Source organism: Trachinotus anak, unplaced genomic scaffold, assembly GCF_046630095.1.
Source record: "Trachinotus anak isolate AG129_WGS33_773 ecotype Australia unplaced genomic scaffold, CSIRO_AGI_Tana_v1 ptg000032l, whole genome shotgun sequence".
Classification (NCBI taxonomy): Eukaryota; Metazoa; Chordata; class Actinopteri; order Carangiformes; family Carangidae; genus Trachinotus; species Trachinotus anak.
Genome location: NW_027273883.1, coordinates 7,345,950 through 7,488,834, shown reverse-complemented (window position 1 = coordinate 7,488,834; position 142,885 = coordinate 7,345,950). Strand labels below are relative to the sequence as shown.

Below are 142,885 nucleotides of genomic sequence, written 5' to 3'. Positions count from 1 at the left end.
ACAGAACAAAGAAAACTCAGGACACCTGTGTGAGCTGCCCAGTCAGCACACCTGTCCTGCTCAGGCCAGCAGTCATGTGACCCCACATCCCACAGTACACACCATTTAATGAAAAAGAAAATGCAGCAATCCAATTAGCATTTTCATTTTCACACACTCATGTGGGCGTCCTATGACCATATAAAATGAAAATTGAAAAGTGGCAATATTCAAATACAAACTTTACATTTACAAGTCACTACACTCTGTAGGGGTCAAAATGAAAATTCAGTCTGTCAGTCACCTCATCAGTGAGGACGTCACTTCCTCGTCTCTCGTCACTTTGTCTGGGGCAGTGGCAGCACCTTGTTTTACCCGTCTGTGTCTTATATCAATACAACTCAATGGAAATTACCAGACATATGATTTAAAGAATTTAAATGTATCACAATAAGTGATCAGAAGCTGAGAGACAGGAGTCTGGTCGTTATTCTGATCCCAGGTCACAGCAGAGATTCAACCAGCTGTGGGCATGAGTCTGCTCCCTCTGCAGCTCCACCTTGATCCCTCACCTAAATGCACTCTTCTTCTCAGTCAGCAAGAGCTTGAGATTCATTTCAGATATAAAGCCTGTACAATGATATGAGGTTGATGAGTGTTTGATCACTTCCAGTGGTGATTGCACACACAGTAAACTCAGAATAACAAACCTAAATAAATGAAGGTGAAAGACCTTGTAAACATGTTTGTTGTCTCCATTGTGCAGCACTGAGAGTCACTCAGCAACAGTTTCTGACTGATAAATCAAAGTTTAGGAGGATGTGCATACAATGAACGCACTCGTGAACGCGCAGCGCCAGATCGAGAACGTTTTTTGCTCGTTCTCATTGCCCAAAGGCATGATGGGAGTGACACTACTGCGCAGTCTCTATGGGCTGCTGTGAGCTGCTGTGACATCACCACAAGCACCGTCAGACACCTGAGAGGTGATCACATGACACAGTATCACCTCAGAGTTTCTGACCCTGACCTCTGGGCTGTGTTTGTGGTGTTTGGGAGGTTTTTTTTTAATGGAAATATAAAACATTTAATATGACTTGTGGTTAATTGACTAACAGAATGTGCTCTTTTAGGTGTTGGACATTCTGGTGTTATTTTATTCATATATTAGCTCTAACTACCACATATCAATGACTGCGCTCACCATATATGGTTTGTTACTTAACTAGCAAATTAGCCTGAAAAATGAATTAGCCTTGGGTTAGCCTTTAAGCAAGATGCCCAGACACTCAGCTGTGCTAACGATGCTAACAGGAGAGCATGTTTACCAGTTATTAAGCGTTTTCAAGGAAGCCTGATTCAGATGCTGAAGTGTCAATTAACATGCATACACATAAGTGTCTTGGTCTGTGGGACATCTTCTTTTGACAATTTGAAAGTGCTAAATGGTGAACTGGATGTATTTTTCTTTATTATTAAAAAATAAAGAGTTGTCTGATGTCTTATTTGAAATGGTTATAGCCTACTTATTGTTTCCCTCCTCTGAACATATTCAGCTTTTGTCCCGGTATCATATGGATATCGGCGATACCAGCCTCGGTATCACTTGGTATTGGGTCGGAAAGGAAATCAGTGGTATCGCACATCACTAGTTGGCACCAAAGGATGCTGATGAAGTGCCAGTGTTGAAGTCACCTTGTTTGTTACACTGAAACAAAACGAAATAAAATAAACTAAACTTGCTGCTCGTTAGAGACGACATGTACAGCAACTAAAACACACTTTTACCCCTAAAAATAATAGTATTTTGGCGGAGCTCTGTACAAACAACCTACCACAAGGTCCGGTAACTGAATCCACATATTTACTTGCAGTTATTTGTTTAAAACAGGCCAAATAACCTGTTAATTACATATCAGTATGTTTGGTCACATTCACAAATTAGATTGTTAGATATCATATTAGAATGTTTCTTCAGTGAAAACAAAGAATTACAGACTAAAAACAAAGTTGGCATGTTTCTAAATGTATGATTATTTATTTATACATTTATGATTTATGATTTAGTATTGCTGTTTGGATCTTAATTGCATTAGATTAAGTGTTTGTGTCAATCTGCCCAGGAATTGATATGATAAACTATGCTAGACTAATAATTGCAATCCATTAATATAATATAAGCTTTATCCTTCATGTCATTCTGCACATGAACTATTTTTACTTTTGTACTGTTGACTAAACTTTTAAGTGCAATACTTTTAGCAGAGTATTTCTACACTATAGTATTACAACTTTTACTTAAAGATCTGAGTATTTCTTCCGCCACAGCTGGTACGCCTCTATATATAGTATTGATCATTTTAATCAGAAACTTAAATGTCTGAAGAATACAGTTTCGCTGTGTGGCTAATGTGGGTTTTACTTTTCATATTTTCAATGCCCCAGAAAGACTGATGCTTATCAAAGGGATCCCTCTGGTGCCTGGTCAGGAAGTATATTTTTAAGTCTTAAAGACAATCTGTTAAAATCTGTGTCAGAGTCAGAGTCTGCTGGGATTTCTTACCGGGTTGCAGCTGTCGGGGTGGTGGAAACCTGAAGCAGGCCAGTGTGGTTAGGACTGACAGGGCATAAATGACACAAAGACCCTCTGAGATATGCAGTTTTTAGGGTTATTGGAAACTCTGTGATCTCCCAGTATTCTGAGTTTAAACAATGTATGATTGCACAACAGGGATTTCTAAGAAAAAAAGTGAAATAATATATACATATGACAACATTTTAGTGTATGTAACCATGGGAAAACAAAAAATGTCTTGTGTTTAGGTCCTTCCTGATGATTCATTGGGACAGGGAAATGAGAAAAGTTGAGAAATTTTGATCAGAAAATGAACAATGTTTACAACACTTGAAACTACTGTATGATTTATGATACATTGATAAATCAAATCTGCATGTTAAGAGTTGCTTTTTAAAACAATCAGGCCCCATTAGGAAGGTACTGAACCTGCCAGAATTCTGTGCAGAGCAAATGCAGATGAGGATCAGCAGGTCTACATTAGAGCTCTTCTCTGTGTTTCCCTCACAGAGAACTATCACTGGACTCAGCTTCTATCAGGACATCTTACAGTGATGAATCATGAAGAATCAAGGGGAGATTTCCTGTATTTGTTAGTTGTGTTTGTTATGTTATGTTTTGTATATGTTTTGCAACCTCTCTTGTGCATTAATGCACAAGAGAGGTTGCCCATCATGGTGTTTTGTATCAGACTTAGGCACAACAACCAGCTTTGTGTGTTGGAAGGCTGCAGACTTCTTCAAGGTTGAAAGAGATCAAGGAAAGGAAAAGGGAGGAAGTCACCAGTGAAATCTAGATGGTTGGCCTCCCCAGGCCTGAATGTTTTACTACTTCACTGTCATTATATAGAAAGAGAAACACACTTACACTTCCTCAGACCAGATGTCATTGACTGTGCTCCACCATGGTCCATCCTGGTTCAAAACAAAGTAAGATCAGCACTCAACAACTTTAATATCCTGGTTGATCAAGAAAATCCCCAAATATCATTGTGAACAGTTTCAATCTGAACCTTTACCTTAAAATTAGCCCCTATGAAAACCTTTAAAGACCCCTCCAATGAAAATCTGGTTTTGACCTTGTTGATATGTCCATATGGTGTTTTTATATGATACAGGACATATCAGTCAACACCTTGGCAGAGTATTTCAGCCTTGGAACTGTAGCGTACCAGTGACAGTCTAATAAAAATACATACCTAAGGGACCAATCCCAACAACTTGCCGGGTGGGTTTTCCGTAGTGTTTTGCCACAGCAAACCTCTGATATCCCTCTTTTACTGTAGCATTAAGTGGGGTATCAGAAGAGAAGCCAGGTGGAGATAATTATCTGTATTTTCAAGCTAAGTTAGCTAAGGTAGCAAAGTCAGAGCTGGCGAATGGGATCAAGGTTTACTTAACATTAGCAACAAGTTATTAGCTGTTTGATAACATAGTCAAATCGAAGGCTCGTGTTACTCTTATGCTGCTGACATCATAGAAAGCCATACGTAAAATATATTAACATTCTGATATATCAACTTATACGTGATCCTCTTCAATTTAATTTGATTCCCCTGAATTTAACACACTAAACATGTGTGTCCATACCTGAGTGTCTCTAATCTCCAGTTTGGATCCTTCAGTCCAGCTGAGAGAAGATTCACTCCTGAGTCCCCCGGACGATTGTAGCTCAAGTCCAGTTCTCTGAGATGGGAGGGGTTTGATCTCAGAGCTGAGGCCAGGGAAGCACAGCCTTTCTTTGTGATGAGACAACCTGACAGTCTACACACACACACACAGACACACACACACACACTTATACTTTAGTTATTTTGACAAGGATGTATTACTTGTTTCAATGTCATGAAGTTCCTAAGAACCAGTAGAACAACTTATTGTCCTTAAACATAACATTTTCCAACCTATGTTCACTGTGAGTACTATGCTCAATACTTCTGTTGTTTGAGTGCAGCTGTTTACCAACACAGCTGATAGACAAAAGTTAATGTACAAGTGGGCATTTTATCTATTACATTTTCCCACACTGATCCTCTCTGAGGCATGGATTTAAATGCTCATCTATTGACTGATCAGTTGATTGATGACCATTTAAATGATGATGAAACTGATGATCCTGACCCGAGAGTTTCCAGTGTACAGTGTGGGCTCTGCAGTCCTTCACAGAGCAGCTTCACTCCTGAATCCTGCAGGTCGTTGTTACTCAGGTCCAGATCTCTCAGACTGGAGGACTGGGAGCTCAGAACCAAGGCCAGAGCTTCACAGCTTTTTTCTGAGAGGTTACAACAACTCAGCCTGAAGAAGCAAAAAAGAAAATGTCTGATTTTGTTGTTATTTTTAAGACAGTTAATTTATGTAGTTATTTTTAACCTACTGAGCTTTGGTGGAGGCTTCGATCACTGGCAGCAGCCTCAGAAGAGCCTCGTCTGTAGCTGAATATTTCTTCAGGTCAAACACGTCCAAATCTTTCTCTGATGACAGTAAGATGAAGACCAGAGCTGACCACTGAGCAGGAGACAGTTCATCTGTGGAGAGACGTCCTGATCTCAGGTTCTGTTGGATCTCCTCCACTAGAGATGAGTCCCTGAGTTCATTCAGACAGTGGAACAGGTTGATGCTTCTCTCCACAGACAGATTCTCACTAGATTCTCACTTTTGATGTACTGGATTGTTTCCTCAATCATCTTCCTGGCCTCTGGACTCCAGTGTGGATCTGTCTCAGCTCCTCCATCATACTTGACCTTCTTCAGTTTGGACTGAACCACCAGGAAGTGGATGTACATCTCAGTCAGGGTCTTGGGCAGCTGTCCTCCCTCCAGCAGAAGACTGGGATGTGGCACATGATGTGGAGGCTTGGTGATGTCTTGATGTGGGAGACGATTGTGCTGGCCTGCTCCTCATCTCTGACCCTCTTCCTGAAGTACTCCTCCTTCTGTTGGTCAGTGAATCCTCTGACCTCTGTCACCATGTCGACACACTCAGGAGGGATCTGATTGGCTGCTGCAGATCGTGTGGTTATCCAGAGGTGAGCAGAGGGAAGCAGGTTCCCCCTGATGAGGTTTGTCAGCAGCACGTGCACTGAGGTGGACTCTGTGACATCAGTCAGGATCTCAGTGTTGTGGAAGTCCAGAGGAGGTCGATACTCATCCAGACCGTCCAAGATGAACACAACCTGGAAGTGTTCAAACCTGCAGATTCCTGCTTCTTTGGTTTCAGTGAAGAAGTGATGAACAAGTTCCACCAAGCTAAACTTTTTCTCTTTCAGCACATTCAGCTTTCTGAAAGAAAATGGAAACATGAACTGAATGTCCTGGTTGGCTTTGTCTTCAGCCCAGTCCAGAATGACCTTCTGCGTTAAGATTGTTTTTCCAATGCCAGCCACTCCCTTTGTCATCACTGTTCTGATTGGTTCATCTCTTCCAGGTGGGGCTTTAAAGATGTCTTTACATCTGATTGTTGGTTCTGGTCTGTCTGGTTTTCTTGACGCTCTTTCCATCTGTCTGACCTCATGTTCTTCATTGACCTCTCCAGCCCCTCCCTGTGTGATGTTGAGGTCTGTGTAGATCTGATTCAGGAGGGTTGGGTTTCCTGCTTTAGCGATTCCTTCAAACACACACTGAAACTTCTCCTTCAGATTAGATTTGAGTTTACGTTGACAGACTGCACCTCGTGTTCCTATATGAAAAAATGAAAAACAGTGTATGAGATTACATGTATAGGTGTACCTAAATGTCTTTACACTAAAGCTACAATAATCAATTTTGACCAATTGGGGACAGAAAAAAGGGTAACCTAGTTGTTCCAAATTTGATTGGATAAGTTTAACTGTACGCTTAAGAATTCAAGATGAATCATCAAAAACAAAGAAAGATTTAAGGCAAGATAAAACTTCTAACAATGACTAAATTGGGTGATTTATGCCCATTAAAGTGTTTCTTACCCAAGTGAGCTTCCAATGTAACCCCACCTGCATCTCCATTCTATTTATTAGTTGGACAAGCAGCTTTGGACAGTGCATGCAGCCAAAAATAGTTCATAGATCTAATGCAGGTGTTGCAAAGCATATATACACACCAGACTTCTCAGTGTAAATCTACCATTCTAAAAATTTTTGCTGGACTGCAAAAGCAGGTTGGAGTTTTCTGATGCAAACAGGTTCTCTTACGGAGGCGTTTACAGCTGCAGCGTTGCCAACTTAACACCTCTTGTTTCAGGCTGTCTACTGAGCTGCGCTGGTCTCTCAGCTACTTGGGAACCGCAGGGAAGTGAAGGAGCGCTTCCGATACACTGAGCCTCGTCTCCATCACGGCAGATAAACTACATTCATGTAGGACATTCCTTTTTCAGAAAGGAGGCAGAGGAATAACTAAACACACAAAACACAAAAACACAAAACACTGAGCAAGAGAGAGCAGGAGAGCGGGAGGGAGAGAGAGGCGCCATCGGTAACTGCTGAAGAAACTAGCAGATCTGAATAACATGCAAACAACAGAAACACCAGCAACTGAAAATGAGACAGTGCATTTACTGCAGCACAGAAATAAAAGTCCTGTTAAGAAATAAAGGGTTTCTGCCCACTGAAATGCTAAAGGGCTTTTAATATTATACATATCAAACAGAGGGAGTCAGACGTTACGACCTGCCTCTAATAAAAGTGTCTTACATTCCGGAGTTGGAAGTAAATAAAGACTAAACTAAACTTGCTTTGTATTATTTGAAGGTGTACTTGTACAGTTACACACCAGAAATTTGGAGTCCAGGTGTGTTTGAAAACCAGTGGAAACCTCTGACGTCTTCTGGTGAACTCTGTGGAGAAAACATGATCCATTAGTGATGATGACTGGACTGATTCTATGTGTAACTGACTTACCTATGATAGCAGAGAAGAGAGTGAGATGCAAATATTGATATCAATCTCATATCATAACAGAATGAGGGACTTATAAAAGGTCAACAGTATACAGAGCTGTGGATGTTCTGGTCAGCCCAGCCTGTGTGGAGCTCAATGACTCTGACCGGAATCAGCTGCAATATAAATTTAAGATTCATAAAAAGTTTTTATTTTGGCTTTGTACTCCAGCACAGAGACAGTGACCTGAGTGTTAATGGTGTCTGACCACACTGTACTTTGTGATGATGTTTTAAGACACTCATGGTTAAGACTGGCAGGGAAGGAAGAGGATACAGTAAGAACCAGGCCTTAAAGTGCCTGTGATCTATGAGGTACTTCTGTGAAGGAACATGAATAAAAAGAAACTTTAACTAGAAATAAAGTTACCAGGTGCATAATATTTAAGACAGATTGTGATAAATCAGAACAACGATGAAATGGAAAATGAGTCTGTGATGACAAACTACAGCCAGACAGATTTATATAAACACTTCAGTAATGTTAGAGTATAATATAATATACTTTCCCTTTCCCAAGTTCTGTTGACTTACTTTGAAGATGAATCCCGCTCTCTGGAAACAACAGGCGCATCTATAGACGTGCTACTGGCTATGGACTCACAGCCTGGTGAAGGAGAATTTGCTCCTTCCTGCTCCGGCCTGAAAGACATGGAGATTTGCCAAAAGACATCCAGTCATTCCTGGTCTGTGGACTTGAGGCTCTGCTCATCAATATCAAAGCACAAAGGGACCTTTCATTGTAATTCCTTCTCAGTCAAGTAATCCTGTGAAAACTATCCTGAAAGTGAAAGGAAGCAATGAAGAGAGGCAATCTCTCTTTGTTTGAAAGTGATGCTGCAGAAATATGGACGTGCTGGAGTCCAGCTGGTGTTGGGCTGCATGTCCATTTAGTCACCGATCCATTTTTGGCAGGAGACCTTGGCCTGATAAGGTGTGTTTCCACCCAGCTGTTTTAATACACATGGTTTTGCTTTGTTTGAGATTTGACTGGTCGTCTTTTAACGACAAATGCAAACAAATTTGCATTTTCTCCACACTGATTTTCTTTTGATTCAAATTTGCAATATATTTGAATGGAAACCAGACTACAGTGTCTGAAATCTATGAAATACTGTTGAAGAGGAAGATGAATAAAAAGAAACAAAGAAACTTTAAAATATAAAATAAACAAATCAGAATAACAGATGGAAAAGAATTATAAGCTATGGCCAGACAGCTTTAAAGACACAGTTCACTGTATTATATAAACTGTATTTATTCCTTTCCCAGAAAATTTGTGCTGAAAAAAGTTCTGTTGACTTACTGTGAAATTAAACTTTGCTGTCTGAAGGCCTGAAAGAAATGGAGAATTGACAAAAGAAAATGAAGTGCAAGCAAATGTTTAAGATGCTTTTAAAAAATGTCCACTGATTCCATCTCTCTGGGGCTTGAAGGGGACGCGTTGTCAACTCATGGAGCAATGACGACACATACCTCATATTACAATAATGTTGGCTCTCAGTCCACACTAGTTCTTGTTTAGTACATCCAGTACTGGGTCTTTCATGTGGCTAACCCTCCTTCTAACCTGGAACCCTTTAGCCTACATGAATTAGCCTCAAGCAAAGAAACACACTCTCCCTCTACCCCACACGGCATGTGGCCCCAGCAGCCATCTTTGAGTCTGTGATTCGGTGTAGCTGCCTTTGTTTAGGCCATGTGGTAATAAAACTAATATCAAATATAGTGGTACATAGTTATAATATTACATAACGCCTTGTCTTTTAGCTGCCCTGAGATGGAATTTGTCTTTGTCTTAAACAAAATGCTTTGATTTGATCCGGCTGCTCCTCATGGACTCAGGAGAACTGAGGGTGGAGTCTGATCTCTGCTGCTGGATCCTGATGGAAACAAAAAGAGTAAATTAAAATAGCAAGATTTTGGATTCAGCTAAACGCTGAATCCAAAAACAAAACAGAAATATCTGTAAAAGTCCCTTCAGGGCTTCGATACAGACATTTCTGAATCATGACCGTTCTCATCTTACCTCTGAGGTTCGGTCTGGCTGTAATGTTCCTCAGGCGGAGTGGTGTCTCCCTCCCCTCCTCCACCTTTATCCTCAGACTGACTCATGGTAGAATTTTAAACCTTCACACAAACAAACCAAATATGCTGTGATAATTGTCATCAATCCCATCAATAAAATTCCCTTGAGAAAAATAACAAACGTCTCTGAAAATAACAGCGTGAATTCCATCCGTACACCGATGGCAGTGAGCTACCATGCAAGATAACTGGACTTACTCAAGGATGCTCCCTCATCCACTGTCCAGTGTCCAATGAATTCAACTTGACACAAGTGGAATAAAGCTCTTTATACACTTGATGGATAATTAAAACAAAGAGGGTGCACCTGACCACAGTAGGGAGGCAAACAGTCTGACTTCTTCTGTAGAGTGATTTCAATTTTTGATTTCTAATAAACATTTATAAAAAACATGTTTTCAAATCTACAACACTACAAAACCAGTAATTAGAAACTACACCTTAAAACATGTAGTGGAGTCAAACATATAATATTTCCCCTTGAAATGTGGTCAAGGGGGGGAGGAGTACTGGAAAATTGTAAAAATAAACTCTACTCAAGTGCAGGTAAAATTACTTGTGTAGTACTCATATACAAGCACAGAGTATATCAGTTAAAAAGGTACAATGTAAATGTTACTGCATAACATTTTAAAAGGAGGAAGAGCAGGTGTAAAACGTATGACGATAACAACAACACATGATAAAACTATTCAAGAACATCTTTAGGCTGCAGATGTAGCTATAAACATTAATATTTCATTACACCCTTGCCAGGTGAGGAAACGGAAAGCAACCAATGAATAACACAAACGGAGTCGGTGAAAGAGAGGCCTGTAAAACTGTTAACAGGACACCTCCAGCTGTGCACACAGCCCAATATCAATCTTTCTATTCTACATTTTTAAGCCATGGGGTTTTAATCTGTGTAAAAGTTTTTCAAAGCTCAGAAAAGTCTTTTTTCTCTGAGTGACGTCACCACTGTGTACGCGCACTCGTGCTGTGTCTCGGGAACGAGCGTGGTTGCTAGGTTACTGCTAGCGCCGTCAGGACGAGAACAAGTTAGTGTGAAAAGTGAATAAACAAACAAAGGTGAGTTTTCTTCTACACAAACCAAGTTCATTCATTTTGTGATTTTTTTTGTCGCATTTATTCGTCACTTCTTACACTTTTTTCAGGAATGTAATTGTTTTTAATCGATATATTCGCCGCATAACTGGATTCACGAAGACGCCGCCATGATTTTTCATCACTTCCTCCGTCACAGTTTCTTCAGGTATTTTAATTTAAGTCATTGAGCTTCTGTGTGATAGTTTCTGTGATGTGTGAGCAGCAGTGTCTCATCCTGACTGCAGGTCACCACCTGTCATCAGTCACAACCACCGCCTCATTATTTATAGATGAATGACCCTCACTGTGTCAGCGGGTTAAACTATAACTGAGTCCGGCCTGGACGCAGCGGCCTCCGGGTCAGCAGCGGGGGCCTGAGCCGCTGCAGCCCGCTGCCCCTCTCTGTCCCTGAGGGGAAGAACCGTCCTGGACGTCCTCATCACCGTCTCTCTACCTCCCCACGTCCTTATAACACATCCATGGTGGACAGTCTTCATCACTCCGGTCTCCAAGATTGAACTTATCCTGTTAGCACAAAGACAACAACCTGGTACTGAAGGTGAGTCCGACGGAGTTGTGGAAAGTTGTATTGACACTGAATAAAGATCCACTGAAAAATAAACGGGCATTTTTTTCACTGTGTTGTTGATGTGTTGGAGCCTTCGTTATCTGTTACTTAAAGTTATATTCAAACCCCATTTTTGATCATATTTATGGCCCACGCTTTTCTGCAATAGCTATTCATTGTATTTACATTCTGTAATAACCTTTATATATAGTAGTTTTCATCATTAGCAGTAGAGTCAGACATTCCCACCAATCAGGGCTAAAAGTTTAAGGATACAACTAAAAATACAGAAGCAACATTTTTCACTGCAACGCACAGTGTGCTCAATATCTTACCTGTTTGTTTTTTTTTTTGTTTGTTTTTTCAAAGATGGGATGTAGATGTTTTTAAAGATGTTGCAGATTCTGCAAACCTCAGATCTTCATGCAGAGATTTTTAAAGTTGATTCGCCAAAGCTCATCACTTTTAGTCATGAGAGGAGCAACCAGTGAAGCATTTAAAACGTTAACATTCACAGTTAAAATATTCTAGACATGATTAGAAACCACTGTGACAGCTCACCAGTCACTGCCGCACTGATATTTAAATGTATTTCTTCTTATTTCTGTCTGTAGGAACCTGACAGCGGCGGAGACAGCGGGTACCCCAGCGAGAGGAGTGAAGGTGATCCAAATGATCACGTAGACGGGGTAAAGATTTCACCTTCCTGTGATCCGGTTTGGACAGTCAAGATGTTTTCTAGCAGTCAGTCAGAAATGGACAGAAAAAGGCCTTAATCATTGACATTATGGGCTCATACCCCCCTCCCTCACTTGACCTTTACAGAGATGAAATGTCTCACAGTTAACAAGTATTCATATTAAGTCCCAAAATATACTTTAGATATATTAAAGCTCATTTAGATGTGTCTAAATTACATAGAAGTAGAAATATTTCTATTTTTTATACTTTTAGACACATTTCTACACATATTCTGACATTTTATTATCTTAAACAAATTAATTTTAAACACGAACTTAACTGACACGTTGGACTTTTCTTGTTCCTGTATGTACTTCACTCTTCTTTGTCGTCTGAGTAGCTGTTAGTGTCTGAACATTTCTTCTTCTTCTCATTGAGTGTAGACGTTTAGACTGACAGTCGGTTCTATGATGCATGTTGTATCGTCACACAGGCCCATCATCCATACCAAAGACATTGTTCCGAGTCGGATGAGGACAGCGTCAGACGGGTAAACAAACATAGAGGCATCAGTGTGCAAACGTCATCCTCACCTCAATCATAATCAAATAACTCATCCTCATCCTTTCCTCACTTTGTCTTCTCCCCTCTCGACCCTCATCACTTCTCTGAGAATCAAATAACTTCCTCACCTTTCTTCTAATCCAGCTCATCCTGCTCTTTGTCTTCCCTCACTAGAGGAAGATGGCAGCTCCTCCAAGAGTCTCTGCAGACCTAAATTCAGCCACTCCTGACAACGAATGGGTGATTACTTGCATGGGGGCTCGTCAGCCAGCGCTGTGCAGTTTTGTTGCTACAAAGCTTTATCTTTGCCCAAAAAAATGCATCAAGCTTGAATCTTAAATTTAAGATCTGGGCCACTGAATTCACGAGCTGCAGCTGTTTCTGCGTCCGCTCCGCTATCTGTTCAGTTCAGTGAACAAAAACAACCCGAAAAAGCAAAAGTGCAGAGAAATTAAAAGTGACGTTTGGAAACCGAAACACCATCTACCTCCGTTTCATCAGCTCTGCCATCTTGCTCATGATTCCCGCCATAATAATTGTGTGTGTGTGTGTGTGTGTGTGCGTGCTCCTGCTCTAATGCTTTACATGATTTTGAATTCACTGAGTGTCGAACCAACAGGGGTGTACTCCTCCAGCTCTGAGTGCAGGATGGGTACACCCCTGAGAGTGAAGTGTGATTTTATTTTTTATTTTTTTCATCACGATTTGTTTTCTGATTACTGGGGTGAAGAAGGGATGGTCACTTTCTCCTCCTCGTGTCTGTGTTCTGCTCTGTTTCTACCCAGCTGACAGAGGAGAAGTGGAGCATCTCAACACTCTGATGCAGAAGAAGATTGGCCAATCGATCCTCAGAAAAGTAAGAAAACAGAAAATGTTTTACTTTTTTTTTTTTTTTGCACAACAATCATTTTAACTGAGTCTTAACTTGTCTTGTGAGAATCTGAATCCACCTGTTGCTGGTTTTTAAGACGAGGGATCTCGTTCCAGGTCCAACTGGCGATGGTGCAGTACCACGAAGCGGGTGGTTTCTGTGAGAAGGATGAGCAGTGGGATCAGGACTCGGCCATGTTCCACCTGGAGAGGGGAGCTGGAGGCTATTGTTGCCTTGGGACAGTGCTGTCTGCAGCTGCCTCATCACATACTGCCAGACGTGGAGCTGGAGGTAACATGCATTGTATATTTTGCATTTTATTCCTCAGCTGCAGCTTTACTTCGTGCATTCTGACATTTTTGTGTTGCCGGCAGGATAATGCAGGAAACAGGATGAAAGGCTTCAAGTATCTTCTGCTGGCTGCTGAAGCTGGTGACAGATCTTCTATGATTATAGTGGCCAGAGCCTTTGATACAGGAGTCAATCTGTCAGCTGAGAGGTCAGTGAAGTCATGATAATCCTGCCCCCTGGTGGGGTTTTTAGAACAGGGTGAATTTGAAGCTGAAGCATTTTTACTGTTTCTGTTTATATTTAATGTATATTTGTGAAATCTTGCTTTTTTTTAATCTTTAATTAATCAGAAAGCAGGATTGGTACGACATGACGGACTATGACGAGGGGGGAGAGTTCGACGGGACGCAGGATGAGCCCCGATACCTGCTGCTGGCCAGAGAGGCAGAGATGGACCAAGTGGGAGGCTACAACCTCGCCGCAGACCCACAGAGAGCGGGTTCGACTCCACGCTGCCTCAACAGACCTCACTGTGCTGAACATACGACCATACAGAATACACTGCACTGACATCAGCCTGTGTCCTCACCTCTCATATCCTCCCTCCCTCCCCCCCTCCCCGCAGGTGATCTGTTTACAGAGGCAGCAGAAGCCGCCATGGCGGCCATGAAAGGCAGGTTGGCTAACCAGTACTACATGAAAGCTGAAGAGGCCTGGGCGCTGCTGGAGGAGTGATTCTGGACACAAGCTTGCATGTGAAAAAATGCTACAGGAGCTCATGTGTCTGACTGAGAGCCAGGCTCATTTTCACACATTCAGGATACAACCTGGATGGTTACAGTTTACATATTTTTTTTAATTTGGCGTGCGTGTGCGTCCGTCCTTACAGCTCCAGGTTTCTGTTCTCCCTTCTCTGTCTTTGTGAAGATGGTCCTTCTGACTCCCCTTTTCTTTTATTACCTTCAGGCTCATGACTGTTGTTGCATGATAGAGAACGTCTGAAATCAAAGCAAAGAAAATAGTTTACTTAATTTGCCCCAAATGTTAACACACTTATGTTGGAATGTATGTACAAATGCTTGGAGTATAAAACTGTAAGATAAAGATTTAAAGATTTGCTTTTATGGGTCAACGTTGTCATTATTGCTTCCTGTTGAGCTTGGTGGTATTAAAGTTCTGCAACAGTATATTACAGAAATGCTCCAAATCTACTTCAGTCTGCTTATTAGGTTGCTGCTAAAGCAAAGCCACTGTCTGTTCTTCTCAGGTTCAGAAATTCTTTATTATTCCACCATTTCTTGATTCGTATCTCCTACAGACATAGAAACTCCATTCAAACTTTAAAATGTTCAGCTGAAGTAGGACATTATTGGATGTTTTCAGTTTTTTGATGTATTTTCATACTTTTTTTTTTACCATTAAGATGAATGCAATGTTCAAAATCTCCACTTTTCCACAACTTTTCATGCATTTTCAATCCAGTCTGCTCATTCATACTTTCAGGTAGCAACTCCATTCAAAAGTCAAAATGTTCAAAAACGTTCCTTCGTTGTTTGTTGTATTTAACCTGTGAATCTCAGTCATAGTTTTTACAAAGTGACAGTTCAAGTTTCATGAACATTCTTGGACCTTTCCAGATTTTTCCATTAGTGTGTATGTTGAAGAAGTGTTGGACTCAAGTGCTCTGTTGTTCCTATGTTTTGGAACGTTAAAAAAATGGTAAAAAAGGAAATATAATAAACACAACCACAACCTCAAAAAAGACAAAAAATAGATAAGTAAATAAACTTTGAAAACCCCTGATTTAGAAAATTCACCCAGATCTTATCATGAATACTTACTTAGATACTTCTGGGTCATTTAACTCAGTTACTAGTCTTCCTAAACAAAAAAGACTAAGGTGTGAGTGAAAATCTGAGTGTTCTGAACATAATATTCCTACAGATGGACAGAGGTCAGTGGTTGGCTCCTGTGCAGAAGAGAGGAGAGAGGTTTAGATTAACTTGACTGGACCATTCAAACCAACAGGAAACGGACATCTTTGATTTCAAATGATAAAAAGAAGCGGGAAGATTAGTGGATGGAGAGAAAAAGAGGTGTAGTTTAATTTGAATTTAAAGGAAATACTAACAGTGAATCATTTGTTTCTGAATCACTAAACTTTTACTGTGATAAGTTCAACAAGCTTTTGGTTGAAGTTGTCTGATTTTCAGGCAGACAGGAGTTTGTCCACTTCATCGACCACATCTGTCCAGGTTTTTACAGTATTTTACAATCACAGGGTCAAAACCTCATTCAACATGGACACTTCACTGTGTGTTGATGACTTAAAAGTTGCAGAAAGTGTTTTTTTCACAAGGCAAAAATAAAATATCAGTTTCAATTTGCAAAGCACAAACTGCTGCACTCTGAACTGAAACTAAAAACAAAGGATCTTTAAGGATCTTAATTTGACCTGCTGAGGATAACGCCATCAGCTGCACTTTTATAAAATAAATGATGCTAAACATTGAAACATGTAAGAAAACCCAGGGAAATAAATCTTAAACATAGAAGATATGTTGAAAAACACAGTGGCTGATGCTGAGTGGTCAGTTAGAGAGACAGTGGGCAAATTTAGGTCCCACAAAATAAAAATAATTAATGCTTAAGTCCTTTGTTAATGTTTTATCAATCAAATAATAGTTTATGCAGTTCATGAAGATTATAATTATAACTAGAGCTGTAAATGTGAAGTGTTGATGCTAAGAGTTGTTTACTACTTTATTTTTAAGTTCCCATTCTGTTGTTTGCATGAAGACTCTCTTTGATCAGTGTACTGTGTTTAAATAAGATGTTTTGGCAATGACATGGCTGTGTTTCTATTCAGTGATAATGCACTGAATGTTTGTAAACCATTCATCATCAGATTAACAATTATAAATGTCAATTTCAAGTTAAAACACAACATTGTGTGCAATACACTACATGCTGATGTGGTGGCAAATTATATTACCTTGCTCAATAATAAGAAGATCTTCACGCGTCAACTGTCTTTCTTGAGTTTAATAAACATTCATGAATGGAGTCACACAAACACTACCGAACAGCGGTACAGTCAGTGAGTGAGTGGCCTGAAGATGTTTTCCAGGGCCACAGTCTTATAGTCCCAAAACACATTCCACAAAGATGAGAAATGATCCTCTCTTCCACCTGCTTGCCTCTCCCCAACACAATGTCACTGTAACCCACAGCTCTGTCTCCGCTGAGGTCGAACGAGACACCCTTATCATAAACAGAAAGGCAGAAGGACCCCCAGGCGGCCCTGCGCCCAGCCATCGGGCTCGTTCAGCCTCGCGCGAGGCTGGACAGCCCGACCCCCAGGCGGCCCTGCGCCCAGCCATCGGGCTCGTTCAGCCTCGCGCGAGGCTGGACAGCCCGACCCCCAGGCGGCCCTGCGCCCAGCCATCGGGCTCGTTCAGCCTCGCGCGAGGCTGGACAGCCCGACCCCCAGGCGGCCCTGCGCCCAGCCATCGGGCTCGTTCAGCCTCGCGCGAGGCTGGACAGCCCGACCCCCAGGCGGCCCTGCGCCCAGCCATCGGGCTCGTTCAGCCTCGCGCGAGGCTGGACAGCCCGACCCCCAGGCGGCCCTGCGCCCAGCCATCGGGCTCGTTCAGCCTCGCGCGAGGTTACTCCCCCCGACTTACTCCCCCCGACTTACTCCCCCCGACTTACTCCCCCCGACTTACTCCCCCCGACTTACTCCCCCCGACTTACTCCCCCGACACCTATATAGGCTCAAATTAGGGTCCAAATGATTTCGAATTTGGGAAGTAATGTTTACAGATTCATTTCACAGGTTTACAAAGGTTGATTTACAACTACAAACGTTGGAATTATTTGTGAACATCACTTCACAAGTTCAAAATCATTTGGACCCTAATTTGAGCCTATATCGGTATGGGGTGGAGTCATGAATATGACTTACCATTTTTGCTGGTTGTGGAGGACGACAAGGTGTGGTATTGGCCCGAGTTGGATTCCGGCATCCCTATGAAAACATACAATGGTACTGTATTAAATAAAATGACTTTCCATTGCAGGGCAAAGTTGTAGATAAAGTGGTATTTTACACCTTGTAGAGTCTTGGTCAGTAAAGTGATAAATCAAACAGAGTTGTTACTGAGTAGTTCCTCATTAATTCATCATTATATCATCCAATAAGTTCCTTAACAACCAATCAGAGACAAACAAGTATATTAATTGTCATCACTAATTTATCAAAAAACCAACATGGATGTGATTACACAAAATGAATACTTGTGTTGAAACTTGCCATCTCTATTCGTTGTCAAGTAATTCATTGTGATATAATGACAAAGTAATGAGGAGCTACTCTGTAACATCTCTGTTTGATGCATCACTTTGCTCACCAAAGCTATGCAAGCTGTAAAAAAAAAAAAAAAAAAAAAAGAAAAAGTTCCCTTTAGTTTACAACATAGTTCTGTTCTAATGTGTTGTAAATTACCCTCTAAGAACATAATTCTAGTTTTGTCTAATTTGATACCAAGTACAGCTTGTTGTGTCATATTAGTGTACAGTGAAAAGTGCAAATAAGATTTGCATTTGTAAAAAGAAAAACTGAACTGAAAAATAAAAACTGAGCAGCTGTTATCAGTGGTGAGGTAACGCAAAGACACTGTGGAAGACGGTGCTTTTGCCAAATCTGTGAACAGATAGAGAGCAGCAAACTGGAGAACTTGATGCTCAAAATTCCTACACAGTGTACGACCCTGAGGTTACAAGTACAATTTTGACTCCATCCTTCCACTTTAAAAACGATTGGACAAAGACGGTCCAATCACAAAGCAGATTCCACTCAGAGGGCAGGTGGTTCTGTTGCCTTCATCTGCCGCAGATCCTGAACGGTGTAGTAGATTTTAAAGCCAGCGCTGTCGTCCATCTTGAAAATCTACCACATCTTTCAGGATGTGCGATAGAGATGAAGATACCAGAACCACCTGCCCTCTATTTGGACTCTGCTTTGTGATTGGACCGTCTTTGTCCAATCATTTTAAGGTGTAAGGATGCCGTCAAAATTGTGCTTGTAAATTCAGTGTCACATACTGTGTAGGAGCTTTGAACACCAAGTTTTACACAGTTGTCTGCTTTGTATCTATACACAGACATTGACAAAAGCAGTTCTTCCACGGTGTCTTTGTGTTACCTCACCACTAAGTTCATTTGGTCAGATTTTGAAATCACACAGTCTTTTTACAAATACAAATCTCCTCTACACGAGCACAATGTCTTCACATGTATATACTTGAGTTTCTCATACAGATTTTGCAGGTTTACGAAGATTGATTTCAAACTACATTTGGAATTATTAATGAACATCACTTTAGTTTAGGTATAGGTATGTGATGGAGTCATGCCCATGACTTACCATTTTTTGCTGGTTGTGGGGCACCATACGGGATGTGGTCCTGGCCTGAGGTGGGTTCTGGCATCTCTGAAAATAAATTTCCATTGCAGGGCAAATCAAGACATTTTAGGCAGCTTTTCACAAAACAATATTGAGAAACATTTGTACTTTAAATAATTCATTTCACTTACCATTATAAACTCAGTCAAGTGCAAGTTATGAAGTTAGCTCCCATCAGTCTCAAAGGAGGTTACCGCACACAGCTCCAACTGCAGATACTGTTAACAGGAATCCTGGAAAGATTTTTAAAACCTTACATTACTTGGTTGTGGTTTAAGTGGCATTTACTGGTGCCAAAAAAAAGAGAAGTTGTTTTTTTGTGTTTGTTGTTTTTTTAAACCTTACTGATTGGACAACGACAATCCAATCACAAAGTCCAGTCAGAGGGCAGGTCATTCAGTTGCCTTCAGCTCCATGGCAGATCCTGAAAGGTGCAGTAGGTTTTCAAGCCCATGCTGTCCTCCATCTTGAAAATCTACTACACCTTTTAGGTTATAGGCAGAGATGAAGGTAAAGGAACCACCTGCTCTCTGATTGGACTCTGCTTTGTGGGATTGTCGCTGTCCAATCAGATTAAGTTTAAAAAAAAAGTCAGAATGTGTACTTGTAATTTTTGAGCATAGGGGTGGGCGATCTGGCCAAAGGTCATATGTCAATCGTTCGAGCTTTATAACGATCTACATTGTTTCCACTGATTTTATTGTGAAAGTCCTAACCGGAAGTAACGACGTCTTTTTCCGCCACTTCGACACCAGCTCCAGATGTTAGCTAGCTAGCAGCTCTTCCCCCAACAATGTTGTCTTACATGTACAAACTGTGCCACAACCAATCACATTTCCCGCTGAGCTCATATGGAGTATTCTTTTGGACAGCACAGTTATTTATGAGGTGTTTATTTATATATATATATGCGCTTTGATTTGAAAGTGAAGTCGCTGCTAACCAGCTGCTAACTAGCTGCTAACCAGCTGCCCCGCCTCCTGTGTGCCGCCTTTACCGCAGGTGTCTCATTGGCTGGTGACATTAGCTCTTGTTCTGCTCAGATGAAGAATATAATAATATATATAATATAATATAATATAATATATGTCTGTGAGCCAAATGCACCAGGCTGCAGAACAAGGGCCGCTGTCGCCAGCTGTTGTTAGCAGGCTAGCTGCGGTTAGCAGGCTAGCTGCGGTTAGCAGGCTAGCTGTTGTTAGCAGGCTAGCTGCGGTTAGCAGGCTAGCTGCTTAACAGGTGGCAGTGGGCAGGTTAGCAGCATTAACCCTGGACATTAACCAGGGCTATCTAAATATAGCAGCTTTAATGAAGGCATCTGTACATTCATATTAAAAGTTGATCATATGCCAAAGTCAGATCACCCAGCCCTAGTTTCACAGTTTTCTGCACAAAGAGTTTAACAAAAGCACAACTTCTGTCACATCGTCTCTGCATCAGCTCACCACTGGTGTCTCCAACAATAACATCACTTCAGAGATTCAGCGGCTACAACAACTCTGTTCAGTATATCCAGCGTCTCATTTGTGCCGAGTTTCCCTCTTTGCAAACAAAAACAACAAGCATCAATATTTCAGTTCATTTCTCTCATGATGCAAAGGCCTCGTCCTCCAACCAAACAGGCTCTGATGAATAAAGTGAACTCTCTTACCTTCGGTGCTGCAGAGGAGCAGATCCGCTGGAGGCTGTTGACAGAGCAAAGCCTCAGTTTCTGCCTCATGTTTGTTTGTTGTTGCTTTTTAAAGAAGAAAACGCGCGTTTTCTGCCCAATCAGGCAGGAGGGCAGCGGATAAACAGCGGCTCTCTGCGGCTCTGCGGCTTCCTCTTCCTGCTCCACCTCTGTCACAAGGATCAGCTGTTTCTGCGTGTTTGTTCCCGGTTTATATTTCTGACTTTACTCACATCATTCTGGCAAAGACTCGACCGAGTCTAACGAGTTTGTTTCCGGTTTGTCTCATGGACACACGGGAAATATTAAAGCAGAAACATGAAGGCCAGAAACAACAGGGAGTGCCAGGAAATGTTTAAAGTTGATAAACTGCAGCGGTGAGTGAAGGTAGAAGCCCAACAACAGCTGTGCACAAAGTTTTACAAACTAGTAAATAATAATCACAACATTCAGAAACATACAGTTCATTTTGAATAAATAAAAGGCAGAAATGTCTCCAGTGATTCCTGGGCCCCAGGAACAGTGAAGTCTGTGTTTGAAAACACGTCACTGTCCTGAAGCTGGAAACCAGAGAATCCTCCAGAGACAACACAACAACACTGACTGTGAAATGTTCGCAGCTGTGTCTTCCATCAAAACACTGATTAAAATCTGTCAGTGATCAATGAAAATGTTTAATGCAGGAAATGCATCAGTCTTTAATTGAACCACTCACATTGAGGGCAAATGAACAAAAACAGCAGAAAAACAGACTCTGGAACGATCGACTGAAAAAGTCAAAGGTTTGTTCTCATCATCTACAGCTGAGGTTAATTTGAGCCACTGGGGGGAAGTGAGTTACCGTGCTAACCCTATAATCTACAGGAGCTGTGCTGTGTTCCTCCTAACACGTCTCATTTGGCTTTAAATTGGGCACAAAATTTGAAATTTGAATCTCATTTCGGGCCGAGAAATGATATAAACATTTTATGGCCTCACAGCATCAGAGCCCTGTTCACTTTTAAAGAGCAAACCGGGTCGACATCGAACATTAATGTTCTCTCTTTGGTTTCTAACTTCAGTGAAGAGCTGCATGTTCACAAATATTGACCAAACTGTTCTGAGGCACAGGAATAAGAAAAGTGAGTTCTGTCAGAGGGTTGGGTTCTCCTTTAAATGCACAATCCTGATTATGATTGTAGAGTCCAATCCATGATTATAGTGGTCTGTCCTCAAAGCATCTGGTGCAGGAAAATAACAGACTCAATTATAAACATTAAGGTCATTACAAAAGCCTATAGAAGACTTCAATAGAATTATCATATAAACTTGAAACTGAAAAAAAAAATCCATGATAGAATTGAGATTTCTGACACATGTATGTGTTCTAGGATAAAACACTGGACTGAATGAATGTGAGCAAAGCAGGACAAGCAGGTTCCATTTGAAGGTGTTTAATCTTTTGCTTGCAGTCAGTCAGGTGTGAGTGGTTACATGTCTACAAATGAAAGAAAGCGAACATACAGGTCAAATTCTATCACTTTATCTTGAATAAATCAACAAACAATTCTAAATCAAAATCAGTATATACATTATCGCTTTAAATATATAATGGTGGGAGAACAAACCAAGGAGATTAAATGTACCACTTAACAACAAAATACACGACTTGAGGAAATATAATGAAATAAACGACTCACTCGACACACTCAGGAACAAAGGTGAGAGCAGCTCAGCTGAAGGACAAACGGTGAATGAGCTCAGGACACAGAACAAAGAAAACTCAAGACACCTGTGTGAGCTGCCCAGCTCTCCACCTGTGCTGCTCAGCTCAGCAGTCATGTGACCACACTTCCCACAAGACGCTTTATTTAAGTATCATTTAAAAAGAAAATGCAGTACTCCATTTTGCATTTTCATTTTCACATACTCATGTGTGTACTCATCTACGAACATATTAAAATGATGATGTTCAAAGACTGAAGCTGCTCTGCAGTGACAGTATTTAAACATAATGAACAAACAGCCCTCAGGCCACTGCATTTACATTTACATGTCACTGTGCTCTTTAGGGTCAAAATGAAAATGCACTCAGTCCTCTCATTGAGGCAGGTCGTCAGTGAGGACGTCACTTCCTTGTCAATTGTAATGTTTCTGTCACTGGGGCAGTGGTTGTAACTTGTTCCCTGTAAGGAAATGACCAGAGATGAGATTTAAAGCTTTTTAAATGTATTACAATAAGTGATAAGATGCTGAGAGACAGTCTCATCTCATCAGTGAGGACGTCACTTCCTCGTCTCTCGTCACTTTGTCTGGGGCAGTGGCAGCAGCTTGTTTTACCCGTCTGTGTCTTATATCAATACAACTCAATGGAAATTACCAGACATATGATTTAAAGAATTTATCTGTGGGCGTGAATCTCCATCAGCTGAGTCTGCTCCCTCTGCAGCTCCACCTTGATCCCTCACCTAAATGCACTCTTCTTCTCAGTCAGCAAGAGCTTGAATTCATTTAAGATATAAAGCCTGTAAAATGATATGAGGTTGATGAGTGTTTGATCACTTCCAGTGGTGATGGCACACACAGTAAACTCAGAATAACAAACCTAAATAAATGCAGGTGAAAGACCTTGTAAACATGTTCTTTGTCTCCATTTTGCAGCACTGAGAGTCACTCAGCAACAGTTTTTTGACTGATAAATCAAAGTTTAGGAGGATGTGCACACAATGAGCCCACAGGAGGAAGCTCCTCTCTGAGCTGCAGGTCTGTGGTGACCTCTAGTGACAGGACTGAAGTATTGCTCTGTGTCTGAACTACAGTCATGGAAAAAAATATTAGACCACCCTTGTTTTCTTTAATTTCTTGTTCATTTTAATTCCTGGTACAACTAAAGGTACATTTGCTTGGACAAATATCATGATAACAACAAAAATAGCTCATAAGAGTTTAATTTAAGAGCTGATATCTAGCCATTTCCCATGTTTTCTTGATAATAACCAAAATCACTTAAGTTCTAGCATCAATAGCTATGGCACTGTACTGCCAAAAACAGAGCTTTTAAGCATTCTATGTTTTCTTTTCTGCCTCTTTTAGTCACATGATACACACAGGAGTTAGTACTTGATTGCATAACCATTGTTTTTGATGACTGCAGCCATGCGTCTTGGCATGCTCTCCACCAGCTTCTGACATTGTTCTGCTGTCACAGCAGCCCATTCCTGTTGCACAAATTCAAACAAATTTGCTTTGTTTTTGGGCTTGTGGTTCTCCATTTTGAGTTTGATGACCTGGTTCATTCGCCCTTCACACAATTGCATTTGCCCTGTGCCACCCATACTGAAACAACCCCAGATCATCACTGATCCACCCCCATGTTTTACTGTAGGGGCAAGACAGTCTGGTTTGTAGGCTTCTCCAGGCTTCCTCCTAACCAGTAAGTTGGCTGGAGTGGGCATCAATTCAAAATTGGATTCATCACTGAAGAGAACCTTAGCCCAGTCATCAACGGTCCAATCCTTGTGATCCCTAGCAAAGAGTAACCGGGCCTTCCGCTGCCTTTTGTTGATGTAGGGCTTCTTCTGTGCCCTGTGTGAAAGATAATCATCACTTCTTATGGCAAAAATAAAACCCTTATCAAACTCAGTTTTCACCATTTCACTGGCCAATCTGAAGTCGAGTCTGCACACAGATCTGGGATTAATGAAGAACCACAAAAAAAAAACACAGGTTTTATGAAATATCTATTTACAGTAAAACAAATACAAATACAGTGAATCTGAACATTTAAAGACCCTTACAGATCAACATTTATTTAAAAAAAAAAATCTTATACAACCAATTAAAATGTATTAATATATTTACATTAATTTCATTTTAAAAACATAATAAAATTGTGCAATATAAAGCTTTTCAGTCTGATCTCTTCTTTGGTAAGAGATTTTCTTGTCGCTGACAGACGACAGTTTCAGCCAGATGACACGCTCAGGTTGATTGTTCCCGTCGTGTTTTCAACAAGTGCTTCAGTCAGTTGATTCAGATGGGAGCTCTGCATGTAACATGAAGTTTTATTGCCAAAGTGCACTTGCAGAAGCCATTGTCTGAGCTACTGGAAACGCTCCCAGTGCAAAGAAAGATGACACGCTCAGTTAAAAACAGTCAGGAATTAAAACCTCTGTCACAGACGCCTGATGTTCCTCTGGCTGCGAGCGCTCCCTGGTATGATACGGGTCATATTGGAGGTGGGGAAGTGCGATCTGGGCTGTACCATTTGGCAGGGGGTCGAGCCATGGTAGCTTAAAATCCACTGTTTTACCATTGTATGTAAGACCAATGTCAAATCAAACCTCTCATTAGCAGGTTGCAGTGTGACAACCATAATACACTTTATACTAGGTTTGCAATAATCTGTCAATCAATGGATCAAAAGAGAACTAATCAGCAACCATTTATATCAATTTTTTCTTAATTTTCAGGCAAAAATCCTCAAAGTTTGATGGTTCCAGGTTCTCAAATGTAAGAATTTGCTGCCGTTTCTTTTCTTACATGATAGTAAAATTAATACATTTGGGTTTCAGGAAACTGTAGTGGCATTTTTCACTTCTGATGTTTTTAGGACAAGACAATGAGTGGAGAAAATAACGAGTAGATTAAAATTGATATTGAATTGAATTGATGATCGTTAGATGCCGTCCTTTATACCCAAAAACTCACCTGCACAAATTCTTTGAAGCGTGCGCATTGGGAATTGGATGTGCTGCCCTTTTGAGAGGGAGTAGCCTGCCTGTTGACCCTGCAGCTGATAGAGAGCGTCTGAAATCAAAGCAAAGAAAATAGTTTACTTAATTTGCCCCAAATGTTAACACACTTATGTTGGAATGTATGTACAAATGCTTGGAGTATAAAACTGTAAGATTTAAAGATTAGCTTTTTATGGGTCAACGTTGTCATTATTGCTTCCTGTTGAGCTTGGTGGTATTAAAGTTCTGCAACAGTATATTACAGAAATGCTCCAAATCTACTTCAGTCTGCTTATTAGATTGCTGCTAAAGCAAAGCCACTGTCTGTTCTTCTCAGGTTCAGAAATTCTTTATTATTCCACCATTTCTTGATTCGTATCTCCTACAGACATAGAAACTCCATTCAAACTTTAAAATGTTCAGCTGAAGTAGGACATTATTGGATGTTTTCAGTTTTTTGATGTATTTCATACTTTTTTTTTTTTTTTTACCATTAAGATGAATGCAATGTTCAAAATCTCCACTTTTCCACAACTTTTCATGCATTTTCAACCCAGTCTGCTCATTCATACTTTCAGGTAGCAACTCCATTCAAAAGTCAAAATGTTCAAAAACGTTCCTTCGTTGTTTGTTGTATTTAACCTGTGAATCTCAGTCATAGTTTTTACAAAGTGACAGTTCAAGTTTCATGAACATTCTTGGACCTTTCCAGATTTTTCCATTAGTGTGTATGTTGAAGAAGTGTTGGACTCAAGTGCTCTGTTGTTCCTACGTTTTGGAACGTTAAAAAAATGGTAAAAAAGGAAATATAATAAACACAACCACAACCTCAAAAAATAGATAAGTAAATAAACTTTGAAAACCCCTGATTTAGAAAATTCACCCAGATCTTATCATGAATACTTACTTAGATACTTCTGGGTCATTTAACTCAGTTACTAGTCTTCCTAAACAAAAAAGACTAAGGTGTGAGTGAAAATCTGAGTGTTCTGAACATAATATTCCTACAGATGGACAGAGGTGAAGTGGATTACACTGCAGTGTGTTTTGAGGACATTAAATAGATGTTGTAATGCTTTTTTTCTGCTGGGAAAACTGGACACCACTGAAATCCAGGATGACCACAGCGGCCTTTTTCAGTTTGCTGCAGAGGCTTTTCTTTATTTTGAAGGAGGCTCAGTTAGTCTGGAGTTTGAGTTTGTGGGTCACCTGTGGAAAAAAACATCTCACTCATCTTAATATTTTTAAAAATCATATGAAAATCAAACCTATTCAAATTACACTACTCACAATACATTAGGGATATTGTGAGAGACTCATACATAGATTTCATACATATGGTGTTTGTTTCACTTCAGAGATTTTTGGGATAGGGAGGCAATTGTATTGGGGTGATAGACACACCTCATTTTGTGTTTTCCACGTAATGGTCTCACTGTGTACAGTGTGGCTTACATATTGGGGCCAATACCAAAAACCTAGAAGACAACCCTTTTCACTGCGGCATCAATTTCAACATTCTGTGGGTATAAAAAGCTGGTATTGTCAGTCAGTCATTCCAAGTTCACCATTCAAACAGCCATGAACACACGACGTCACTTAATGGACGAGCAGCACCACCTGGCCATAGCACGCCTTCGGGTCGGTGGCGGGCAGCCAGATGTTGCTCGTAAACTTGGTGTGTCTCAAAGTGTCATCAGCAGACTTGCATCAAGACACAGAACTACTGGCAGAGTTCGTGACAGACCCAGGAGTGGAGCCCCAAGAGTGACAGACCGCAACGATGACCAGTACCTAAGGACCTATGTGGGTAGCAACACCAACAAGATTAGCTTTTTCAATCCAGGGGTGAATGGAGCCCCCTGCTGGTTAGAGGACATACAGAGATTAAATTAAACTCATGCTGTTGAATTGCACAGCTGCTTTAAAATCGGGATTGCAGTGCCAGAATTAAAAGGAAGAATTGTATGTGGGGCCTCTCAACACAATTATGGCCGAACCAGACACCACATGAAGCAAGAAAAGAGCTTTACAACTCACAAAAAGTGGATATGAAGGCCTGAACAAAACCCAACAAAAGGATGAGTAAGACCTTGAAACAACCATGTTGTGTGTCATCAGACCAGTTTTTCACCCTGAAACATCCAAACAATCCCAAACTGAAATCACTCAAAAATAAAGCATAAAACAAGACAACCAATGACCTCCACCCCAGAGCAAAGTAAAACAGCTTCAAACCAACTAACTGACTTTGTGCTTGCTGAAAGCTGGTCTCACCCTCTGCTCCACCCTTTATAGCCTGCAGAGTCAGCCAGCCCAGGTGCACCCTATTTGTCAATTAGAAATTGCAATTTCTGAAGAAACAAGCTAAAGCTAAACTGTGTCGCTGGGTTGAATTTGTGTGAGGAAGCAATTGAAGTGGTATGAAAGGGATGAAGAATGCAAAATGTAGTGTAAGCGGTGTAAGTTCAAAGCTGTTTCATGTTGTATGTGAGTGGAAGTACGTTAAAAAGACTGAGCTGAACGGTTTCATGCATAGCATATAAACTGAACTGCATGCTTTAGGGAAACATGCATGAAGTTTCAACTGAGATTAAAGAAAATATTTAAAAAAAAAAGATGAATCAAAGTGTAAAAATCCTTACTTTTTGTTGACCTTTTTAAAACTGAAATGAATTTTTTTTTAAAGGAAAGTAAGGATGTGTAGGAAGTAACTCCCCTCACACCTAAACTGTTTCAGGAACAGCTTCAGCTTAACTACAATGATTCATTGATGACTGGTGATCTGGGCTGTTGTTATGGCAGTATCAGGTTGCTTGTACATATGTGTGAGTGTGTGTGTCTGTGCATGTGTCTGTTTACCTGTGTATCTGTGAGCTCATGTGTGTCTGATCAGCTGATCTGAATCCTCATCATATTTTTAAAATATTGTGAAAACGTCAAACTGACTAAACATTTGAGAAAACGATCTTTGTTCGTCATGGCAACATAGTCCTTTCTCAATAATTTGTGAAAGATAAGAGGTTCATCAACAACAAGAACAACACAACATTTAACAACATTAGTTTGTCAAAGTGCAAAACAGATGCCTTCTGGGAAAAGTCTTGTAGGTCAGTGCTCCCGCTCAGACCTCGTCATCGCTCGTCTGTCATTACTGAAATTATTTGTCAATATTCTCAGCCACTCTATAGTCAGTCATATTGTCTCTGAGCTATCAGGGAGTCTTTTGATAATTACTCAGGCTGAAATATTGATATTTTATTGAGGCTTCATTGCAGCTCATCTGCTTTGCCTCAAACGGATCAAAGCTTGGCAAACAGTCTTGACACATTTTTGACCCAGTTAAGAAAAATTCACTCAGTCATTCAGGCTTTGTCAAATCCTTTAGTGCAATAGTGCTTTATTACAGCATACCAGAAAACAAAACGACAGCATGACACATACAACAAAGCAAAACCAAGAGCCGAGAGAAAATAATATTCATATTAAATATATTAAAATAATATTTCATGTCACCAAATTAGGAATGTTGAAAAGTCACACTGTGCACATTTCAGTCTCAGCCACTATCAGAAAATTCAAGTCAGTTGTCGTCATCTCACCACACACACGTTCATATTTCACACATTTCATATCATTGTGCAGCACATTTTCCACTCCTGCCATCTGAGGGAAACAACAAATGTTTTGTAAATAAATGCTTACAGAATATTATGTAATAGTGTTGTTGCACTGCCAAATCTCTCAGATGTAATCTGCTGCCCTCTGAACAGGTAAAGTGAGTTAATCCTCAAGTAATCCAGCTATCACTGCCTTTAATCTCTTAATCCAGGGTTTTGCTAAACTACAGATTAGATCGAGTTTGCTGACAGATGTGAAGGCCCCTCTTTGTGGTTTAAGATGCTCTTTGGGTAAATAGATATCACTGGTATGTTGATATCTATTTACCCACAGAGCTCCACCCAAAAAAGTCTGAACATCACTGTGTAGCCTATTCTAGGTTCAACACTGGGTAAAATAATGAACCTGTTGAACTTACCTCTACTGTACTGATCACTGGTTACACTGTTGGCTACGAGCTGTGTCTTAAGATGGTAAATAACCTAAACTAAACTAAACTAAACTCTTAGCTCTGTGGACAGATTTGCATTGCACACTCACCTCACCTTCCAAGACATATTTCATCAACTAGTTTTATTCCACTTTAGTACAGGCAATTTTAGAAGCCCCTTTCTCTGGAAAAGTGAATTAAAAAAAAGATATTTCAAGGCTATCTTCTATTTATAACAGTACTTGTCCTTAAAATAGGTTTGTGGGAAAGTAAAGGTTAAAAAAAAACCCTGGTTTATTGTAAATTTTTGCATTAACTGTGATTTGGTTGTTTTCTTTTTTCTGGAAAATGGTGCAGTTCAGTTTTTCAGGATGCAATAATAAGGGACTTCTACAATAGCTGTATAGTTCAGTTACAGGACATGTTGTGTAGAATATACCCTGCTCTAAAACCCCCTCCACCCCCACCAGCCACATATCGTTATATCCTCCTGATTCCCTCTTCATGAGCAGCTAGTTGGTCTTGGTCACGCTCTTGGTCTTCAGCTCTGCCAGTTTACTGGTGACAAAGTTCCACTTGAAGGATGCGTCCTCACTTCCTCCACCCAGAGAGACGTATTTGGAGAAGCTATTGTTGCTCCTTCCTCCTTCTCCTCCTCCTCCTCCGCTCTCCTCTTCCTCAGTGATCTGCCCAACCTGGTTCTCCTCCCCTCGGGCCTCTGTCACCCCCTCCTCACCTTGGCCTGCTGCTGCCTCATTCGCAGCAGCAGCAGCGGCTGCAGCTTCAGCCTGCTTCTTGGCGGCCCAGTTGGCTGCAAAGCTATCCCAGAATCCTGGGCGCCTGGAGGGTCGAGGAGGCTCCTCTGGCTTTATTGCAAGTGGACTGAAAATTCAGAGAAAGTAGTGGGGTGAAATGTTTGAAACCTGTTATATATGACATATATTTTTAACAGCATTTTAATTACAATTTCCCTGTGTGCACTTAGGATTTGCATCAAACAGTTTGAAAATTTGGGAATACACACACGTTATCTTCATGCCAAAACTGAGATTTATACTATTCTCATGATTACAAGATGAATATGAAGCTGGAACCAGCAGTCATTTAGCTTAGCATAGCATAAAGACTGGACATGGGGAAACTGCTAACCTGTTAGCCTAACCAGCAACTCTAAATTGAGATATATATAGCTGTTTGCCCTTGTTTCTAGTCTTGATGCTAAGCTAAGCTGACCGGCTGCTATTTGTGGCTTAATATTTAGTGCTATGATATTGATATTGATTACTTATTTAACTGCGGGCAAAATCGAATAAGTGTTTTCCAAAATGCTTCAAAGTGTAGTCATTTACAGTAAATACTGCTGAGGCAATCGTCATATGTAACAGAGAACTTTATTCAAATGTGACCTTTCAACCAAATTTAGAACAGATTTACACTAAATCAGTGTTTAGCAATTTACATGTCAAGTTATATTTTGATTAGACATTTTTTCCATTCAGGGTGTCAGTTTTTAATTTAAACTCATAAACTAGAAAATTGACTCAGTAGAGTGCATGTCAAACAAAATACACCAAGAAAAAAAAAAAGAAATAATCAAAATTCAAAGTAAATGCTCCAGATCTGCCTCAAATTTGAATTAGTTTTTCCCTGACCAATTTCCCATCTCTCCACAAAGTTCGATGACAATTGGTTCAATTTTCCTGCTGACAGACAAACCAACCAACAAACAGAGAGGGGTGAAAACATGACCTCCATGACAAAGGTAACTATGAAAAATACCCCATCGCTCCTCTGACCAGCTCTATTTCACCTGGTGATGGTAAAAAAAAAAAAGTGCCCTAATGAGAAGCTTGATCAAAAGGAAAGAAAAGAGAAAGATTTTCACTCACTGATCGGCAACCGGCGGGCTCTCAGTCTCCTCTAGAAGCTGGTGTTCATCATCTTTGTTGAAGAGAGCTGATAGTCTGTTCCAGCTTTTGGTACCGGCCCCCTGCATCTGGACACACAACCAACCACACACATGGGGTCAAAGGTCGAAACAGTGATGCATTCAGGTGTTTTCAAAGACTCAACTGAACATTGATCCTCTCTGCTACTTTTTTCAATGATTTCACAACCACTCATTATTCCTCATTACTACACCGAAGCTTTAGGGCAGGGTAGGAGTCTGGCCTTGGGCCATTTTTTTCCTGACTCATTACATGGCGGGCCAGAACATAATCAAAGGAAACTGATAAATAAAAATGCAACTTAAATGCACTTTATTGTGTGGCCACAGTTGACTGATTCATTGAACAGGTGGTATTTTTTTTCATATCACGTCCACTATTTCAGAGGTCCCTCAGAGGACCTTTGGAACTTCCTGTCAGAACTTTTGATAATAAAAGCGTATAAAGCTTAAAGCTTGTTTTAATTACAGAATTGCAGGAAAAAAAATATTGTGCTTTTATTTTGTAGACAAAATTGCTAAAGAGGAAGTGATTCTGTGGGTAACTGTTATGGACTGTGACAGGTTGTAATTCACTCTCAACTTGGATAAAAGTATAATAAGCATCTCAGGTGGGAGGAGATTCTCTACTTCGACATTAGCTGCACCTTAATGTGAGACTATCAGTTCCATATTGTTAGATTATAAAAATTATCAAATTATCAAAATAATCTGGCCTGTCAAATTTTATTGCTGGCGGGCCGCCAGTTGCTGATGGATCAGACATAAATAATTTCTGCTAAAGTTATTTCCATCTCAATTGTTTTTTTGGGTTGCTTTAATAGGGTTTTTTTTGTATGTTTGTTTTTTAAAAGATACCATATATACCACAAGATGTTTTCCTTCCTCACAATTTCAGAATTCAGTTGACGATCACTACTTTAGGGTATAATAATTCCTGTTACTTATAAACTGTACTTGTCTTAAAAGGTTCACCTAAAAACATTTTGGAAGATGAACTGTCCCAAAAGTCAAGCTGTCAATGTTCACATACTTTCTTGGCCAGTTGGGAGACCGCATTGGGCCCCTCCTCCTCCTGCACAGGACTCATATCAGTCTCTACGTCTGTGACCTGCAACAGCAGAAAAAAAAACTGGTGATGAAATGGATGCAAACAGTAATGTCCTGATATTATTTACAACATACTGTCAAATGTGAGTGCAGATGCACAGGATTTGTGCACATTGGTCGCCATCTAGTGCATATAATGGATATTACAACAGAAAATCTTCACTTGTTGAGAACATTAAAGGAGACTTAGTTACATACATAACACAATCATCAGATTCATTTATTGACTTTAATTTCTTTTGAGATTGATATTATATATATTAGATGACTGATATTACTATGACCTTTAAGGAAAGGTCATAGTAATACACTTTAGAACATGTGGTGTAATGCAGACTCAAATAGCAGCAATGACAACCCTGCACATCCATCTAAATGGAAACTATCTCCCCAAACACACACTATATTCCCTGTTGTCCCTGCAGAGGCCCTGGCATCGTGAGAGTCCACAGTTTGAAGCTGGCGGCTGGTTCATGTGAACACACCCTGAGGCCTTGGCTATCTGTCTCATCCCCCCTGTCAGTCAGTCACTGGAATGCCAACTAATCCCCATGTTCAGCTCCCGTGCAGGATCGAGTTTCTCAGCACTCTAGAGATCTGGGTCAGCGCAACGCTGTCTGTTTCGCTGGTATCAAACACCGGGTAGAATACAGGTGCTGCCATGAAAACTGGTGGTGGGAGAAGTATTCAAGTAAAATACATAATTTCAAAATACTCCATCACAAGTAATAATCCCCCTGAGGCAATGCAGAAGCAGAACTTTACTGTTTTTAACTGCTTTTTATATACAGTTTGGTAGTTTAGTCCAATGGTTCCCATTCATGGGGTCAGGCCCCTCCTCATAAAACTGAGGAGTCATGAGTAAAATCTTAGTAAAATGCTGGTTATGTTTATCTAAAACAATTATTCAAATGGAACCATCTGAGAAGTTTAGAGGCTTTTTATGTTGGGTTTGGAACCATTGTTCTAAACTTTCTTAATCTAATAAGTAACTAGTAATTCAAGTGTTTAGATGAAAGTAGTAGAGGAAAAAGCACAATCTTCTCCTCTGTAGTGGAGTGGAGGTATAAAGAAGCATAAAATGGAAATACACAAGTAAAGTAGAGTATATGGCTTGTAATGCTGCTTTGACGTACAGTATTTAAGTTACAAGTTGCTTTACTGGTGCTACTGGACTCCCCTTTGACACTGCATGGAAGCAGGAGAGTTCACAGTAGATCTATACATCAGCATTAACAAGCACAACTTTATCAGTCAGTGATTCAGGTGACAGAGTGAATTTTCAAGAGGAAGCACTGTGTAGGCCAAACTTCTGCCTCAAAGTTCTCTTTGCACAGAAAACAATGCAGCTTAGCAAGCTCATCTGAGCCTGTGATGAATAAAAAATGATCAGCAAAACAAAACCTGGTGACTTTCTGATTTCAGTGCCAACAACCACGTCAAACTCTCTCATACTTCACCATTTGTATATGGATCACTACGAGGAGCCAAGATGGAGAAAGGCGTTAATTCTGTACCTCTTCAGCAGCGTCCTCCTCATACTCTGGGTTAAGAGTCTTCAGCACTTTGCTCTTATAAACCTTCCACATAGGATTCATGTTTGCACAAATAAATGCTCAGCACTTAGGGCAAGACCTGTGAAGACCTCTCTATGCCTCTGTGGTCCCCCCCTTCACCAAGTCTCCACTTCCAGCTTCAGCTCGTCTCAGTTGGGCCAACGGTGACCTGTTTACCATGTGTAAAGTTTTCAGTAGTTCAGTAGTGCAGGGAAGCTGTTCAGCACCGAGGCCCGCGCTGTGTCATAGCGTGTCTCCTGGTCAGATTGTGTCTGTCTTGTCAAACCAACTGGGTTGACAGCTGCTTTCGTCCTCACAGAGTGCCTGAACAGGTGAAGCTAGGAAGTGCACGCAGGTGTATACACACACACACACACACACACACACACACATTCAGCATCACTGTTCAGAATCTTACCTTGGTTACCTGGAGACAGGTGTGGATTTCCTCATTCATAATTCAGAGGGTCTCTTTTCCAGAGCCAGAGGTCCATTGTCAGCCAACGTTGGTAGATTGGCTCCTGTAACCCTGATGCACGCACTCACACAGACACGTACACACACTCACACACACACACACACACACACACACACACACACACACACACACACACACACACACACACACAGACACAAACACAAACACATGCCCAGTGCTGACATGTTTATGCTGAGAAAGAATTAGATTATTTTAAACCTGCAGGAGCTCTGTGCTTGAGCAAGTGCATGTTCTCTCATTCCTGAGGAGTTAGCTGTCTTAACTCTTCCTGATGAACCTCAGCAAACTACAAAGCACAAAGGTCTTTAAAAAACACGCAATATTTTCCTGTAAATTAACCATACACACACATACATGCCTGAAGTTTTTTTTATGGAAACACACTTAAAAACCATCTCACCAAACAACCCACTTATCTTCCACCGACACCTGGCCACTTCCTTACAGCCCTCTCCTCTATTCTCATTGGTTGCTTCAGCATATCAGTCTAACACCAATCAGGTACGCCACAAGGTTATTTTTTGTGGCTGGTCTCTTGGCAACCTGAGAGGGCCGGCGAGTGTCGTGTAGATCGAGAGAGATGTATAAAGCTTTGATGACTGATTGGGTTTCATCAGCCACCTACAACAATACAGCCGAATACAGAAATACACAGTGTTTTGATTATTGTCTCAAACATGCATGCTAATATCTACAAAACAACTAAATTGAATGTAAACATGTTAACTTGACATGTCTCAAATATCTATTTAATTGCAGCAATTGTTAAGGAATGGGAAAAATCTATATATTGACTCAAACAATAGAAATGCAGCACTTGTCCACTTGCTATACATTTATAAAAAGCTATCCCAAGTAGACATGATGATAATCTTGATTATGCACCAGAGACATTTGATCTAAGCTGTCCTACAGCTCTCCTGTTCCTGGTTTTGATTACCATACAGACATCAACAGTAACAAAGCCGAGAGGTCAGGCAGATCCATAAGCTCAACATGAATTATGAATGCAGTTCTATGGACGATATGTCTGTGCACACAGACTGATGGATGTTGGTTATTTGAAGAGGAACCAGTTTGGCTGTGGCCGGGAGAGCTCATGTTTCAGACTGGAAAAGACACACCCAAGTATTTATCAGAGTTCACACACCACGCCAAGGCAGTCGATTGTTATGGAGGCAGCGCGGCTTCTTTGATGACTTACATGTGTTTTTTTAAGGGTTAATTAAAGTAATTAAACAGTGTACCAGTGGAGATTTGAGAAGAATTTCTAGGAGTGAAGTTTAAGAGAAATTACGACACTTTTACATCAAAAAGATCTGGGAGTAGTTAATAAACTTGCAGTTAGATGAGGCTGATTAAACATGGTCTCAGTCTGGATTTAAAGCACATAGATGGATTAACATATTATGATCTCACAATGGTGTGATGAGCTTATAAAGCTGCAAGTTGCTGCTTTCACATTAATGCATCAACAATACCAACTCAACAGTAAAACATGTGACAACACTTACAGGGCTCATTATACTGAGTAATGAGTATTTTTATTCATACTTAAAGAACATTTTGTTGATATATTTTTACTTGAGTAACACTGTCCATACATAACTCTTACTTGTAATGGAGTATTTATAAGTTGCGGTATTGTTACTTTTATTTAAGTAAAGGGTCAGAAAACTGTTTTTAACATGCCTTATAAAGTGGTCTAGGCACATGGACTTGAATTACTGCTTAAGACCAAAACTAATATGTTTCAATCTTTTTGTATTTTCTCACTTCATACACATTAACTCATTTCTGATTTCTCCAGAATACATTGCATTAAACTATCTTCCAATCCCACACTGCCTTTTAACCTTGAGGCTGCCACTAACTCTATATTTAAATTCTCACTGTGCTCATTTAATTGGATAATTGATTAATTTGATCTATTTGGAAGTCTCTGCCAGTGCGAGAGAGCTGGACAACAAAGCACTTCACTGATCTGAACTCTGCCTTAAACCTCCATAAATCCTTGTCTCTCCTGGATCTCAACTTCTTTCCTTTTCATTATCACCATATTTGAACATTAATTACTAACTAAACGTTTTCCAGATAAAAGCAAACATATAAGAGCTACTCACTGTTACAGGTCAGCCTTGCTTTCAATCACCACCAGGTGGCACAAGAGTCTCTAACTGTGTTGAACATCTGGTTTAATTTCCATTTTTTTTCCAAGTGTGGAAGAATTGTAAATATGACATGTTATTCATTTTAATATCTGCTGATGCTGGTATAAAGTTGTGAGGGAGTTTTTCAATAAATTGACCAATTAAATACTAAATACAAAAATTTATATACAAACAGCAATAGTGTAATGATGAAAGTGTCATAGTAGCCATTATATTGTCTTTTAAGGAACTGTAAAGCTACTGAACAGAGCTTCACTGATCATTGTGAGGCACTTTGAAAATATACTTTACAGATGTAGAGGCTAGAGTCGTCTAAATCATGAGTCTGATTTGATGTTTCTTGGCAACATTTAATAATGTGAATTATTAGTACCATCCCTGTGCTGTCTCTGTGAGCCAGTCACCTGGTTTAGTTCAGTTTTGCATTATCTTGCCAAGAGATGACTATCACTCGCACGCTTCCAGTACAAAGTTCTTTGTGAATGTGGGACAACACCTTTGTCTTACAGCAGCCTATGTCTTGAGGTGCTCTGTGCATAAGAAAGTGATTTGTATTGAAGCTTTTGAGAACGTTTTTCCCTCAACAGGATGGCTGCTCCAGAAACTGGCAGGGGTGGAGAACAGTCTCCATATACATTAAAAAACCTACTCCATGAATACTGGCTAAGGATGCTTTTGACTATAATTGATTGCTGACAATGCTTTCTCTGCATGACTCTTGCAAACAGCTGGCAGGACAAGAAGAAAAAAAAAAGTCTGATGTCGGGTTGCGTTCATGATACTCAAGAAAGAGTCCTCTATTTATGTGGAGATGAACAAATACTCCCTTCCTCTCCACTACCACATGGAAAAGATCATGCCCATCCACGTATATATGTGTATCATATACATGTGCATCCTTTTTTGGTACTACATTATCACACTGGCCTCCCCTTGTTGACCACTGGGGGGAGACAGTGAAGCAGTCATATGCTCCAGAGTTGAGCTTGAGGGATGAAGAACAGAATGTACAGAACACGCTGTCCAAATAAATTTCTTGGTCATGTTTAACATATACATTGACATGTGCCACAGTGTCAACATACAGGCCTTTTCAAAGTCACCTGAGAGATCGACAGCTGCTGAACCTTGTCCGAGACCTGCCATCATTTCCTTGAGTCATTTGAATGCAAAAGCGCATTTTACGCAGAATCCTACACTTTCCTTTAAAAATTAGGAGCTCTTTCTGCAGAAATGAAGACTTTGGTTTAGTGAAAGTTAATCCTATGGACAAAGAGAAACGCCCCACACAAGAAGCAAATCAATTGAACCTCCTTTGTTCATGCAGACCTCCACCCACCACAGTGGAGAGCACTGCATGGGGGATGTGCATGGAGGGAGAGGGTGGCAGTCTTGACCTGTCACAGCTTTCTTCGCCACTAAATCTAGACCAACAGCCAAGAATATAACCAGAGGAATGCGTAAGATAAACCAACCATTATCACATAAGTGTTAAATAGTTGCATGTACTCATTCATTGAACTGAGCTTTGTACTGGTGTCTCCCATCTAGCACTTCTGTGCCCTCATAGGAATGACGTCAGTAATTTTCAAGTATTAATCAACATGAAAATATCCAAGAAAGCTTCTGTCCATAAACTGAAATAAAACCACTAAACCATATACTGTTACAACAGGAAGTCCATACAAATTCTGTGCAGGAAAATCAGGCATCTTCTATAACACATCACACTCATCGGAGTCAGGAGCTTTTGCAGCAGGTGACAACTCACATCTGTGCTCGTCCTTCTTCCCTGCTCCCCATCTAAAGTGTCTAGTCACCAATGGTGATTCGTCCACCGGTGCCTCTTGTTTAATCTCCTGCGGCGACTTGGGATTCGACAGTGAAATTCCATTACTGTGCCTGTGCGTGTGTGTGCGTGTGTGGGCCTGGACTTCATGAAGCTGATGCATGTGTATATGCTCACAGGGCAGAATACTTCCAGCCCCAAATAGACCTGAATGTAAAAACAGAGTCCTGCGAAGACGAAAACTGACATGTCTTCAAACTCAGTGTGAGCCATGTGTTGAATGGGTATCAGGGTGTGACATGGACCCTGCTGCCCTTTGCTCTATTTACTCTCTGCACCGTCAGGGGTCTGATTGTAATGCAGCAGTGCTGAAGTCAAGCCGAATGTGACTCAAAATTTCAGGTTTAAAGCATCTGACATCCAATTTCAGCTACAAGTGGATCTATCAATGATGTAGTGATGTTTCAGTATGCAGGTCAGTAGGTGAGATTGTAGGACAGGTGTGTGCCGTACTTTACATATGTACTTTGTCCTTCTGTTCTTGTAAAACAGTAAATTAAATGAAGAGTTTGACAAGGAATGAAATACACTTTTAAACTTGCTGAGAGAGAAGATAGATAGTTTCCCATTCTCATGTCAGCATGCTAAATGTGAAGCTGCAGCCAGCAGTCAATCATCTTTTAAACCCAGGTAGACTTATTTGGCAACCCTTTAACCAGGTTGGGAACTACTGTTGTATACTTGATCCAGTGGATGTTCATCAGTAAGTGACATATTGGGACAGAGAAATGCAGAGAAATATTTCCCTCTCTGCATGACCATGATCATTTTAGGGTCACAATCTGCGTCAGCCCAAGTGACTAATTCGCCTCAAATCTTCAAGTTACCTAAAAACACAAACAACTTTTTTACTTTGTTTGTTTAAAAGATGTCTTGTCTTCAAATGAGTCACCGCGTGCATTTGCTTATGCAAATGAAAACAAGGCCTACATGTAAATGTAATATGTCACATGGTTTGTTGGTAATGTGTGGCGATGTGCAACTTAAAAAACAGTCCCACTCAAAAAAGTAAGCAAAGAAATCAATGAGTAGGTCACTACAGACTTGCTAAAACATGTCTTATCTGGTGTCACATTTTTTTCTATAAACTCATCAAACATCAGATGTGTGGATTTGCGTAAACCCGTATTTGAGTCATTGTGAGTAGATCACCTTAACTGTAATGGAAAATACAGCTTGATGTAAAAGTTATGATGGTCAAATGACTTCTGAAAAACGTCAGATTAATATCTTGACAGATTCCTGTGCTTCACTGGTGGGTACATCTGTATTAGTCTGTATGTGCACAAACACTCGCATAATGTACATAAACATACTTGCATTCTTGTTTGTGTTTTTTTTTCTTTGTGTACTCATGCATGTTCAAAAGCGAGCTGTTAGGTAATGCAATGCCGTGCTTGCACACATCCTCCTATGTTCTTCTCATGTTTTACGGGGCCCTGCTGACATGTGAGTTTGAGCACTGTGGCTTCCTATCGTGCCAGCTATTGTGTAACGTCCAATAAAATGCCCATTCACAGCTCCTCTTACCTCCCAAAACAGGATTTTGCTGTTGTTATGTTTCCATCATCAACTTAAGGTCAGGTTTTCCATAGGAACTTTTTGTCCAAATGCATTAAAGTATTCACGCACACAGTTGTAGATCTCACTTTCCAGTTTGATGTGGTTATCATCTCAATTCAATTCAATTCAGTTCAATTCAATTACATTTTATTTGTATTGCACCAAATCATAATATACATTATCTCGAGGCACTTTACAGGGTAAGGTCGAGACCTTTCTTTGTTATAGAGAAAAACGCAACAGTTCCCACAAAGAGCAAACGCTTGGCGACAGGGGGGAGGAAAAATGCATCATATACTACAGAATGCTTTCAGCTTAAGAAACAAAAGGACACCTATGAACATGATGCTGATTTTGTCAGCTCCCAAATTTTTTCTTACTGTCTGAGTCTTGTGTGCAAGCGATATTTTGGAGAAGAAGTGTTTGCAGGTGAGAAAAACTCGGCAGGGTGCAGATTTAACAGTGAACTGTGGGTTTATTGGTAGAACCATGTGTGTGAACCATACCAACAGAGATACAAAAGGCCTACAGTGTAAATGCACTCACACTGGGAGAACATTTACGGTCATTCACCAATCAATGTCAATCTAACCACATTGATTCATAATAACTAATTATATAACAATAATGGAAGTGTGGAAACAGTCCTGGCTACACACATTGACACCACACACATGCACACGTCAACAAAACTCCTCCTCACAGAAAGGATCTCCTTCCAAAATAGGCCACCCTGAAAAGTTGATCTCTCAGCAAATAGTGGAGCAGCTCAAACCAGCTTCAGCAAACCTTTAACATGTTAGTGCTCAGATCAGATGGTAAAATACTGGAGTTTGTCAGACATGATTGATGCTTGTCATGAGCCTGTAGGACAAGAAAGTGATTCAACATGTTAGACAATCATCTCACAAAGATAAACTTAAAATGACAAAAATCCTTTTTTTAATCTCTTCTGCGTTTATCTTATTTAAGATTAACAGAAAGCACACCTGATAAATTGATAAAGGTTTAGCTTTTAGACAAGAAGCCAGAATTCAAACATATCATAAATCTTGAGGCTGAACACATTATCAGACAGATCGCGACCTCAAATAAATTGATTTTTTGCACTATAGGACAATTGACAACATACATGATGTCATAACACAAGAACTGTCCTGAATGTGTTTAAGAGGGTCAAGGTACACGACCTGTGACCCTACACTTTACAGGGCCTGAGGCTGATTTAAATACATACAGACCTGCTGTTGACAGTGCCAAGGAACTCAATGACATGACACACTGGAAGAGAGATGATACTTATAGTGGGATCCAAAAGTGTTAGATCAGATTTGGATCCCACTGTAGGTTTGAACAATATTTCCATAATCACAAGGGATACAGTGGCTATGTTTTAGGCTATGCTAGCACGCGGTTCCAGGGCTGTCACTCGGTCAGTCCACCACTTCGGTCCAGACTACAATATCTCAACAACCACTGGATGGACTGCCATAAAATTCATGACATGCATCCTATACAATAACAATAATAAAGTCATTAGCAATGACTTTTCCAAATGTTAATTTCTCAAATATCTGGATAATTACCAAGTTATTGACCAAATCCATGCAAAACAAGTGACATTTGCACTTTGGTTTTAGCGCTAATTAGCAAATGTGGTTACGCTAACATGCTGAACTGAGATAATGAGCAGGTAAACATTAACATGCTAGTTCAAATTCTGAGATAATAATCTCATTAAACCATGGAAACTTAATCTCCAAACACTGAGATAATAATCTTGGTAATTTAAATTGTAAAAATATTGTAATATTGCAAAAACAAAAATTGTAAAAATAGAGCAGGAGTTTTTTCTCAAGTGAATGTATTACACTTTTGTATGCTAGCATTGTTACTGTGAGCATGTTAGCCGACTGATGTTACCATTTAGCTCAAGCTCACAGAGATGCTAGCACGGCTGTAGGCCCGAAGCTTTCCTGTGATACAAAAGCTCTTGTTTATGACTGTAAATATTGAGCAAAAAAGGACTGAGGATTATTGACCAGGTTATAACTGAGAACAGAAAGAAGTAAAGTGTCAGTGTACATGCCAGGATAGTTCTGCTTTTGCTATGTAGCACTGGCACCTGGGTGGGAACATTTTGGCAGGATGACACAGGTAGGTTATTTTGGTGAGGAGAACCAGGAGTCACGTTACAGGTAAGCACGGAGGTTTATGGAGCTGCTTTCTGGAGAATCGAGACAAATAATGTTTTTTCGTTTACATGTTTGTGTGCTCGTGTGTGGTTGCATGTGCTCCTGCTTGTGTAATTACACTGTCACAAGATACCTGGAAGACACCTGGGGCTCTTTTCAAGCAGGTGCATGATGTACATATTCAAATCCTTTCTCAAACTTTAGATGTGGTAGTGTGTTTACGTGTGCAAGGATTTTTTCAGGACATAACCAGTTAAAACCGGCTGTGAAGCGCTTACAAGCAGGTTTTATTGCTGCAAGGCTGGAGGCAGTTCCCCAACAGCAGGTCTGTTGTTTGGCTCAACAGGAATTTAAAGTTCACGACCAAAAAGAAAACACACATACAGTCACATATATAAGAGTTTAAAACTAGCACTAACAAAACAATGTGGGAGGGGTTTTGGTTTTGATCAAAGCTGGACAAAGAAGTGCGAGCAATCAACTGCTTTAGAGGTCATTCTTATTTCATAAACAACTCATACCTTGTGATGTTGACTTTGAAATTCTGCATGCATGTTAATGCATGTTAACACAGGCAGGAGCATGCTCTATGTCATGCAGTGCATATACTTGTGTGCATGAACATGAGGGTGAACATGTTAACAAGAGGACATGACCAGTCCACACGACAGATCTGTCAATCACGTTATGCAATAGAGCCCAATGACCTCAGCAGCAGCCAATCACAAGCTCCATGCCATGATGGAGGATGTGCAGCTGCCTCCTTCCATCCTCGCCAATCCTCAAGAAATTAACTTACAGATCTTCTGACCAAAGAGAGCCAGCTTCAGTCAGGAACAAAGTTTACAAGTGGCAGTGACAAAATGTTTTCTGATGCCAAGCGTCCCAGCGGCGCCAACTGGATGCAGTTGCACAAGTTACGATGAGCATCCATACGAAGCACCACGTGATCTCAGATGAGTCTCTCAGATGTCCATCCACACATGTCTTCAAATGTTCCCTCCAAAATTAACCTGGCCTGATCTGTATCAGTGAAGAAGGGAAACGGTTGCTGCCAGGGGAAGATTAGATGGACAGATTCAGGGGGATGGAGAGGTGACATGAGGGGATTAGAAAGTAACAGCTATCATTCAGCTCTGCATTCTCTCTATAGCAGTCTTGGTGGTGGTGTAACTGGAACTTGACCAGGTGTTGGATGAGTTACAGATAAAGCAGTGACAGGAGGGGGAACTGGGGAAAAGGGTGAAGACAGAGTTAGTAGTAAACAGAGAGGTGGGTGTTTCATTCGGACACAAGCAACATGTGCAACAGCAAACAAGACGTGTTTTATGTAAGCCAGGTTTTAGGTTTTGCAGTGTAAATGTACAAGCACATCTATAAAAGCCCAAAAAGACGCAGAAAGGCAAATATACTGACACAGAGACAAAATACGTTAGCAGTCCATGTAATCACTGCAGAGATAAATCTTTGTTCCTGCTAACTCAGCAGATAAAAGTTCAAGAATGTATGCCTGAATCTGAAGGGAGTCTGGAGCAGGTAAACATAAAGCTTATGTGTTATTTGTCCATGTTAAGTTCCTCAACCCATTGACAAAATCTGGACAGAGACAGAGAATTAGTGACTAACACCTTCTGAAATGCCATTGAGCAAGATGTTTAAACCATAATTACTCTGATGAGGCAACTAAACTGCCTGTAGTGAAACACTGCGGCTTCAGTCAGCCTCTCCCGCCGCGAATAGATGACTGTGAAAAAGACAAGCGAAGAGAAAGCAAACATTTCTTGCATAGCTGATAAACTGCAGATGTAATGAGTCAGTGGGACACCTTACAGCAGCCCTAAAGTATCATAGTGTATTTCACCCACTGAGTCATTCCCAGGACAGAAGCTACTTCATTAGGTTATATGTTCCAATGATAATATTAAATATACATTTTAGTTAGTTTTGGTTTTATCTGAGAAAAATGAATCAGTCAGGTCAGTTTGACTGAGTGAAGACACAACCTTACTTTCCAAAATTAAATAAAGCCTCTGTTTCATTTCAAAAAGATTGAAATTGAAGACTTTGTGTCTCTTGAAGTCAACAGTTACACAAAAAAGAAACAGTATGCCTGTGTTGGTGGATGCAAGTGAGAACTGTGCCATGACGCAGCTTATGCAAGATGCTGTTTACTGCCACAAAAGTAGGTCACATGGCCTAGAGGCATTCCCTTGCATGATATATGTCAAGGTCTGACAATGACAGAAGGGAAAGGTGATCTACTCCTAACAAGGCACACATTTTTTCAGATTTGGGTTGGTTAACCTTTAACCGAGCTTAAAAGAGAGACAAAACTGAAAAAAATTCGAGGAGAGTTAACAAAACTTGACAGGAAATGAATGTGGACATCCTGCCTGATGCTGAGACTCCAGAAAGCCTACTCAAACAGGCCAAGCTCTTTATAACAGAAAATGGGTGAAAACACCTTATATCAAACTAGTTTGCTCAGGGAAACTATTTCAGAATAATCTCCGAATCCTCATGTCAGAAATAAATCTTGGAGGGCCACAATAACGAGAGTATACAGCATGTAAAAGGGAGGGAATGAGAGTCTATAATTCCCAAACCACCACCTATTTCCAGCTCTGGCTCACAAGGCCGTTGGTATTCTCACAAGCATTCCCCACCAATACGGACAGGAAATCAGCAGCTCAGTGTCCCTGCTCCTTTCATACAGTGGCTCAGCCAAAAATGTGCCCATCAAAACCATGTGGGGAGCTAAAACAACATTCTCAGGCTGTGGGTTTGATTAACAAAAGGTACAGTCTGAACTAAGATTGAATGATTTTGAATAGGGATGAATAAATGCAGAAGATACTGAGATGGCTTTTAAATGTTTTGTTCATCTGCCCACACAGTGGGATACCTTACCCAGCACTGCACCTCTTCAGATACGCTGAATTACATTGGAAACTATTGAAACTGCCCTGCTCACTTGTTATAAAAAGACAAGACAAAAAGATGGTAAGATGTTAAGATGTGGGCTTTTTTATACTGGAAGTTTTCTTAACTATAAAATCATTAACTCACTCCTTATTGTGTGAAACAATTTTTTTTTTCAGTTGTGTAATTGGCCAGTGCTTCCCATTTTTATTCCCCTGGCATTAGTTGAAAGGCGTGATAATGACATCCAGCAGTCAATATTTGCCCTGCAATAGTGTTGCATCATTATTTTTATTTTGACAGGGCCGTCACTAACTTGTGTGACAGTTCTGGATAGTTGTGGTTTTACCAAGCCACTGCTTCCTCTTTCAGTGATTTCCATTTGAGTTTTGCAACAGGTTCTGCAAATTTTTGCTCCTCGTGTTTTCTCTTGAAATGTCAGAAAAAGCCGTGAATCGGAAACGAGCACTCGCCTAGCTCTGGTATGAGGAAGGATGAACACTCAAGTAGTTTCAGGTTTGCGTGACAGAGCAGGGATGGTCATAAGATTTTAGCACCTCTGTAGGGGCACAAGCTAAATGCTGTGCCTGGGCTAAAAGCTAATGCCACCATGCTAACATGCTAGCAGTGGTTATAATGTTCATCATCTTAATTTAGCGTTTTAGCACACATAAAGTAGCTACAGCTAAGGCTGATAGGAACATCATTAGTTTAGTCATCAGTGGTGATGATGTTGTTTTATGCTCCTCTGCTTGTTTTTTGGGTTTGTTTTTTTTTTTTGTTTGTTTTTTTGTTTTTTTTACAGAATATTCATAAAACAAGTGACATTACATTTTTTCTTACAATAAATTGTTAAAATCGACAGTATTTAATAACTAGGGAGATTTGTGGGATGTCTAGCTGCACACTTCATCGCTGCTTTTCTTTGTCTTTGCACTAAAGAGATGACATCAGCTGACAACAGTCATAAAGCAGTAAACCCTGTGGGAAAAAAACAACACATTTTAGCCTGAAAGCCAAACAGTCCAGAGATAAGCAGCTTTTCAGTAAATCCTAATGAAAAGGAGCTGTAGGGAGATAGAAAAAAAATCAGAGTGAGATTAGGAGGCAGAACATGTCGTCCTACATCACCGACCTGGGAGGGTAAAGGGCTGAGATACAGGAGCACTAACAGCTGTAGCAAACCTATAAACTACAGCTTTTCTTTTAGAGGCAGCACTTTGCATTTTACTTATTAGTTTTTTGGACAGAGCAGGTTTTCTATGGCACGTTAAAACGATTCAACAAAAGAAACATTTTCAGAATCATTGAAAAATAACATTTAGTCATTAGAATGGCTTTTTATAAATAAAATGTCTATTAGTGGAGGTTTATATGCAGCAGCAGATAAAAACGGATGCTGCTGATGGTGCTGCAGGGCGGGGGTGTCTGGATCTGAGAGACACTGTGTTCTCTGCAGTCTGCACGTTGGACGCCAGTCACAACAACAGCTCCCCGGGCAGAGGACACCCCAGGATGAACCTCCATGCAGCACATGCTCCAGCCGGGCACGTGCATGCTGCCATCTCCTCGGCCTGACTCTGCCAGGGATGCTAAGACATGACCTAGTGTGGTCTGTGCACATAAACAGGGCCGTGATCAGCTTGTGGTCTGAGAACAGCAGAGGTTTACATTGTCTATCGTAGGTGCCTTGTAATGAATGATACTGCTTTTATGTGCAATGTGCATTAACAGTAGGTTGACAATATGTCTCTGAACCAGCTCCACCAACATCATTGCATACACTATACTCCAGGATGTGTAAGGCTGCAAGTATGCTTCATCCAAACTGCTTATTGAATAGTCAGAAACTCTCAACCCACACTTTTCTGATGAATACATTTGGGGCAGTGGGCTGTGTCCGACAATGTCTGTTAGAAACTGCAACTGAAATTCGAAAATGATAGCTGAGAAAAGTGCCAGGGTTTAAACTTTTTCATTCATTACACAACTACATCTGTCATTTTTCATGTGAACAACACATGGTGAATACCATCCAGGAGGAAAATGTGCCCACATTTAAATGAAATCACATTTCCCTCCATGTTTCAACATCCTGCAAGAGCATTTCTTGCAATTCTGTTTTGTTTTTTTTGTTGTTGTCACAAAAACACAAAAATGAAAATACAGAATCGTATGCTGGCTGAAGATAGCCAGTGGGTAATCACATATGGAGGCAGGAAAATTTAGAATATACTTCGAACAGCTGACCATGAAAACAACAATGAAGCTTCCTGTGGAGAGAGATAGGTGGGAGGGGTAGATAGAAAAATAATCTCCCTTGCTAACGATAACATTGATACGATAATGAGAACAGAAGTTGTAACTGAGCATAAGTCAGCTTGCATAACCAACCAGTGGTGCTGGCTTTCAGTGTTTTCTTTAGTTTTTCACATATTCTAACTTGGAAGAACTTGCCTTTGTGGTTTGTTACTCTTCTTTAATCAGCGGCATCACACTCTAAATGTGCTGACGCGGAGTTCACAGTTTTGTTTAATATTGGCTAAACAACTGCCTTAAATGCTCATCACCTGCGGCAACAAGAGTTCTCAATGCAGTCCTGAGTATAGAATATGGTGTAGGTGGCTATGATCTAATTTGTTTAACTTTTCAGCAGTATGCTTCTCACCATAGTTCATAAAAATAACCACAAATCAGTTTATTTTAATGTTTTTATTGAACATAAAGCAGAAACAAAACATAATATTTTCACAGGTAGGTGTACATGTCCTGTAAGTTTTCAAAACTTCATCACTCCATGAGAAGGGGTTTATACAGAACTTTTTGATAGAAAATAAAGCTACTTCATAAAGTGTACAGACCATTAAACAGGTCGGCACACTTATAACAAAAAAAATCTCCCACTGGCATATACTACAAAGATTTTTCATGCACACACAAGCCGCACATATTTATGGTAAATGTGAACCCAGTGGCCGGAAAATTAAAGGTGACGTTCACCTGAGGTTGAGTTTCACAGTCATGTTTGTGTCTCTTGTTCACACCTGCAGCTCTGAGGCCCACCCATTCCTGACATGTTTTTTTTTTTTTTTTTTTTTTTTTTTTAACAGAAAGCTTCAGGGCCCTTCACAAGGATCTACAAAGCCAACTCATTTACAAAACATAACTTGGTGTTGGCTGTTATGCCGAACTCTCTCTGGGTGTGTTGATAAGCCCCTTGGTTCGATGGAAACAAAATAAAATAAAGGCAATGAAGCCCCCACCCTTGTCCCAAATATTCGCTCATCCAAATTCCCCACCAATGACCTTATCCCCATCCTTTTGTCTCTGTGGCTTAGAACCAGGCCGATTTTGGTGACGCATCACCGGTCAGCCAATGGGCGCTCTTCGTTAAGGGTTGTGTCCTGTTCCTATCATCACTGAGACACCAAAGAGATATTTTTGCCCAGTGATGTGTGAGGGGGAGGGGACAGGGAGGGCGGCGGGGAGGAGCTTGCGGCGTGGGCAGAGGGGCACGTGGCGCCCAACGAGGTCTCAGCTTGTCACAGGACATCACATCAGCCTGGAAGCAGACATGCGCACTTTCTAAACTCCACGCCCTGTGAAAGAAACGAGAACGTAGAAGAAAAGCTGTCGCCCGTCTACCTCAAAGCCATCTGTGTAGCAGGGGAACACGGGAATCACGTGCCAAAACATCCAGAAATCTTTGTCCAATCAACATAACTATCCCTGATCACTTCAAACATCCTGTTTCCTTGAGCTACATCTCATTAAATTACATTTTGGATTAACCTAAAAAAAAAAAAAAAAAAAAAAAAAAAAAACAACAACAAAAACAGTCAACTTTCCTTTTAACCAACACTTGCATTTTTGTTTTCCTCAAAGCATAAAGTCATTAATCTGAAACTGCAGACAGAAAACATGTCTCAGGTCTATAACCTAAAAGACTTGATGAGCATGTTCTCCTTAAATGGTTTTTTGCCATCATAAAGAGAAATTTATGCTCAAATGCATTTATTGCATGAGCAAAGCCATCTCTACAAAACCACAGTTTTGCGTGGTAGATCTGGGCTTGCGTGTGAGGAGGGCACAGTCTCTGGCAGAAATCAAAAGGAAAAAAAAAAAAAAATGCTACCTCACTTAAGAGAGACATAACGTGTGCAACTGCCTGACCACTTCCTGTAGCGTGCAGATGACACCACAGATTCTGATACAGGAAATACTGAAGCTCTGCAGCTTCCAACATCAGGACTGTTCAGACTTAACTCAAGTTTTGGATAGTCTCACATGGTTTTCAATAATACTAAACATCCACTCTACACTGCTCATTCAGAATATTCACAGCTTTATTACATCATTACAAAATAAAGTAATACAATCATCAATAAAAAGACAGACTCAAGAATTTAAATTAAAAGTCTGCACACCCATGCAACGTTCAGTAAAGGTAAATGTTTGCATTAACTTGTAGTTGATACTGCAGGAGGGGCTCTTAACCAGGCTTATCTAAGTTGTCACACATCTTATTAATAGAACTTTATACGATTAATGTTAAACAGTGTGAAACCACAGAAAAAAACTAAACAAAACAAAACCTAAAAACACACCATATAAAGAAAGTAGTGAGTAATTGCATGTCCCTTTGCAGATCTACTGTAGTATTTAAAAATGTTTTAAGTTTTGTGCAAATATTCTTCACTTGACTTATGACACCTGACAGATGCATTTCACAGGTAAATATATTGACAGTATTTGAGTACAGCTCCTGATCTGTTCACAGACTGTGAGGTTCTCCCGTGAGGGGGGGGGGACAGAAAACCAAAAATGGGTTGAGCTAACTTTTCATCCCCTTTAACTATGTTCTGGGCCTGTCATCACTTCAATACAAAAGGTACATCTCAATTGCAGTCAGCTTTCCCTTACAAGGCATTACTGTTCATATTATTTAACCCTGTTTGGCCAGGCTTTGAGCACTGGCAAAGATTCATGTAAGAGGCCCCCCCCCCCCTTTTTGTTGCTAAGAACAGTATTGACGGCATCTTGCAAGCATGTACCTTTGTAATGACTAATGGTCAGGCCCAGTCGGCATTCGGCTGGTTTTGATCACTCACCCAAACCTATCACATAAAAACAGTCCTATCCATGACCCCGAGTGAGCCATCCCCACAAATCCCTCAAGGTCCTGACAACGGAAAGTATAGAAAACTCTTAACGGCAGCCCTGAAATCTCTGCGCATGGTGACTGAGAGATACCAGAAAGTCAGTGTCTGAGTGTGAATATGACTGTGAGGTGAGGAAAGTGCGCTCCTAGAAGACACTGTTGTGCGTCCTGCTTCCTTGCTCCATCTCCTTCACTTCTCATTGGCTCATCCATTATCAGCACGTTCAGAGTAGTCAAGTCCCTTCAGGGCGCAGGCTGGACCTGGACCTTCTCCGTCATCTGTTTGGCACTGTAGTAGGACAAACTCAGGCCCATGATGGCCAGCATCATGGCTATCTGGTTGACAGCACGGTCTTGAGGCTGCGTCTGCACCTCACCAGCAACTTGCCTCTGCAGAGACAAAAACAAACAGACCAAAGGTCAGAGGTCAGCCAACAGTGGAAACAATGAGCCATTGAGATGTTCAACCCTGAAAGGCCCAAACTGGGTAAAAGCAAACATTCACCACATATTTGTCCTAAGAAGCTTCTTCCTTAAAAAGACCCAACATCTGCAACTTTAGTTCCACAGCCCTCTGCCATGTGATCAAACCTTTGGCAAGAACAATGATTAAACATTTAGGACGGGAAGAGGTTTCGGCAAAAGGGGAACACAAAGTTCTGAGCACAAAGAAGAGTATAAAGAGCAAACCCTGCACCCTGCATCAAGCAGAGCATTTTTAGGAATGACTGCCTAACATCATTTCATTCCTCCTGTATGTGGTTTCTAAATGTACAGTGCCTCCTTGCTCTCTTTGACCCTTGGGCCTGAAGCAGTGAGATGGGAATGCCTCCGGCATCCGAGACAGCTGCCCACACTCCAAAATACCCCCGCTTCATCTAAAGAAAGTACACATATGAACACTGTCAGATAAGACTTTTCAGAATCAACAAAGAAGCTACGTGTCCTATGTATTAAATTCAACCGGAGCTTCAGAATCTGCCCTCACCCTGACACCAGTGTGTCAGTCTTTGTCACTTTACTAAGTCAGCAATTATCTGAGTTGATTTTATTTTTTGGAGGAAATTTTAATGTCGAACCACATGTGGAAATATCTGTTAATTCAAACCAAAGATCGATATTTCACATCAACTGAAAAGTGACCCCGGGTAGTAAAATCTACAATTACTCAGCATTAGCAAAGTGAATTTACTGTCACGCCTGTGTGTGAAATCTTATGCAACAGCCAGTCAACTTTTTTACGGTCTGTTAAGCATTTGAGTGACTGTAAAGCTGTATGAGGGGGCAGCCTTTGTTTTCAAATGAAAAGTAAATGGGCGAACAAAAACTTTACACAATGGACGAGGCATACGGAGGATCACTGCTGATGAGTGGATTATGTTGACAGCAAGAGGGACAAAAGAAACAGAGGAAATGATATCACAATGATTAGTGTCACCCCTAATTATACTGGTGATGAAAGCGGATTGTGGGTCACAGCACAGCACTGGGCCCCTTGTCTGAAAGCAGTTCAGATTAGAGCCAGTGTAGGTACAGTAAAGACAGAGACAGACATAAATACAATTTACAAAAACGAGTAAATTTTAATTCCAAAACACTCCTGCAGATGGTTCAGTGGGTGGAGATTAGATATGATTTCCCAGTATAAAGCATCTGTCACAAATTTTTCTCATCAGAAACAAGATCAAACATAGTATGACACCGAGAGGCTGAAATCAAGAGTATTTGATCAGTTCAGTGTTCATTTGTAAACAATGGTGACGCTGTACATACCTGGAGGAGGCGGAAGTATCCAGGTGTCAGTCTGCCCAGCCTGATGATCATGCCTGCTGATGTGGTGTAAAATGGGTTGACGGGAAGAGCTGGGGTGGCTCTCAAGATCTGCAAAAACAAAGGATAACTCAATTAGCATCTGCGCAACAGAAAAAGGATCAAGGATAAAGTTGCCAACACAGAAATACAGTTGGAAAAATAAAATATCCATCAGAAGCGACTCAGAGTTGCTTCCCCAAAATACATGAAAAATTAAAATCTGATATTTCTAGTCATGTCTTGAGGGAGAGAAATAGATAATAAAATCGACTTTCCCTGTCAAACTTTCAATAAAAAAAAATAAATTAAAAAAAAAAGGGGGAAGACCAACATCGCCGTTGGATTCCAAACTAACCAAAGCCATCTGATCTATGCATGAGGAGGGAACATCTCTTGCCTGCAGCCATGCTGCAAAACTTCACTGTGGGCAGATCCAATATTATCACCACGCATACAAACCCATGTATGTTTCACATCTGGATTTCTTTTGGGTCTGCCCTACGTGGCACAGTTTGCCAAGTAGGACAGACTCTAAACCCCCTCGTTATTAAATTATCATGTTTGAACTATATCTGGACTGGAGCAACAGAGCCTCTATTCATGCTGCGTCATAACCTTATAAAGCAAAGAGAATGACCATTTCATTCATTCACACATGATCAATCGCAAATGCAACTGATAAGTAAAGTCAAGTTTTACATGATTTTTGAATTGTTGAGAAAGAATACCAGAGAAAAGCTTACGGAGGGGATGGATGTCCGTCCAACCGTGAGTTTAGAACACAAAGTACTCAAAGGGCAAAGCCCAAGATTTTGACATTTTAAAACTCTGAAAACTGGATCATCTTTACTGGTGCAAGGATCTCAAACGGCTTCCCAACAAGACCAGATGATGTAGAAGAGATTGTACATTACAAGACACAAAACCCTAGATGCTCGCTTCATAACGACAACAACCATGCGTCAAAGCCCATTTTCAGATGAGCTTTGATCTGTGCATCTGAGATTAGGGTTCCAGGGAAGGTGAGGTGGAGGATTGTGGAGAAGATAAGACATATGTGAAGCATTAATACACCAAACTGGTTACACCCCCCTAAGAGAGAATTAAACGCAATCCAAGCTTTAAAAGTTGCTCCTTGCATGAAAATTCAGTCTATATCATAAAAACCAACGGCTTAAGATTCCTCACCTTCCAAAACAAAATTATTTTAAAAAGCCAGAAAATGCTGGTCCAACTGACCTGGACCTTCTACTTCCCAGCCACGCTGAAAATCCAAACAGATGCCAAACAGTGATGAACTTGAACTACTGAGAGAGCTTCTGCGCTGTGCTCCGCCTTTTTATACAACCCTGCTCTCACCCAACCAGATCTGTGGGCTTGCCTAAAAAACCCACCCACTCTCAAACACATACACACTGCTGTCGAAATGCATTACTCTCCGTGGGCTGCTTTCCCAAACACACCCATCCCCACCGCCTTCCAAAACAAGACAAACCCTTTGTGAGCTGTCGGATACGATTCGCTCATTTGGTCGACACACAAGGTAAAAGAGGAATCAAACAAAACAATACAGCGTAACATTGCTCTCTCAGAGCATGCATGTCAGAGTGTAGGGTTACATAACCAGGCTGATGTGACCATTTAATCTCAAACTAGGGCAGAAATGAAATGTCACAGACTTCAGGACTGTCCATCAAGAACCTGATGAACCTCCAGATTAAACATGGGACAACAAGTTCCCCTTTTATTAACTCTGATTTATTATTTATAGTGTTTTAGTCGCTCCAGTGGTTGGCTTTGTTATATAATAATGTTTTTCTATTTCACTGATCTGTGTGTGAGACAGCCAGTGTTTACATCATGCAGTTTGAGTTTTAAAGGGTTTGATTGACAGGGGATCCACTAAAATACAGCATGAGTCAACTTCTTACTTGGAAGACTTTTGTTATACATACAGATACAGTCACACCTTGAGCAAACGCTACAAGAATTTGACTCAAACTCAAAAATGACTCTACAGTGACTGTGGTGTTTGATCTTCAACCACAGGGAGTTATCCAGGGCTTCTGGTTTTATTGTCCAACAGGAACCAAATAATGCACATTAACAACATAGTAAGCTCATTATTGGAAGTCTTAACAACACCATGATTAGGAGATTAAGTTGGTATATACTCCCAGCAAGTCTGCAGCAGCAACAATAATCTGGTACAAGCCAGAGCTAAGACTAGTTTGAAACCTATTAAATGGCCGGACTGCACGCAATCAGTGAGCGAATCTGAGGAGGTAGTTGAAAACTGTTGTGGAGCTGCTGTAAACATTCGACGTCACTGATTTTCTTGTATTTGCACTCTGGTCTAGTGTCAGCTGGTTTCAGCCCTGTATCTATTTGTTTCTCTCCTACTCTCTGTGCTCACATGAACAGTATCTTAATACAGCTGAATTCCCAATAAAGCTGTCCTCTCTTACATGTTTTTCTGTTTCTGTTGTCAGACAATGGAACAAGTATGAAATAGTCACTGACACATGGCCCATTAAGACTTCATGTTAACTAGTAGTCAGTTCCAAGCAGCAGCTGCAGCTAAAATCCTCATTTTATAACAGCAACATTGTCCGGCAAAAGGTTGCTAGATTTGTTGCTAGGTGCTTTTTTTAAAAAAACAAGTCGCTTAAAAAAAAAAAAAAAAAAAAAAAAAAGGTTCTATAGGTCTAATAGGTTATCTAGGTTGTTTGCATATATCTATTCTGAAACAGCAATGGCCAACGGGGAACCAACACTCCACCACCTGACAAATGGTGGTGTGGTGGAGTCTCGCAGCATTTGGCTAAATCTTTAAAATAGTGTAACTTGACCAGTCGGTCAGTCACACACATTCACATTTATAGAACTGTTGTCCTTCAGCCAAAAACGGCTGAGGCTCTGTTGAAACCATTTTCCAGTAATGAATCGGCAATCCAATGGTAGACCTTCCAACAGGCTGGATACCTGCTCTGTGCCACGCTGCCAGCAACTATGATTAGAACCAGCGACGAGGGCTTGTTTCCAAAAGACAGGGACAACGCAGGGAATGGCATTAAGTCATCCACACACAACTACAACAACAACAACAACAAGCACTTTCACCTTGTTTACCTTTTTTACTTTTCTACCCACAAACTAAAATTGAAAACCACCCAGATGTTGTGTAATATAGACGGTGCTGTCATTTGTTTTACCTGCTTCATGGACTTTATTACAACTTGAGTCAGAATAATAATTAGGTTTTCTTAGACATATTTTGCTGAATTGTATGTGTAAGAACATGTTGCAGCTGGAGATACAAAACCATTCATTTAAAATGGCAGCGACTCTGTCCTGCCATCTTCCTCGGCTAATTAGTTGACTGTGCAGATAGCAAACATAGTTGGAATGCTTTGGCCTGCCACATACTGCATGTAAGCTCAGGTATCCCCTGCTGACAACTTGTAAGGGAACAATCACCTGGTCGGTACGCAAAATTATGTCATACTGTGCTTTAAGGAGCACTCCGCCACTTTTATACATGTAGTTTAATTTACTCATCATGAGCAGCACTTCTCAGCCTGTGAGGACAGTTGTGTTATGTTTACAATAATGACCGGTCTTTTTCAAAATCGGCCTGTGTTTGGAAAGAAATCACACACGATCTCAGCTGCTGCTGCTCAGAGATGTGAACAGTGTGAGGGACAAAGGTGTCAAGTCCCCAGCCTGAGGGTAACAACATCTGAACGCATCACATACTCACAGCTGATTCAGCTGTAGGAGTGGTGCACTGCATTTTTCTGGTGTGAGTCCACGTGAATCACCTGCAAACTATTCAGGGCTTAATATAAGTGAAAGAGGAAAGAGGGCGTTTTCCCATTTGCGTGGCACTTATGGTCACATTTCAAAATACTGGCTGCATACAGGCTCAGTGAGTAGCTTTGTGGCAAAAACAGGCAGACTCTATGCTTATAGACATCTAACACTCATGTTTCCTTCATGTCCAAAACTATATCTTTATATCTTAAAGATATCAAAACTGATGTTAATCTAATTTGTCGGAGGAAAAAAAAATGCAGGAAAGACAGAAAAATGCAGCACCTGTCCATCAGGAGGTGCCGAGCTGAATGCGAAGAAGACACAAAGAGGGTTAGGTCTGAACTAATTTACTTCATCCCTCCCCGAGAGATTGTTAAAATGAAAAAAAAAAAAAAAAAAAAAGAAACTGGAGGATGTCACACAGCATTAAAGCCACATGTGAGCAGGGCCTGTAAACATTTACTGGGTACACCATGTACCATGCTCGAAACAGCCAATCAAATCCAGTCAGCGCTGCTTTCTCGCTCTCTTAGCCCCGCCTTTTCATGTCACTTTAAACTCCCCTCTACAACCCATCCGCCCACAGCAGGGGATCTCCTGTGAATGAGCGTTGTCGACAATAGCCGAGCCGTCAGAAGCTGCAGCTGGACTGTACAGCAAGTTCAAAATCTCCAGATAGGCAACAGCGGCTCAGGATTACAACATCAACATCATCATCATCAACAACAACAACTTCACTGTCTGCAGTTGTGCAGTCACTCCACTCCTCTGTCTGGGAATCCTCCACATTCATGACCATGGCATGTACATGGTGGTTGCTCTTACTGTGATGCTGTAACTGGCAGCTACTGAACAGAAGCCTATTTGTAATGAACTTTAAGATTTCGGAGACAAACATTGTGTAAACACATCCAAAAAAAAAACAAACAAAAAACCCAAAACATTTTAATACTGGTCAGGATCTGAAGAAACAAAAGAAAAAATAACTACTGAATTCTATCAAAATTAATTAATTTGGGTTGCAACTAATGATTATTTCACTAACGCGTAAATAAAATGCTTTTTCTTCAAGCTAGTTAGTTACAAACTGTTTTGTGCATTAGTGACAGACATACTCAAGGTGTGCATGACAATGAAACCTAAGAAGTGGCCTCCATTTTGGGCCCCAGCTGTGAAGAAACCAACATGGCTGACCCACAGACAAAGAAAAAGTTTTTGGGGACATGTAATTGATGAATAAGGCTTTGTCAGTCAAATGAGCCAGATCTCAAGCTTGTTCAGTAGCACTATGCTAAACTGTTTGACCACCCACTGCTACGAAGCTACCCACCTAATTGGGCTGACACACGAGTGTAAATCTTCGCAAGGAGGTAAAAGTGAAGCAAATGTCCAGACTCTGTAACTGCAACCTGTGATGTGTAGATGACAACAGCCGACCAAAGCAAAAAAACAACACAGCAGGGAGGTAAATTGTCAGCTTTTTGAGTCATCTGAAATGCCTTCGTGTTAATTAAAGAGGGATCAAATATCAAAAGTCTTCATTCGCTTCAGATTGAGAATTAAAATTGACTCTACATTCAAATGTCTCTTTTCACCTGAAGCTGAAGAAAACACCCTAAAAGAGGAGGGCTTTGCATTTTCCACAATCTGTGTCCATACTGCCAGAGCACAAAATGTACAGATGACATGGCATGTACATGGGGACTCCATATATAGGTCAGACAGGAGCCAGCTGCAAGTACAGAATGTATGAATGTAAATAATAAGGCGTTTTAACGTTCATTTGCAGGATCTTAAGATGCAAAAAGCCACAAAACACAAGATTTTTAGAAGTTTAGCTCACATGTGCAATGGCCACTGGAAAGAAAACACACAAAGAAACTGCTGCTTAGACTTAACAAAAAAAAAAATCTTCAGTACTTTTCTTTCTTTTTTCTTTCTGTCTTTCAAAATGCAATGTTATTGCTTCCAAAGTCAATAGAAATTGATGTATTCCAGGTTAATTTGTCAGCTGCATTAGCCATTTATCTAGTGTTTTTGTCCCTGATAATAAAAGTATTGCAACAGTTTGAATTAGTTTTTTTTTTCCTACTTTTTTCTAAAAAAAAAAAAAAAAAAACCTCAAACCAAACTGATTCTTTCTCACAATCAACACTGATGCAGATGAACAAACATTTTCGATGGTTGAAGTTACATAAAAAAAAAAAAAAAAAAAAAGCATTTCCTCTTTAAAGAACCGTGTCCAGCGTCTGAGAACACGGGCTCAAGACTTAAAGTTGATTTAGTTTAAGTTTTCAATGAGAAAATAAAGCTGACCAAAAAAAAAAAAAAAAAAAACCCACATCAACTTATCAACTTTTCCTACAGAGGCAACAGGATACTTTTCTTGTTGAGTTGAGGAACCAGCCTCGACTTTTCTCCCAGGTCCCTTCTCCACCGCCTCCCTCAGGTAGAAGCACCGGGTGGAAGTCTGAGCGCTTACCTGCGGCCGCGCTGGCTCCGGGGCGGGTCTGGGGACGCTCGGTCTGCGCCGGGATGAATAACGCGCTGTGTTCTGGCTGTAGTCTTTATAGGAAGCCGGTAACATGCTCCATAGGCTATGGGGGTGGGGCACTCAGAGCCCGGCAGCACACAAAGCATGCCAATGTGCATGTGAAACATACAGACCCCCATGTTTGGTCGGAATGAACTCGTCCAATGTATGTGCTCACATGTCTTCCTCATAGTATATATAAATATATATATATATCGTGAAGCACTTACACTGCTCTTACATGTCATGTGTGTGGTTTTAAAACGGCCTCAATGAAAAGGAAGAACGTATTTGTTAATTTAAAACACATGAATTCAAAATATTTGACAGTGGAAGTGGTTGAGGTAAACGTGGGGATAAGATCTAGGTTGGCTGCTCTTTGAAAAAAAACTTGCAACTTATAATGACATGCTATGGGAATAAAAGATGCAACCTGCATGTTCAATAATGTGATCCAGATTGGTTATCATTGCAAAGGAACATGTATTTTTTTGGTCTACATTTTAGCCTAGTCTAAATGACGTAACCTGTATTTGCCTTGCCCTTGAAGACAGCATCTCACTGAGGTCCCCTCTCTCTGTCCTGAGGCTCTTCACCATTATCATGGAAATGCAGATTATTCAGATTTCCATTTTTGGAGCCCTGTCAGGACTTTTCTCCTTTAATCTCAGTTTTTAAGGCAACAATTGGAGAAGAATTCCTTAAAGTTCTCGGGGGGAAAAGGGACCCTGTCAGCCCTCGAAACTGATCTGAATCAGTTGAGATTCAAAGTTCAGTCTTGACCTTGGAAACACCTAAACAATCTCAACACAAAGTCCACTTAGAAGCTGTTCTGGAGCTTCCTCTGCGGATATAGTTTTCACTGTTGTCGTGCAACTGTGTGTGTTCAAATTCCCATTACTTTCTAAGTATTTTGAAGACGACCTCACCCATGAAGACTCAAAAACACCTCTTTCAATTTCAACTTTTAAGCCAACAAAAGATGAAATTTCCTTGAGGTCCTCTGAAAAAAAATGTAAATTTCCAAAACATGTGAAAAACATTTGGATCATCAGTTCATTCTCAACCTTGAAAACAGCCATTGACCTAGACAGTCACAACACAACACAGCTCTTCTGGATATCAAAGTTAAAATTTGATGAAGATAATAAAATCCAACTTAATATCAGAGTTGTGTCAGTCAGCAGTAACCTAATTTCCCATAAATCACCTGCTCGTTTGCTTTCTGTCATGCAGGTGTAGTATTGAAATAAGGAGTTTACTTGGGCTATTGGTGAGAAATCAGTATCACTTATCATCAGAAGCAGAAACAAGCAGCTTTTGGACCATTTGGATTTGAACTAAACAGGAAAACATGTAAATGCCACATATAAATTACCTATTTGTGTGAAACACCCTCCATCCCGTTTGCTGGGGTCAGTGGGTTCATACTGTTCATTCCTAACCCGGGGAGAGAAAGGATGGTGGTGAAGGATCCTACACATACTGCAGAGTGAACACAGCTTGAGTCAGTTCACTTTTCTCCCACTTCACATGTGGAAAAAAAAAGAAAGGTGATACCAGGAGAAGGACTTCTGGTCCTCGATGGCTTATTTCTCTCAGTTCAACTTTTAAGGAAGATACCATTGAAAACTGCACCGTGAAGTGGGATTATGTTTGTCATTGAAATCTGAATCAACGTGACCTGTGTAATTGTGCAGTATGAGCAAATTCACCTGTATGTTTCTCTGTGTTATTGATTTTCTTCAGTTTAACACCATTCTAGTGCATTAAGTCTAATATAGCCGCGGTGTGCTGCAGCCCACCCTCCTCTGTATGCCACCACTGACATATTTCTCCTGGTATCACCTTTCTCCCCACATGTGGAGAAACATAACAGTTAACTGATTTAAAGTTTGTGTTTACTCTACAGTACGTATAGGATATCATACTTTCTCTCCTACTTCAGGAATGTGTATGAACCCATTGAGCCCACCCACGAGTAGGAAGGAGGGTGCTCCTACAGGTAATTTATCCACACGTGTGTACTTTCTTGTTTGTTCAAATACACTGATTGCATCTGATGTTGTGATGATGGTTATCTCTCACCCATAAATCTCATGCAGTCGTTGGTCATTGTATAATGATGTGAAATTTAGCCAGAAAGATAATCAAGTTATTGAGATACTTTGAAATGGGAGGTTTTTAGTCAAATAATATCACGGTTTTCCACATTGAAGCTGCTCTTATCTCACCATGTGTGGCTTGATTATTTAACAAAGGAAGGAAGAAAGAAAGGAAGAAAGAAAGAAAAAGTTACATTTGACCCATAATTGACCATTATTGTCATTGCTGAATCCATATGGCAGATCACAGGACATTAAATACACCAATTAACTATCCCCTCAATGTCCTGCATGACCCTTTCAAAAAAACCAAAACAAAACAAAAAAACGCGTCATATTTGACCGAGTTTCCCAGGATTCACAAGTTAAAGGCGAGGGAGACCCCAGCTGGTATGAAGACAAGTATTTTAATCTGCCTGCAGTGATGTTGCAATGTCCTCTAGTGGTGCTACACCGCAAAAACACTGAGGGTTTTCCAAAGGTGGGAGGCTCTCTTGGCTTAATACTGCTTATTTTTCAAGAATATTTAATTTTTGTACAAACTTTATATGTCCATGACACTATTCCAGAGGAAAATGTTGCACTTCCCTGCCATTGCTTATGATATGGCACAAGATTTTACACTGAAAAGCAGAATAAAATGTAGTGGAGCAGAGCACAATATTCTGCCCTGAAAAAAGAGGAGTAATGTGTGAGCATAAAGTAGTTTAAAATTTAAATACTAAATAAGTAATAAGTCAATTATCTCTTCCTTAGAATGTATCTGAGTACATCTACTTTGCCTAAAATATGATGGTCTTGTTATTGAACTGCACAAAATTCCTGAACCAATTAAAATTCTACTTAATGCAACAGTAAATTCAGACTTTACATTCAGTACATTTATTTTTGTAGTAATTATGATTGTGCTTTGACTGCATTACATGTCAGACAAATGTACTTTTTATCCCATTTATTTGATGGCTGGAGTTACTTTGTAGGTGAACATTTTACACACTGCAAACATCTCCATTTTATCAAGACTTGTCTACATCAAGTCCAGGATATCTTGTTTTCTCAATACAAATAATAATAATCTGATTCTGTCGTGAGATCATTTCAACTTGATAGAATTCAGCTGGTTTCATGATTTTCTTAATTAGCCAGCATTTTTATTTTGAAGCAACGACTTATAACTATATACAGTGCATCCGGAAAGTATTCACAGCGCTTCACTTTTTGTTATGTTACAGCCTTATTCCAAAATGGATTAAATTCTTTTTTTACCTCAGAATTCTACACACAATACCCCATAATGACAAAGTGAAAAAAGTTGAAATCTTTGCAAATATATTAAAAATAAAAAACAAAAAAATCACATGTATATAAGTATTCACAGCCTTTGCCATGACACTCAAAACTGAGCTCAGGTGCATCCTGTTTCCACTGATCATCCTTCAGATGTTTCTACAACTTGAGTGGAGTCCACCTGTGGTCAATTCAGTTGATTGGAGATGATTTGGAAAGGCACACACCTGTCTATATGAGGTGCCATAGTTGACAGTGCATGTCAGAGCACAGACCAAGCCATGAAGTCCAAGGAATTGTCTGTAGACCTTCGAGACAGGATTTTATCGAGGCACAGATCTGGGGAAGGGTACAGAAAAATATCTGCAGCACTGAAGGTCCCAATGAGCACAGTGGCCTCCATCATCCGTAAATAGAAGAAGTTTGGAACCACCAGGACTCTTCCCAGAGCTGGATGCCCGACCAATCTGAGCGATCGGGGCAGAAGGGCCTTAGTCAGGGAGGTCACCGAGAACCCGATGGTCACTCTGACAGTGCTCCAGCGTTGCTCTGTGGAGAGAGGAGAACCTTCCAGAGGGACAACCATTTCTGCAGCACTCCACCAATCAGGCCTGTATAGGAGAGTGGCCAGATGGAAGCCACTCATCAGTCAAAGGCACATTACAGCCTGTCTGGAGTTTTCCAAAAGACACCTGAAGGACTCTCAGACCATGAGAAACAAAATTCTCTGGTCTGATGAAACAAAGATGGAACTCTTTGGCCTGAATGCCAAGCGTCACGTCTGGAGGAAACCAGGCATCGCTCATCACCTGGCCTGTACCATCCCTACAGTGAAGCACGGTGGTGGCAGCATCATGCTGTGGGGATGTTTTTCAGCAGCAGGAACTGGGAGACAAGTCAGGGTCGAGGGAAAAATGAATGCAGCAATGTACAGAGACATCCTTGATGATAACCTGCTCCAGAGCGCTCTGGACCTCGGACTGGGGCGAAGGTTCATCTTCCAACAGGACAAAGAATTGAGGCTGTAATTGCTGCTAAAGGTGCTTCAACAAAGTATTGAGCAAAGGCTGTGAATACTTATGTACATGTTATTTTTTTTATTTTTAACATATTTGCAAAAGGTTTAAGCTAACGTTTTTCACTTTGTCATTATTGGGTATTATGTGTAGAATTTTGAGGAAAATGAATTTAATCCATTTTAGAATAAGGCTGTAATAAAACAAAATGTGGAAAAAGTGAAGCGCTGTGAATACTTTCCAGATGCACCGTATATAGCACTTTCACTTTTATGTGGGTCTTTTACTTATAATGGAGTATTTTCATACTACAGAACTGGTACTTTTACCTTAATAAAGCATACTTGTTCCATTGCTGGTTTTATTTTTCATTTCAAGTCAGCAATGTTTACAGTCAACTATGGGAATTCATACAGGAGAGAGGCCTATTTAAGACAAAACTAATATTGTCAAAATACACAACATTTGGTTGAAGTAAAGACATAAGTTGAAAAATGATCTAAAATAGATGTACCCCCAAGATGGAGGAGCTTACAACTGTTTTGTAGCAGACAGTTAAGATTATTCAAAGATTACTGTATTACATTTTTACATTATAGGACTAACATCTGAAAGAACAGTGGGGTGGTCACAGTATGTCTATAAGAAACACATCTGCTTCCATTTCCCCTCTCTAAGGTTTTCATTTCACAACAGTCACAGCAAGATGACATTTTGAGAATTTTTATTCAAGAACATTTAGATCAACCATGAAGTCAGAAAAGCTTTCTTTTCCTCTTACAGAAACATAACTTAACAGAACTTTATATCAGATGACCAGGTTCACATCATACATGTTTTTGGGATGTATCAAAACTTTTGACCTAATAGCAGTATTTTTCTGTGGCATTTTTACTGACTACATCTAATGTCACATACAGTGTTTCAAAACATTTGGTAAGCAAATCTTTTCATTAGTTCAACATTAAAATACAAGGGGATAAAAGGCAAAATTCCTAATCTCCCTCAAATTTTAACAATATTCTTTAGCTGCCTTATAATGTTTAAAATTAGATTTAAAATCCAACTTGTTGGAAAATATCTATTACTCAGCAGTTCAAAATAAAAAACAGGATTAGACAAACTAAAAATGCCACGTCTACAAGATATGGACGGTAATCATTTTTAAATGGATATAAAATGGATATGAATGTGACAACGTTTTGTTACATCAAGTGCAGGCCCAAAACAAACCTATAAATGACATTTGTAATATAAAACTTGGTAAAAAATACTTATTTAAAACTGTACAATCACCAAGTACACAGAGTGAGCACATCAACCGTTATTCATTTGGCTTCAGTGGCTTCGGCCTTTGGCTCCTATGGACAGAAAATAAAACTGTTATATGCAGTGCTTGTTTTGTCAGTATGACAGTATGTTCCCCTTTACTGTGATTGTCATCATGCTACCATATGCTCCATTTCATCCTATTTACCTTTTCAGATCCTCTTAATACCAAATAAGATGGGGGGAAAAAATTGCCCACTTCATACAAGCAAATCATAGAAAATCATAGAAAATTGCTTATAGAACGACTGCATTTATTGACAGATGGTAAGTGGACCAAGAAACAACAACTGCAGACATCTAAAACTTTATTCAGGACGCATAAACGGTAATAGCCCAAATTTATTAAAGGAACTGAATTTTCAGACATTACCAGAACCTGCAGACACTAATGATTTTGGTTGGCAGTGTGTTTCTTAGTTTTTCTGACAAAACCACAAGTTTTTCTAAGTAACGCAGATGCATATTATCCAAAGATGTCTGCATTTTTCTTACCGAGCTTGTAGAGTTTTTAAGGAAAACTTTATAACTTCTGTACTCTCAAATTAACAATTTATGCACTTGAAGAAGTCATTTTGTTTGCTTAAATAAATGCTAGGCACCAAGTGTATGTGACAGGTCAGCAGCTGTGTTTTGGTATTGATTAGCCTGCAAATACTGAAGTATTTCCTTCACAATAATATTGGTATTTTACATTCAACTCTGTTCACATATGAAGAAATAACAAACAGTTTATCTCATCTTTGACTTCTGTCTAATGGAAACTTAAAAATTAATGGTGGGTTATGTCAATTTACCAACATGGATTGTTTATTACAAAAAGGATGAAAAAATACATTGTGTAAGAAACTCTCTCTCCAAAAGAAACAAACCTCAGCCTTGGTGCTCCCATTCTCAGCTGGCTTGGCCTTCTTTGCTTTGGGTCCCTTCTACAAAACAGCATGACAATTGATTACTAACAGATTACAGCTCCCCTGCTCGTGTATAATTATCACATGCTTAAGAATGATGAACAAAAACAAGTGTACCAAAACATCTGAAATGTTTCTCAAAGACTTTTGCCCCTGAACTTCGTCAATATTGAGCCATGAATTAGTTTCAAACGTGACACAGACAGAGATGTTTTGTTGATATCAACTAGTGTTATCAGTTTCATACTTTTGCTGCAGCTTTTTTCTTAGTCTCCACTGCTGCCGCTTTAGGTTTCTGAAAAACAAGCAGGAAATTTCAAACTGTATGTAACAATAGATTACACAACCGAAATGCCCAAGTCACAGTGAAAACATTGGCTTGTGACACTGTGCATATTATAATATAATAATCCCTGCTTTTCACCACAAAAAACGCATAATAAGGTTTGTTACTACCTCTTATCACAAAAAAGGAATAATAAGAAATGAGATTTTATGTATATGTGTGTATATGCGATTCAAATAACACAGGATATATCTTTATTCATTTTCAGTTATTCCTTAGAGGAGGCTGTTATCAGGGAGCAACTACCTTGTAGATGATGAACAAGAAGCAAAAATAGTGATCATTCATAATTAATTGCTTAATGGTGTTTCTCAGGAGCTTACCAAGGCCAGCCGTGGGGAACATCTTCTTTGCTATAGAGATATCAGGAAGAAAAATTTAAGTGATAATTGCAGATGTAGTTGTCATATTTTCAAAACATGACTGATTAAATATTTACAGGCCTAAAGTGGATGTTGGATAGCTTGTTCAGTCAAAAACTAAGAAAAATGACATTAAAAGGCTGCATTTAACCAGCAAGTATAAATATACTAAAAAGGTGAAATACAATCCTAAATTACTTTCTGACAAGGCACAGTGCAATATTTGTGCAAAACAGCATCAATGCAATATGAATAATAAAAACAAAACAAATGATTTTTTACAAACCTCAGGGGGTACAATTTGCTGAAAAGACAAGAAACAGAAAAGCAGAATATTACAATTGGAAAACCAGCATCATGTCAAATTCAGAACAACTCAAACATCACAATAATCTTAGTATTTTAGGAAGACATCTGCAGACACGATCATCAATTGACAGCAAAAAATGAAACACACAAGGCCTGAAGCCAAATTCAATTTCCACACTGCTGCCGATTTTGAAATTCACAAAGAACTTCCCGCGCATATTTGAATTCAAATTCGGGCTGTCCTGTCACCAGGACGCCGCCTTGGCGCCCTGACAGCTTCCTTTGTTTTGTATCAGTGAGCGCCGACACACAGCTGTTGGGAAACTGATAAGATTACTACTTTACTAATCTGTAGCTACCGCCATACCATAGATGCGACCGAGCATAAGGCTGCAGAGGTTGCGTTCAAATCAAAATTACATTTGATCTGAGATTTTATTGAGCCGAGACACTTTTATTTATTAATATGGAATTTTAAAATGTTGACTTAGTATTTTTAAGAGCACAACCCGCAGCTACGAGATCGTCTACCCACTAATAACACGCAAAATTAACACATTCCCGGTAAAAAGACACCATTGGGACATAATATACATATTAAATATTTCACATATCTGCATTCGTGCATTTACTGAAACGCCCTGATGCACAGAAACGTTTTGACATTTTAAACATGTACATATTGTTGATTAAATTCAAACAGACTGGTGAACAGTTTTGAATCAACATTCACGAACACGCCTGACTTTCCTGATTCAAAACAGTGGAGGCAAAAAATAAATAAAGGAGAAAAAAAAAAAAAAACTCCCCTCCCCCCGCTCTTTCCTCAGATTTGCAGGTTGTTTGAACTTATTTTGATCACTTCACAGCCGCTCGTTATTTGCTAAATTCAATCACAAGTTACGCAACGGTAATAATAATAATAATAATAATAATAATGTCTTAGCTGCGCATTTACAGCGTGTATCGAAAGTTTGTTGTTGCGTTTAACCTGTCAAGATTTTTTCCCCCTCAAACCCGAAGAGGGAAAACACAAACGGTGCCAGGAATTTAACACAACGCAATGACAACGGCTGCACTAGCGAGTGCCTTGGCGCAGACGTGAAATGATCACCATGTACGCTGTCAGGCGTGTTTAGCATGTTGAGAGATATTTTCACACGACTAGCGACGATATAAACTTTTATTTATCGACGAATGAGAGGATGCCTGAACAGGTCTCCTCTGTCGGACCGCCATTGCTGTAACGTTTGTTGGGGATGATGACGTTCCTCTGATGCAGAAATATCAAACGCAGCCTAGCGTTAACCCCAAGTTAACAACAGGAACCCAATGCACCGAGTTAAAATAAAATAAAACGGAAATCTTACCTTCGTTTTGCCCATGTTACTGGCAGGAAATGAACGGAAAGCTCACAAAAATATAACGTTAAAACGGGGTTTTCCCGGAGAGATGACACACAACAACCGAGCTGTCGCTGTGTAAAATGGCGAATGTATAATGCAAACGAATGTTTTTGTAGTTTATACACTGAAATATAAGAACGAAACCGGTTTGAACCAGTTTTGTATTTCGAAGCCTCTCATTGGCTAGAGATATGTCACATGATTAAAGGTACCACCCATTTCTTAAAGAGGCAGGAGGCCGCCTGAAAAAAAATACTCATCACTGCCACAAGGGGCGCTGGATTCAAGGTTTCTCAGGGTGTCTGCAGGAAAAGTTTTAAAAAGCACTGATTTAAGTTCCTCAAAGTGTTAGATGTAATTTACAAGCGGCCTAAATACAGAATAAGTATGAAACCGATTGATAACGCTAGCAGATCTCAACAGAACCCCTCTGTCTGTGTCACATGTGAAACAGATTCACAGCCCTGGAAGAGACATTGAGTTTAAGTTCAGGGCAAAAGCTTGTTTTACGTGTTTGGTAAATTATTCTTAGGCATGTGATATAAGCAGGGCAGCTGTAATCTGTTGGCAATCGATTGTCATGCTATTTTGTAGACGGGATCCAAAGCAAAGGTCAAACCAGCCCGAAATGGGAGCACCATGGCTGAGGTTTGTTTCTTTAGGAGATCTTTCTCTGTAACTGTTAAACAATATATTTTTTCTTATAATATTGAAATACTCAATTATAAGTAAAAGTCCTGATATGAAAATGTTATTTAAGTAAAACTACATAAGCCTTATCAGTAAATTATTAATGTACTAAAAGTAAAAGTATTCAATGCAACAAACAGTAGGTGTTATATTATTCTTTTTCATACTACTGGATTATTATTACTGTTGCATTGGTGTGTACACAGCATTTTACTGCTCTAGCTGGTTGAGGTGGAGCCATTTTATAACCTCATTATGTGGTATCTGTAAAATTTTAACTTCCTAAGCAAGAAGTAACTGTAGATGTGAAATAAATGTAGTGGAGTACAATGTATAATATTTCTCTCTGAAGTGAATCAAGCAGGTGTATAAAGTAGAATGAAAAGCAAATTCTCAGGTAAAGTACAAGTAAGGAAAATTCATACTTCATAAAGTACTTGTTTGGTTAATAATGTCTTAAGACATGAAATACCAATATACTGACAGCCAGACTGAAGCAAGAAGTGCGACATGTGCTACGCAAGGACAAAGACGTGATTCGTACATCATTCGATCATATCTGACGTACAGTACTCACTTTATTCTGTTAAGAAAGCTGGTCAAAATCTAGTTACTAGTTCCTCAACATCACACTCAAGAGACAACACTTTCTTTGGGCTGCAACAAAATGAAAACAGTACCAGTTCATATTAATCCAGGTGACTGCTTCGGAAGCTTTTCCCAAACACAGGGTTTCACTTATAGAATCAGATCTTCTGATCAATGGCATGCATGTGACAGATAATTCACACAATTATATAACTACATCTTGACCAGACATTTCCACATATTAGACTTTGTTTTTTAAATCTACAATCATAAATATCACAATTATTCTACAGCCCCATAGGGGTGAAATTGCCTTTTCATACCATACAAATAGGCAACAAAATGAAACCATTCCCAGTTACTGTTCACTCTTCTATTTTCCACAGAAGCCCTTTTGGGAAGAGGATGTGACAGATTTCATCCCCATTCCGCCATATGCTTTCCTCTTTGGAGTCTTCCTAGGCCAAGACATCTTCACTGCATAAGTCATTAAAGAAAGAGTCTCTCTTGTGCTTCAGTGCTTCTAGGAAATCCTGAACTCGTTCTTCCCGGCAGGCGGCGTAGTGCAGCAGTGCTTCTTGTCTTCTCTGGGCGTCGGCAGGTTTTCCATTCCCGTGATGCTGCAGGTGTTCTGCGACACAGGCACGATCTGCCTCTAGCTGCAGTAAGGCCTGGTGTTCTCGATGGAGGTCTCTCGCTTTCTAAAACACCGTACACATTAAAATTAGAGTTAGTTAGACATATAAGTGCGAATTGTTTTAATCGCTGATTTATTTTGGTGACATTAATGTAGATGTATAGTGAAATTCCAATATTCGTGCATTTCTCTTATTTGTGTTTTGCCCCAGAATAACTGTGCACAACAATCTTTGGCAGGTGTTGAGATTGCCCAAGTTGCTAAATCAGTCATTTCTGATGCAACACTTTGATACAGCAAATATCTCTACTTATGCTTTGGAACATGTCCATGAACAGTTTTTCTGAACTTGCAAACACAGTTTGTCTTGCATTTGAAATATGTTCTTGAAGGTTTTGATGATTCTCACCTTGCTACATTACATCAGTTTGTGAGTGTTTTCGAGTCATGCCTGACTTTTCAAATACCCATACAACCAACTAAGGTTTGAAGAGGCCAGACGGACTCTGACCGTCTCCTTTAGCACTGGCTGCCCATACTTCTGGTACACACAGACACACTGACTGAAAAGATACCTACTACAATATTTGCCTTATAAAACACTACAGTCTCAAGGAGTGGAGTGTAATCAATATCTTTGGCAGGGTCAAAACAGCAAAACAAACAAACATTATGACCCTCTCCAAATCTACAGTTAATATTACATACACGTGGCTACAACTAATGCAGTCTAATACAACAGCCCTGCAATAAATCCTACCCTCACGACAGTTATTGTTCAGTTTGTGTTGAGACTGTTTCAGAGAGGTGTTGACTCAACTCTGTGCTTGTGCCGGAGGCTGCAGTTTGTGTTGCTGATGAGCTGTATTGTGTTATATGGAAAAGTGTTTCTATTATTTTGTCCACCTCATTTATTTCAATAATAAAACAGAAACATCTAATGCAATGCCACAGTATTTTGAGATGTTTTGCCTGTAATCCCATTCCTGTGCTTACTCCTATAATGGTGATAACAACAATTGGTGTCAACTGGTTTCACAATAAAAGTCTTACCTGAATGGATTTGTGATTTAATTGATACTGGAGAATGGCTTCACACAGGTTCCAAAATGAGTACTCTGGCCACAGAACTGACTGAAACACGAGACAGGAGTGGGAAGTCTGCGGGATGGAAGATAAAATCAATATAAGTTATAATATAAGATATTATATACATATAAGAATCAATACAGGTCCCAAGAGGTGAAGCTGTAAAGTGTGATTTTGCAGGTAAAATTATTATTTGGTTAAAAGTCTGTCATGTATTGAACCCCTCATTTGGTGGACAATACTTTACAGACATAAGAGCAATCAAAACAAAATGTTATGTGTATTGTTGAAGCCCAACAGGTATTTCTCATCTTTGGTGGCTGCTACAGCTGAAGGCCATGGCATAATGACATTTTCTGTCACTAACCAGTTTTACAGGAAAAACTTAAAGTGGACTTGTTATCAAGTCTGCTTTGCTGACACACAGCTCACAGCTCTTGCAGATATTTTTTATCCACATCAAAGACACATTAGTTGCAATAAACTGAAAGCCTTGTTCAAAGTTATGTTTGGAGGTGAATACTTTGAGCAGTCGAACTGCCGGGGCTGCAGTTACAGAAAACTAAATAATTACTTCTGATTTGCAGTGATCAACAAACACTCACACTTGGATATTCATATCTCCATTCTTACTTTAATGTTTTCAAGGTTTAAGTGAGATCTCTTAAGGGACAAATTAAAAGACAACAACTCTCATCTTCAGTTGGTGTCATCTTTCCACACAGTCATTCTCATCCTCACCTGCCAAAGAAGGAAGTCGCTGAGGCGCACCTCTCCAGAGGTGCGGATGAGCAGGTCAGGATTGGGTGAATTATTGCTGTACAGACACTCACTTAGCAGCGCCTCTGAAACATCACTGACCGCCACATAAAACACAAAACAGTTCATTAAAGCAATAAATCTCCTGGTTAAGATGTCATTAGTTTAACTCAGTATTGTCTTGGCCATTGTTTACCTTGCTTTGATCAAGCCCTGCTCCACTCCCCAGGCCATTTCTCTGACTGCATTTGTGATTTCATATCTTGACGTGTAGGCAAAACACACATTCAGGAAACATCTGCAAAACAAGCATTTGTATAATTGTGGTCATTTATAATGTGCAATCTGTTTATGTCAGGTGGGCAGTAAGGTGATAACACTGAGTTACTAATGTTGAGGGTCATAGAGGGATGAGCAAAATTAATAAACATACTTATTGTGAGCCTTGGTTGTGACCACTGCTTTGGCAATCAGCTGCTGAAGGTCGAGTGGCAGCATATTTAAGTCGCCCAGTACCCGGATACACACACCATGCTTCTCCAGATTCTCCCTAAAGAGGGAGAGAGAAGACAGGTCGTTTAGAGGAGAAGAAAAGAATGAAGAAGAGAGAGAACAAGACGACTTCTCCATTCACAAACAGCTATTTAAAACGTGTTTGTCTGCATTTCCCATCCAGAGACACACAAAGTGTGAGTAATCAGTGAGTATAGTTTGACACAGTCTGAAGTCCAGTGTCTTGTGTATAGGTGGTTAGTCACATGTTGGTGTTCAACACAGTAACACTGATCAGCCTCCAACATAAACCATCGTCTTGGTGGCAGCGGCCTTGTAAACATAAAAAACTAGGGCTGCAAGACATCTTGATCCACATACTGAAAATGCCCAGTGCCACGTCCATATGACAGCAATTTTCTACACCCTTACTGCTGTGGGAAAAAAAATTAAGATCAAGGATATTTCACAATTGCAAAGCCACGATAAATGCTTCATACATTTATTTAATTGAGTTAACTGTTGTCATCAACTTCAGTGAATTAAGACATTTTCCAAAGAATGACAAATGACAAAGGAGGAAATAAGGAAACAAAAGCAGCAAAGCTAACTGTCTCTTGACGTCTTGGTCAAAGGAGAAGAAATTAGTCATGAGTAAAATATGCCTCTTTGTGGAAAATCATGAGGGTGGCTCTGGGGCAATACAGTACTAGATCTCTCTTGGGCCGGCATCTAGTGGCTATTTCTGGAACTGTGGATTAACACACCTCTCCACTGGCTTCAAAATTCAACCATGGCAGATGTCAGTTAGATAAGTGTTTTCGACATCTACATTTGCACAGTAACAGAATAATTAGAGGCAAAAGCGATGGGTTTAAACCAGATATTATGGCATATTGCATATGATACAATCAGTATTAGTCAAAATAGCAACAGAAATGACTGATATTGTGCACTCCTATTTATAAATCAGCCTTTCTTCCTCCTCCATCCAGTTCATCAGTCCACAGCATATCTTATTCTGTGGCCAATACAATAGTAAGTGTTCCTGTGTCAGCGTTGTTGACTACTCTTGTGTCAAATTACAGGAAAAAAAATCTAATTTTTCCTCTCAGCGACAATATTGACTTTAAAACATCAACAGTGAGCCAACTGGACCTTTGAGGAGAACATAAAAACACCTGTGGCTCCACTAGCTGGCAGCATTTAACAGGTGGTTTGATTCATTTTTTGCAAAGACTGAAACTGAAACATGTCAGTTTCAGTCCTGCAAAGACACTTCCTTACTTTAACTACACAGCAGCGCTCCAGCACAGCAATTGGTTCCTCTCAACCTTACTTTATGGGTCATATGATGTGCAACGTGACTAAAATTCCCCACAATCAACAGCGAAGTGAAAACTTTTAAATCTTCAGAATCCCAAACTTGAAACTCACCGTTCCTCCAACAGCCTTTCAAATTTCTGCTTGGCCAGCTCCATCAGCCCTTCCACCTCATCTTTAGTGCGTTTGAAGTTCTCAATGCTGAAGGCGTACACCGTCACCTCTTGGATGTTGAGATGCTTACACCAACGTAGTGTCTGGTGTGGAAGGGACAATGGGTTACACATACATGAACAACCTATCTCATGCCCAGACCAGGTTTTTGAGAAGACAAGCTTTAAACCCAGCGCTGCCTCACCTCTGCCAGCTTGTTAAAGCCTTGCATATGCCCTTCCTGCCGCTCCATGTTTTTCTTACGTGCAAAGCGACGGTTGCCATCCATGATGAAGGCAACGTGTTTAGGCATGGGTCCAGCCTGGGCGACACAACACAGATCAGGAGAGTCAAAGGAGATGTGTGGTTTACTGTTAATATTACAGAGCTGAAACAATTTGTCAATCGTAAGAAGGGTAGTAAGGCAAAAACTGATAATCAATCAATCATTTAGTCATAGGTCATGTAAAATTTCCATGTCTTCTGTGACAGTGAATTAAATATCTTTGTTTCTTTTTTCCAGACATTTCAACTGCATGTCACACTGTTCATTAGCAGATGACATATGAGCTACTTCCATCAGCTGACGAAGATCATGATACAGTTGGAAGCATGGAGAGAGTGGTTGCCTTTTCAAAACAAATATCTTTGCATTTCAGGCTGTTTTTTTGAACAAAACTGGAAATGTGGAAATTGCTGAGGGCATTTTGCACTATTTACAGGCATTTTTACAGACAAATGATTTTTAGTTGCAGCTCTACGGTGGTAGCTGATTGCTTCTGGGTGACAGAAACTAGTTCCACATTGTGCCTCTCATGTATGAAATTTACATTTCAGGTCACAGAGCTGAGCATCTGCATTCTTAAAAAAGACAGTTGTATGCAGAAGGGAGCTTCCCAAGTTCTGACTTAGCAAAGTGAACTTTTATACCATAAGTAATCAGGTTTAAGTTAATGACATAAAAAGAAACAGTCAATTCACATTTGAAGAAAGGTTGTTTTTTTATATCCGTTTGCTGCAGGGTTTGTTTTTATTTCTACACGTTTCAAAAACCAACAAAATTTGTCCAAACTTTTGCATTCAACTGTAGCATATATAACCCATGATCTTTGAAAAACAACACTGAACACTATTCTGAAGAGATTTGAAGATATCTAAACAACACCACTAATTTGGAAGAAAACATATTCTACCGTGCAATAAAAAAAATGTTTTGTTGCAATAAAAAATAAAAATAAAAAATAAAAAATCTCAATTTCCTCTCCAAGTAGGCAGAAAAATGACATCTCCTTGCTGATTTTGTAAAAAGAAAAATACGAACATGTTATTTTATATCTATAAAGACAAATATAACTGATTCTAAAAACTGGTTTATTTCGTTAAAGGCCACCTAGGTTGAGCAAGGAGGTTTATTTTTCAGCTGCTATCTTGGCGCAACATGAGAAAAAAATGTTTTATTGTGCAATGAATCAAAGATTTCTTCATCTAGTTGGTTTGAAGAGTCTTTGGGGGATTTTAGAGATGTCCCCAAGAAGTGGGGTAAGTGTCTTGGCAGCACATGAGATGCACTAACTGGAGCTGTACAAAGAAGTGTAAGAATACAGATTTAGGCTTACCTTTAGGATATTGGCTGAAATCTTTTCAAGCAGGTTTAATTCGCCTTCCCGTATCCACGACATTTTCAGGCTTTAAACGGTCTGGAAATATGTGATTAAATGGTTTTAAAGACGTTACTGAATGTTAACCTCACAAGCCACCCTACTATTCGCCTTTTTTTTTTTTTTTTTTTAAATCACCAAGTTACGGTTTAAACGACAGGAAAATTATCCGAATATTTTATAATCGCGTCATTTCTAAAAAAAAAATATATATATATTTCATTTTCCATGCAGCCAATGAGGGATTCCTCCGTTAACTGACAGCCAGGCTCACAAGACATGCAATGAACTTAACTGCACTGAGGCTTTAAAAAAGCTCAAACCTAGACACGCATGGTCCAGAAAGCACCTACTCTTAATGGCAACTGCTTAGTTCATTCAAACTATTGAAGCACACGCTGTTCTCCACACAAATGCGCTCTCATTTTATCACATTTCTCAGACCTTCCAACTCACAGCTTTTACGATGACGACCTCTTCCGCACTGAAGTCAAGTGACGTCGCCGCACGATGACGACTTCCTGTCACATGCTGGTAGATTTGGGAGTAAGTGGATGGACCGCTTTGTGTTTGTTTCCTACCCGAGGTGGGCTCTTCCCTGCCCTTGATTGAGTACTAATCTATTGATAAAAAACAATCACAGGCACGGTTGGGGCGGGTCTTCGCCCTCTTCGGCTCAAAAAAAAAACAAAAAAAAAACAAAAAAAAAAAAAAAACGTGGATGTGTTTGCAGTTTTAAAGATTACCTGCGTTTCTTCATCTTTTTAACTAGTAAATTAATCATCTTTTGGTTTTGTACAAGTACAGAGCAATTTTTCACTGCTCTGCAATTTTATCGACCAAACAATCGATTAATTGATACAGAAAATAACCTTCTGATTAATCAACAATTAAATATGTTATTGGATTTATTTATTTTGTTAATTATTGAAGATACAGGGCCAGCATGCTCTAATGAGGAGTAAGAAGAGAGGTTAATCACTGTGGTCCAAATAATAACTTCTGGGATTTGATATCCTGAAGACGGTTATGGAGATTTGCTAGTTTGCTGTCATGATTAAATGCTGGGGGAAGAATAATCTGAGCATCATCAGCATGACAGAAAGAGATGATGGCATATGTACTTCCATGTACTTATTTGAGGTACTTGAGTACTTGAGTATTTTCCTTTTCACTATTAGCTCCAGCCCAATCAACTGCACCAGTAAAATGCTGCATACACAGTGATGCATGAGTAATAATAATCTAATGATATATTGACAGTCACAGGGGTCATTTTCTCCACATACTTTTAAGTACTTTTACCTGATTATACATCCTCAAAGTATTTATATTATTTACAGTATTTATGTTCTACAGTCAATTAATATTACTTTTACTAAAGTGAAGGATCTGAATTTGACACTGTCACAATCATAGCTTCATAACATTGAATCTGCCCTGACACTTACCCCTATTTCATATTTGCATATCTGCAGTGCAGTTCCCCCTTCAGCCTCTGGGGTGTGACAGTAAGTTCGTCAACAGTTCCTCCGGACTTTTTTAATGGCAAAGAAGAAGTTTCGGATTTTTGGGGGGTGAGGGGCTGGCCTTTTTTGTTCCGCTGGAGAATCCTGCTTGAACGGTGAGCAGGAGCACAACAGACCGACAAGAAATCCCATCGCCGCGGACAATCGGCTAAACCACGGCGCCGGGAGGGTCCACACTGCTCCGCGAAGGAAGAGTGGGTGGAAATCAGACGGTATCACCCTCCAGCTCTGCCGTTACTAGCTCCAGGGTCAACGGGCAGGCAGGCAGCTGGCAGCTATCGCCGTTAGCCTTAACTCCTCTGCGGGTCTGGGGGGTTCTGGTAGGGGCAGGGGGCGGGGGTACACCGAGAAGGGAGAAGACTACACGCCGAGAGGAGGGGGCTGGAAGTCTGAGACGCTTCCAGCCTGAAGGGGCCGGCGGTTTGGCCACAGCACCCTGGACTAGCTAGCTTGTACCTGCGCGGCTAAGTGAATGGGATGGAGCCGGGACCGTCTGGCGCTGGTAGGTTTATTTATTTATTTATTTATTTTAAGTTGAATGGTTAAACATGGTATCAATCAGGGTATCCGAGTTATGGCTGCAGATACAGACTGCAGCTGAAAAAACGAGGCACCGTAGCCTGGCCTTAGCATCGGGGGGGGGGGGGGGGGGATGTACAAGGAGGCTTGGTGACAACCCCGTCTGTTGCACCGCAACGTTTAGAGAAGCGAGAGTGGGAGATGGAGGGGGGGCTCTCTTGCAGTCTGCATGCACAACACTTTGTAGGAAACGTTATTATTTATCCAGATTTATAGCTATAGACAAGCCTTCTGGGGCGCTGACAATATCCTCAGCCATGCGCGGGGGCAGGGAGGTCGTGGGAATCTCGGCGAGGAGGGACGAGGTGAAGCCCGCCTTCAAGCAGCAGCGGCGGCAGCTGCTGCTGGCTGCACCCCGCACAGCAGAGCAACCTCCCCGTTCACTGACAGGTTACGGTTGCACACACTGTTCAGGTTGAGTGTTTCATATCTGGACCTTACATGCGCACATCAGAGTCACAAGCATCCGCCTAAACATCTGCGGAGACAGATGAATTATTTATTTATGTGGAACCAAAAATAATTCCCCAATTGTGATATGTGCACATCTGCTGTTGGAGTTGACAGAACCCGTTTTTAGACTTTGAAAGACTGAGAAACATGTGCTCCGCATTTGTGTGTGTGTGTGTGTGTGTGTGAGAGGAGGGGGGGGGGGGGTTCCTGCATGCTTCACTTTAAGATTTACAGCTAGTGCTTATCACTGCCAGTGATGATCTTTATTTGCCAGTTTCCTTGGATGACACTGAGGTGCGGAGGCAACCAATTAAAACACAAACTAGGTAGTTACTGACTTTGTGCCCAGTTCTGAAGTCCACCCACTGTGGAAACTCTTGGACCTTAGCATTCATAAAACAGCCTTGAATCTGTCCTGAGCTTTTGGAGGGCAGGGTTTACATATTGCATGCTTTCTGTTTTTTTATACAGAGGTAGTGATTTGAAATCGTCTGTGGATATGTTGTATGCCTGATATTGAACTTACATTGTCATCCAAGATACTGAATCTTGAATTCAGTTGAATAGGCTTGTTTTTATTTTTTTTAAGATGGGGGAAGGGTCCCCGAGGCCCCTCATCTCAAAGTCTGCTTTTGTGTTTGAAGTGCAATGATTCAATGTGCTATTTTCCAAGACTGAGCTGATTGCCATGTTTAGTTCATGGTCAACAGCCAATTATTAAGAGAGCCAACTAGTTTGGCCAAAACAATTGGTGCATAATTGGCTGTTACTTCTCATTCATGTACTTGTGATCTCCTGATGAGGGACGGAGTCTCCTAGTAAACATAAACTACTGCTCCATATTTGTACATTTTAAATGGTCTTTTCATCCGTCCATCCATCCATCTATTAGCTTACACAGCTTATTCTTTGAGGGTCTCTCAGGGTGGGGGGGTGGGTGCAGGACTTGAGGGGCCTTTTCATTGTCATAGATTTTTTTTTTCACTTTCAATTTGTTCTTGCATTTAAGATCAGAAGCACTCAGCCATCAGCATTAGCTACACTGGAGATCTGCTATTACTGCTTATATCAAAAGTGAATTATTTACAAGCTACATCTGAACTCAGTCTGTCTGAAAATGTGCCTCATCAACAAATCCTGACAAATCCTGAAACAGGCTTTTCAGTTGGCCATAAATGAGCCAAACTTGAGTGCACAAAAACATTCATGACCCCCGACGTACAATATTAAAGTAGTCCTTCTCATGTGACTAGTGCTTATTCTGCATTATGTCATTGTAAAGGCAGTAAGTGGTGAGTGTCTTGACGTTGTGATGCATCACCAGAACTCTGCCTTTAAGTCTTACCGCCCGGGAAAGACTGCTATTGTCTCGGGACATGTGAGAGTGCTGGCTCCGCTTCTCACCATCTGCCTTCACTGGCACGGGGGTGAAGTGTGTGTCATTGTGTGCGAGTGTGCGACGATTACAACGCACTCTGGACACTCGCATATTCACACACATACATGCCTCCTTGTGCATAGAGTGTGTGTGTGGTCAGCACATGCCCAGTGTCTCTGTTTGTTGCGTTTGTCAGTTGTGTTGTGGTGATGTGTGGTTCTACACATAGATACAGAGCATATTTATATGTTTTATGGCTAATATTACTCTTCCTGTCAGTTTGGCATTTTCTGAAGGCTGAGTGAACATGTGATAGCGTGGTGTGTTAGACCCAAGGATTTCCATAGCAGCTATTTAAAGCAGGGCTTGTCCAGTTTGGGATACCCAGGCACATTGGCCTGATGTGGGAACAGGCTCAATGCAGGACCAAAAAGGCCAAGGTCTCTTCAGCATGACCACAGTGGCACCCTGCCTCCTCCCATCTCCTCCAACAGCCCAACACGCACACACACAGGTCCCCTGATATCCATGACAATAATGTGTTGCCGTGGTGTCTCCATGGTGAGGCTGGGAATGTAGAGGGGGGCCCCCTGTGTTTGTGTGTATCAGTGTGTGTTCGCCGTAGCAGGGGCGCTCCCTCTGTCATACACCCGTATTTGTGTGTGTGAGTGTGAGACAGAGGAGCAGGGCAGCTGGGGTCTTTGTTGTGGTGGAGGAGGGCTGTTCTCTAGGGACCCAGAGGTTAAGGCACTGGGGCCCTCTCAGGCAGGAGTCACATCTAGCACCCAGTCTAGGACCCCCTCTGTATTAGACCTCCTGACTGGCTCAGACTTGTTTTTTAAGACATGATGCTAGTATGGACACTGATAGTCACTGATCAGAGACAGAGAAAAATGTCAAATGCAAATCAATTACCTGATCCTTGATGCTCTTTCCTTGATAGATGACTTCAATGATTTGTTAATTATCAAAATCTTTGTTAATTTCTATAGCTGCCGCTTTAAATCACAGTGGAATTACCAACATCCTCAAAAATCACATACAAGCTTTCCATTAATAAAAGTTTTTTTGAAACTTTTGACCAGTTTGAATGAATGAATTGTGTCAATGATTTGCAAAGATGCATTTTCTAATGTATTGTTTTTCTTTTCCTTTATTTCTCTTTCTATCGCCATCCCCCTCCTTCCTCATTTGACCTAATCTGATTGTCCCTCCTCCTCCTCTTTATGCCTTGTCAATATACTCCTCCATCACCCCTTATCTTACTCCTTCCGTAAACCTCTCTCTCCCCTCCCTGGTCCCAAATGCACAATTTGCTGCTTAACATTTTCCTTGGCATTATTTTTCTTCTTTCCTATCTTTGCTCTCCCTCTTCCTTCTGTTACTGCCGCTTGCTGCCGTGTCCACCTGTCATGTCCTCTTGACCACTGCCTACGCTTCCTTCCTGGCGTTTGGCCACATTTTTTGTCCTCTTCGCCCTGCCTCTGCTGTGCACGACCACTTCCTTTGCCTCCTCCTCACTTAACTGTTCTTTATCTCTTTGCCTGTGCCTTTCCTCTGCTTTGACTCGTGCTTTTTCTGTACTTGCTGTGTTCACACCCACTGTCCTCATTCCTACCGTCATTGCTATGAACCCCCCCCCCCCTGTTACCTGTCCTTGTCGATGGCTCGCTATCCGCTGTCTGTGCAGTGCCCATGGGGGTCTTCCCCCCACCCCTGCAGCAGGTGTTCCATGCCCCCCGCCGGCCAGGCATGGGTACCGTGGGCAAGCCCATCAAGCTGCTGGCCAACTATTTTGAGGTGGAGATCCCAAAGATGGACGTCTACCACTATGAGGTGGACATCAAGCCCGACAAGTGCCCGCGGCGAGTCAACAGGTAACAGCACATTCCAGTCATGGTATTTCTTGTATTTTCTGTCTGTGGTGTCCCACATTAAACTGAAAGATCAGTACTTGTCAGTTGTCATTTGTCATGAGCGTTTATTAACTTGTGGTAACAAAGCATGCGCTTTAAGGAGTCAACAAGCAGCTGAAATGTCTGCTGTGTTTGAAATTGGATAATGAAAGCCCGACAGCCACTTCTAATCACTGTGTTGTCAGTCTTTCAGGAGGCAGCCGTGCCAGCTGCTTTCAACATGAACAATTCAAATGCAATTCTTTGTAAAAGCTATTTATTGGTTTTTACAGGTTGATTACCATACTTTACGTAAGGGGGGGGAAATGAAAAATCTGTTGCAGCCAAGCTCTTCAGCACTCAAACATGCTTTACCTAGACTGGTCTCAGTCATTTATATAGGAAAACATAGATTGAAATGTGGTGCAATATCAATAGATATTAAGTCATAAATTGGTCAAATCAGAGGAAAATAACCTGAACCTTTTTCATCTGTTTCAAATATTTTAAGCCAGTAAAACTTATTTTCCAAGCTTCACATTTTGGTGTGTGCTCTGACTGATATAAGGTGGTTAAGCTTCTGAGAAAACCAAACTAAGCATGTGCAGAAAGCAATGTGAGGAAAGTCCATGTGTTTGTGTAGAATCAGGCAAAAATTAAACCCCAAGTATGCATGGGTTTCAGATCATACTAAGCAGCAGGGAGCCTTCTCTTCCTGCAGTAGCTGTGCCCAAGTGACAGGACCGGACAGATGGTGGAGTCACAAGTGAATCTAACTTATCTGACCCTTTCATCTTTGCTGGTGTTTACGCTGCGGAGCGTGTCTGAAGAGGCACTTGTATGTGTGGCCTAATCGTTTGCTGTCTGATGTAGGTTCAGTGAAAATGGTTGTTTCAAAATGTGGATGAAGTCACTGATTTGAGAAGGGTTCTGAAGATATTATTGGATAGCACTGACATACATGTAAGTGGCTTTCCAGTTAATGCTGTGACATGATGCAGGAGCATGCAGGGCATCGTGCAGTTTACAAAAGTTAGGATGGAGCAGGTTTATTACAAAAGTAAATCAAAGGAATTCCGTTCATTGTGAAGAGATGGTCTTCGCTTAGGTTCATTAACTATTCAGGTTAGCACAGGTTGCTATGGTAGTTGCTACAAGCTTGTAAACTTCACTATTAGTTGTTTGTCCATGAATCTATTAGGCTGGCTCCATCCATATTTTTTCAGCTGCAACAACTTAAGAACAAAAAAGAGCTGCCATGTTCATGATTTGTCACATTTATTACTTTAATCCAGGCAACGAACAGTAAATACACATAAATTACAAAATTCAGGGGGGAATGTGCTGTCCGCCTTGCTGACTTTGGTCATAGCTCTCCATCGAGCCAGTTCCTGTATTTTAAAAAAAAAAAAAAAAAAAAAAAAGACTGTCTTGTCTGCCTTTGAGGGAAAAGGGCAAGGCGCCACAAAATACATGTTTCATCATGTTTAATTTAGCAGAATTCATCTCTTCATGAAGGAGTGATTGTCATTTTCCCTTTTACTCAGTTTTCCCTGCTCTTGATTCCAGACTGAAATTGTAGCATCACGCTTGTGACTGTGAGGTGGCTTTCAACGAGATATGATTGGCTATCATGTTCCACAGTCGCCTTGTGTGTGGAGTTGTGTGTCAGCGGCTGGCCAGGAGCAAGAATCTGATATATAGGCTAACTTTGTTTTTGTCAGTGTCTTGGCACTAACCCAATCTGAGAGCCCTCAAGTTTACTGTCCCAGTGTGGCTTACTAAAGGCCTCAGGCTATTGGATAATCGTTGATAATCATTTAAGATGGAGATGGAGAGAACATGGAGAGAAGCCGTCCTTTTAATCTAGAAAACCTTGATAGACATCAACCACAAAGGTACATTTGTGAGAGTGTCATGTGGCTGTTGGAAGCCAGATGTTTGTATAAGATCATGGTGTGGCCATTACTGTTGATTTGTGCAGCTTTAATCAGTTAAATGTGTAATCCGTTTTTGCATGTTTCCTGAGGAGAAATGTATTGCTCGTCTCAAAATCTAAAACGAACAACTAAAATAGCCTTGACTCTGTACTTGTGTCCTCGTGTAACCTTCTGTTTTTGATTAAACAAACAATCTTTTGTTGGAGTCCTTGAAGATCTCGGCAGTGGTTGTCGAGAGAACCCTCTGGGAGAGCCCTTGAGCTTTACCATCTTCCTAATTATCAAGGCTGTGAACAGAAACACAAACAAGTGAAGCATATCACTACTCTCCTATTTGTAATTAAACTAAATTAAATTGTGGAGTAGAAAATTGAAAATTGCATGTGCTAGTACCATTTTCTCTAACACTCAGAGAGGCTCTTAGAGCTTCAGTCTCTTCTGGCTTTAATGTTTGAGACAAAGGGTCTAAGAAGGCACGCAGAGGTCAAGCCCTTTGACCTTTCCTTTTTCAGAACACCTCCTCATCCCCCACATTTATATGAAGGCCAAGGCACCATGCACTGAAAGGTGGAGGCCCCCGACCCACACCCTCTCTCTTTTTGTCCTTGTCTTCCCCTCCATGACCATGAGATATTTGAACCCACCAGCTATATCCTGCTCGATCAATATTCTGTCATCTAGAGAACCACCCCCACCCCCCTTGCCCGATCACAATAGAGCATCTTGATCAGGTGATGGGCTTAATTGACATAGTACTGTGTTTTTTTTGTTTTTTGTTTTTTGTGTCGCTTCCTACAGGGAGGTGGTGGAGTACATGGTGCAACACTTCAAGCCCCAGCTCTTTGGCGACAGGAAGCCAGTGTATGATGGCAAGAAGAACATCTACACGGTGCTAGCACTTCCTATTGGGAGTGAGAAGGTAGATGTTTGCAGTGGCTTTGTTTTACACTGTTTCACCACACCCTGATGACCTACTAATTTCTCCTCAGCATTCAATAAATTCTGTGATTAATTACAGAGTTTCTCTAGCAGAGGAAGGGTTATTTGAAACACACAGAATAGCATGGACTGTGTAGTGTTATTCATTTCCCGTTGAGCCCATATGTCTATCCCAACACCTACTGTTTTCAGGAAACATTCTTACTTTGTGGTTGGCCTTTAACGTTTACATGAGTATCTGAATAAAAAGTGTTCTGCTTTCAGTTGCTACCACTCATATATCTGTCTAGTAAATAAAAGGCCACAGCCAGCAGTCAGTTAGCATAGCTTAGCATAAATACTGGAAACGGGGAAATGGCTTGCCTGGTTCAGTCCAGCAGAGTCTCTGCTGCTTACAGTGACAAGACTCTGGGAAGGCAAGAAATAATAAGGCTCTGAGCCCCCTCTGAAACTATAGCTTGTCATTTTTTACACTTTTGTTTTTGTACAGATTAAACAACAAGGAATAATGTTTTTAATTAGGAAGCTTTAGGCGGGTTTTGATTACTTTCAGACAGAGACAGGCTAGCCGTTTCCCTCAGTTTCCAGTCTTTATGCTAAGCTAAGCTAATGGGCTGCTAGCTGTGGCCTCATATTTACCATTTGTACTTTAGAGTGGTACTGATTTTCTTGCCTGTTCAATGTGGGAATGTTGTGCCTTTTATTCTACCTCAGTTTCACTTCTTCTCTCTGTTTCTGTTCTCTCTGCCATCTGTCACTCCAGGTGGATTTTGAGGTAACCATCCCAGGCGAGGGTAAGGACAGAATCTTTAAGGTGTCCATCCGTTGGCTGGCCAAGGTTTCATGGCGCCTGCTGCAGGAGACTCTGGTCAGCGGCCGCCTGCAGGTCCCCCTCGACTCTGTTCAAGCCCTGGACGTGGCCATGCGCCACCTGGCCTCTATGAGGTACACCAAAGGAACTTTTTCTCTCTTAGTTACACCAGTACAGCCAAACACACACACACACAAGCAAAGTTATATGCACGCTTGTCTTAAAAGCAGATTGGAAAATCATCTTTTTGCAGAGTTCATTTTTGCTGACATCGTAACCATGCAGCCCAGCAAGGTTAACTTGATTTTTCCATTCGCCTGCATCAAACCATCATAGCTCCAGGGGTCAGAGTCACTCAACAAAAGATGCTTGTTAGCTGAGACGTGTGTGAAAGTGTCCACTGAACAATGCTGAGCAGGGGAATAATGATAACTGGCTTGAGGACTTGACCTGAAAAGGGTCAAAAAAGAAGTCCTCAAGCCACAGAAGTAATTTCAAAGATAATGTTTCGTCTTATTTGCCTGTTTCTGAAAAAGACATTTCTGGTTAATAAAGCACTGTTTCTTAGTCTAATATTGTGCCATATTGTTGTTTTTCTTGTCTTTTTTTCTAGTGGTTGCTATTTATTCTGAAACCTCTTAAAGACATGAGACATCAGCTTTACTGGAGATTAAGTCATACTGAAGTTATGCTCCGAATTCTGTCATGTCATTCTGCACGTTCCTTTTTTCATTTTCACCTCTCCACCTCCTCTGATTAGGTACACTCCAGTGGGCCGTTCATTTTTCTCCCCACCTGAAGGATACTACCACCCACTGGGTGGGGGGAGGGAAGTCTGGTTTGGCTTCCACCAGTCTGTGCGCCCTGCCATGTGGAAGATGATGCTTAACATTGATGGTGAGTCACTGAAGACAAGCTCACCAGAGTGTGTAGTCAGTCAGTGACCTCAGTGTGTTTTTGCTGACATTGCATGACGAGGCAGAAACAATGGGACAGAAATGGTGAAAAATAAAATGAAATCAGAGGATGTGAAACATCTCTCGTGATTCATATTTGTGATATCATAAACGTAGGATGCTTTCTATTGGCTGCTTGTAACATTCTTTTGGCTCTGATGAATGCCTTAAATGTTTAGGTAAATACTGACTAAAGGTCTGGACATCCATGCACCTTGTGTTATGTGTCCCCTCTGACTTTTCTGGACGTGTTGCTGCTCTCTGTCTCCCTCTAGTGTCTGCCACGGCCTTTTACAAAGCCCAGCCTGTAATCGAGTTCATGTGCGAGGTTCTGGACATTCGCAACATCGACGAGCAGCCGAAGACTCTCACCGATTCGCAAAGGGTCCGCTTCACAAAGGAGATCAAAGGTGGGCTACAGAACAGTGTGAAAGTCCCAGCCAAACTTCATGATGAGCCCAAATCAAGAAAATAGTTGTCACCTGCATCCCCCTATCCAAAGCATATCTGCTCATTTTACACCTGTCAGAAATGCTCCTGGATCTTATACAATTAGACAATGTACAGTATCTTTTAACTTTGTGACTGTGGTGCTTTGTTATTTCACGTGAAGCTCTTTTAATTACTTTGCTTCTACTGATCTTGTCTTTCTGTGTCATTGTTAGTTAATTGTTGTGCAACCCGTTTGTTGTTGCCAGGCTTGAAGGTGGAGGTGACCCACTGCGGCCAAATGAAGAGAAAGTATCGCGTATGCAATGTCACCAGACGTCCTGCCAGCCACCAGACGTAAGTACACAGACACCATTAAATTACATGATATTACATTCGCTTGGCAGATACTTTTGTAAATGCACTAATCGCATGCATGACTGCTGTGTACATTAGATCAAATATACCCACTGGTTATCTTAATGCATACATCTACATTATAAGTAGCTGAAAGTAGCTACATGGGTTTGCATAGTCTATGTAGATATATAAATAACCACTTCCCCACAGACCTGCAGTAATTCATTTATTTATCTTTTTTACATGTTATCACCCAATAAAGTTTAGCAAAGTGTAGCAACATTAGCATTCATTTGGAGTTGTTGTGTTCCATATCTTAAGCAGCTAAATGCTCCACTGTTTCCACGAGCCAGTCGCTTAATTCTGTCTGTCTCAAAGCTTTTGGCTGAAAACAGCTGTTTCCTGCTGTAGCTGGAAACAGGGTGGATATGGGCGGAGAGAGGGAATCAAGAGTAAATTTGTGTGGCGTGAGAGCAAGACATGACCTAAAAAGACGCTGAAATGCTTCAGAGAGCTGAGCAAAACTGCAGAGTTTAAATTCTCTTTGGGGTGATCACTACGAGCTGATCCTCGCACATATACGTTGTCATGTGATCCTCGTTAATATCATCAATTAATAAGTCTTCATCAGTATTTTATCCAAAATGATTAAACTTTTACTGAATGATTAATCAATTAATGAAAAAAAATTGACAATAGACGCATCTGTTGGCACAATCCTTAAAACCTGGCTGAACCTGCAAATCAGGAGCCTGAGGGCTTGTGTCACTCAATTACAGCAAAGCCCACTCTGTCTTTTTTCCGAATCAAACAGTCATTCATGTTTCTCATCTTTTTTTTATTGCCAGGTTTCCCCTCCAGCTCGAAAGTGGGCAGACAGTAGAATGTACAGTGGCCCAGTACTTCAAGCAGAAGTACAACCTGCAGCTAAAATACCCCCACCTGCCCTGTCTACAGGTGGGCCAGGAGCAGAAGCACACCTATCTGCCCCTGGAGGTGAGGAAGAGAACTGTGATCTGATAACTGAGCTCATCATTAAACATTTAACCAAGCAGAGAGTGTTCCTATGTGATCATTTATACTCTAGATGGTTGGGATTATTTGTGAAACCATGTTCGCTGTCTTTAAAACTATTTTGGGGTACATACAGTGCACTAATGCATTTAAGGAACTAATGTTTACACCATAATGAATTTGGCTTTACTTGCTCCAACTTTTGCTTTTGTTTCCTGGCAGGTGTGTAACATTGTAGCTGGTCAGCGATGCATCAAGAAGCTGACAGATAATCAGACCTCCACCATGATCAAAGCCACAGCTCGCTCTGCACCTGACAGACAAGAGGAGATCAGCAGGCTGGTGAGTTGTAGAGACACCTGCTGGGTGGAGACCACACCATGAACGTAGAAACACTGTACAAAAATCTAGACCTCAGTGATTTTTAGTGTATGTACCAAAGGCAGTGAGATATGATGGCGGCCTTCTCTCTCCACAGATGAAGAACGCTAACTTCAACCTGGACCCGTACATCCAGGAGTTTGGGATCAAGGTGAAAGACGACATGGCTGAAGTGACGGGCAGAGTGCTCCCGGCCCCTATCCTGCAGTACGGAGGACGGGTAACAAATGACTCATTTATTAGCTTAAAGAAATAAGCTTTTGAGTTAAAAAATTAATGAAGAATTGTAGTGTGTAGCGTACATCATTGTGCTGTAGAATCTGACCTGATTTGGTTTAATCTTTCTCTCCTCTGGTCCGCTTTCTCACAGAATCGTGCCATTGCTACCCCCAACCAGGGAGTGTGGGACATGAGAGGGAAGCAGTTTTATAACGGCATCGAGATCAAAGTGTGGGCAATTGCCTGCTTTGCCCCCCAGAAACAGTGCAGAGAAGAGGTGCTCAAGTAAGGACTAATAAGAGGGAGCAGTGGGAATTCATTTTTTGAAGCAGGATTAAATAATTTTTCCCATAACATTTTGGCTGTCTCATATTTGACTATAGTAAGTCATGAGATCCAGTTATAATTTAGCTGTTTCACAGGAGAAAAAATGTGACCTTTAATGCTGTACATTACAGTAGGCATCTTGAAGAAAGTAATGTCTTTCTTTACAAAGTTCAAATACACTTCTGAAGACCTGGGAGCAGAGACATAAAAACATGGAACATGATCACACCTTCTGTATAAGACAACAGAATCTCTGATACAGTACAAGACAAACAGTGGACAGTACAAAATTAAAAATGATAACTAGCTCGCACAGCTGAATTTTGCCCCAACTGCTCTGGTTTCCTCTCAGGAACTTCACAGACCAGCTGCGTAAGATCTCTAAGGATGCTGGGATGCCAATTCAGGGCCAGCCATGCTTCTGTAAATACGCCCAGGGAGCGGACAGTGTGGAGCCCATGTTCAGACACCTGAAGAACACCTACTCTGGACTGCAGCTCATCATCGTCATCCTGCCAGGAAAAACTCCTGTCTATGGTATGCTATGTTATTGTATGACTTAATTACTTAATGTACATACAGCATGTATGTATGTGTCCATAGCGTACCACAATACTGTTGTGGTACACTTTGTGTTAGTGCATCAGTCTGTCTTATTTTATCTTATTAGATACACACTCTGTTTGTCCTGATGAGAGTCTGCTGTCGTTTTACACAGACCTATAATTAAGTAATGAAAGAAGAAAGTGTCTAAAGCAGTCATCAAACAGCAGAACCATCTAGAAGACGTACTCTGCTGTCAACAGGAAATATCAGGACACGTTATTAAAAAGCTGAACTTGACAAAACGCTTCTTCATATCCTCTTCTTCTTTTTTTTTTTTTTTTTAGCGGAGGTAAAGCGTGTGGGAGACACCCTCTTGGGCATGGCCACCCAGTGTGTTCAGGTGAAGAACGTGGTGAAGACGTCACCTCAGACCCTCTCCAACCTTTGCCTCAAGATCAATGTGAAGCTGGGAGGCATCAACAACATCCTGGTTCCCCACCAACGGTGAGCTTCTGTTTGGCTGTTTTTGAATGAGTTGTACACATTTATGGAGGAGAACAACAGTGAGATTTGAATAAAGCCACTGTCACATATAAACAGGTGTTTAACCTTTGTGTGACCCATTCATGCGAGACTGCTGCCACAGGTCTTTGCTGTTCACACAAGACCTGGGGGTGCAACCTTTCCATATCTGTCCCCGTTAAACCAGATAATTATACAATTCATATTGTTTTTATATTTATAAACTATTGACTTTCAGTGAGTGAGAAAGTAAGTTTTGTATTTTTCTTTATTTGGTCTCCATGTAAAAAGTGTTTTGGCCTTCTTATACAACAACTAGAACTTTTACAATTTAAATCAAAGCCTGTGATGATCATTTATGTTTATGTTGATAACATGTCCTCCAAAGCAACCTCACACTGTCTCTATGAGCAAGTGTAAATTGCATCTCTTCCTCCGTTGGCACTCTCAGGTCAGCAGTGTTTCAGCAGCCAGTAATCTTCCTGGGAGCAGATGTCACGCACCCCCCTGCTGGAGATGGCAAGAAGCCCTCCATTACTGCTGTAAGTCTCAGAAGAAACGCCTTCATTAAACTGCACTAGTTGACCTTGAACACAATCTCAGGAAGAGGAAGGGAATGAACTCTGGTACGTCACACAAACTCAGGCCACTTGTTAAATCTGGGTGTGCACGTTCAGCCCTTGGTGGGGGACAGGGAAGTGCTTTTGGCTCTGGTAACTTGTGAGGGGCATTTCTCACATTCCTTCCTACTCAAAGACTAAATGATTACTTGATTAATCAAAATAAAATACAGGTCATTTGATAAGGGAAATAAGTGTTGACATTAACCGAAGAGGTTCTGAAGAAATGTTTATAGACTGAGTTTGGGTTTGCTGTCTCTATCTCAGTCTATCTGCAGTTAGGAAATCCAGCTTTTGTTTAAATGTATAATAATAATTCTTGTTATGTTTTAGTATAACTCTATATTTGCTCTAAAAGAAGATATTTAACTTGCTAGTCCAAGAGAGAAACATTTTTCTTCAGCTTCAATACAGTCAGTTTTTTTTAACAACAGCAACTTAAGGCATTTGGCTGCCACTTTGTGTAGATAAACCACCTAGTCAAAGTAGTACATCTATATGCTTCATGATCAGCATGTATGTCTGGCAGGTTCTGTCCACTAACAGTAAATCTGGTGAAGAGTTGCCTTTAAGGACAAGGGAGGGTTGCCAACACAGGGAATTGAACCTTGGTCTCTCTTTTTCAACCCACTTCAAAGCCATAAAAACTTTGTGTATCTATTTATAGGAATATAGTTTTGTAAAGTGAAGTAAGTCACAGTAAAGCGTGGCTTCTCTGGTGGCAGCCCAGATGCTAAGCTGTAGGGGACCACTCCTTTTATAGGCAAATCAAAAAACATCAAGGGCATGTAAATAAATAATGCAAATGACCTCAGGATGTCATAGAAAAACAAACGCACATGGTTGAGGTTGCTTGGTGACAGCAGCGCTGGGTGGCTATGACACAGAGCAGTGCTGGTAAAAGAACCCTACAGCCATAAATGATATGTTTGAGACAGAAGCGCTTTAACATCTTTAATCTCTAGTTTTATTTTATTAGTTTGACTGTTAACATGAACGTACTGTAGAAATTAGTGAATACGATAATGTTTTTTCACTGCTGGATAGATGAGATGGATTCATCACCTCAGGCTCTGGTAACTTGGAATGGGCGGTGGTAATTAATTTTGGCATTTTAATTAAAACCATCATTAGTTGTATCCCTAATTTACAGCTTTATTAAGTATTGTGTACTCTCAAGCTGTTAATAACACTTACTTAGCAATTTAGGCTGTAGAGCCTCAGAAACCTTTTAGCTGATCATTTCAAAACAGCAACTTATTCCTTCTATGAGTCATTAAACTAGAGGTAAACACCCAAGCACACTCTGCTTTGAGAGTCAAATTCCTAGGAAACAGCTGCAGTTCATTTGACTTTTTGTTCAGACTTGGATGTGCAGTAAATGAGTCTGAACAAAGAAGAAGGTATTAAGAGACTAGTTAGTGAGCTCATCACTGACTCACGTTCAAACAGGAAATGACGTCAACCCTTGGCCGCTCTTGACCTCAGCTCAGCTGTGGTTGGCTGTGTTGTTGCTTAGAAATCATGACAAACGCCTGAGTCACGCACAGAGAGAGGAATGGGCAGAGGAGACTGGGTCTGTCTCGATCCTCCTGACTGAAGAGGAAACTGGTGAGAAATGGCGTTCAGTGAAGGGATTTGAGGGAAGAAAAATAAAGGGTTGATGCTGAGCCTCTCGCACTTTCCAATTGCGGCCTCTAGGGGATGCTAACATACAAAAATACCTATGGGGACAAATGACTGGTAACTGTGAAAGGAGAATGAGGTCATTGCAGCATGAATACTGTTAATACACAACAAAAAGTATTTTTCATTTTTATATTTTTACTCAACGGTATATTTAGTTGTTTCTATTGCTTCTTTAATGTTGTTTGAATTTGTGTGACAATCAAACCACTAATGCTGACAGTGCCATGTTCAGCTCAGACACTTGTTTCCTCCTCTTGCTCACAGGTGGTAGGCAGTATGGACGCTCATCCCAGCAGATACTGTGCCACGGTGCGAGTCCAGAGACCCAGGCAGGAGATCATTGAAGATTTGTCTTACATGGTGCGTGAACTGCTTATTCAGTTCTACAAGTCGACACGCTTCAAGCCCACCAGGATTATTTTCTACAGAGATGGCGTTCCTGAGGGACAGTTGCCGCAGGTATTTTTATTTATTTATTTATTTTTTTAAGTGTTGATATACTAGATGCCATTACAACATCCAGATTTCCTATTATGTCATTTGCATAATAATGTAAGCAAACAATATGGGCAAAGTACTAATAAAGAATGCTCTTGTGTGTAGATTCTTCACTACGAGCTCCTGGCCATCAGAGATGCATGCATCAAGCTGGAGAAAGACTATCAGCCAGGCATCACCTACATCGTGGTGCAGAAACGCCACCACACACGCCTCTTCTGTGCTGACAAGTCTGAAAGAGTGAGCTTCCTATTTTCTAACACAATTTGAACTCATTTCATTGGACATATCTGTTTTCATTTGATTAATAATTATCATCTTCTTTGCATAGATTGGGAAGAGTGGGAATATTCCTGCAGGGACTACAGTGGACACCAGCATCACTCATCCCTTTGAATTTGACTTCTACCTGTGCAGCCATGCAGGCATACAGGTAACAAAATGCTCTTGTGCTCTGGGGTAATTACGTTTTTAAATCCCCTGAATGGATTATAAGAAGAATGCCTTTGATTCCAATCCCACATATCACATTGTGGTTGTTTTACATTTTACTTTTTAGCACATATTTTTCACCTAATTCTCATCGCCTTCTCTCTGTCTCTAGGGCACCAGCCGGCCGTCTCACTACTATGTCCTATGGGACGACAATCGTTTCACGGCTGATGAGTTGCAGATTCTAACCTACCAGTTGTGCCACACTTATGTGCGTTGTACCCGCTCAGTCTCCATCCCTGCTCCAGCCTACTATGCTCGTCTTGTGGCCTTCCGTGCCCGCTACCATCTGGTGGACAAAGAACATGACAGGTTAGTGGGGTTATGAAAGATATAAAACAGGGTGTCTGAATCTTTGATCGCCTGTGACCCCATTTTTGGTTCCCAGAATGCTTACGACCCACAAATATTAGAGGAATTTCATCTTACAATGTGAATTAAATTATTCTTATCTCTTCTGTTTTTAGAAGCAGTAAAATATTTCAAGCCCATTTGCTTTCCTTATCACAAATATATTAAACATAAAATACATCCGCTGTCATGTATTTGTTCTGCAACACTGTCTGCCTTTGAAGTGACCCCATGTGGGGTTTGAACCTGAAGTTTGAGAGACGGTGCTATTGGGGACCTAATTCCAATAATCACATATGAAGCGTAGCTGATCTTTGTTCTCCATCTTCTCTCCTTGTCATGTCTGCAGTGGAGAGGGCAGCCACGTGTCTGGTCAGAGTAACGGTCGGGACCCACAGGCGCTGGCTAAAGCTGTTCAGATTCACCACGACACCCTGAGGACCATGTACTTCGCCTGAGCTACACCAACCATCACCACCATTGACCCCTCCCACCTCATTTCTACCTGAGTGGGCAGATGGCCCACCACCACCACCACCTCATCCCCATCCCTTATTCCCAATGACTGCCCACTACACATCCTCCACAGACCTGCCAGTCAATCACCCAGATCCAAGAAACACACGGCCCATCACCTGTACAACACAGGCAGACTCTACAGCCTCATGCACTCAAAAGGTTATGAATATTATTATTGTCATTTTTGTTGTTTTTACTTTACCAGGACTATTGCTCTTTTTATGTTGAATTTTTAAAACGTGGGTATTATTATGTAATTGTATTGTACGCTACCTTCACACTCCTATGTATGTAAGTATGCAATACGGATGGGAGGAAAATAGGCGATAAAAAGAAAAAAAATCCTGAAAACTTTTTTAACTGCCACCACGATGCTGCCTCCTTACCCATCCGAACGCCGGATGCCAGTGTTCCAAGCCCCTTAGTATGGGGATCCTCCAGAGGGGTGGTACTGGGCACGCACACTTACATGTATCATTTTAACGTTGTCATGAACTACATTCATGTTTTTAATGTTTTTGAATAATGTTATTTTTTTAAACAGCCTTGAGGAGTCTGAGGTATGGTACATTAGCACTTAGTGTTAGCATGTAGGTGCCACCAGTCCTGCACATAAGAGTTTGTTAGTACGTGTGAGGCTAGCACTCTGGTCTTTATATTAGCAGAGACAGAAAGAGCAGGTGTAGCATATCGTAGATACAGGAGAGAAGTCCTGCCGCACTCTCTGTGCTGGTTAGCCAGTCCCTTAGAGATTTAGCCTATAGAGGCAAGCTTAGCATAACAATAGAGGGACCATTTGCATAGAGTGTATCAAATATACTTGCACCCCATGCACCTAAACCAGCATTATTAACCAGCCAAAAGTGATGCCAACCAATGGAAAAGGGGCACTTAAACAGGAAGATAATCTTTTATTTCTGTATGCATTGCTCTTTTAGGATATACGAGGCACTTTTTTTTATTTACTTATTGATTTATTTTACTTCGAAATGGTAAGACTTGTCTGTCCTGAGGCTTGACACACGGACTGCTTTGAAGTTTTCACACCCACACTCCCATAGCTTTTAGAACAAAGAGGTAACTAAGGCAATAGGCAAGGTCAACACTCTTCTGTAGATTTGAATACAGGCAAATACAAAGTCTGAAATCACTTAAGTGCTGCAAAGCTGATCTCGCATTCAGCAATTGACCTTGCTCCGTTCATTCTGCACATTCCAACATGTATCGGTGGAGATGACGCCAACGTCCACCCATGCACTTTTTGTGCACCTGTGCAAGATCCTGCACCTGTCCCATTTTTTCCCCCACAAAGCTCTTCCCTCTGCAGCCATTTACAACTCATAGCCTGAATAGCAGAAGCACACACAACTCTGCCCTCTCAGTCTCTTTCTAAGCATGTAGAGACTTACCTCTTCAAATGCACTTGTCCCCTTATTTCCTTCTAAACCAAACTGTCACCCTCTCCGTCATCACCCTCTATCCTTGCTGTCTATTTTCACTTTTAACCTGCAGCATCCCCTGCCCCAGTCCCCTAGCTTGTGTTAGCCAATCCCCATTGGTGCTCTGTGTGCATGGGCGGCACAGATAGGGGATTGTTACAATGGACAGGGTGGGCTACTATTACTACTACTTAATATGCCCTGCCTTTACATCTAGTCACTTTCTGGATTAATGAAAAAAATGCATGTAATTATTTTTACAACTGGATATTCTGAGCCACCTTATTTTGGTTTTCGTAGAGGTAGGAGCCATGCGCTCACCACTGCCTGTCAGTCGTTTTGCCTCGATTGTGTAATGGTTATAAAGACTGCTTTTTCCTTTGTCATTATTATGAATATTGTGACTCGTGTCAGAGTGTATCCTCAAGAGGGCACTGTGGAGATGGTCTCAAAATTCCACCTCAGTTGCCGTTTAAGCGCCTCAAATCTTGTCTGATGGTCAGAGCCCCTTTGAGATGAAAGGGATCAAAAGATAAGAGATCAGATGAGTTTGATTTTTAAATCATGTTTATGAACTTGCATAATCAAAATGCCTTTGTACACCGTTTTACTGATCCTTCATTGTGTCCGAGGTGATTTGTATATATAAATATATAATATTAACCTGTTATGTATTTTGGCTCACCAGTTGCTGGGCCTTTCACAGTTGGGGCCAGTATTCTACCCCTCATTCTGTGCTAAAAAAAAAAAAAAAAAAAATCAGTCTGGGGGCATTACCCAGCACCACTGAAACCAGATGCAGTTCTTCACTCACTGAAGCCACAAAGCACCTTGCAAAGGGGGGAGACGAAATGGCGGTCACCCTGGAAATGCATCATGTGGACATTGGAGAGTCCACTCCTCTCCACACAGCCTCACTGTCTGACTAAGCAATATTGAAGCCACTGATCAAGACCAGTCCTTGTCATAGCACTTCCCAGTAGATTTGAATGAAAGGACGAAGCATATTATTTTGGCTCTGTATGTGATAGTATGGGAACTCTGTTGGGGAGGGTTATTTTTTAAAGAAAATAAAATTGTTTTTTATTACTCCTGTTGTTTTGTCTTCTTACTTCCTCCAACTTGAACCTATTCACTTCTTGGCTGTGGGGTGTGTTGCACCTCTGTGGACCCCCACAACATATGTCTATTTCATTATTTCAGCAACTAACCAGTCCTCTAGAGCTGAAATGATTAGTTGATTGACAGAAAATTAATAGGTAATAATTTTGAATATAGATTACTCATTTTAGTCATTTTTTTTTTTTTTTCAAAGCAAAAATGCCAAAAATGAACTGGTACCAGCTTGACAGTTTTTATAGGTTTCTCTGAAAGTAAACTCAACATCTTTATGATTTTGACTGACAAAACTGACTTTCACTATATTCTGATGTTTTATAGTGTAAATAAATGTAAATAATGAGCAGATGTGTCTAAGGTCAGGGGTTGCAACCCTACAGTACTTCTATGATGGAATACAACTACTTTCCCTTATGTTTTCTCTGTGTTAATTGACATACAGAAAAAAAGTAAGCACTTTAATAAAACTCAGTAAATAAAGCTCAGTTTAAACTAATACAGGTAAGGTATTAAAACTACAGACACTACAAGACACTGCTGTACTACAAATTTGAAGCACATATTGGCGATTAATCATATTTAGACAGGAATAACATGGAGTAAACCTGTGTCTTTTGGGCCCCTTAGGGTGTGGGCCCCTTGGGCAGCATCACACTTTTCCCAGTAAGTAACCCAGCATTGGTTTAGTTAGATTTTAGTTGAATCTAAACTCAGAAAATAATACTCAACTAATACACATGTTACATTATGACAGAGGTGCACCCTAAACTTCAAGTCTTCAAACTGATGTAGCTATTCACAGATTCTGATGGAGGATAAGCTTTTAAAATCTCTTATCCGGTAACTTACTGATGGTATTGTAAACGTAAGGTTACCTTTGGCTGAGGGCGGAGCTGGTCGTCCTGACGCATGGTGACACAGAGCCCACCTCTTCCTGTCGGTGTCAGAAGGCAACTTCACCATATTTAGCTGGCTCGCCGAAGCCCTGCAGAGTTGATCTGTCAACCAGACTGAAAATCTTGACACTTATCGGCGGATACACCCCGGTGCTGACAGCTGTATTTTGACACAGGGATACAAACTACAGAAGACGACGTCGTCGGGAAACGCTGCCTGAGGAGCGGGGCCGTGTCGGCGGCTGTTTTTAACGCGACAGAAGAAGCCGTCGTCTGTCAGAATTCCAACTATCCAACAGCCGAGCTAGCCAGATAGCTAATTAGTGTAGCTACCCCGACGATCGCTGTACCGTAGATACGGATTTATGTGGTTTTTGTTTACGTTCACCCCTCGGTAGGGATTCATCCGGACTCAGCGACCCCGCTGTGATGATATCCTGACAGCTCCTCTCTTCGGTTCCAGCCACTTTCCTAAGCCTGGCTAGCGAGCTAACTTGGCTAACTAGCAGGTTTTCACTGGCTTAACGTTGCGTCGCGGAACTAGCAGCTTTCGCCGTGGCAGTGAAATCCGATTGGATACGTTGACAGTGTGCGAACGGCGGTGTGCGGGGACACCGAAAACCCCCGGCCGGCGAAACGACCGCACCGAAGGGCCCCTTTTGGCAGTTGGCAGGGAGGGGTGCTAGCAGAGCCCAGGGTACTCCGCCACTTCGTGCTGCAGAGGCGGCGCACAGCCGAAGGAGACACCGGATTGAACGGAGGAAGAGTCCCAACCGTTTGACAACTGTGATCCGGGAAGTGAACCGGGCAGGGACCTCATGAATGGAAATCGGAACTACAGGTAATTTATTCCGTAATGTCTCTGTAGTAAAGCAAATGTGTCGTACTTGGTTTTGAGATGAAACCGGGATGGTTGGGTTGCTTCTGTGCCTGACAGACAAGGGTGAAGCTTGAAGGTGTTAGACTGTAACCAGGGACTTTCTGATCCTCTGCTGTAAATTTGCCCAAACATGAGTCACAGTTGAAATGATTTCATCGAATAACACTCCCAGCCAAGCAAGACTGAATTCAACTCATTCTTAGAACAAAAACGTAAAGTATTTGGCTGCCATTATCAATTTATAAGTCAATTCTTCCAGAGCACCGAGCAAGCAGCTCTTTCTGACACACTGTAAACTCATAACCAGGGTGTGTGGTCTTCATTAACCAAATGCTGAAGTGGATGCCTGGTATTCTCCTGCGTTATCCCACACTATTAAGATACTTCATGGCTTTAGTCCTCACATTGCGACTGAGATGTCCAGTCTAACCCTAGCATGCCTGGTCACCTGAGAACTTGTGGCAGAGGATGAACTCTCTGTCCCTTCGAGGCTCCCGGGCCTTGGTCACTCACTGACCCCAGACTGACCTCAACATATTTAGCAGTAGTATTTGAGACAGCAGAGCAGATTGTAGGTGCTGTGGGACAAGATCACAGCACCTACACCGTGGGACAAGATCACAGCACCTACACTGTGGGACAAGATCACAGCACCTACACCGTGGGACAAGATCACAGCACCTACACTCTGCTCTGCTGTCTCAAATTTAACTTATTTCTTGCCGTGTGTTGTGCACATAAACGTGTAGCTAATGCTGTTTTCTAGTTCCTAAGTAGTGAGTAGGTAGGCAGTGTTTTTGCTCAGAACGTTGACAAGATCTTTGGTTGTTCATGGAGGAAACTGGCTGCAAGTTAAGCCTTCAAGGTTTAGCTTACATATTCGCTTTAGCGCAAAAACTAGAAAGTTATTGAACATGTTTATCTGCAGCAGTGACCTCATGTAATCTTGCAAATTCCTGTCTAGTCCTGGTGGTATTGTCAGCCTAGCCAGTGGCCAGTAAACCCTTGGTCCCTTTCTTGGTCGTAGTGGCAGTTAAACTACTACCTGTCTTTGTTTCAGCTGTAACAGAAGCTCTCCTCTTATGTGACCATAAACCAATACCAGGTAGTCTTGATCAGCCAGTGACACATGACACAGCAGTTGGTCCTTAACCCGTCCCCTCCTCCATAAGAGGAGATCCCTCTCTGCTGCCTCCTGTCTCATTAGTGTCTCAGCTCATCTCAGTTGGGACACCTCCTGGTGTTGTAGCGTAAGGGACCTTGAGGTGTTTTCCCAGTAACCGAGCACCTACAATCATGTCAAACAGACTATAACAGCCAGTGTCAGTGCTGAGCCAGGTGTGCAAGTTCAGCTCACAGTATACTGAATGATGAAGAAAAAGAAACACCAGTTTTGGTTAGTATTCTTTTATTTAGGTCAACCTATTATTTTCATTTTACTCACTATCATTACAGTATTGTAGTTTTATGATGTTTCTTTTTTAACATTTTTAATGCCATAAAAAACAGACTTGGGGGCTAGGCCAGAGTGTATTGGTGTTCGCTTGCAGCCCATTATTACACAGCAGTCTGACAATACATCTAATGCAATTTCATGTGGACTACGCTGCTAGCCCGCCTTGCATTAAGTGTGTTAAGGCGTGTGGTTGATGCTTTCACTTTGGAAGATGCTGCAGGGTCTTGATATTGTGTGTGTTGGTGTTGGTTCACAATGTCATATCGCTAACCACCACAGGCCAACCAGTGAACCCTATGTCTGGGTGAATGATTAAAAGGAGGCCCTCCATCGGTCAGCCAGTGGCCCAGAGAGTGGCGTGAGAAAATGCAAATTGATTGCACAGCCTGCTTAGAAACTGACAGTTACTCCTCTCTCCAGCTGTAGTCTAAGCAGCAGCACATGTGGCATGGAAACCATGGCTCTGGAGAGCTTAGCACTAGGGATATAATGAGTGCAAGGCTTTTGAGCCTTAAGCAAATCAAATCCATTTTGATGTGCTAACCCTGTGGTATGCCCACAAACAGCTTGTCATTTGATCTTGACGTGATGTTACATTATGGGTGAGATGCAAAGCAAGAACTAGTCAGAGATTTCAAATTATGGGCTTAGCATTGTTAACATTTCTGGAGGCCTCGTATTGAATATAATCTTAAAAGGAAAGATAAATATTTAGTAACATATCATTCTTGGCTTACATGCAGAATGCAGTTATTGGTAAGTCTTGGGGTTTCAGCGGCAGGCCAGAATTTAAAGGGATAATTGTCATTTTAGGAAATATGTTTATTCTTTTTCTTTCTGTGAGTTTGGTAAGTAAGTTGAGTTAACTGAGACAAGATGAGTTACTTTAATAAGCTCCAGCCAGCAGCCAGTTTGCTTATCTTAGCAGAAAGACTGGAAACAGGGAAAAGTGCTAGCCTGGCTCTGTCCAAAGGACATCTGAACAGCTGGACTTCTAATGTTCGCTAATTAAGACTTCATTTCTCTTTAATTTTTAATCTGTACAAAAAACCAACAGATAAACCAGTTTTAAAACACCGGGTTGTGGTTTTATGGGTCTTTATGTGATGGACTATTTCTTGATGGAGCATAGTAACCTCAAAGTGACGATAAACAAGATACAACATGTTAATTAGTGAGCTTTGGAGTAGCTGGGTGGTGGATTTTCGTACCTTTTGAGAGAGCTAGACTAACTGTTTCCCCATTACCTTTCTTTATTAAGCTGAGCTAATCAGCTGCTGGCCGTGGATACATACTTACCTTACTGACATGAGAGTGCTATCGATCATCTAACTCTTTGCACAAAAGGGAAATAAGAGTATTTCCCAAAATGTCAGACTGTTCTTTAAATCACTTTGTAGCTCATATCAAGGCAGTCCTCTTCCAGCTGAGCAGAATACATGGTCAACCTGTGAACATCAACTGTACAAGAGGTTTTTCTTTTCATCACAAGCCTGTTTAGGTGGTGACAACAATATAAATGAACATGGCATATTGAGGGATGCAGCTTCCTGGAAGACAATGAGATGGCAGATACGGTACAGAGGGGGGTGAGGGGGCTCCCCCACCCTCTACCTGTCACTCTGCACTTTGTAACCAGGTGGGATTTGAGTTGGCTGGAGATGACTCAGCTTGGTATGAAAGGCAGTCATGGTGGAGGTGGGTTTTGCTGTCCATTAACACTTTATTCATGAAGAACGTCCCTGGGGTTTTTCTGTGGACATCCTGAAATCAACAATCTTTGTGCTTGTTTGTGGCGTTGATGTTGTAGTCTTGTTCTTCTGCCAGTCTCTCTCCCCATTTCATACCCCCCCTCCTTTCTCTCACTTCTGTGTTTCCCGCTCTTTTTTTGATTCACAGACAGTTGCCACCCCCCCTTTTTCACTTCCTTGGTAACTGCTTCTATTTCCCTCTCTGTGCCTCAGTGGGAAACTGCCTTCCCTGTCATTCTCCTTGTATGCTCGTTCTCTGTGGATTTTGTACAGACAGTGGGCTCGGGCTTTGAGGGAGGGCTTACTACTTGATTTGCAGTCTCTCCCCATAATACTCAGTTCATTCAAGCAGCCCATTGACAATAGACTACCCCCGTCCACTACCCCAGCCACCCATAAGGCTAACCATTGACATATTGTTGTAGGTTTCTATGGAAAACGCAGTTTGCCGTTGTTCTTTAGGCTCATTGTATCACAAAGAGATTTATCCTTGGTTTTATTTTACTAAAGACGATTAAAAACCCTTCCTATTGACCCCTCATAGAATTTTTTCATGTCTCTTTATTTTTTCTATCATATCATATGCTATAATTGGCATTAGATCTGGCCAATGTCAGCAATAATTCTCTATCAATCAAATTAAGTAGTAGGGACTAGAATCTGTCGGGAGCTGCTGAGACAATACACAGCTCTCCATGTGAGATCATTCTGGCCTCTGAGATTCAATCATATCTTGCAATTTGTTCTGTAAATTTTGGTGACTTCATCACTTGTTTTTAACAGTTGACTAATGCTATCAGTCATGTTCAGTTATAAGTTAAACAACAAAGGCAGTGTGCCCTCTGACGTGTATATTTCTGAATAATTAGTAAAGTAACAGATTGCCTCCTTTTGTTGTCCTCATTTCTTTTTGTGTTGAGCCAAGTCTGCCCTCTGGTTTTCCTACCACAAAATGTAACTCCGACATGACAGTAGTTATAAAAAGCTTAAATAATGACGCTCAGGTTTGTCTTTTAAACTGTGAAATTCAAAATGGTGCCAGAGTCTAACCCAGGCAGGTGCTGTTAGATGTTAACTCTCCACTGATGTTTCATGATTCTCCTTTTTTTTTCCTGCTGTCTGACCTACATATACATGCCCCCTTTTTAATAGAAAGAGAAAATGCAGTTTCAGCACTGTCAGTGTTGTTTGAACAAAATAAATACTTACAAGTACATTCTCCAAACATACTGTCATTTCTTATATTACATTAAGAATCCTATGGCCAGTCTTACTCATGTGTCTGTGTAGTAGACTTATGAACAGCGCTGCCAGCTCTGTTGGCTGACACATGCTGTTGTCAGAGTGTGGAGCTGACAGCAAACTCCTGCAAGTGGGCTGAGTAGACAGAGGGAAAAGTCAAAGGATGGTGTGTGTGTGTGTGTGTGTGTGTGTGTGTGTGTGTGTGTGTGTGTGTTTGTGAGAGAGAAGGGGGGATTCAGAGGAGTGTGAGTGGGAGGAGGAGAGGGGGAAAGGCTGAATGTTGTGATGTGTCACAGAGATTAGAAGGCAGAGCAGCCAGACCACGCTTCTTTTCCACCTCCTCCTCCCTCTGCTTTTGCTTTTCCCCTTCCTGAGATCTGTTTTTGGGGAGCTGAAAGGGGCTCATTTTAGGGGGAGGATATGGACAGGAAGAGAGGGAATTGGATGGAGTAGTCTGTGTGTTTTGTTGGGGGGGCTCACTGCAGGACAGACAGAAATCCGTCTGTTTATCAGAGGCTCAGACAGATTCATGTAAATATCTCTTATTCTCCTCTCAGTATTCCCAATATAGGCTCAATTTCTGGTCAAAAAGATTTTGAGCTTGTAAAGTGATGTTTGCAAATAATGAAAATAAAAAGTTTGTAGTCAAAATCAACCTTTGTAAACCTGCAACATAAATCTGCATGAGAAATTCAAGTTAACCAAAGTTGAGTTGTTGCGGCTCTGTCTTCCGGTATCTGTCCATATTGAAATGTGCTACACCTTTCAGGACCTGTGGTGGCGACGAAGGTAATGGAAACAAGTACCTTATGATTGGACTGTGCTTTGTGATTGGATTGTCATTGTCCAATCAGATTCAGGTGTTAAAACATGGTCAAATTCTATGAGTAACTTCAGCATGTCGCACACTTTCACCGCTGAGTTTTAAATGCAGTTTTCTGATTTGTATCTGTACACAGGCTCTTTTTTTTTTATTATTATTATTATTATTATTTTTTTAAACAAATACAAATCTTTTCTACACAGAAACAAACATGAATCTCAGGTTCACAAACATGGATTTACAACTACAAACTTTGGAATTATTTGCGAACATAACTTAACAAGCTCAAAATCTTATTGACCCTAATTTGAGAGTTCAACAGTGCCTACATTTTCTCACATTTAAAGGGCCAAGCAGTGATTTTCTACTACATCATTTATAGATACATTTGTATGTAATTGAAGAGGTTGATTTATATACCTCTCTGCTGATTTGAAATAAAAATCTAGCCATATTTTTACTCTTTTGTTTAAGATGCAAAGTTTGAACAGCTCCGGTTGATAATTTCTCTCAGTGTATTTATATAATGCCAAAGTCATAGCAGAAGTTATCTCAGGGCACTTTTTGTAGAGCAAGTCTAGACCGTACTCTTTATAACATTATTTACAGAGATCCAAAAATTCCCACCATGAGCAAGCACTTAGCGACAGTGGCAAGAAAAAGCCTCCGAATGAGACGTGATGAGCAACTGTCATTTTGCCAAAAAACAAGTGCACTCTACCCACATTAAGAGCGCGACTGGATTTTGTCAATATCATCAAATTATAAGACAGAGAATACATTGCTTTCATGCGTTCTTGAAGTCTGGAGTTTGCTTCACACAGCTCTCAGAGTTGTGTTGCTTGTCTCGTCTCCATTCCAATTATTGGCGCTTTTGCATTTGCTTATGATAAACAAAATTCATAGAGAAACTGTGAAGATCAGCTGAAGAAATCATCAAAAGCAACAGTTTATTTGGACTATTTCTTATATGGATATGAAAACTGAATGCAGCCAGGGAAGAGAACTTACCAAAGAAACAGAGACATTGTCTCTGAAAAGACGCTGAAGCTCATTTTCAATGTCATAATCATGGCAAATAATTTTGGCAACCTGGCTTTTAAATGCATGTAAGATATCCTGGTTAAGACACTGACACGACACTTGAAATAATCTTGATCTTAATCAACAATTTTGCTTTGGTTCTAATTAATTTATCAGAGCGCATGTTAACGGTCAGCGTCACAGAGCCGTCGACGTGCCCAGGTCAACATAGAAAGTCAACAGCCCCTGGCCCCCGTCCACTGTTCCACTCAGGCTGCACCAGCAAGGCTCTGAGGACAGAAGGCTCCATTTAACCTGCTTGAGTAGAATCTCCCAGTCAGTTTAACAGAGCTGGTACTTTGTGTGTGTGAAAATGTGTGTAGTTTTTCAATATGATTACACATTGATTCCCATTTAAGGCTAATTGCATGAATAAGGTTATAAAAAAACCTGTGGACAGAGTGACTTCTTCAGTTTTTGATTGGGTTGTGTCAAACGCAGTAATAGTAATATTAAAAAAAATAAATGAATGGTACTGACTTTTTTGCAGTTGGATCTTTAATGTGGAGCTTTTATTATAGTTTAATTAATCAAACATCTCTGTTTGTTATATTAATCGGCTTCATTCTTCTTGAGCTTTGGTTACAAACAAATAGAATTGTATTAAATGGGCAGGCTTTGTAATTGCCTAACATTTTAGTGATATTGATCAGGGTTGATCAGTTTCGTTCTATACTACGTGTGTGTGTGTGTCTCTGCAGTTACTCCCGCATCAATACATTTTCATTTTAAAACCGTGTTTCTCCGTTGGTGACCTCTGTCTAGACGAGCATTTTAGTTCCATATCAGAAATCATTTCCCAGTCATACTAACACACCTAAAAATGTGTATCATGTGATCATTCACATACACTGGACATACGCGTGCAGGTGTAAACAGGAAGCAGATTGTCTGCGCTGCAGGTGGTTAGTTGCAGAAAATACCACAAATGAGGAACAGCAAACGCAGTGGTAGTGTTAAAATGCAGAATTCAACTGCACAGCAGCTGCTAGCAAAGACAACAAGGTCAGCAGCACTTGGAATTTGTTATCCATGTTCCATTCACTACTGGTAATCGTGACTGATAAGACCCAATCAGGGAGCAAACGTGAGTGTCTGCCCGTCTACACCAAGGAGTTTTCACACTGTAACAGGTTTAGCAGCGTTTCCAAAAGCCTCAGTATTAGGTGTGGTTAGTGTGGATGCCAAGTGTGAATGTAGCAAAAGTGATGTGTTCAAAACTCAAACGCCTGTGTGTAGCCACCCATCACATACCTGTGTCAGTAATGCCCCCCCCCCCCCCAGTCCGTTTCCACTGAAAATATTTCTCTGTCATGTACAGGCCTTCGCTCTCACTCAGCCTCGGGTTTGTCCTGAGGCTGATGTCAACATTTTTGCATGTTGTTGTGACTGACCAGGCCTTTGTCGGCTTGTCAGTGTGTGGCTGTCTGCTGGTGTTTATCTGTGGCACCGACTCCCATAGGTGCCAGGTGCAACACTCTTGAGGTTGATGAGGGGAATACAGGGAGGACGTCTGCCTGTGTGTTAATGTGCATCAATTCTTCCTCGCCAGCTATCAGTCTTTCTGTGTGTGTGTGTGTGTGTGTGTGTGTGTGTGTGTGACTGTCCGTGTGTGTGTGTTCCTAGTTTCTGCATGCTGTGACTGACGCCATTGTGCCTCGCCACTGAGCACTCGCCCTGTTCCCACAGCTCAGGCCTCTCTGGATTAGAAACACAACAGCTGTATTGTGTGTGTATGTGTGCACTGGTGTGTGGGCCTGTATGTGTGTGTGGACATGTGCACTCGTTAGCAGCGTGGCGTTTATGTAGTTGGGTGGGGGGGTGGGGGCCGAGGGGGTTAGCGGGGACTGGATGTCAGCCTAGCTTCTCACTATCCAGTTATTCTGGATCGCAGCCCACTGTGTACAGTGTGTCTGTGTTGTGTTGCAAAGCAGCCGAGTGGAACGAGTTCACATTGCTGAGATGTTTCTGCAAAATATTCATTTCTAAGAAACAGATCACAGTTTTTGTCGTGTTTATATAATGTTTATTTTATTTACTTATTGCGTGTGTATGACTGCATTGTAGCCATGGCAACTCCGTAGCTGGATGGTATCACTCAGCTCTGTTTATAGTTAATTAACTGATTTCAGTCCCTGTGCTCACCACATATTTTCCACTGATACAAAGAACTAATTTAATGTTACTGCCTGCTTATACACCGGATTTTCATTTTGATCCATTACTGTTTTTAATGTTCTATTTTTAATGTATTTCCATGCCTATGTAAAGCACTTTAAATTGACTTGTGCCTGAATGGTGCTATACAATAAACTTGCCTTGCCTTTTTGGTCCTGATGTGACAGATGAGAAATGGAGAAATCTTGGAGAAGAGACTGAGACTTGTAATATGAATGTAATTAGTTACTGTTAATGTATTATTGTCGTGGAACAGGATCAAATTGAACAAATTCAGACGTTAATCTCAGGCACAATGGCACAGAAAACTAATTTCTGTGTATCTGTATTTTGGAAGATTGAGGTTTGCTTAAACTGTAAAAGGCGCCTGCAGCTCCTCACCTAGCCAGTTGACTTGTGTAAAACTGATCTGCCAACAAAAAGTGTATCCAAATCCACACAAGCGGTGCACAAGATGAACTCAGTGCACAAGCAGAAAAACTGAAGCTGTGTGTTCAAGCAAGGTTTTGGCAAAAATACAAGTGTCTGGAGAATATTGGGCATGCTGAGGGACGGCGGAAAAGTGGATTATGTTGCGGGACTTGTAGGAGTAGTTTTCATGCTGTATTTCTGCCATGAAACCATGTTGCTGTTGGAGTACAGTGTAAGTGACATAAATTCAAGCTGACCACTGCGGCTGCTCCCTGAAACAGGAAACTACCAACATTTAAGAGCTATCTTTCAAGCCTGCAGGGTGTAAGCATATTAAATCATAGATATCACTTGACTGAAGGACATAACTAATATTCATGAACTTGGTTTCATTGAAATTACCATGAATTATTTTACCTTTGATTGTGCTTCCCTCATACTAGTTGATAATTCCTCTCTTAATGCAATCTGCCTTTGGGCCGGAGAGTTATTTTTAGAATTTACTCTTACTTACTGTAATGATAAGCCAACACTAGACCTAGATTATATAGGGAATGATTTGCTTCACAATAAAGGGTAACAAACGCACTTAAGCTACTCTTGCAATACACCGAGGGCTTGAGTGGTAATTTCCTCTCACACATACCACAGAGTTGTTGCATTTTGAAATACACCAATAGTTGATTTTATTCATGCTCAAGAAGGGCTTTCCCACTTTTGTCATCTCTTTACTATCAGAATGTACCAGCTCAGGAAATGAGAAATGCACTTATAGACAGGGGGAGGAATAAATCTTCTCTCTTCTGTTTGTTAAAGCATGTCCTTCCTGTAATTATCTGAAAGTGCATGCACAAACACACATTACGGCATTTTTTTCATCTACACAAGGGGAGGTTTCCTTGAACCCTTAAACCCACTGTGCAAAGAGTCAATAAGCCTTTGATGTGTGTGTGCAGATTTGTGGTTGAGTTTTCACTATTTGTCATAGGTGAGTGCAACACGTCACCTACCAGAAGAAGAGGGCATCGTATCCCTGATAAGTTCTTGATCAGTATTCTATGTTTAGTTGTGCAGTAAGTGGATGTTGCTGTAAACTCATGCAAGCATCTTTTTGTGTTAGGGGTTGTAAAGCTTCCCACATGCTTAACCAGCTCAGAGAGTGGCCATTTTAACAGTCAAGGTCTTAGTCATATAGAAATAACAATAATGTCTTGAACATTTAGTTTTTATTTCATTCAACTTGCCTGTTGATTTGAAGGCAAAAGTATAATCAGTCTGCTGGTTAATTACAGCAGGAGTTCCTGCTGAAAGTTTCCCTTAGATAGAGCTACTTATGGTTGTACTTTGCCCCCCCCCCAGTTAAACCTCCCTCTCTGACCCTCTCGTTCCTGCTCCTTTGGACAGGCACATTTGTTATGTCTGTCTGTGGAGGGAACAGAGACGCACAGTTTCCAAGAAGCACAGATAGGAAGGAGGTATTTGATGTGTTGCTGAATGATCAGGGCCAGGTTAGCTATTCAGAAAATGCTGCAAAACACATCTGTGTGACATACCTGTTAGATTGTCAACATTTCAGCATGTTTCCTGCCATGTGTGTGATGTTGATGGCCAGTCCATTTTCTTAAGCTGCTGGTTTGATGGCTGCTATATTCTGGTTTCATTTAAACTAGTGATCCGTTAAAGAAAAAATCTTCCAATGTAAAGAAGTACATTACACAATATATTACTTTTCACCAAAAGGAGTGACATTGGTCGTTGGATATAATATGAATAGTCTCTTTGCAACCAAAGGGAAGCTAAAGATACCAACATCATGATGCATTTCTGCAGGCGACAGAATCATCCAGAGGTCTGTCATAATCTGCAGGATTTGCAGGAAGCCAAAGAATGCAGATGAATGGCAGCCAAATACCACAGTGATGGGGCCGTGATGTTTTGATTAGACCCACACAACTTGTTTGTTCTTATGCCTCTTTGCATCTTGACAGATTGCCACCAGACTGTGGGTGGTAGGTCAGTTTGTACAGTGAGGAACCTTTTTTTTTTTTTTTTTTTTTGAGGGTTTGTCTTGTGCTGTGTCAGAAATAATTTGCATTGAATATAAAAATTTGCAGCTGTGTATGTGTGTGTGTATCTGTTTTGAAAAACGTCAGGGAGCATGTGCCATGTATGCACAAAATGCCAAATGTCGCAACTCTGTGTAATGTGGGAAATACAAACTCATTCTTTCAGCATTTCTGTGCAATACCACAGCTAAAAATTACTGTATGTCTCTGTGTGTGGGTTTCATACAAAAATGAAACCAAGTGGTTGCGTGTATTTGTGTGTGTGCACAAGTGGGTGGAATACCAAAACTTTTTTTTTTTTTTGCACTCTAAGTTTTCTTTTTTCTCTCTGTAAGGCACCATCATCGCTGCTGTAATTCCTCCATCATTTAGTCCAGAAGCAGGATGCGCCACTGTGTGTTTCTTTGCCCTTGGTGGCTTCGTGACTCATACTGAATGGAAGCCTCTCGGTACGAGAGGCAGATGAAAGCTGGAAAATACCACCCCTGCCCTCTCTATAATCCCGCCACTCCCTGATATTCTCCTCCTACTTTCCAACTTCACCAGAACCATCACAGCGCGAAAAAAGTACTCTCAGTAACGGAAGACCCTTCTGAAGTTTGCTTTAAAGACTTCTTGAGTGAGCTCTGACTTGAAGTAGCTTGGATTGAGACAAGCCACACTCGGGGGAGACAGCCCTATTTCTGTACCCTTAATGAAGACTTACCAGAATATCTGTCTTCCTTCTTTTCCTTGCTCTTGTCTGTGTGAAATTGGGTTTAGCTCACAATTTTCACCAAGGGCCCCAAGGGAATTACCATGACAAAGGTTTGTGTGCACATAGTCTTGTGTGAGAGGGACAGCCGCGGTAGGAATTCCAGACTTTCCTCTCTTTTTCATCATTTCATCCCAGCAGGCCATTTCAAACATGAGGCATTCACCCTCCATCAACCCTGTTAGCCTCCACTCCACAGCCCACCAGAGGAGGCACAGAGGAAAAAGGGGAGCAGGGCAGAAAATGCATACTTCCAAAGCATCCCTACTGTAAACAAACAGGGCTGCTCATGTTGTCTGCTGTGAACTCACAGAAGGTTTCTGTTCTGTTGTGGGGAGGTTTTTATGAACTTCCCCTCTGCAGGGCCCTCAACACCAACATCACCCACACATGTGAGCCTATGAGTCAAATCAGTGATGAATCACTCTCGACCATGACTCTCATTTATCAATGACACATTTGGGGCAGGTTTTTTTGGTAGAGACTGGAGAGCACCAGGCCTACGGCTGCGGAGACAGAACGAGACAGTTGAATAATACTGAAAAAATTGGCCATGGGGGCTGGTGGGGTGGGGAGGCACAAAGAAAACAACACTCACCAGGCAAATGGATGTGTCTCATTTTGAGTTTTCTGTGTAAAGATGGCTGTTACAGCAAAAAGCACGACAGCATCATGAGTTTAATCCAGACATTGCATTGGCACGTCAGCAAAGCCATTTGTTCTCTCTAGTGCGATGTGGAGGGCAAGCCTCAGCAGACCCAAAAATAGCACTGACATGAGTGTGTCGCATTAAGTTGAACAGAACTCACTGTTTCTGGATCAAAGTGACTCATGTCTAAGACATCTCATGGTTTTTGTTAAGTGTGTGTGTGTGTGTGTATGGGCAGTGATGCCATATTGTGGAAAAAAATCTACACATTGTGTAACTAATAAACAGATTCTGTTATGAGTACCACTACACAATTAACAATCATTAATGTCACAGTGTATTGGTCTGTTGTAGAACTGTGGGAGCCAGTGTGTGAGAAAAGTTTCTTTTTAGTTGAATCGGTAGGCATCGATTTTTTTCCTTCTGGTCCTCAATCAAATCATAAAATCCTGTCATGAAAAATGACCAAGAACATCGTCTACACAGGATTAGATGTTAGAGCATCTGAAATGTGAGTGGAATGTCATTTTTCAGTCGCTTTCATGTCAATCATCTCGGGGGGCAGAGAAATTAAATGGCTTTAGTGGAAACCTTGTGCAAAAAAAAAGTCATATTATTATTTAGCTGTCATGTTGTGTTTTTTTTTTTTTTTTAATGCAACAGTGACAATGTTTATGGCATTTTTCAAAGACAGAACTGTATCTTCCACTATAATTTGCTTTAATTGCCATCAAGAATGCTTCATTTGTCGAACCATGCACTTCCTGTTTCAGATGCTGCACATGTGGTCGAGCATCTTAGTCGCGTGTGTGTATTTTCAGGGTACATGTTGGTCCATGTGTAACATGCAGTTGTGTGAGAGGTGGTGCACCATGAGACGTCATGCACGTGTTTGGGTGTTTACAGTCGTGGCTGTAATTTTTCAACATGGTGTATCGTCACTTTGAAACTGGCTTTATTCCCCTGATACTTTTATATCATCTCTGTACTTTTTACAGTCTGTCAAATCAAATCTAACTGTAAAGACAGTTAATTCAGAGTGTGTTGGGTGTGTATGTTTGCATTGTAAAATTTTTAAAATGTCAAAGTCAGTTGTATTTATTCTTGGTGTTCCCCTTATACAGCACCTTATCTTGGCATTTGGAATTTCACTGTTTATTTTTTTTCCACCATCTAGCACTTGTCACCTTGTCATAGTGTCTAACCTAGTTTTTCGACAGAGAAGTAGCAAAATAGTTAAATCATTCAGTTCTAACTTTGTATAATATAGTTAAGTACTTCATAGATAACCAGTTTTGTCTGTGCAGCCCAACAGATGTTTTCCTTTTATGCTAGTATTTTTACTTCAAGAGAAAAAATATGATAATGATAATGAGCACGTGTTCCTTTTTTACATTAAAACAAAACCTAAGCGTATCATTTTGGCAAGGATACTTCAAATTTGGCTATTAAACTGTGACCAAGCTGAGGCAGGACATTATAACTTATGAGTAAAATTAAACAGTAAAATTCACTGGAAATGAAGTTATAAATAACTATAAAGACAACACAAATACAAAAAAACTCCAGTTGAAAAAGTAATGTGTCAAATATACAAACCAATAGACCATTGAACGCGTGTGTCTTTGATAAAACCAGTATCTGTACAGTATAATGTTTGTTTACTATAACATGACCTGTGTGCATACATTCTGTACGTGCTCACCCTGAATGACCTGAATCAGATCCACACTAAGTTTTCTTGTTTATCCATCCTCTCCTGCTTGCTGTCCCCTCAGGAGCCGTTGGGGCCCAGTCCCTGTTCTCCATGCCTCGGCGGCCTGGCTATGGCACCATGGGGAAGCCCATCAAGCTGCTGGCCAACTGCTTCCAGGTGGAGATCCCCAAGATGGATGTCTACCTCTACGAGGTGGACATCAAGCCTGACAAGTGTCCACGACGAGTCAACAGGTAAGATGAACCTTCTCACTACTGTCTTTAAAACTCCTCCTAAACCCTTCTATGATGGAGTATTTACATTTAGATATAAGCATTTAGATAATATCTAATATAGAGCAGTTTGCAGTGAGTGAACACACAAGGTCGCAGTCTCTTGCTAAAGGCTAAAAGGTGGTTAATTGACACATGAGATATTATTTGGGTTTAATCTGTGACCTTTGATTCACAGATATTTGCATGATATTTAATGATAAGTCTTAAACATGTAGGTACAGTATAACTGAAGGCCTGTATGCGTGTTGTGCAGGGAGGTGGTTGACTCTATGGTGCAGCACTTCAAGGTGACAATCTTTGGGGATCGCAGGCCGGTCTACGATGGAAAGAAGAGCCTGTATACAGCCAACCCACTGCCTGTGGCACCTACTGGGGTGAGCTGGAGACAATATTCATACAAGTGCAAACACAATCGTACTGCTTCTCCTCAGCCCCACCCGAATGCATGAACACCATGTGTGACATCTACACACACAAACCTAACTGAAGCCTGCTGCAGTATGAGTAGCCGTCTAACCGTCTCTTTACTGTCCTGCCCCTTATCTTTTTTTCCCCTCCCACAGGTGGACCTGGATGTCACTCTACCAGGTGAGGGAGGGAAAGATCGTCCCTTCAAGGTTTCCATCAAATTTGTGTCTCTGGTCAGCTGGCACATGCTCCACGAGGTGCTGACTGGCCGCAGCATGCCTGAGCCTCTGGAGCTGGACAAGCCCATCAGCACCAACCCTGTACATGCAGTGGACGTAGTCCTCCGACACCTGCCCTCAATGAAGTGAGCTGCTGATGTTTTTATCCAGCGTTTTTTTTTTTTCATAAAGGCTCAGAAGTCTGGGTTCACTCTGTTAATGTCAGTACTGCTAAAGAAAGATCTTTAAATGGCTAAACATGTCTTCCTATTCATCCTTACCTGCTCTCCCAATCCTCAGTCACCAAAACATTAAGTCAAAAAAAAGGAAAAATCAAACACTTTGTAAAAAAAATGATCCCTCTTATACTCATAGCAAATATTTGTTTTGTCATAGTGGCACCAGTATCAGCACTCTGATCCCAACGGAAATCAAACACAGCTTATATGGGCTCTCACGAAGCACTGTACTTGACCTCATACCATCTTCCACTCGATATCAGTTTCCTCAGCCCCAGCAAGAGTTGAATGTAATATCACCAAACCTTTAATGAAAATCTTTTTTGGAGCATTATTAAAAAGTGGTTATATCAACACCTTTCATTTAGCTCTGCTCACAGGTGCCGGGAGCCCAGTATTACATTGGCATCTTGACACATTGTCAATGCAGGAGTCACTGAGAAAAATGTAACCCCTGTACAATTATTAATGTGTCTCCTGTGCAGAGTAATAAGAGGTTGATGGGTCCAGGCAGTGTCACCACCCTCTTATTTCACTGATCTAGTTTCAGGCCATATTGAAGAGCAGCTGAATGTGAGCCTATATAGCACATATTGACCTAGCTTCTTAGTTCAGGATGTGTCAACTAAGCTTACATGTCCTGTCATCTCCTGCCCCCTGTTCTCCTCCTTTTCTTCTTGTCTTTATGTCATGACCTTTGATTGCTTTCACCTCCCTGCTGTCTTTCATCTCTTCATTCTCTTTGCTTTTTTTCTTATAATTGCTACTTTTCTCCCTGAAGGTACACTCCGGTGGGTCGATCCTTCTTCTCAGCTCCGGAGGGCTATGACCATCCACTGGGAGGTGGGAGGGAGGTTTGGTTTGGCTTCCATCAGTCTGTGCGGCCAGCCATGTGGAAGATGATGCTTAACATTGATGGTGAGAACCAAACTTTATTGTTTGCCTTGTTTTTATTTCGCTGTGATTGTGGTTGCTGATCAGAGGTTAAGTATTGCCTTACAGCTTTAACAAGATAAATACAACAGTTGTTTCTATTACTTACTGCCTGAAACACAGTAAGAAGTATGTTTGGTAATATAGTAGCCCATACATCAAAAATATTGAAATATATACTAGTTTCACACTCCACCAGTTTTCTTTCTAATTCAGGCAAATAAAAGTAAAACTGTCTTCTCGTGTACAGTCATGCAGAAATTGTTTTCTCTGTTCCTCTGTCACAGCTGGCGAAATGAGATTTTAATAATTAAATAGATAGATTAGAATGACATGGAGCCTCCATGATACAAGCTATTTTTAGAGGTGCGTGCATGAGCGATTTACTTTCAGTGATGTTATGTTTGAGGAAATTTAATAGCTTTATTTAACATGAATTGAATGTGACAGTGTCATGTTTGTGAGAAAGTTATTTCATTGGAATGAATAAAGTCTGCACGATTCTCTATGAAGCAGCACATATATTTGGCTTTTAATTTGGTCTTTGTTTTTTTTTTGACAGACCAAACTTGAAACTTTACTTGCTTTAGTTTTACTTGGTGATGATATTTCTTCTTCTCTGCCATCACAGGTTGTTTAGTTGTAGACCAGCAGATTTAATTATTCAGAACAGAGCCAGTTCTGCTGGCTGAGAACCAGTTTATTGGATACAAATTGAATGGTTCAAGATCTGCTTTGGTAATTGGCTCCAGCTCAGGAGCCTTGTCAGCAGAAAAACTCTGTGTATGACCTGGAATATTGAGCTACTATTTCAATCTGTTATTATTTCTATACAATGTGTGAAAGAAAGGGCGGTAGAGAATGTGTTTTGTCATATGCACATTATAGGTTGTTGGAGACCAAGGCTTTGCTGCTGACTGAAAGTGTGTGTGTGTGTGTGTGTGTGTGTGTGTGTGTGTGTGCGTGTGTGCGTGCGTGCGTGTGCATGTGCGTGTGTGAGAGCGTGTGTGCGTGTGTGCGTGCGTGCGTGTGCATGTGCGTGTGTGAGAGCGTGTGTGAGAGAGAGAGTGATAGAGGAGCTTGTAGGAAGGTGGGCTCTTGGCTGGATGGGAACTGGCTGGTTGCTGTGGAGACAGAGGGTAGCTTGTGTGTGTGTGTGTGTGTGTGTGTGTGTGTGTGTATGCGCGCATGAGTTAGACTGGTGGGTGTTGCTGGGGTCAGGAGGGTAGATGAGTGGAGCATTTCCTTGAGACGGCTTTTGTTTTGCTTCATGTGCTTGAATCTGTCTTTCTTCTTGAATCTTTCCCTCTCTACTCTCTGATTCTCTCTTTGTCTCCTTTTCCCGCCTTCTCATTCTTGGAAATCAATTGATCTCAAGTCTCTTGTCTCCTCTTCACCAACAAACTAGGATGCCAACTATTAGCAAAGCATTTTTCTGACTCTTTAGCGTGGCATCATGTACAGCACATGCAACAAACGCTGCCTCCTGCACTCATTATCGTGGAGATCAAAGGCGCATATACCAAATAATTGTAATTACAGAGAAATTAGTCCTTTCAATTTCACATGTACATAAGTGACTCAGAGACACTTCCGCACACACAGAAATAAAAACACAATGCGTGGGCAGGACGATTAGAAGTGACGCCACTTCCACTTCAATCCAGTCATCTGCCTTGTTGTCAGGCATCACTCAAAGATGTGTGTTTGCAGTGCTTTCGTCAAACATATTGTCAGAGAAGGGCTTCTTACGTCACCGCAGCTGAGCCAGATTATTTGTTAACAACTTCCTCAACCTCAACACCAGACTCTCTGCATCTCTCTGTGCCTATTTTTGAATTTATTTGGATCCTCTTTGTGTTTTGTCGTACATGTTCACGTCACCTAGATTGTAATATCTCCCTCATGTTGCATGTCTCGCTCTGCTGTCTCACCTATCATATTTAATTTTCCTTTGCTTCAATCTTTCCATTTATTGAGATAAAGCATCGTTTCAGAACAAAGGAAACCTACCTACAGCTGACAGTGGGAGAATCTCCACACACCACGCATTTTGCACTGGATGAATAGGACTTTCTTTCAGTGTTCCTGCTACATTTATTTTGCATTGTGGGCTGACTAGACAAACATTATGTGAAAAGCCTTTATAGGAGATCCATAATGGCTACATTGTATTCCCTCCCTATGTCACAGTTTGTTATTCAGATTGCTTTTGTGACTTGAAGCTGGGTATTATTTTGTTGCGTGAACATTTCAAAGCAGCTGCCAGTTTGAACATCTGGACTTATGAAGGTTATAAAGTGCGAAAGAGTGGGAAGGATGTTTTTTGTGGTTGTAAACAGCAATCATGTGTTTTGTGGGCGGAGCCAACGTGGTGGCAGAAAGTGACAGCAGTGTCAGGTGTCCATTTACAATACAGGAACATCGGGAACACCATGAGTGTAAGACAACTCATAAGCAAAGCCATAGCAATGAGTGCAATGGCTGCTTTTTTAAGTTGAGCTTTTTAAGGTCGAGCTGTGTATCAGGATGGGAAGGACAGACACACCAAGCACATCAGGGCCTTGCATTTTGAACAACATGTCCGGGAGAGAGGTTAAGCCAGAACCCCTGAGTCAGATCAATTTCAGCAAGCCAAAGAGAGCAGCCAGCCAGCTCAAAGACATTCCTAAGAAAAATGCCAAGCTTATTGTGAAAGGCTTGAAAATCAATTGATTTCGGTGTTATCAAGTTCATTTTCAGTCATATTTATCATCAGTGAAAATGTACAGCTAATAGTTTTGCTCTTAAAAACACTATAAGGGCATTTCTCTATACATAAAGTGATTGTTGAGGAGAAAACTGAAACTTTACAAACAAGCCATATAGCTAATGATCTAAGGGAGCTAAGAGGACACTGACACAAACCTACCAGTGCCACTTACATGTGTTTACGACAAACAGTTAAAGGGCCTCCCCCCACATGTTCTAAAGGAGAAGTCTTGAGATGTTTTAGAGACTTAGAAAGAAGCTTACTTCAGATCTATGTTAAACCCTCAAGCTTACTACCAGGGAACAATCAAAAGGCAGGGGCTGGCACACACATAGAGAAGGTAGAATAATAAGCACAAACTTCCACCTTTTGTGCACAGCTGGAGAGCCTGTAGACAATGACATTAAAAACATCATGCATCATAATAAGACAGAGGATCTACGAGCACCAGCCGTACTCTGGGGGAGAAAAATGGAGGATACAGCAGGAAAATGCTACATTGAAGAAATGAGTAAAGGTCACACTGATTTCTGTGCTAGACTCCCTGGTCTTGTTCGGCCAGACCACTTGCATCTTTGTGCATCACCTGATGAGATGGTGAGCTATTTATGTTGTGGGAAGGAAACACTAGAGATTAAGTGGCCTTATAAACACAGAGAGGGCCTGACCAGATGTAATGAAGACCCACAGCTGTGCCTTGACACAAATGGGCAGCGGAAGAGGAACCACTTGTTCTATTACCAGGCCCAGCTGCAGATTTTTGTGTGTGATGTCCACTTCAGCGACTTTGTAGTTTGGACCAAACAGGTCATGGTCATCAATGGTACTGTGAAAGATGAAGACTTGCTGCTGAGAGCCATGCCCAAAGCTGAGGAAATCTTCATCAACCATCTTCTGCCAAAGCTGCTTTGGCATTTTCCTGAGATTAGCCTTTCCTCTTTGGTCATTTGATGATCGGTTTTAATGTCTGTGCCATTATAGGGAGCCAGTTTCCTAAAGGCTTATTGCTCACACCCAAGTGCAGTTTCATTAACACAACTAACAGATGGTCTTCTAGGCTCAAAGATCCTTGCATCACTGCCACTGTCTTTCAGTTCTGATAGCAACCATTCAAGAAGGTTACCTGCTCCTTTATTTGGAGTTTCCATAAATGGACTCTGCCTTGAATAAGTGAACAAAGTGTGGACTCTCTGGATCCATGGATGCCCCCCATGTAAAATATCCTCAGTCATTATATTATTTGGTGCCAAGGCTTAGCTAAGTTTGCGCTCAGTCATAGTGTATAATATTACTGTACGCCCCTTTCATTCATCAAATGCTTGCATGTATACTGAGCAATGCTATAACCAAACTGTCTGTGAACAATTTGGTTTGTTTACATGCTGATTCTGCTTAGATGCTAATGTTGCTAACATGGGTTAATGTGCAGTTCTGGATGATTTCACTGGTCCAGTCTATCTGCAACCATAAATGTCTATGTTTAGCTTCAAAGGGTGTCTTCATTGACAGGAGTTTTTTCTGCCATCCCAATAGCTGCGCAACTGAAGTGACGAAACGTTCTACTCCAAATTGGTCTAATGGCCTAATTGGCCTTTGATTTTTCCCTTACAGGCTGAGTGTTGTTTAATGCCAAGTTACCTATGTAATGCCATTAAAGTATTTATCTTAGATGTAACTGCAGCCAGTGATGTAACATTGTTACATTACAGAATCAAGTTGTTGTTATTCAGTGGTTTGTTTGTGTGTGTTAAATGACTCTCATCCTTGCTCTATCTTGCAGTGTCTGCCACCGCTTTCTACAAGGCCCAGCCTGTCATCCAGTTCATGTGTGAAGTGCTGGACATCCACAACATAGATGAGCAGCCTCGCCCTCTCACAGACTCACACCGGGTCAAATTCACCAAAGAAATCAAAGGTGAAGCCAGCTTGGGGTGGGGTACCAAGTGTACCTGCTTGTGAGAAAGAGATAAAACAGATGAATACAAATCTTTCATGTGTGCTGATAGACACAGTTTGAACAGGGAACAGGGAAAGCACATGTCACAGCCGGTCACATAGAGACACACTCTTAATCCTACTCCCAACACTTCATATTAATCACCAGGTTTGAAGGTGGAGGTGACGCACTGTGGAACCATGCGGAGGAAGTACCGCGTCTGCAACGTGACCCGTCGGCCTGCCAGCCATCAAACGTGAGTCAGCCTTCTGGGTGGGAGAGGGAGCAGGAGACTCTGGGTGGAGTGTGTGGATAGGTTGGGAGCGGGGGAACACAGACCACAGAGGATGTGATCACCAGTTCACCACCAAACAAACCAGATAATGGCTGACTCATCCGACAACTATGCGGTCAAAATTAGTCATTTATTAGTGAGGTAGCTGTGTTGCTGCTGCTGATCTTCAGTGTTTATCATCCAGAGTGGAATACCTTGTTTTGTATATTCCTTTTAAAATTGCTTTTACATCACGATACAGGCAAAAGGATTGGTCCATATCTGTGGCAATGTCCCATGTAGCAGTTAGAATGCTATGGTGATATGGTATTTATTCAGTGATAGTGAGCTTTAACGGTAGATGGGTGTAAGGCTGGGTATTGACACAGAATGCTTTTTTTTCCTCTGTAGGTTCCCTCTGCAGTTGGAAAATGGTCAGACTGTAGAGCGTACTGTAGCCCAGTACTTCAGGGAGAAGTACAACCTGCAGCTTAAGTACCCACATTTGCCCTGTCTACAGGTGGGCCAGGAGCAAAAACACACCTACCTGCCCCTGGAGGTGAGACAAAACATTTCTCAGTTATTCCTCTTTGTTATGAGCTCTTATATTAAACATAACTGCAAACATGATGGAATCTGCGGTTTACAGGGCAGCTCCCAGGTGTGCCTATGTGTCACCTGTATAAATATTAAGCAGGGCAGCTGAAGAAAAAAAGTTTTTTTCCCAGAAAATCTTCTGCTGGCTAAATAACAACGAAAATGATTAAAAATGCATGTCCCCAGCGTTGCTCAAACTTTTGCTTTTGTTTCCTGGCAGGTGTGTAACATTGTAGCTGGTCAACGATGCATCAAGAAGCTGACAGATAATCAGACCTCCACCATGATCAAAGCCACAGCTCGCTCTGCACCTGACAGGCAGGAGGAGATCAGCAGGCTGGTGAGTTGTAGAGACACCTGCTGAATCAAGGTCTCCTCTAGCAGTGTCTCAGACACCATGTTTAAATATTCAAATGGCATGAAGTGATATTGGTAACACTTTATCTAACAGGTTTGTTATTTCCAAATTATTTCTTGAAAGTTTCCTGGAGAGATCTAGTTTGGTAATACTCACAGGAAAAGTAAAGACAAAGTTCTGAGGCTGTTATTTCAATTAGTTGAATTAGTTGTGTTGAGTTTATTGCATTATTTTGCATTTGCTCAATTTAAACCACAGTTATTACAGTTATTACTATTATTACCTATCCATTTATTATTGTAAACTTTATTCTTCATATATGCTGACTTGTATGTTTGTGGACACATCTCACATTATGCGTTGTTAAGCTCACCTGATGTCCTCTGATTAAAAATCTCAAGGTTATGCTAATTTAGCATTTACAAATAACTGGAAGTGTGGCAACTGATCTCTAATTTACCTGTAATAAGTACCAAATTCTATGGTTCTTTCCAGGGAATTTCTTAGGGGATTAAGAATTGGAAATAAATTGGAATTCATGGACCTGTGAAATAAAAAACATGTTCTTTCTCTATTATATATTTAGAAACGGTCCTGTTAGGTGTTTTATTTGCAGATGTTTAAATATAGTGAGTGGCAAAAAACACAGAAAAACGATACCATTAGTGTATAAAATTTTTATCCTGATTCTGTCCTGATTTTTCCATTGAAATGTGTTTATGCAGCAGAGCATCATTTCATGCTGTGGGTTTAGATTAACTTTAGATTATAGAGGTCAAAAGTCAAAGCCATTGTTAAGGGACATGGTCTGCCAGTCCTAGTGAAGGAGGCAGGTATGGACAGAGCCCAAGACATAATGCTACCCTGGAGGCTAATTTCAGGGCAATAAAGTCCCTGTATCTAGAAAGGATGTATGATATAATAAAATCTTAGATCGACCATATAGAACACTTTAATGTGCAGCCATTAATGTTGATTTCAGGATGTTCCATCTGGGCAGCAAACCACAACGGTTTTATGAAATGTCCATGTAGCTGGGCTTGTCAGCAGCTGACTGCCATGCAGATCATCATCATATCAAATTGCTTGTGTTGTAATCACCTCATCAGGACTCTCATTTTATATCGTTAACGGAGGCATGTCTGCTTGCTTGTCCATTGCATTTCACAATTACAAGGCAGGTCTACGTAGGTTCAACAAAATGCAGGAGTCGTAACGACTTTAATGTGTGTGAGGCTGCTGCAATATCGGCAGTGTATTGCTAATGGAGAGACTGACAGACTGTACACTGACTGCCTCTGGCCACCATCAGATTAGCGATGCACATTGGGTACCTGTTAGTGTATTACCACATCTCCCCATCTCTTCACATCTCTTCAGGACTAAAATGACTGGACTCGCTCACAGGAAATCATTGTAGACATCACTGTGGTGGTGTTTTCATTTAGATGCACTGTTGCTCGAAACTGACAAGGCAGTGTGGGTGGAATAGCAGAGGCAGAGAGGCAGAAAAGGATAAAACAAGCAGATAAGCTGTGTCTGTCAGAACTACATAATGAATTCTATAATATGCGTGGATATCTCGCTGGCTGGGCTGATCATGTACCCTGTGTTTGCAGTCATGTTGGATTAGGGTGCTGACACCCGACATTCTGTGTCATGTCACCAATTTGTCTTTTCATTTTTCCTGTCCACCAACATACTAGACAATAATGAAAACAATGAAAATGCAAACTGCAAAAGACAAACTAAATAATTTTAAAAAAAAAAAGAAATGAAAATATAAAAGAAAACTAATACCCATATGTACACCAAAGAATACAGGAAAGCAATGGCTCATTAGGGTAACAAGCATAGGTTGAAAAATCGTAGGCACTTGGCACAGCACAGTAGAAATCATATGAAATCATATCACTGAACTACTGCTGCACTTTGGCCCCATACTTAAGAGAAACAATACCTGAGAAATACTGATCTACACTGGTAATTCACACCAGCTCAATCAAATTTAGCTGTGGTGCTTAAAGGAACAGTTTGACTTTTGGGGCTCACTTGCTTTCTTACAGAGAGTTAGATGAGAAGATCAATACCAGTCTCTTGTGTCTTTTAAATACTGTATACCATTGCAGCCAGAAGCTGTTTATCTTAGATTAGCAAGCAGAGTAAGGTTTCTGGCACAACTTCACCAACTTCCAGGGTCCATGGAGAAAGGAAAAATCAAATGATATATAAATATTAATTAATGTGCCTTCAAGGTTCCCGCAAAAATATTTTGTTACACACAGACTGAGCAAAGATAACTCTTTCCCGCTGCTTCCAGCCTTTATGCTAAGCTAAGCTAACCAGCAGCTGGCTGTGACCTGATACTAATGGACAGATATGAGAGTGCTACCATCTAACTCCTGGCAAGAAAGCAAATAACCCTTTTTCCAATAATGCCAAACTCCTGTAACCAGAGCAAGCCTCGAGTGATCAGGTGAAGGAAGGTCCAGCAGAACACATGACTCTATACTGTAACCTTTCACCACTGCAGGGGTCTTTACTCATGCTGTTATTAACTGTCTTAGCCTGACACTGTGTTCATTTTTCCCACCGTGCTTTCTTGCAGGTGCGTAGTGCCAACTACGAGGCAGATCCATTTGTGCAGGAATTCCAGTTCAAGGTGCGCGACGAGATGGCCCACGTGACGGGGCGAGTGCTACCCGCCCCCATGCTGCAGTACGGCGGCAGGGTGAGCACAGAGCACTTTATGGTACCCTTCCTTTAAATCACGCCCATTCTCTCTGTTTGTCTGACACGCTCTCCCCTTCCTCAGTCTTTACTCCACTGTCTCTGAGGGGAACTAACTCACTGGCTTCTGTTTGAACTTCATGGTGTCAGTCTTTTTGGCTTATTTTTTGTGGTTGAGTCTCAATGTTGCAAACTTTGAGTCCACCTTAAAAATGAAAAGTAAATAAAGGAAATTTCTTTATCATTAGTTTGATAAAAAAGAATACCTAAATCATAATTTGTTAAATTTGTGTTCTGTCAATTTTCCTTATTAAACTTAATAAGAGGTGGGTTCAAGATCTTGTTGAGACTGAACCACAGTGTTTATTAACATCTGTCTGTTTATCTTCTCTGAGGAGACACACCTTTAGTATCATACATTTCATGTGTGTATTACAGAGAACTATCATGCCATTATGTACACCACGCTCAGCATGACGCACATCTTACATACCACAGAGTCCATCGCACTGTGCATCACACACAGGTTCACATCAAAACCACTTCATGATATTTGGTTATTTCTCTTGAAAATGTTAAATGTTTCTCAGGTGAAAACTGAGCCTTTTTGCAAATGCATGTTTCTTGGAGTGTTTTTTTTTCCCCAGAGTGAACTTGTGTTAAAAAAGAAAAGAGGGAGAGTGTTAATACATTTTGGTGTGAATGAAGAGTGTGTGATAAAAGTGTGTGTATGTGAGTGCGTGCACACTTGAGTTTCTGCCTACTCAGGCCTGAGTCTGTATGGGCAGTATGAATGTGAGTGTTTGCCCACATAATCATGAGTATATGTGGTGAGACTGCGATGTTGTTTCAGAACCGCACTGTAGCCACGCCCAGCCACGGGGTGTGGGACATGAGAGGGAAGCAGTTCCACACCGGGGTGGAGATCAAGATGTGGGCCATCGCCTGCTTCGCCACACAGAGGCAGTGTCGGGAAGAAATCCTAAAGTATGACCATTCACTAATGTTTTTTTTTTCCTTTAACATTTTCAAACAGTCCTCATAGATTCTGTTATCACTGTGCATACAGTGACGAGTGTATTCATGATAGTTTGAAAGACATTTATTAACATTCAAATCACTTACCAGTGCCTCTCTCATTGTAATGATGTTGGAGATGATATTTTTGTCTCCATAACTTGTAAGTGGGTATGAACTGACTATTTCAATTTCAAATGATAACTAAAAAAAATGGCTGCATCTCTTATCTCAGCAGTTTGCAGATGATGATGGTGTTTCTACAGCCAGTGTTATGATTTTATTTTATTCATATTAAGGAAACTACCCTAAAACCTAGTATTGTATCAAAAAAGTCAAAAAGAAGATTTTAACACCTTCATGGGAAAATGCAATACCTGTACAACAACTCAAGCTGGAATTTCAAACACTCAGGCAAGATTTCTAAACTGCAGGGGTTATGTGACCTGACTAAACAACATTACTGTAGACATGTTAAGTTTGATTTTTGGATAATAAAAATGGGTAAATGATTAAATACATACATTTAAAACTTTTATCAAAGCCATTGAACCTGTTGTACAGGATTTATACTGTTTGCTCACATTGATTTTTCCAAGCTGAACCACAGAGGGCACAAGCGTCCAGCTTTTCCAGCATCATTCTCCTGACTGTTTAATCTTTGCTTCCTCATGTAGGGGTTTTACAGACCAGCTACGTAAAATCTCAAAGGATGCTGGGATGCCTATCCAAGGCCAGCCATGTTTCTGTAAATACGCCCAGGGAGCGGACAGTGTGGAGCCCATGTTCAGACACCTGAAGAACACCTACGCCGGACTTCAGCTCATCATCGTCATTCTGCCGGGAAAGACTCCTGTCTACGGTTAGGAAAAAGCTAAAAAAATAAATATTATATTAGAGTCCAGAGATATGCTTGTGGTCAAGACTGTGTGGAAACACTAATGCTACTCTGGGACTGAGTGCTGGTGCACTCAGCCTCCTCCTTGGCTTCCCAAATGTATTGTCAGTGAGTGTGCTGCACACTCTATTAAAAAAAAGTATTATATAATTTTAATGTTTTGTATGTTTTTCTCAGACTGAGAGCCTGAGAAAGTCTCAAATCTCAACATGTTTGACTGCTTTCATATCTGCTTTACTTAACAATGTTCGAATTTCTTTGACATTTATTTTTAAAGCTTAGCATGACTTGAATAGTATTCCACTGTTTCCTAAAGCTCCATTTTGGAGATGAAGGTTGACATATTTAAAAAAATTTAAATATGTTTACATTTTTTTGATGCTCACATTTTTAAATGCTCATAGCGGAGGTAAAGCGTGTGGGAGACACCCTCTTGGGCATGGCCACCCAGTGTGTTCAGGTGAAGAACGTGGTGAAGACGTCACCTCAGACCCTCTCCAACCTCTGCCTCAAGATCAATGTGAAGCTGGGAGGCATCAACAACATCCTGGTGCCTCACCAACGGTCGGTCACGCTCTCCCTCTCCTCATGAATGGCAATGCCCCAGTAACGCTTGTTTAAAATTGGCTTCTAATGACTTCAGTTGTTCAAAGAAATCTTAAGTTTTGTGTTAGTATTTAAATATCTGTCACATACAGGAGAATTTGTCCTGGTGATATTTGCACAGATGCCATGGTATGGCTACCATGCAAGAAGACATTGTCAGTATAATTAATGTCTTTGCTGTGTTTCTTGATCGACAGACCCTCAGTGTTTCAGCAGCCAGTTATCTTCTTGGGAGCAGATGTTACGCATCCACCTGCTGGAGATGGGAAGAAGCCTTCAATTGCAGCAGTAAGTTTTTTTATTTTTTATTTTTTCTTCATTTCCACTTGACATCCTCTCTTGACTGACATTTCTGTCTGAGCTGTCGTCTCTCTTACTCCTTCCTGCACTCCTCCATCTCCCCCTGCAATCTATCACAGACACCCCTCACTCATGCTACTTCTGCTTCTCTCTCTCTCTCTCTCTCTCTCTCTCTCTCTCTCTCTCTCTCTCTCTCTCTCTCTCTCTCTCTCTCTCTCTCTCGTCCAGGTGGTAGGCAGTATGGATGCCCATCCCAGCAGGTACTGTGCTACTGTGCGGGTCCAGAGGCCCAGGCAGGAGGTCATCCAAGACTTGGCCTCCATGGTGCGGGAGTTGCTCATCCAGTTCTACAAGTCTACCCGCTACAAGCCCACCAGGATCATTTTCTACAGGGATGGAGTTTCAGAAGGCCAGTTCAGACAGGTCAGCGCTTACTTTATTTACTTCTTTCATAAAAAAGATTGGTCGCAGTCAGAGCGAGGAAGCTGGTGGCAGAATTCTCCTTGCTCTGTTTATGAGTCAATCTAGATGTTTTGATAGAATCAGTATGTTTAGGTAATGTTTTTGGCTCTGGAGCTGATGGATACTGGTGAGAACGTGTGTGCGAGGATGTGAATCTTTTCCGGCTTCCTCAGGTGCTGTATTATGAGCTGCTGGCCATTCGTGAGGCCTGTATCAGCCTGGAGAAGGAGTACCAGCCAGGCATCACTTACATTGTTGTGCAAAAACGCCACCATACACGCCTCTTCTGTGCTGACCGCAATGAAAGAGTGAGTCCCCACACACATACACACACATACGTTTTGTATGACACAGCGATGGTACACATTAAAGTCAGCACAGTGTTTTATGTTTTATTCTATGATCTTTTATGTTCCGTGCCAGCATGTTAAGTACTCAAAATGGGCCTCCTTAATTACCTTGTGTTGTCAGTTGGTCTATTCACCCTCCTAACCCCTGTAATTACATTCGATTAAAGAATTAGGGCCCAGTGCAAACAGAGAGCTCTGGAGTGGTACTCAAGGCCCCTAGAGTAAGACTCAGCTAGCAACAACCTTATTTTCAGTGCATGCACTCTCATACGGAGCATTATGCGCTCTGGGCCATTAAGCTTTTAATTGGTTGGTTGGGAGCACTTGTTAAACCTTTGCCTTGGTCGCTCCATCAACTAGTTGTTTTTTCAACGGTTAGAATTTTTACTTCCTAACCTCATTTAATGCTTTAAAAGCTTTGTTTTCTGTTGTTCTCTCCCTGCATCTTTCAATTTCTGTTCTGGTCATTTTTGTTTTGATGGTGCAACAGAACAGTCAAAGGGCATTAGCAGGGATTTACTGACCTTAACTTTGCTTTTGTCAGGTTGGACGTAGTGGAAACATTCCTGCTGGTACTACCGTGGATACGGACATCACGCATCCCTACGAATTTGACTTTTACCTCTGCAGTCACGCTGGAATACAGGTCAGACCAGCCTCTTGTCTTCTCTACCCAGCCTGCTTCCTTTTACAGCAGCGTTTCATCACACTCTCCTCCACTAAAACCCTAACGTCAGGAGACTTTCAGCTTTTGCAGAGCCATGCATCGTTTCAAACAGATAGTGAACAGAATTCAGAAATCAAATGGACACGAGAGTAAAGAATTTATATCTTGTTATAGAGCCTCAGGAACTGGAGATTTCCCCCTGCCAAAATTTATTTGTGAACTCTTTTGATCATTTTCAGGTGTTTTAAAAATACTTTTCTTTTCAAGACAACTGAAAAAGTTTTCTAGATCATGGGAAAGTATGATGCAAAGCACCCTCACTTCTGCAATGACTGTGTGGGATAGAAACATTTCAGCACAAAACAGGGAACAGCTGCACAAAATGTTCCAATCTGCTTCCAAAATCATATGCCAGCATCCCTTACAGAAATTTACAACATTAGACAACAGAGAAGGGGATGTGAGATTCTACAAGGCTCCTCTCAACCTGCCAGCCATCTTTTTAGCTTCCTTCCTTTTCAGACAGAAAAGTATTAGAACTAGAACAGCCAAGTTCTGCAACAGCACATTCCTGCTTGTTCGCATCTTTAACTCCTCTATCACCAAAGGCGCTGTCATTGTTCTTGTCCATAAGGCACCGTAATGGTATGTGTACAGTGTATACATTGTTTTTTGCAAGCTCGCCAATTGTAATAAAATGGAAATGAAGCACAGAATCTTGAGCCTAATAATAATATAATTGTGTCATTTAATTGTTCTCCTCCAGGGCACCAGTCGGCCCTCCCACTACCATGTACTGTGGGATGACAATTGTTTTACCGCTGATGAGTTCCAGCTGCTCACCTACCAGTTGTGCCACACGTACGTGCGCTGTACCCGCTCAGTCTCCATCCCTGCGCCAGCCTACTACGCCCACCTGGTGGCTTTCCGCGCCCGCTACCATCTGGTGGACAAAGAACATGACAGGTAAGGAGAGAAGAGTAACCAACAGTTCCTTCTCTATAGACTCAGTGCGTGTCTTTTCACAGAGGCTGTTTCTTGTACCACTTGCAGACTGTATCAAATTTTCTTGTACACCTGCCATTATTGTTTGTTATCCATCGTAACTGCTTCTCTCCTGTCCACTCTGCAGCGCTGAGGGCAGCCATGTGTCTGGTCAGAGTAACGGTCGGGACCCACAGGCGCTGGCCAAAGCTGTTCAGATTCACCACGACACCCTGAGGACCATGTACTTCGCCTGAGCTACACCAACCCTCCCCCAATCATTGCCACCCTTAACACACACACACACAAACACACACAGACGCAACCATGCACGCCTGGCTTGCCAGTCAAGGAGTCCTCATAGGTGCAAGTCCCGCCCCCCCACACGCCTAGTCAATCCGGACCTGACACTGTGCAGAGGAAAGCAGGGAGGAGGGAGGGGAGGAGGCACCCCCACACTGGACTGAGGATGCAAACGCTGCTTTAAAAACAAACAAGAGAGAAACTCAGCACTATTATGCAATATTAAACCAGCCAACTAGTTTATTTTCACCCTCATCAGGCCCCCTAGTCATTGCCCCTCCTATCTGTTTTCTCCTGTCTGTCTCCTTTACTCTTGGCCTAGTGGGTGTTTTTCTTGTTTGTTTTTACTTTTCCCCTCCTTTGGCACAGTCTGTCTTTATGATCCACTAATCTGCTCCTTTGCCATCTACAGTACCTCAAGTCAGTTTGAGCAGCAGCACTTTTACATTCTGTCGGTTTTACTGTAGTTTGTTGTTGATTCTCCCCAGTGTTTGAAACGAGGGAGCAGAGAAGGAAGGGTCAGACTCTGGAGTCAGTCAGTGGTGTTTGATTTCTTTTGGAATATAGTTGTTTCATTGGACCAGAGGTCCTCTGAGTTGCCACTTTTATTTTTCCTTTTTCCTCTTGTCTCCTCTGTTCTGTCACTTTTCACTAGTGTATGAAATCACCAGTTACATGTATGGAGCAACACGTTCCTTTGAGCACACTGCCACCTGTTGGCAACGAGGTATAAATGCCCCCTTAAAGTCACAACAAGTTGATGTTGTTGTCTTGTAAGGTTTCAGATCAGTTTTGATTTATCTTTAGCAGTCCGCTGTCACATTTAAACGGGGGCAGTTTATATTGGCTGATATATCAATTGCTCAATTGCAGCCATCTATGAATTTTATTTAAAGTATAACACTGTTATTTGATTCTGGTTGTTATTTTTGCTTCTACATTATGTGAAATATTTTATGACTAACTTTTTTTTTTAATCACTTAAACATGTAATCTTATGTTTTTAATCTTAGTACTCGTCATGCATTCATTTCCCTCAGTGCTTTATCTCACATTTCCCTCTCTTCAGTTTGAGACGGTGGTTAAACAGAGATCACGTCGATGGTTTCCTCTAGTGCAATAATCAGTTGAACGAAGGGAAGAGGATTTTAGGGGACTTGTACAACCCAAAAGAACAGTTACACATTTCATTTGACGGTGAGGGTCCTCAATAGGAGAAAGGTTTGCCACTTGCAAGAAGGCACTTTCATGTGTTCCTCCTCTGCGAGATGATTGATCAGAATGTTTTATGAGTTTGCCCTTGCTATTGGGCAAAAACGGTGCAACTGCAGTTTTGGTGATTTTTCATGTTTTTACTTGAATTGAAAGATTTTATGCGCCTCTTTGGTTTGAGGATGTTTTATCATCAATGGGCATAATTTCAGAATTCCTGATTATCAGTTTGCCAATGAGGCTGATTTTCTTAATTCCTTAGAATTACTCATTTTGGAGAACAAAGCTTTTCACCTGACAGCAGCAAAGTGGAGTCTAAAGGCCATAAAGAGGTAGTATTCAAGTGCCTGGTGGAAGTTTAAGTGTTTAATGGTCAGAAGCTGCATAACCTGTTATAGGGATCCTGTTTCAGTGGGTAAAGGAATCAAAAAGCATATTCCAACTAATGGACAGCAAAAGATAGTTTGAAGCAAGAAAGTTTCACCTGATGCCTCTTATTCTTCTCAACAACCGTCTACTGACTTTTCTATACATCTCATTCAAATCATCCTAAGATCAATATATTTATTATGTTTGCCTATACAGCAGTGTTAGCTGTTGGCTTTGCTTCAGAGCAGCATTCAAGCAAAGCAGGCCGAGTTGTCTTTTGCTTAATATTCACCAGATATGGATCCAGCTGCTACAGTGTGTTTGTACCTAACGGGCCGGGTTCATGGGCATGGAGTCAGCCCGGTTATGAGCTCATTCTTTCAATAAACTCTTTCTTTCAGTAGACATCCAAGTCCAGGACTAGGTTTAATTCCTGTCCATGTAACCGGCCCGAAGTTGGGACTGGCTTCAGAACAGAGCCGAGGAGTCGAGTGGGTGACCATCACTTGCAGCAGAAGTACAGCTGACTGTTGATTTTAAACGCGTCGCAGTCACCACTTAGCTCCTCCGTGCTGCTGACAACCTGGAGCCCGTCCGGGGGGGGGGGGGTGTTTTTAAAAGTTATCTGCACTAAAAGAAGCATGTGTTTTGGGACTGAACACAGGCGTGGTGCTACTCATTCTGAATTAGAATCTGAAGCTGAACCTCTTTACGAGACTGTACGTGAGCAGGTGGGTAGGGTAGGAAACGGTAAACCTCACTCATTGAAGGACAGGAGAAGGTCCCACTGCTACGGTTGGTGCGGGGAGCTCTAGATTTAGGATTTCACTCATAATTATGGTCAGCGTTGAGAACGTGTAAATGGTACATTGACAGACGTTCCCTTGGACAGTGAGGTATAATGTAAAGTCCTACATCCGCTGTTGCATTTGACTGCCTCTCATAGTCCAGCCTTCCAGTGTGGAAGCCAGTGGGTTTGAGCCTTCAAGATATCACTCGTGTCTGAAAGCCTTTTTAAAAGCCAGATCGAAAGTATATTTGTACATTTTGAATTATGTAATGCACACCACTTATTTTTGCTAACAGAAAAAAAAATGTAGTCTAATTATTAATCTTAGTAATAAATGTATCATAAGTAATGGTTAAAAAGTTATAATAACAAAGTTTTATTATTGCAATAGACTGTTGACTTGTTCTTGTGTCACTGTATAACGTATAGTGTATGTGTGAACAGTGATGGGGTTGTTAAAACTAGTGATGTGTGTTTGGACTGTCATACTGTTATTGATAGGGATGTGGACTTAAAACGCCTCTTGCTTTGATGTTTGGAAAAAAAAAGCTGCAAGATGTTGAATGCTTTTTTCCTTTCCTTTTTTCTTTTTTTAAGATGTTCGTATAGTCGAGGGTTTGTCGTAGAAGAGAGAATCTCAAGAGGGAAAACATTAACACACTGTACTCAGAAAGGATTTGTATTAAGACATTACATCCTTATTGTGATGACAAACAGTAGTGTAGAAGAAGAGTCGGTTGATGTATTGAGCTTCTGCTCTCGATTGTTCTCTGGTTTACTTCAACTGGTGCTGACGCCTGCTCCTTATCAAGAGGGAGAGTGGAAAAGGAATGGGCAAGTGGTTATTTGAAAGTGTTGATGATCCATTTTAATGACTTGTGATCAAAGAATAACATAACAAGGGGTAGTATCTCTCCATTCCTTTGTGTTAAAGCCTCCGGGGATTTACGTTGGATTGCAACCACTGTTGCTTCCCTCAGACTCCTCTCCTTACCCGAGCCTCGTCATGCACTCACAAATACAAAGAGTTGGCCTCCTGGTAAATCTGTGGTGTGACAAAGCCTGTAATCTTATTGTTGCTCTCTTTCCCCTTTGCTCCCGAACATTTACTCCCCTGTGCCAGAGGACTACATTCCACGGCCGTACAATCCCATCCGATTCCCCTGGGAGGCGTAAAAAAGATTAGAGCTGAAGGACAATGTAGTGGGATATTGTGGGTTCTGTGATTAATTCACGTATGTGTGTGTTTGGAAGGAATCAAAGCTGATCAGTGATAGCTTTGTCAGTATTTGGTAGGTGATGTTGGAAGTTGAACAGGTCTGAAGGTTGATTGTGAGAATTAGAATCCATTTGTAACTTCGCTATCTCCGCTGTCTGTAATGGATGTTCAGTTTGTGTATGAACTACACTCTTGAGGGCAGTTGAACACATGTTTACATAGCAGATGTGTTTGCCTCGCTTACAACTGAAATGTCATCAGCTCTGCTTTGCAAATATTAGCTAGTAGAGAAGTGACCTAACATGAGCAAAACCATTTGGGGTCTGTGGAAGTGAACGCTTGAAGGGATACAAAGACATTTATTTATTTGGCCAATTTTTCCTCAGCAGACATCTGTGTCGTAAAGCAGGGGAAAGTCTTGTTTGTCCTTTCTAGTTCTATTAAAATGACTTGTTAGATTGGATTGAAATAAAAGGGTACACTCAGCTGACAGCTTGCCGCTAGCTACGGCCTCTGGCTCTCAATTACAATAGTTAACAATACAGACAAGTCTTTTTATGGAAGCTGAAGAGCAAACATCTTACCCACAAAGTGACCACTGTCTGTGGGAGGAAAAAAACAAACAAAATTGACTTCAAAAAGGTCACTGTCTCCTTTTTTTTAAATGGAAGTAAAGGTGTATTCCATTTTGAGTAATCAATCAATATCCCTGATTTTGGTTGCTCTCTGTTTGCAGTGGAAGGTAGCAATGGAGTGAGAAAAAAAGTCCACAGAAAGTGCCTTTCCTCTTGATGGTGCTGTAAATTGAAAGATAAAAAAAGTAAAATCAAAGAAATAGAATCTCCTTTTCAAGAACAAAATGCAGGAATGGCTGCATTTTACACACACTCACTGTACACGTTTATTTTATAGAGATGGCAATGCAAACTCGTGTATCTAGACATTAAGCCTACATAGAAACAGAATATTATGCCAAGTATATGGTTGTGGTTGAGCTTTCGCTTTCTAGTGCATTTAGTGTCTTGGACCAATGGTGTCGTTGGTACAGTAGAATGTGCGTTTGGGGCGGGTGGGTGGGTGGGGTCATAGCTGACACTAGCGTGGTGTGACACAACCCAGCCCACGAATGACAAACATAGCACAGCACTTTAGAGACTGCCACTCTCACTTAGACACATAGCCAAGAGGTTTCGATCTCTGTCCCTCCAGTCCCCTTCTTCCTCCTGTTCAGGAGGAGGACGAGAGGATCCAGACCTCAGCGTAAACGAGGAGTCGAAGAGATGTGTGTTACCAAACGAAGCAGTCGGTCATTAAAAGTGTGCCTCATGCTCTCGTGACTTTGTTGTTGGCTCGGTTGAGTCAGCCTGCTCTCGGGTGGCGGTTGTCCCTCCGCCACTCGACACTTTGTTACAGCTAGGGCTGGGTGTCAAAACCTGGAATCAGTACCTCCAAAATTTTTGGCATCAACATTTTGAAGCATCCCAAAGTTTAAAAAAAAAAGAGGTCCAGAACTTTTTACATAGATTTTTGCACTGAGGAATCAAGGTTTTCTTCTTAAAGGGCATTTTTACTAAGGAAAGCAACATGAGCAGGATCTAAATCTTTCTGAAGAGGCACAAAAAAGCATGAGTGACGGAAAATATTTTAGTCTGTTGCACAGGAAAGCGTGCTTTCATCTAAATGTCATTTTACAGCAGGTATAGAGATGAAATCAGCAGAACCAGTGTCAGTATTGAAACTCTTCTCACGATGCCCAGCCCTAGTAACAGCCCATGGCATTCTGTCATCGTAGTGCAATGCCCTGCCATGTGTCTTGTCCCTAATGGAGGGAATGTGTGCCCAGTAGTATCCCTGTCTTGAGCCGGTAGGGTGTCGACTGAAAACTGAGGGTGGTCTGTAATTCTGTGGGTACCTTTTCAGTCCAGGGGGTGAAATCTTTCTATTACAAGAGATCTCAAAAAACACTGCACCTCACTTACCTTGGTATGCTGCATATGTTATACTACATGAAAGAAAACTGCAAATTGCTTTTATTATGACATATAATGCTTGAGTAATGCCTGATTGCGATATTCTTATACAGTAACTATTTTAGAGTCAAAATAAGTATAACTGTAAAAAATATTCTCTGTTTTGTCTTAACACTTATCCAATTTTGAAAAATTGTTCTTGAGCCGACTTTTATTTTGTTGTCCTATTTAAATGTGTTGTTCTTTAAATATATATGAGAAATATATATATGCGGAATATTTTATGGTGTATTTATTGAGTGCGTTTAAGCGGCTGGAGTCTCCGCATCATATTGCAGCATGGTGGGGGCGGAGCCAGGAGGACGAGGCCTTTAGCCCCTCCCCCTCCATGTTGACGCCTTATTCTCCTAGACACGCAAGCACAACAATATGGAGGGGGGTACGAGGTGGAGGAAAAGCAGGGGGTGGATTTGGCTTGTCAAAAAGCAGCGTGACGAGTTCTGGTCGATCATCTCAGGTCAACTCCACCTCCTCCTTTTCTTAATATTCTTTACCCTCCACTCTTCTTTTACCACCTGAGAAGGCCAAACGCCAACCCCCACATGTTGCAGCTCATCTCTGATGAAGGGAACCATTTCTGAACCACACTGACTTGAGTGTCGAATAGCTGACTTTTTTTTCATCCCAAGCTGCTAACTGGTACGTTAGCCATTTAAATTCCCTGAGCCAGTAAAGGGCAGGTGGGAGAGCGTAAAATTTAAGAAGAAAAAAAATGCGGGGGAAGGAAGAAAATACGTTGGAAAGGTAGAATTCTTTTGGGTTATGGTGAAAATTTTAGTGTAGGCGTTGCTTCTTTCCTCTTAAATTGTCTCCTGTCAAGTTTTTTTTTTTTTTTTTTTTTGTGCCAGAACATTTTATTTTACAGCAGGAACAGGTCTCATTCCACAAGAAAAGCATGCCTCAGCCTTAAGTGCGTTCTTACTCTGTGACTTTGCAATGCCTGTGTTGGGTGGTCCACCAAGAAAACAAGCCTACCTACTTGATCTGCCCTGACACCCCCAACCGGCATCTTCATCACTTCCCATGTCTCATGTAAACCACTAATGTTGCTACAGAAACTAGTGAACTCTGATGTACGAACAAGTGGAAGCTTTTGAGAATTGCTCTGTCCCATTTGTGCTGATGTCAGAACAGAACCAGGTCTGGGTCAAACTGTATTTGGAAACAATTCTTGGCATTTGTTTTAACCAGATGAGCAGTGCTTACTGCTGCAGGACAATTCAGATACCAACATATAAATTCTGGAAGAAACGGAAAAAAAACGTGCTAATTTGCCTTTTATACACTTCCATGTGCTGTTGTAACCTTATTCGTTATTCTATTGTCATTAATTGCAAATCCAGAGAACAGTGTATTCAGATACAGTTTGACAGGAACCTGGGGGGCTCCCCATAGTGCTGGATTACAGAGACCTGTGCCTGTATAATGAACCAAGGATGAATTGTGATGTGATGAATTGCTGTTCTTTTCTTTTTTTTTTTTCTTTTTTTTTCTGTTGGTTGTCCCTCACCCCATCGGAGGTTCAGAGACATGGAGCTTTTGAGTGTTGTCAGTCCTGTTCCAAAGCAAATAGGCCCTTTGCCCATTAAGCCAAATAAATTTTGGTTAATAAATGTTTACTGTAATGTTTACTCCCATGGCTATCAGATTGTTTAACCTGTTTCCATCCCATTAGCATTCCAATAACGACTACGAACCAAATATTGCAAAAGAGATTAGGCTCCTGATGCCGCCTTTCCCTTGTATACACAGAATGGTTTTGAAGACAGATACTTGACAGTGGCCAAGGATTTTTTTTTTTTTTTTTTTTGTGTATGCTGATTGTTCAGGTTGTCATCATTTTTTTTTTTTTTTTTTTAAATGTAGCATCACTCTTGTGTCAGTCTTATTTCAAAACTAAAGATCTTGGGCTCTGATACCTCTGAGTGAGGCACCAGCAAACGGATGTAAACGCTGAACAGTGAACCTTCACCACCAGATGATCCATGTCTCAGTCTGTGTTAGCCTATGTTGCAACGGCTCTGTTGTACCAACAGCTCAATTCCTTTCAGTTTTAAATGTCTTTCTTTTGTAACTCTCTCTTACAGGATGTTGGCCTTTTAGTGTTGCTTTGCTTCAGTTTGAAGTGTATCTTTGACTAATACTTGCAATAAAATGCTTTGCTTTACCTTGGTTGGTCTTTGTGAGATAATGTTGGGGGAATTGCGGGGGGGTTTTCAGGTTATGAGAAATAACTAAAAGTAACCACATTTAGGAATATGCTCAGTCGCGGCAGAGACACGTAGGCGGCACAATCACAGCTACAAAAAATACAGATATTGATTCATTTAGTTTTATGAAGTGATATGTGAATATAATCAGAGACCTGGCTGGCTCTGGGTTTTCCTGGCCAGCAGTGTTTCACATCCAGCTGAATTTACCTAGACTGGAGGTGGTCCATTTTCATCTGGACTTGCTTAAATATCAATCTAAGTTAAAAACCCACATTACGACGGCCCTGCAAGCAGTGCTTTGAGCTAAATGCTAACACCTGCACGCTCAAAATGACAATGTGACATGTTGATGTTCAGCAGATAGACACTGTGTCCCAAATACATACTACACACTTCATCATCATGGTACTCAGTTTTAGCACTTATTGTCCATAAATAAACATTAGCGGATTTATACTGTAAATGATCCATGAGACATTGTTTGTCAAGCTATATTTATATACTGTATAATATTTACTACTAAAACTTCACAAACACATGAAAATATTTTCCTAAGATTTAATATTTAATTTTCCAGGATTTTTTTGAAGCTGTTTTCCCACCACCCACAGTTCATTTTGATTTATTTATTTATTTTTTTACATCTCTGAGCAGCTCCTCCATTTTTTTTTTTTTTTTTTTTCATGCATTGAATTATGGAAGAAAAGTGTGTGCATCAACAGCTCACTCGAAACTTGAACAGCATTTAATGTGCACACTGTCAGGGATGGGTTAGGAGACAATGGCCACAGACATGTAAAAGAGGAGGCTTCATTACACGCCCAAATATAACACACACATATATGTACACACACAGCCTGCGAAAAGTGAAAGTGGTGGGCCACATTCAGTCAGACAGCCAGTGGGTGTGATCAGTCAAATGTTGATGGGCACCTGTTGACACAGCCATGGTAACACAGGTGCTTTCACTTATTCCCCCTGACTGCACCTCTTTGACTGTGTCACCGTGTACAAAACGCGATATCGACGTGTCTCCCCCTCCCCCGATGCTGCGTTGCACCTGTTAGGACATGATAAATTGCACCTATATTATTCTTGTTGGTACATGATTTCACATAATTCCCAACAAAGCTCCACACGGCGTCAACAGGAGCAGAGGTTTAATCAGCCCCAATAACTGAAAACACCTGTGTGAGAGTGTGGGGCTTCGAAAACTTGTCAAAGTTGCCTTGAGATGAACGTAGAAGTCTAATAAGCTGAAATCCCTTTAAGGTTTTATAGCACATATGCAATTCAAACATTCTCTGGCATGGATATGCTGATGTCCCCTGTTTTATATCAGTGTAGATTTTATATTTTTGACTTTTTTGACAATTTCATTGGGGGGGAAAAAAAGCAAAAGCTAATTTCTGTTTTCTGTCATTTTATAGACAGTTAACTGATAAAATAAGCAACAGATTAATCAATAATGAAAGTAGCTGTTGGTTGTTGCTTTAATTCTTACATTTTTTCAGTATGTAGCATGTTCATATTAGAATAAAATGACTAAATAACAAAATATTCTGCATGCACACTAAAATTGCTTTTAATTTGAAATTCAGGAAAAGTTTTGTCCTTCAATGAAACACACAAGAGAAACACAGGAGCTACTGATGAGCTGAAATGAAGCGAGGGTGGTGTGTTCTGTGCTTAAGAAAAATAATAAACAAAACAAACAAACAAAAAAAACCCATAAAACTTTTGTGAATTTTCAAATTTTAAGTGTCTGTTAGCACATTTTTTCTGATTGTACCGCTCTGCTGTATACAAACTGTCAAAACAGTGCACTGTCAAACTTGGTGCAAAACACACTATAATATATAATATTATTAAAATGTGGAATTGAGATATAGGACTTGATTCAAGGCCACTGAGGCCCTTGTGTTTCAGCTCAGTGAAATCTCCATTTAAAATTCATTATGGTTTAACATTCTCAAAAGAGATACAGGTGTTATCTTCTCGCTCACACTCTTGTATCACTGTTGGTTTACTGAGTAACTCAGGTGAAAAAAATGAATTAAACCTGTTAATTTCTGTGTGAAACTGTTGGTTTCTTCATTTTCAGAACATCAAACAAACTGGGGACGCATTAAGCTGCAGCACAGTGTAATGAGAGAACAATAAACAGCAAATGATCAGTGCCTAGCAGGAACACTCCTCATCATTAAAAACATGGAGAGATGGATGCTCTGCAAGAAACCAGATGCTCTGCGGGGTGGGGCCCAGCACTGATTATCTTCACATCCTAACTGTCAGAAATAGCTCAGTCCCCCCTGTGCCCAGCTACACCCAACTGACAAAATGATGGTGTTAATTTCTGTACATCATTTAAATAAGGGAGAGACACTGTTTAGTCAAGCAGACGTCCCTCTGTGGGTCTAAATGCAGCTGCCACACTGTCTCCCTGCCTGAAACACACTCTGACCAAACCCACTGTTAAAAGCTAAATCAGCCCCAAATCACATGGGACAGAAAATGCACTGCTGTGTAATTTCAAGCATGTTGCCTTTCTGGCCAATCAGTGAAGTCAAAACAGGTTTTTCCACTAAGATTTTAGTCCAATTACTACTAAATAGTTGCACGAACAAGCACCATGAGGCATTTGACTAGGAGGCTTACGGGTGGGCTTAGCTCACCAATGTGGAAACACCAGTTACAGCACTTGAAGCAGTGTTAACAGATTTCTTTTGGCCACTTGGGGGACGCACAAAAACCTGTAAACACAAAACTCACATACAATCATGAGCGACGAGTGACACGTTTCGTTTTACAAACTGGAGGTGTACATGCACATCTGAGCCAAAAATAATGCAGGTGCAACAACAACAAGCGGCTCGCACACTGCAGGGCTCCAATTTTCACTTATTCATTGCACACAAAAAAAAAAAAGCACCCCTGCTCCTCAACAGATGACATTTCATTTTAGTAATTTTTCTCCTACTGTTGTTATGTAAGCTTTAACAAAATATGAATTGTTCACTTGTAATCTATGACTAAATGTCATAGATTTATATATGAAAATAAACGCTGGTAAATATTTGGTTCAGTCTGGTCAGTTTGTCTGCAGTTTTGACAACTTTGTCAAACATTTTTTCTTGTAAAAGAATAGATAGGTCAGTTAGGGAATTAACCAAACACTGTCACCAAAGTATGAGGAAAACAAAAAAAAAAAAAAAATCAAAGTCAAGCCCTGTTGGTGATATTTCAATCATTTCTGAAGCTGCAGTTAGTTCAATTTTTCAGCAGGTCTCTCTTAAAAAGTGTTTCAGGCGGTGTTGGTGAGGATCTGTCATGTTTGTCTGAGAATTTCTCCCTTGCCACATTACACAATTTTCCAAAGTCAAATATTGATGCAACATCAATTTAAGCAGCCAGCTCTTAATCATAATTACCAGTGCGGCTGCATATTTGGTTGTAATTAAAATAAACACCAACTGAAAGTATGTGTCAGCTCTGATACACGTCTTAATTACCAGTTTTTATAAATGAGTGTACAAGGTAACTGAATGTACAAACAGATCTGATAGCCACTGCCTGCACTGCACATGGATGAAACAGAAAGGCAAGAATATTCCCCTCTTTTGTTTCCTCTTTCCTCCCATGAAAATGTTGTTTTGATTGAATAGACTATTATTTTTCCATAATGAATATGAAACACAATCTTAGACATGCCCTTTGTTGGTGTTCCTTTGCTAATTCGCCCCCCCCCCCCCCTTTGCCTCTCTTGCTTCTTGCCCTCGTCTCCACAGGTTTCCTTGATTAGCGAATGATGATTAGCTGCATCCGTAACACCTTGACCTGGCAGCTATAAAAGGAAGAATCTGGAGAAAAGGAGTGGGAGCGCTCGGCTCAAAAGAGTGTGTTTGTGTCTCTGTCTTAGCTGTTTTGTTGAGGTTGTGTTGGTGTATTCTGGATGCCTGTGCCTGTTAGAGAATAAAAATAATGATATTCACACAGTAGCTTCAGCCAACTATTGACTGAAAAATTGGACTTTGTTTACAAAATATCTGTCCTGTGGTGTTTGTGTAAAATGTCACTGTGGACTTTGCCGCAGGCGAGCTGCAGATCACCTAATTTCCAGGATGTGGCTTCACAAACAAAACAGATTTACGGTTTAAAATTCAGCAAAGAGGATTCATTGTGAGGCTGGCAGTGAGACCATTTTTTTTTTTTTTTTTTCTGGGATCCAGCAGACACAGTGTGATGATTACATAAGCGTGAGATAGCCTTTATTTATTCAGGAAGTCTCGCTGGGATCAAGTTCTCTTTTGCAAGAGATTTATTGAGAGCAAATCACAAGATCACAGAAGACAGTCACACGCACAAAAAAATCTCTCCAGACAGGCATGCTCATTAAAATAGCAGAACTTCTGAATCCCTCGGAGAAATGAGTGTCTCGAACTTCAATTTGTTTCATCTCATCAGTGAAGCGAACAGTTTTCTAAGTAACCTTTTCAAAGCTAACCTATCCTCTGATCCAGTGGCGTGATTGTTCTCTTTAAAATGAGTTAACTTAATAATTTACACAATATGTGGTCTCTCTTTCCTGCTGTTTTTCCACCCATCATTGGCCTGGATTAACATGCAGCCCTGCAGTTCCACCTCTCACCAGGAGTGGGAGCAGTTCACCAAGAAGAAAAGCTGGCCTGATGAGGAAAGGGGGTGTGTGTGTGTGTGTGTGTGTGTGTGTGTGTGTGTGTGTGTGTGTGTGAAGTCAGAGATTAGGCATCTGAAGAACGTCAGTTTGGGGTCTGAACTTCAAACAATGATTTAAGAAAAAGGATGTGTGGTCATGTAGACGGAGACTCCTGGGAAAGATTAGGACTCATGCATCCATCCACAAGTATATATTTTTTGAACATCACAGGAGATTTATATTTAATAGTTGTATCATGAATTCGATGTTTCTCATTTTACCTCTGACCTCTACCATTTGCTTCTGTCAGGAGAGGAGGAACTTGACTCACAGTCTGCACACCCCTATCTACTCTGTCCCTTAGATGACAAATGACCTGGCAGCACAGGAAATTATCAAAGATGTCAACCTGCTGAAAAAGGATCCCCCAGCAGCAGCGGGCCATCCCAGCACGGGACTTGGTGTCCACTGGACACAGTCTGCAACAAATATTGATTTCAATAATAACGATCTGTAAATGTAAGCATAGCTTGTGATTGACTATCTGCTGAGAGAATTAAAAACTGGCGTTTCTTTTATGATTGGAAGATACAACTCTTCTTACAGCAACTCCAGAGAAAATTCATTACTTCACTTCATTATATCTTGTATGTCAACTTGTAACAAAAACCAAAGTGTAAAAATATAAAATTCACTGTTTTTGTAAAGGGTTATGTGCAGAGCCAGATTTCCTTATAGCTTTTATGCTAAGCTAACTGTCTCCTAGCTCTAGATTCATATTTATAATAGAGTGAGCATGGTGTTGATCTTATCTTGCAGTCTCCTACAAATAGTTTTTATACAACAAAACTGCAAATACACTTTGTAGGAAATGTAATGCAGATTGGGTTTTCAAGCTTGAATGATATGTTGTTAATTTACATATTTGGCTACTTGCAAATACGTTGATACTGAACATCAGCCTCAACCTACCCATGGTCTTGCAACCCCATCCACACCAACCACCGCCTAGCAACGATTACGATGATTATTATCATTACATATATATTTGCTGTTCTAACTCTCAATAAGAAAGCAAATAAGCACATTTCCCCCAAATCAAATGTCGACCATCTCTCAGTCCCTGACTATAAATAGCTACTCAAGTTTTTCTCTGATCACATCAGACTGCCCATTCTCCTTTTGTTAGCCCTCTTCTGGTCTCTTATCTACAACCATGAATACATATAGTTCTGCCAAGGAAATCCAGCTGTGATAAGAGCAACATGGCTGCAATGCACAGAAAGATGTTGAATAATTGGAGGTCAACAGAGGGAAGACCGGCTGCTGATGGTTCTCATGGATGTGTCATGGATCAGTGCGCTGCTCTTTACAGCTCCGCAGAGAGAGAGAGAGAGAGAGAGAGAGAGAGAGATGCACCCCACAAACAAGAATCTGGACCTGTGTGTGTGTGTGTGTGTGTGTGTGTGTGTGCATGGCACTGACTGCAGGGATGGTGATAAGATAATATTGAGCTGTCAGGGATCAGCAGACAATCGTTTCTATTTTATGGACTGTGAGAATTATGATGGACCATTCTAACAGTTTGTCCTTCCTGGCCATTATTCAGTAACTGTTCACTTGTCAGTGCAGAGTCTGCAATGTATCTGTAATGAATTTGATTATTTACAAATCATTTTGATGGTGATCTGACAACAGAATTAATAATTGTTGATACTTCAACTGCACTTTTGTGTTTGGTGCTAATTAGAAAATGTTGGCATGCTAACACGCAACAGATGTTGAACATAGTAAAAATTAAACTGAACCTGCTGAACATCAGCATGTTCGCATTGCCTTTTCAAATGTTAGCATGCTGACGTTGGCATTTAGCTCGCACCACCACTGTACAGCCTCACAGAGCTACTGCGTCCGTAGCCTTAGTTTTACAGCAGCTGCTTTCTGGAGTAGTTTCTGAGTCATATCATGTTTGATATGTGTAATCTTTTCTCTGCAGACAGCTGCTCTGGGTCACTATGCCCCAAACTGGCATCGAGTGAAGATTAT

General features: G+C 41.0%; 7 protein-coding genes and 2 long non-coding RNA genes across 15 annotated transcripts; 3 read left to right on the top strand and 6 right to left on the bottom strand.

Moving 5' to 3' along the window:
• Positions 1-2,538: 2,538 nt before the first annotated feature.
• Positions 2,539-5,521, bottom strand: LOC139612911 (ribonuclease inhibitor-like). Its single transcript, XM_071469060.1, has 6 exons — positions 5,462-5,521; positions 5,207-5,366; positions 4,928-5,123; positions 4,675-4,848; positions 4,144-4,317; positions 2,539-2,596 (listed from the first exon to the last, which is right to left on the bottom strand). The coding sequence occupies exons 1-6, from the start codon at positions 5,519-5,521 to the stop codon at positions 2,539-2,541; spliced, it is 822 nt and encodes a 273-aa protein (XP_071325161.1).
• A 5,033-nt stretch (positions 5,522-10,554) lies between these two features.
• LOC139613703 (eukaryotic elongation factor 2 kinase-like) lies at positions 10,555-16,677 on the top strand. 3 transcript variants are annotated; one of them, XM_071470527.1, is made up of 10 exons: positions 10,555-11,197; positions 11,821-11,895; positions 12,381-12,437; positions 12,626-12,691; positions 13,237-13,307; positions 13,439-13,613; positions 13,697-13,821; positions 13,964-14,112; positions 14,239-14,488; positions 16,413-16,677. In XM_071470527.1, exons 6-9 carry the CDS (start codon positions 13,491-13,493, stop codon positions 14,346-14,348), a joined length of 507 nt encoding a protein of 168 aa, XP_071326628.1. In that variant the 5' UTR covers positions 10,555-11,197; positions 11,821-11,895; positions 12,381-12,437; positions 12,626-12,691; positions 13,237-13,307; positions 13,439-13,490; the 3' UTR covers positions 14,349-14,488; positions 16,413-16,677. The 3 variants fall into 3 exon arrangements, with proteins under 3 accessions (XP_071326628.1, XP_071326629.1, XP_071326627.1); XM_071470528.1 differs by lacking the exon at positions 12,626-12,691 and having other exon boundaries at positions 10,555-11,188; XM_071470526.1 differs by lacking the exon at positions 12,626-12,691.
• A 22-nt stretch (positions 16,678-16,699) lies between these two features.
• On the bottom strand, positions 16,700-21,182 carry LOC139613704 (uncharacterized). The gene is made up of 5 exons (XR_011686809.1): positions 20,732-21,182; positions 19,212-19,313; positions 19,042-19,107; positions 17,581-17,643; positions 16,700-16,877 (listed from the first exon to the last, which is right to left on the bottom strand). It is a non-coding gene; the product is annotated as an uncharacterized lncRNA (long non-coding RNA).
• A 7,651-nt stretch (positions 21,183-28,833) lies between these two features.
• LOC139613744 (uncharacterized protein C1orf232) lies at positions 28,834-34,684 on the bottom strand. 2 transcript variants are annotated; one of them, XM_071470590.1, is made up of 4 exons: positions 34,548-34,684; positions 32,497-32,574; positions 31,405-31,511; positions 28,834-30,397 (listed from the first exon to the last, which is right to left on the bottom strand). In XM_071470590.1, the coding sequence occupies exons 1-4, from the start codon at positions 34,584-34,586 to the stop codon at positions 30,028-30,030; spliced, it is 594 nt and encodes a 197-aa protein (XP_071326691.1). In that variant the 5' UTR covers positions 34,587-34,684; the 3' UTR covers positions 28,834-30,027. The 2 variants fall into 2 exon arrangements, with proteins under 2 accessions (XP_071326691.1, XP_071326690.1); XM_071470589.1 differs by lacking the exon at positions 34,548-34,684 and adding an exon at positions 34,091-34,460.
• Positions 34,685-49,656: 14,972 nt separating this feature from the next.
• LOC139613256 (putative transmembrane protein ZNF593OS) lies at positions 49,657-58,763 on the bottom strand. The gene is made up of 3 exons (XM_071469729.1): positions 58,603-58,763; positions 52,263-52,370; positions 49,657-50,879 (listed from the first exon to the last, which is right to left on the bottom strand). Exons 1-3 carry the CDS (start codon positions 58,705-58,707, stop codon positions 50,733-50,735), a joined length of 360 nt encoding a protein of 119 aa, XP_071325830.1. The 5' UTR covers positions 58,708-58,763; the 3' UTR covers positions 49,657-50,732.
• Positions 58,764-63,768: 5,005 nt separating this feature from the next.
• dhdds (dehydrodolichyl diphosphate synthase) lies at positions 63,769-75,642 on the bottom strand. 3 transcript variants are annotated; one of them, XM_071469726.1, is made up of 14 exons: positions 75,570-75,642; positions 75,072-75,152; positions 73,661-73,777; positions 73,417-73,559; positions 71,921-72,037; positions 71,684-71,785; positions 71,470-71,584; positions 70,693-70,800; positions 67,689-69,703; positions 66,296-66,313; positions 65,971-66,000; positions 65,549-65,596; positions 65,263-65,319; positions 63,769-64,422 (listed from the first exon to the last, which is right to left on the bottom strand). In XM_071469726.1, exons 2-9 carry the CDS (start codon positions 75,132-75,134, stop codon positions 69,461-69,463), a joined length of 1,008 nt encoding a protein of 335 aa, XP_071325827.1. In that variant the 5' UTR covers positions 75,135-75,152; positions 75,570-75,642; the 3' UTR covers positions 63,769-64,422; positions 65,263-65,319; positions 65,549-65,596; positions 65,971-66,000; positions 66,296-66,313; positions 67,689-69,460. The 3 variants fall into 3 exon arrangements, with proteins under 3 accessions (XP_071325827.1, XP_071325828.1, XP_071325829.1); XM_071469727.1 differs by having other exon boundaries at positions 75,558-75,595; XM_071469728.1 differs by lacking the exon at positions 75,570-75,642 and adding an exon at positions 75,467-75,569.
• Positions 75,643-76,094: 452 nt separating this feature from the next.
• ago1 (argonaute RISC component 1) lies at positions 76,095-96,088 on the top strand. Its single transcript, XM_071469725.1, has 19 exons — positions 76,095-77,144; positions 80,743-80,929; positions 83,686-83,806; positions 84,590-84,771; positions 85,398-85,534; positions 85,869-86,003; positions 86,292-86,379; positions 87,231-87,378; positions 87,619-87,738; positions 87,875-87,997; positions 88,148-88,281; positions 88,676-88,860; positions 89,214-89,373; positions 89,843-89,933; positions 91,965-92,159; positions 92,304-92,438; positions 92,530-92,631; positions 92,803-93,002; positions 93,391-96,088. The coding sequence occupies exons 1-19, from the start codon at positions 77,120-77,122 to the stop codon at positions 93,497-93,499; spliced, it is 2,577 nt and encodes an 858-aa protein (XP_071325826.1). The 5' UTR covers positions 76,095-77,119; the 3' UTR covers positions 93,500-96,088.
• LOC139613257 (uncharacterized) lies at positions 92,004-97,134 on the bottom strand. Its single transcript, XR_011686711.1, has 3 exons — positions 96,994-97,134; positions 92,884-92,979; positions 92,004-92,139 (listed from the first exon to the last, which is right to left on the bottom strand). It is a non-coding gene; the product is annotated as an uncharacterized lncRNA (long non-coding RNA).
• Positions 97,079-136,118, top strand: ago3a (argonaute RISC catalytic component 3a). 2 transcript variants are annotated; one of them, XM_071469723.1, is made up of 19 exons: positions 97,079-97,855; positions 112,086-112,257; positions 112,553-112,673; positions 112,863-113,071; positions 113,946-114,082; positions 118,630-118,764; positions 118,954-119,041; positions 119,471-119,618; positions 119,877-119,996; positions 122,623-122,745; positions 123,598-123,731; positions 124,439-124,623; positions 125,064-125,223; positions 125,463-125,553; positions 125,794-125,988; positions 126,201-126,335; positions 126,922-127,023; positions 127,811-128,010; positions 128,177-136,118. In XM_071469723.1, exons 1-19 carry the CDS (start codon positions 97,837-97,839, stop codon positions 128,283-128,285), a joined length of 2,583 nt encoding a protein of 860 aa, XP_071325824.1. In that variant the 5' UTR covers positions 97,079-97,836; the 3' UTR covers positions 128,286-136,118. The 2 variants fall into 2 exon arrangements, with proteins under 2 accessions (XP_071325824.1, XP_071325823.1); XM_071469722.1 differs by having other exon boundaries at positions 122,623-122,766.
• Positions 136,119-142,885: the final 6,767 nt, after the last annotated feature.

Bases quoted from the DNA above. Each gene is read 5' to 3' on its own strand.
- LOC139612911 (XM_071469060.1), bottom strand. From the start codon at position 5,521: ATGGTGACAGAGGTCAGAGGATTCACTGACCAACAGAAGGAGGAGTAC. The intron at 4,849-4,927 runs GTAGGTTAAAAA...TTGCTTCTTCAG, and splicing joins GAAGCCTCCACCAAAGCTCA to GCTGAGTTGTTGTAACCTCT. The intron at 2,597-4,143 runs GTATGGACACAC...ATGCCCTGTCAG, and splicing joins TGGAGATTAGAGACACTCAG to TCCTAACCACACTGGCCTGC.
- LOC139613703 (XM_071470528.1), top strand. From the start codon at position 13,491: ATGAGCAGTGGGATCAGGACTCGGCCATGTTCCACCTGGAGAGGGGAG. The intron at 13,822-13,963 runs GTCAGTGAAGTC...TTAATTAATCAG, and splicing joins GTCAATCTGTCAGCTGAGAG to AAAGCAGGATTGGTACGACA. The intron at 14,113-14,238 runs GTTCGACTCCAC...CCCTCCCCGCAG, and splicing joins CGCAGACCCACAGAGAGCGG to GTGATCTGTTTACAGAGGCA.
- LOC139613744 (XM_071470589.1), bottom strand. From the start codon at position 34,171: ATGAATCCTATGTGGAAGGTTTATAAGAGCAAAGTGCTGAAGACTCTT. The intron at 31,512-32,496 runs GTATGTGAACAT...TTGTGTGTCCAG, and splicing joins TCTCCCAACTGGCCAAGAAA to ATGCAGGGGGCCGGTACCAA. The intron at 30,398-31,404 runs GTGAGTGAAAAT...CTGAATTTTCAG, and splicing joins AGCCCGCCGGTTGCCGATCA to TCCACTTGCAATAAAGCCAG.
- LOC139613256 (XM_071469729.1), bottom strand. From the start codon at position 58,707: ATGTTACCGGCTTCCTATAAAGACTACAGCCAGAACACAGCGCGTTAT. The intron at 52,371-58,602 runs GTAAGCGCTCAG...TTGTTTTTGCAG, and splicing joins CGGAGCCAGCGCGGCCGCAG to ATCTTGAGAGCCACCCCAGC. The intron at 50,880-52,262 runs GTATGTACAGCG...TTGTCTCTGCAG, and splicing joins GATACTTCCGCCTCCTCCAG to AGGCAAGTTGCTGGTGAGGT.
- dhdds (XM_071469726.1), bottom strand. From the start codon at position 75,134: ATGTCGTGGATACGGGAAGGCGAATTAAACCTGCTTGAAAAGATTTCA. The intron at 73,778-75,071 runs GTAAGCCTAAAT...TGTGTCGCCCAG, and splicing joins TTTCAGCCAATATCCTAAAG to GCTGGACCCATGCCTAAACA. The intron at 71,585-71,683 runs GTAAACAATGGC...TGTGGCGGTCAG, and splicing joins CAGGGCTTGATCAAAGCAAG to TGATGTTTCAGAGGCGCTGC.
- ago1 (XM_071469725.1), top strand. From the start codon at position 77,120: ATGGAGCCGGGACCGTCTGGCGCTG. The intron at 87,739-87,874 runs GTGAGTTGTAGA...CTCTCTCCACAG, and splicing joins AAGAGGAGATCAGCAGGCTG to ATGAAGAACGCTAACTTCAA. The intron at 92,160-92,303 runs GTATTTTTATTT...TCTTGTGTGTAG, and splicing joins CTGAGGGACAGTTGCCGCAG to ATTCTTCACTACGAGCTCCT.
- ago3a (XM_071469722.1), top strand. The intron at 125,554-125,793 runs GTAAGTTTTTTT...TCTCTCGTCCAG, and splicing joins AGAAGCCTTCAATTGCAGCA to GTGGTAGGCAGTATGGATGC. The intron at 128,011-128,176 runs GTAAGGAGAGAA...TCCACTCTGCAG, and splicing joins GTGGACAAAGAACATGACAG to CGCTGAGGGCAGCCATGTGT.